This window comes from Triturus cristatus, chromosome 2_2, assembly GCF_964204655.1.
Source record: "Triturus cristatus chromosome 2_2, aTriCri1.1, whole genome shotgun sequence".
NCBI lineage: Eukaryota > Metazoa > Chordata > Amphibia > Caudata > Salamandridae > Triturus > Triturus cristatus.
This window is the reverse complement of record NC_140582.1, coordinates 1,067,087,176-1,067,231,354: the sequence shown is the minus strand read 5'-3', so window position 1 is coordinate 1,067,231,354 and position 144,179 is coordinate 1,067,087,176. Positions and strand designations below refer to the sequence as shown.

Sequence of the window (144,179 nt, the reverse complement as noted above, 5' to 3'; positions counted from 1 at the left end):
TAAAGGATTTACTAAATAACTATTACACACGGTAGGCGGGAGTGTTACTCCTAACAACCCTAAATCTAAAACCTTTTGTATCCATTCTGCAGTAGTAGGACGACCCATTATCTATATATGTGCCTCTCACCCTTAATGTTCTGTCTATCTGTAAGGATGTATAAAACATCTGCTAAGGAGTCAGATTTTGTGGCTTAACTAGAAACTATACTATCCTAACGTGTTGGCTGCATTCAGACCATACTCCTACACAGATAGAGATGTAGAAGACAGAGCTGTGCTTGGGGGTACTTCTTTAGATGAATGTAATCTATCTGGTCCTGTGGCATGAAGAATTAAAGATCAAATGAAACACGACTCATTAGTGCTCTCTGAACCTATATCGGAGATATGCTGGACATAGCTCGGACAGTTCTCTTCTTTGGAATGTGATGCAACTAGTAGGGCTAAAATACACATTCCTATAGGACAGCAATAGTAGAAATGATGGTATCAAGAGACAGAAAAGGAAAAAGAAAACAATACATTTTTTTGTTCGGTTGATGCAAAAAAAATTGTCCAAACGCAGAGTAGGAGGGGGATATTTTTACAATCGCAATCTTCTTCCACACTCTTGTTCCATTTAGATCGCAGGTGGTCTCTGACGCAAGTGTGGATTTATTCGGATATCAGATAAATGGATCCAAGGCTTCCTGTCATCTACCTTGAGGGCAGTGGGAGGTGGCCATCCTTACGGTGAAAGTTTTAAATATATCCCTCTCCATTTCCGAACAACATTTCTTACTCATCTACAATTGTACGGTCAACCTCAGTGGTGGTGCATGTCTTCTTCCCTTTGGTTACCAGTTTAGAAATGAACTTTGCAACTTTTGTTAATTCAGAGAGATAAACATGCATTTCATCATTAAAAATTTCAGCTGTACTCTCTCCCTGTACCTTACATCTGGTGGCAGGTATTTGCATATGTCACTATCTGATTGGGTGTCGGGTGATGATCAGAACTAGGTGCGTTCCTAAGGGTAAACAATACAACCACTTTTTATGCACCATGGAGCATAGCTTGCTCATCTTATTTTTCAGCAGGCCATTTAGGAGCTCAACGGTGCCATTACTCTGGGGGTGATAAACAGAAGAGAGTTGATTTTTTTTATCCCCAACATTGTCGTGAGATGTGTGAAAATTGCATTAACAAGTGTGCGCTGTTGACCGATCGTATCCCTTCTGGAATTCCCCAGCATGGAATCACCTCACGTATCAGAAAGATAGCAGCTCACTTAGCATCAAAATGGACCCACGGTACTTCTTCAATCCATTGAGAAAAAGGACAAACTACGAGATACCTATAGTTGCTGCACCAGTTTATTATGGGATTTGGAGAGAATTGATGACAAACAGTACAATTATGAAGGTACATGGTAAGAAGATCATGCAAATTGGGAACTAACCAATCTTGTATTTGCATTGACAAATTATCTGTCGAGATATGGACTGGTAAAAGCAGTTGATCAAGAGCTATCATAAGTAAAGCCTGAGGCATTACTGGTTTACTTGTAGTTATTTGCCTACAGAGGAGCTCATACTCTGACTGGGAGCACCCTCTTGTCTCCCTTAACTGTTTGTAATGCAGTGGAACAGCTTCCTGTAACCCTAGGAGATGTAAACGCAATGAGACGTAACATTATCACAATACTGTTAAGGCAAAAGAGAATACAAATACTGAGTCCTGCGATGAGAACAGTGTCAAATAACGACTGTCTGAATGGAGAGGGATGCTAAGAAAGGCATTCTTGAGATCTAGAACAGAGAAATATTTAGCATTCTGAGGAATGTTTGTCAAAATGAGAAGGATCAGGAAAAATTGGAAATTCTGTTACTACATCATTCAGGGGGCACGGGTTTTGAACCATACGCCAGCTTTAGATTTCTTAACCGAGTAAATAGGGGTATTATAAGGAGCTACTCCAGGGGAAATTACTTCTTGCTTCAGCATCACCTGTATAGTAAGGGTGATGCCTTCATCTGCTTTTTTAGAAAAAGGATACGGTTTCACCCTAGATAGAACAGCGCCTTCCTTCAGTGAAATTCTGAATGGAGAAGCAGTACGAATAAGGCCAACATCATGGGGACCCTTAGTCCATAAGGTGTCTGGTACTTGGGAAAGATCTGCATCCCTAACAGAACCAAAGGCTCTAACTGTTGTGGGCATACTTACTTCCAATTCTGTTCTGAGCGGTATGTCATCTTAAAAGACAATAACAGTTTTCTTGGAATCATAATCAAACAGTTGATCATTTATTATTTCCGTAACCATTTTACCTGGCTTAATTATTATAATGCATGCCCACAAGCTATCAGAGCGCCATAGGTTGGTGTCAACTCGAAGACCTCTATTACCAATATCAATTCATTGTCAGATATCCAAGAATCTTGCACTTGTCACCGGAAAAGGAAGTATTTGTGTAACTGGACATCTCCTCCCATTAACTCTGGTGCTTCGGCTATCATTATATACATTGCTGTAGTAAATGCTTCTTTATCAGTGGTTCAAGCTCTGAATTGATCTCCAGGGCCTTCTTCCATCGTAAGATCGCAGACATCCACGACAGCTTCAACACCACGACCGCCCCGGCATCCACTGAGACCCCCGCCCCCACGACCACCATCAGCACCAACCGCCTGCTCTGCTGGACCAACATCAACGACGACGACACCATCAAGATCCCCATCAGACCCCTGCCCACACCACATGTTCAACAAAGCCAGCACCACCATCGCACCCCATCTCCGGAAAGCCATCAACATCTCCTTCGAGACCGCGACCTTCCTGGAGAGCTGGAAACACGCAGAGATCAAAGACCTTACTCAAGAAACCCAAGGCGGACCCCAAGGACCTCAAGAACTTCCGACCCATCTCCCTGCTCCCGTTCCCGGTATAGGTCATCGAGAAGGCAGTCAACAAACAAATGACCAGCTTTCTTGAGGAGAACAGTATCCTAGACCCTTCAAAGTCCCAGTTCCGCAGCAACCACAGCACCGAAACTGCCCTCATCGCCGCCACCGATGACATCAGGACCCTGCTAGACAACGGAGAAACCACAGCCCTCATCCTCCTAGACCGGTCAGCCGCCTTCAACACAGTCTGCCACCGCACACTACGAACACGCCTCCACGACGCCGGAATCCAAAAGAAGGCCCTGAACTGGACCACCTCCTTCCTCTCCGGCAGAACACAGAGCGTCTGCCTCCCCCCCTTCCGCTCTGAAGCAACCGAGTTAATCTGCGCCAAACCCCAGGGCTCATCCCTCAGCCCGACGCTGTTCAACATCTACATGGCACCGCTCGCCCACATCGCCTGACTGCACGACCTCAACATCATCTCAGCTGATCCTCTCCCTCACCAAGGAACCCCACACCGCCAAAACCAACCTCCACGAAGGAATGAAGGCCGTCGCCGACTGGATGAGAAACAGCCGACTAAAGCTGAACTCTGACAAGACGGAGGTCCTCATCCACGGATCCACCCTCTTGGCCTGGGACGACTCCTGGTGGCCGACTGGACTAGGAACAGCCCCAACATGCACCGACCACGTACGCAACCTAGGGGTCATCCTCGACTCCACCCTCTCCATGACGAAGCAGGTCAACGCCATCTCTTCCTCCTGCTTCAACACCCTCCGAAACAAGAAAGACGGTCACCCAGGCCCTCGTCAGCAGCAGACTGGACTACGGAAACGCCCTCTACGCAGGAGCCTCAGCCAAACTCCTGAAACGGCTCCAACGCATCCAGAACGCCTCCGCACGCCTGATCCTCAACATCCCTCACCGCAGCCACATCATACCCCACCTGAGGGACCTGCACTGGCTCCCCGTCAACAAGAGAATAACCTTCAAACTCCTCTCCCACGCACACAAGGCACTCCACAACACCGGACCAGCGTAACTCAACAGCCGGCTCTGCTTCTACACCCCCACCCGCCAGCTCCGCTCCGCAGACCGCGCCCTCGCCTCTGTCCCCCGCATCCGAAGAGTGACCGCCGGCAGCAGATCATTCTCCCACCTCGCCGCCAAGACATGGAACACCCTCCCCAGCCACCTACGGCAGACCCAAGACCTACTGACCTTCTGAAGACTCCTCAAGACCTGGCTCTTCGAAAGGTAGCAGCCCCCCCCCCCCCCCATAGCGCCTCAAGACCCTCACAGGTAGGTAGCGCGCATTACAAATACTATGATTGATTGTGTCCTATACCCATTCCGCCTCCTGCATGGCACACTGCATCAATGGATTTCATTGTGGAAATGCCTACTAGCAATGGATACACAGTAATCCTGGTATTAGTGGATCATCTGACCAAAATGGGACACTTTGTTCCGTTGAAAGTACTGCCTACTTCCTCTACCTTAGCTGGAGTGTTCCTACAACATATAGTACTTGCTCATGGAATATCATCAGTTCTCATCACTGATAGGGGAACAAAGCTAACCTCACGATTCTGGCAGGAATTATGTAAGACAATGCACATCGATACCTGTTTATTGACCAGCTATCACCGTCAGACTGATGGAAAAACAGAACGCCTGAATCAAACAAGCAATTAGAACAATACCTCCGGTGTTTTTCAACAATGGGAAGCACACAACATTGGGATGTTCTCCTTTCTACTGTCAGTACGGATAGAATCCCAATATGCTTCCCTTTGAGTGGCCTGTATCAACAAGACATCCTTCCATTCAGGAACATCATGTGCATCTTCGTGCAGGACTCCTAGAAGCAAAGGGCAAGTTGAATAAGGCTCAGGAATATAATAAACACTATGCTGATAAGAAACGTTCCCAGCAACCTGCTTATCAGGTAGGTGGGTGATTTGGTGTGGTTGGCCACAAAGAATCTGTACTTGAAGGGTGCCAATAAGCTGAATCCCAAATACGTAGGGCCATATCCCATAGTACAAATCATCAATCCGGTAGTCATGAAATTAGCACTACCTGTATCATGGCATATTCACCCTGTGTTTCAGATCTTCCTTTTACGTCCCTGTCCCCCTCACACATCCTTGTCAGACACTCCTGCCCCTGTGGATGTGGATGGGGAATTGGAGTATGAGGAACAGAGCATTTTGGACTCTAAGAGACGGAGGGAGAGGGTGTACTATGTTGTTGATTGGAAGGGGTTTGGTTCCAAGTAACGGACATGGGAACCGGACCACCATCTTCACTGCGTTTTCATGCTCTTCACCGTTCAAAGCCTGGTGGTACGCCGGGACATCGGACCTTGCGGAGGGGTCATGTCATGATTCTCCGCAGACATTGACTAAAAAGGGGTCTGATGACTACAAGTCCCAACATGCCTCAGGACTCACCAGATTTTCAATGGGAATAGGCTGCTTTACAAGCCCTTCCCTCTGATCATACCGGTGCTTGTCAATCTTTTTAGTGTGCCCTTGGGTCCTGGCTCCATGCATCTTGTTTGAGTTTCCCAGACGCCGTACCGCGTTCCTAGGCCTCGGAGTAGAGGAAGGAGCCGCCCTTGCTGCCGACGGTACTCCGAGATCCGTCGCAACTAAACGTTCCTCGAGTAAGACGAGTCTAATAGTACGCTGTACTATTTCTTTTTACTCAACTCCACATTGTGATTTCTACGCACCTCACAGTAGTGCATTTGTGAGGAGCGGGCAGAGCAGCCCATTACTTTTGAGACATCGTTTTTAGCATGAGCATGATCACGACACCTCAGAATTACCTATTTTGTTTACCTTACTGTACTTACATTTATTATTGAGAATAAGAGACTCCGCACAGACTCATCATGTATTCTCTTTGGAGTCCTGATTTATTTTGAATGGTCTGTGCCTTGGACTCCTGTATGCATTCCTCATTTCCAGCCACCACACTACCCGAAGCTTTCCCTGAGGTAGAGAGAGTAAGTATGTCTGTGGGATAAGGTGTTTGAGACTAGGACATCTTTGTTAGTCTTATGGTAGTAATCTCTGTCATTTCTCCCTTATACAGAATATGTCCTTATCCTGAGGAATTCTTACATTGCAAGGAGTTGCTCCATTGTCGAGTGTTGAAAGAGTCCATTCAAGTAGCGGACCGCTACTTCATTTACTATTTTATCCACTTTACCTTTTCCCCTGCATGCTGCCTTCTCAGGGAAGAACCTTTGGCTCTCCAGAGAGGGTGGAATCGAGATCCATGCATCGCCCCTGCTGGATTTGTTCCTGAAGGTTAGTGGCTTTATGCTATTAACCTATCTGTGTTCCAACAGTTACACACTGATTGACAAGCCTGGATACGGTTTAGAGGCATCTGATCCCCTCCACCCCCACAACCAAATGCATTCGTATGTGCATGAAACCTACCCCAAGCTCAACAAAACTGGAGATTACACTAGCTCCTGCAAGTTTTTTTTCCCGGTTTTGCATAGTGGTAGCATTACCCAAAAGATCTGAACTAGAAACCAGGACAAACTTCCACGCCAAACTCACCCAACAGCTACACACTCACCACCCGAAACAGTTGCCTCCAAGGTGATCAGTTCCTTACCTCAATACCTCAACCCGCCCAATCCGAAGGACAAATCCTCTATCGGATAAAGACTTACTCTCCCTACTACGCTCCTATGATCTCCCACATCCCGTGCTCCCAGACAACTTGCACAAACATTCCCTAATCCAAACTATCCCTTCCAATACTCACAGATTTACAAAACATAATCCTAGAGGTATAGTTGAAAACAATCTTAGGTGAGTCCCCCTCACACAAGAACCCAACACAACCCGCATCAAGCCCCGTCTTAAATGCATACTCCTAAACTGTAGATCTGCATCAAGCCACGCAGCTGAACTAAGGGACCTCATACTTACGCATGAACCAGACCTACTAATTCTGACCGAAACCTGGTTAAATGAATCTTCTTCACCCACACTCGACATATCAGACTAGACAAAATTGACAAGCCAGGTGATGGTGGTATTGCCGCTCCCAATCTCCAGTATTCCCCTCTTGTGAATACCTATGCTTAGACATCACCAGTAATAACAAACCAGTTTGTTTTCTGCACACTCTCTACCATTCACCAGGTGATAACCGCACCTTCATCGAACATCTCATAGACATGGTTTCCACTAATGCCGGACAACAAAACACCCAAATATTTCTCAGAGACCTCAATCTCCACTGGAATGACCCTAATGACTCAGCGGTCAATAGCCTCAAAGCCTTCCTCTCGGACCTGGTCTTCACCCAAATCTGTAACAGCTCCACACATGATAAAGGCTCAATTGTTGACTTAGTGATCTCTAAGGCTGAATCCATTCAGCTCGATACGATCCTACCATGTGATTGGTCTGATCATCACCTTCATCAATGAAACAGTAAACCTCAACTCTGCTCAACTCATGAGAAATAAAATATGGGAGAGGGATCTGAAAAATATTGATGCGGACATAATCAAAACCTCCAGCTCCAATATCCTTCTCCCCCCAAAAGGACTATCTGATGTTCAAGATCTTACCAACTACTACTTCTCCTCAATGAACATGGTATTAGATAAGGTCGCCCCCTACAATTGAAGAGTCTCCATAAACGACTCAAAACCCTGGTACGATGGAAGACTCAATGAGGACAGATGATCCCTAAGACTAATTGAACGAAAATGGAGCTCTGCACCATCCCCCTACCACTTCAAGCTGCTAAGGACGAAGACCTATTGCAGAAAGATCAGATGATCTAAAGCAGACCAAGAATCGCCCCAAAAAAACTATTCAATCTACTCAAATCACAATCTAAGGATGCACCTCATCCCCCCTACCCCCAACAGTATTCTGCTGGCTTACATGGCGTAAAAAACAAGGTTATCATAGCCTCTTTCATGGTTAAGGGCAGTATACCTTCCTCACTAGCCACTTCGAACACTTTTTTCCAAATTGGGACTAAATGTGTTGCATAAGTTTTGTAGAACTCTACTGGAAGTCCATTCAAGCCAGGGGCTCATCCTGACTTAATTTGCATAGTGGCCGTAGATATTTAATCTATTTTAAGATCTGCAGCCAGGAACTCTCTCGCTGGGAGTCACCCAACCATCCGAGCGCAACACCTTGATACGGGGGATGGTCAATGGGTTGTTTTCTTTGTGAGATGTATAATGTGGAATAGTATGCCTTGAAAATGTTCAACAGGTCTGGGGAACTCCTGTGGAGCGCACCCTCCGTGTCAAAAATTTCAGTCACATAATTGGAGAACCTAGGTTGTCCGATATGGTCCGCTAAGGCTTTCCCAGGGCGTTACACTTCAATAAAGTTTCAGGCTTTATGGTAATTGCCTTTAAACTTGCATTCTCTCCCCACAGTGTCTTTGTATTCATCAATTTTATCCCTAAGGGCCACTTTTCCATCTCCTCCAGCAGTGGATGTGGTTATTTCCTGTTCAATAATTTTGATTTCAGCATCCAATTTTACTAGTTGGTTTCTTATGTCCGCATTATACCTCTCCCTTTGAGATGCAAATTCCTCTCATGGCAACCTTGAAGGCTTCCCATACTGTGGTAATTTTCGCTAGAGTCTATATTACATTCGAAAAAATCTTGGATTTCTTGTCCTATTTCAGCCTCTAGCAGAGCATTTGGATTTGGTCTCCATTTGCTATAGGGCATCCCAACTCCCAGGAGGGCTAAAACCATTGTTTGATCGGAGTATATCGTAGCTAGGTGTCAGAGTATGTCGTAGCTAGGTGTTCAACCTGTTCAACCCATTGCCCCATACCTCTAGAAATTATCCAATCTGGACCACGAGGAGTGTACTGCAGAGTAGTGCGTGCCTTCTTTAGTGGTGGAGTGTATGTGCCTCCACGTGTCCAGCAGGTAGTTGCCCGTTATGATGCCTACCATCTGCCCCTGCTCTGCAGTATAGTGTTGCAGCACCGGGTGAGATCTATCAAGTGTGGGTGCCAAGGTGATATTGAGTCCCCTCCCCATAGTATGTATGTCGACCTGATGGTACGTACTTTACCCCATAGTGTAGCAAAGAAATGTGGGTCATCTACATTAGGAGCATAGCAATTAACGATTGCAACAGTGTGGGGCCGTAGGCAGCCCCACATAATGCAGTATCGACCTTTTGAATCTTGTAGAACACCTAATACAAATGGCATATTTTCTTTTACGAGTATCTCTACCCCCTCTGGTGTATGTGGAATATGACGAGAAGCAACGCTGTGCTGCCCAGCGAGGGGCGGCTGAGGGGTCTAGATGTGGCTCTTGCAGTATTGCAATGTGTGTTTGGTGCCTGTCTAGGTATGCCAGAACAGGTCTTCGTTTGCAAGGGTTATTCCACCCTCAGACGTTCCAGGACAATGTTAATATTAGTTGATTGCTGCAACCCCGCTATCATCTAAAAATGAGATGGTGTTACACAACTACTGTCTGACATTTCTCTGATAAACTGCCAATAATTATCTTGATATTGTGAATGCTTCCACAGTCCTCTCGCTTCCCACACCGACTTCCCCAACTTGTCGAGTATGCATAGTCCACCCTTTGCTAACATTAAAAACAGAAATTCCCAACAGTACTGTTAGTCAGCAATACTAGCGAAAGACAAAGAAAAAAGATAGAGTGGGGTTCTCCCTTGGAGGTAAAGCTATGGGGCCCATGGAGTCCCTGCTCCCCATGTGACCCGATGACTAGAAATCTGTTAAGAGAAAGGGATATGGAGGTGCCTGGACTTGTGAATATGGATCAGTGCTGGGAGGTTTGTATAGCTTATAAACGAGAGGTCACCTTATCAGCTGCAGTACTTTCTTAATGGATTCCCCCGGGTTCTGACAAGCGGACTTCCCCTAATAGTGTTGTGGTCCTGCAGTGTTACCCATGATAGTTTTGTGAGGGAAGCAATGTCTTTAAGTTGCCAGACACTCTTCAGCCATGTTGAGCCGCATTAGTAACATCTTTTTGTCCTTAATCAAGTTTTCATAATGGCTAAGTCGATCGGGATCTGGACTGGTTGGAATTCGCTCGGGATGCCGCTCGATGGAGCAGTTTTAGAAAGTCTTCAACCTGTTGTGGATTGGTGAAGTGCGGTTTGTTTTCCTTGGTGTGTGACCCTAAGTCGGATACATCATTGCATAATTAACCTGTGCCTGTTGGAGCTTCCTCTTCACCTGTACAAACTTTTTCCTGGCCTCTTGTACCCTCATTGTAAAGTCCAGATAGAACGAGAGGGTGGTATTGTCATATTCAATTTTCCTTTTTTCACGCACTAGGCGTAGGACCGTGTCTCTGCCATGGTAATTGAGGAATCTGGCTATGATGGGCCGCTGCAACATTCCCGGGGGGTCCCGCCCCCAGTAATCTATGTGCCCGCTCAATTACGAATTGTGGTGAAAATGCCTCATCTCCGAATACCTCACGCAGCAACCGTTCAATGAAGTCATCTATGCGGCCTGTATTTGTACATTTGTCTATTTGTACTTCCGAGCAATCCTATAATGCGCACATTGTCCCGGCGCGAACGCGCTTCTAAATCTTTATTCTTTGTCGCAATCACCTTCAACAGGCAATCAATTTGGGAGATTTGTTCTTTGTTGCTAACTGCAGTGTCTTCCAATTCGGAAATCCTGTTTTCAGCCACTGAGATCCTGTGATCATGCTTTTCGATCTTATGTACAATGGAGTACAATCGAACCTACAGTGTCCATCTCAGACTCTATAGCTGTGAGGCTATTTTTCATGGTAAGGAGGAGGGCTTTCCAATCGTCTTCCTGGCTCTCCTGCGGAGCCTCAGCCCCGGTCTGCTCTTACGGCTTCATACGGGTGGTTTTCCGAGCTTCGTATGTTAATTTAGACTGTTTGCCCTAAGTTCTGCCCATTTTCTCCACTCCGCAGTCTGGTCTGATATCCGGTACCATTCTCTGCGTAGGCGTGCCTTTAAGAGGTGGAAAGGTGCTAGGTAGCCTATTTATACTGAATCTAGGGTTGAAGCGGGGGGTCTAGTAACTGGTGCTTAATACTTGGCTCCTAATTCCCAGAAAATGTGCGGATTATGTGAATTGTCAAGTGAGAGGGAGCAGGGCAGAAGGCCAGGAGCCGGGTACCTGCCTGGATACGAAGGAATTGCTCTCCTCAGGTCGTCCAGATGACTACTGACACTTGCAGCTCTCGAAAGCTGCTCGTGTAGGTCGACCAGTCGCCAAAGATATCACTATGCTAAATAGAAGTTTCGGCCTTACACCAATATGTTTCTTTGAGCCAGGGAGTCTGTGTGTTGTGCTTTATTTCCGCCACTGCGGGCTTATATTAGGATGTTGCGTTTTGGTAGGCCACAGGTCATTTCTTTCGGGCAGTAGTCCGCTCCTTCCAGTAGACACGTCTCCTCAGGCCTCCCAGCTGCACACTACTGTTCCCCAACTTTGTTTCTGCTATTTCAGGGGTCCAAGTAGCCCGATGCATGACAAAGGCACCCGGTGATCTGGCCAGGCCCCACACTGGGTGACCCACTCCACAGTGTTGGAGTCCAAATGAAGCACTCACCAGTGTGTGCTGTTGTGGTTCTTGATGGCGAGTAGATGGTGGTCAGGATATCCTATGGCACTTATTACGATTTATTCCTTACATGCTAGGGTTCCGGGGACTGGAGGGGAGATCTCATATACCAGCATCTCCTTGTCAGCTCGCCTCTGCCATAGTGAGCGCCCCGCACTCTGATAGCCTTACACTAGTTGCATTGGCTGGAATCGCCACCTCCTGTCAGTTCTCTGCTGGGCTCTCAGGATGCGGTGTCCTAGTTCTGTTTGTTGAGCCCCAGCATGTTCTGCCATATTGCTGCCTAAAGCAGTTTTCTCCTTTGCTCTGGCTTCAGTGGCGCGGAAGCGACCGCGGCCTAGGCCGCATGAGCAGCACCGGTCTCAGTTGCCAGGCCCAGGGCACCACCACCCATCGCGCGCCCTTCCCTCAGCCGTGGCTTACTTCTAGGTTTTTCAGCCACCACAGAAGTCCACTGAACCAGGCACAGTCACCCCTCAGTATCTCATGGGGTAGGTCATGAACTGGTTGCACTGTTCCTGGCAATTTTACAGGATTTTTGTCCGTATATGGGCCCAGGCTACGGGAGCATCACTTGCATGCAGCCATCTTCCTTGTGCACCCCTTAGCACCTCATCCTGAATAACATTAACACTGATTAAACAATTAGGACTTTTGTGCCGAGAATCCCATTGTGGCAGAGGATCGTATTGCACCAAAGGCTGGAAGAAGGTGGGGACTTTTAGGTCTCGCCTGAGCCAGCGCTTTAGCGCTGCTCTCGCGAGAGCTTTAGTAAACGGGGGGGATTTGGAAGTGCAAACTAGTGCTTTCAGGCCTCCAAATACAATGCATGTGCGCCGGGCCCGCGCACCATTTGGCAGCCTGCGTGATCATTTCGCGGCCGCTTTGATGTTCTCAGTGAGCCGCGCGGCCACTGAGAACATCAAAGCAGCCGCAAAAGTGCTCACCATTTGCCAGCCTGCGTGCCTCTCTCCCCTACCCCCTCCCTTATCCCACTTCCTTATAGCGCAATGAGCTGTCTATCCCTAGCGCGCGCTTCAATGTTCCTCCCCCACCACAGAGTGCGACTCGTGGCCACGCGTCTTCCACAACTCCCGTCTTCCACAACTCCCGGGCTTGTTCTAGTACCCGTGCATATTTTTCTCTGCTCTGTCCCTCTAAGTACCCCCAACTCATCCCTTCTGTGGCCACTGCTGCTGTGTGGAAGGGTATATATGTTTATAAACTGCTACTTTACCAATAATCTAGTCTTAGTAACAGTCGCAATAAACTAACCACCGAGACCTGTACTGAATATAAACTGAATACAACATATTGTCTGTGATCACTAACTGACACTCAGCAGCATCATCACAGGTACAGTGTATGGAACAGCAGCCCATGCTTTCTTCACACATACATGAGGCACACCACATGGAAGAGTTGAGCACGCTTTGTTTGGAGGCAGAACAGGTACAATACACCCAGCTGTGCCAAGAGTCAAACGGAACAGTTTCAGCCCAGCAGATGCAAAATCCTCTCCCAACTCAGAACAAACTTATAAAGGTTTACAGTCAAAGCTTCTCTTACATGAAAATATGCATGTCACTGTCACAGACATCTAGAGTAAAACTGTTAACGATGCAGAGACACGAATCCCATTCCCAACGTCCAAAGTCGGCAGCTCCGAAGGTTACTCCAGTCTCTCTCCTGCTAGACATCAGTGTGTTTGGCTGCAACTTTCATATTGTTTTCCGCCCTCGCTTAAAGCGAGCTGTCGATGGAAAAGCCTGCTTCCGGGGCTGGCCTTGATTATCCTTCCAGCGCCATGCAGCCAATCTATCTTTTTACCTCCACCCAGGCCTACTCCCCCCACCGATATCCTGCTGTCCATACTAGGCGCCTTCATAGCAACATAGCGGTAGCTTAAGTCGAGAGCTCCCGTAGGCGGGAGGGTTCGAGGCTCACCGCAATCCAGGGCAGCTCCCATGTGCGGGGGGCACCCCCGAGACCACAGAAGCTGCTCTCACCTCCAGGTTGTGCCGTCAGAGACCGCACAGATGGCTCTTGACTTTAAGAAAGCTCCATCGCTGTTAGGAGGCCCGCAAATTCACCCCACAAGCCTCTGGTGGTTCGGATGGTTTGTGAAGGCGCTGCGTTTACTCACAAGGTAATGACTTTCACTCGCACCGCCACTGCACATTTTTACAGTTTGCGATATCTTTTGTAGCACCAGTCACCTTAACTGGAGTTAATTTCAGCCACAGCTCCTGCCTCCTAGGGGCAGGGATATTTAATTCATTCAGGTACCGCCGCCAGCGGCGAGTTGTGTAATGTTGCAATCTTCGCGTTGCAGAGCAATAATTTTCTAGCAGTTTAACTCGCCATCTTTGTTTTATGCCACAGCTTCTCCCTTTATAAGGCACAGCTGTTTTGACCATTACAGTTGCAGTGGCTTATTTAAGCAGGACCCACGGAGCCTACTTATTGTGCACTAGTTTTCACCTTGTGCCCGTGTGAATGGCTGGTGCCGAGGCATTTTACTACTCCACTGCCTAGAGGTGATATGGAACTGATTTCTTCGCATGCAGTGATCATTAAAGAGGGGCATCAAATTATTTCCGTCAGGCTGCTGGAGCCACGGCAAAGCTGAGCCGAGCTGGTGTGCTGCAACGCGCACCGCCTCAGCTGGCTCAACCCTTGACACTAACCCTTTAACAAGCATTGGCATAGCCAATAGGTCTCGCCTTTGCGAACTTATAAGTGTTTAGCCACGCAACAGTTGCATAACTAAATACTTATACGGTCCCAAAAGCGAGACCTATTGGCTATGCCAATGCTTGTTCTTTTTTAGCAGTGAAGACTCATCACCACATAAATTCAGAGATAATCACGGAAATTGTATATTATTCTCTATTACACGCTTGCACATTTTCTAAAGAAATGATAAGACAAGCCAGAGATAATGTAGAATATTTATTTTAAATAAGATGTTATCAGGTCAATGCTTCACGCTTTAAAATTAGTATCATTCAAGCTCATTCCAGTCTCAGTAACATCCACAACAGTCCTTCAATCAAAACAGTTCTTTTCACTCCTTGTTCAGGGAGGTTTCTCATATTAATCTTAGTACTTGGGAGGTTAAGAGCAAAGTGTACCACCCGCCCTGTATGGCGGGGTAGAGAGAACAGAAGCAATAGGCTTCCTTCCAATCCTACAGCATCTCCTGCCTAGGAGAAAACTGCTTTTCGCTATAGTATCACCCATTGCACTTTCCTCGAGGATTTTCCTTGCCTGTATGGTAAAAGAGAAGAGTCCCTAAGCATTCTTCCAGTACTGCAACACCTAAAAACTGCATGGAAATACTGCTTATATGGTACTTTCCCACTTCTCTCCTATAATCTCTTTTGGATTCTCGTTTTGCAGTTGCCTACTTTATTTCTGTAGTTGTCTGTGATAGGTAAAAGGTGAGACTGTGACCCACTATCTTCGTCTTCCTTGCTGCAGTTTGGAGCAGAGTTGTCTGCCCAGGGAAGTTAGAGGAGTGAGACCAGAGTTCAGGAAAATGAATATGGGACAGTTATGTCCATGGGAACCAACTCCTTATCCAACCATTGTAAGCGGAGCACTGATTGTGCGCTCAACACAAGGGTTATGGCGATATTTTCAGTAGCGCTACAGCACAGAATACAGTGCAGACAAGATCACATCTTGCCTCTTACTCTCGGGTGGCCGCTTGTACATTGTTCCTGCTGTAGGTAAATCACAGACAAATACAAACCAAGCTTAGGCCAGGTTGCTTTCAGGCTCAGAGAGTATCCTGTGACATACTGTTTGCGCTTTCCTCTAGGTCCTAGTAAAGCCCTATCCCACTTCTCCTGCTTAAAGACATGAATGAATGCCTAAAGGTCCAGAAGGACATCAAGGTGCATAACTTTTATTTTTTTATTTTTTTTTAAACGCATATGACCACTGAAAGTTTTAACACTTTTACTGGTGGAATTTACATCCCAATCTCCATCTTTTTAATTGCATACCCATTATACTTATCACATATAGCAATCTGTCATATCATGCACAGCAATTCCCTCTTCTTCTGTTCGACAAGCATTGTCTGCTTTTTAATAATTTATCTTTTATCTGCTAATCACAAACCTGACAGCCAAAGTAAAAAAAATTGCATTGCAAGAAGAGGTGTTTTAAAAGTCTCGTAGGATATCGGTTGGCATAAGGTAAACGGCGTTTACTTAGCATGCGTTACTTCGCATGCCATTACTACGCGGACGTTAGTACGCACGCGTTGTTACTTAGAAAACCTTTACTACGCAAGTCGGAACAGCGACTTGCGTTGGGGGGGGGGGGAGGGGGGGGGGGAAGGTGTCCAATCCAACACCTTCCCTAGTGTCCGCATAGACTGGAGTTGGAATAGTAAATTATACTATTCCAACATCCAGCACCCCCTACTGCAATTCGTTGTTCCGACTTACGTAGGAAAGGAATGCGAACTAAAAACGCGGTCGTACTAACAACCGCGTAGTAATGGCATGCATACTAAACGCATGCGAAGTAACGTCGTATATTCTTGGCATAATCCTTTATAGGGTGCCCTGCCAATTTAAGCCTCAAAGCCATTCGGCTGTGACTAAAATGCACTAGTAGTCCAAAGCATCCAAGAATATAGCCCTGAAGGGAGAAGGGGCAAGGTGGGAAGGGGGCGAGACACAGCAAGTACTAGGTCCGCAGAGGGGTGTCGGTGAAGACTGGGAGGTCCAAAATATTATTTTCTCTTTTCTTGCTGAACAGGACCAGAGGGGGAGCCCATATAAATGGAAAAACCAACCAGAGGGACACCCACCCATAAGGCGAATGGGCCTACAGTGTTGGCAGCTGTTCCAGGCACTTTTACTTCTTGTGCTTCTCTGCAGCATGACTGGCTCTTCCACACAAACTTAACACAAACACAGAGTGTGGCAGCCTGAATTGGGTGCCCAGACTGTCTGAAGAAGTGCTTATAAGTCAAGGTAGGTTGCTCCACTCTGGACATATTCATTCAAAATGTGCAATAGAAGACATGCCACGCATACAAACCAACCAACCAACACTTGCAATTTTGAAAATTAAGTATTTCAAGAGTTAAAAACACAAAAAGGAAATTGAAATTTTTAGAAGCACTGACCGTTCCGTCAAATTTATTTTCAATACAAAAATGCACTCGTACAATGGATCACAACAGAAAAGGATTGGAGGGACATTTCTCAGTTTGAAGTAGGAATTAATAAAGGAATTTGCATACTAAGATCACACAGTTCAGTAGTGTGGGATTGTGGTGCATGTACATCTTTTGGGGTGGCTTTCATATCTCTGTGGCCAAATATACGAGTTCTAAAAGAAGTTTTTAAAAAGTAAGCCCAATGACTTCTTCCCAAAATCAATTAAATGAATCAATAAATTGCACTTATACCCTGAGAAATTTATAAAAAAAAAAAAAAAAAAAAAAAAAAACAAAAAAAAGGTACTTCTTTGCCCAGTGTACTGTATTCAGAATTTAAAATTGATCATGCGGTTAACCACACAGAGCAGACCAGTCACAATAAAACTTCACATGTTAACAGCCATTGAATGATTTTAATTGGAAAATAACTTCAGCAAATAGACATCGATTTAAACTATAAACTGGAATAAGGGAACAGAAGAATTCCTAAAGCTTATGAACACTTATTCCGTGGGATAAACTAAAAACAAAAGTCCAGCTACTGCCCACAAAGGGCTGGTAATCTCGGTAAACTGCTAAATTGTATACAAAATAACCAGATTGCATGGAATAAAACCATCTCTCCTTGGAGGAAGTACGGGAAAACACAACAGTTTTTAAAAAGGCAACAGAGGGACTGTGAAATACGCTGAAGTGAAGATGGCCGCCCGCAGGCAAGTAATTAAGTGAAAGGACGAAAAGTTGTATTAGCAGCTGCCAGTGATCCATGTGCTAGAACTGGCGCTGCCCAGCCATAAATATGCATAACAAAATCTGCCAGCAGCAATACAAATCTGCCACAGACCGTCTCTGAAAATGGGTGTGTGACAGAGGCATATTCAGCAAGGTATTGGAAAACTGAAAACAAACAGAAGAAAATCCTCACAGTGATGTGATCCACCCTAGTGATTAGCAGGGTCTGTGCTTCCCAAGGGTAAGACAAAGACGTCCCCAACAGAGGGCTGCATTTTCAGCACATCTAATCACATCACAAAGTAGCCTCCTTTTAGAGTGCAACTTTTCACCCAGTCTTCACCACTCAAGCTCTATCAGATATGTACACCACAGATACCGCAAGGAACATTCTTTAAGTAGAGATCTCATTGGGGTCAGATTTTCTAGTACGATAGGGCCAATCCCAACATTGTACAACTTAAAGATTGGGCAAAAAAAGGATGGTCTGAAAAATCAAGAGCTCAGCCTTTGGTCATTGAGGGTATGTGGGTGTTCTTCTTTTGAAGATCACTACGGGGCGGCATTCGCTAATTTTCGACACTGCCTGAGCAACATCTCTTCCTGGATGTCTTTGAATACTCTCAAGCTCAACTTGGACAAAACAGAGGTTCTCTTTTTTTAACCAAATTAGCCCCTCTTCCCAGTCGCTGTGGTGGCCATCAGTGCTCAATCCTCCTCCCATCCCTGTGGACTTGGCCAGGAACCTTGGGTTCAGTTTTGATAATGAGCTGTATTGTAAATCCCAAATCAGTCAGGTGTCCTCTTCCTGCTTTGGTAAACTTCATATGCTCCGTAAAATTCTCCATCTTCTCCCCATGGAGTTCCGCCGGACTGTATTCCATGCCTTGATTACCTCTCATCTTGACTACGCAAATAGTCTCTATCTCAGGGCACCAGCCTACTAGATCCAACACCTACAGATCATTCAGAACGTGGCAGCCAGACCGATATGTAAAATACCTTATCATTCGATCTCTCCCCACTTGAAGAAACTCCACTGGCTTCCCATGCTCAAACGTATTCGATTCAAGGCTCTAGTTCTGGCTTTTAGGACCTTCCAAGGACGTGGCCCTGCCTACCTTAGAGCTCGACTCAAGCACTCGCAACACAGTCGCACCCTTAGATCTAACTACCTTCGCCTCCTGACGACCCCCCTCTTTCGTCGTTCTAGAATGGGAGGCAGAGCCTTTGCAGTGATCACTACCAAACTTTGGAACAGCCTGCCTCTCTCCCTTCGCACTACTGAGTCAGAAACCATTTTGACATATCCTAAAGACCTGGTTGTAGTCCAGAACCTAGATCCCTCCTGGTTTCCACTTCTGCTGTCTGTCATAGCGCCGGGACACCCCCGTTGGGGGTAGCTGTACACTCTATAAACTTCCAAATAAATAAAATTGGTCCTCTGTTCACAGGATCAGGAACAAGAGAAGGAACAAACAGGCAGAAAGACTGCAGAACCCCATAGATGGTCACATTGCACCGACCGAGAAAGCATAGAACAAAGCCGTCTCCCCCCCGGAAATGAGTCCAATGTTCACTCACACTAGAGCACAAATTAATGCAGCTGTAGCGCAAATAAAACAACTGTAGAGCATTGGGGTTAGGGAGAAGGAACTCAGAAAATAGAACGGAAAGGATACTGCCGCACTCTTCTGAAACTGCACTTTACACCAAAGTGTATTTGTGATAAGAGGCATGCATGCAACCTCCGGCTGCACACATGGAAATCAGATCCCTTAACAGAGAAGAGTCCTACAGAAGTCAAAGAGGGCCCGAATCAGGTCAGGTTTTCAGGATATCCGCATATATAAGCCTGAGAATATGACATGGTTCCTGCACTTTCTGATCTATTTGTAACACCACACCTTCATGGTTGAACACGATTCCTCTTGGTGATACTTTATCAAGTTGGCTGTAATTTACAAGTGCAAACATCAAGCCTGAGTCAATGTGTGGTTTTAAATTGAAGATTATGAAACACATTCTTGGATGCAGCAAAAATATTTCCCAAAAAAATCAGGATACATTTTTAGGGTTTTGTTACCAGTTTCCTCAGAACGAACTATTAAAATGTTTGCGCACACAGCAGCTCCCTTACTTTGCTTTCCCAATCTGGTACAGAAAGAAGGAAATGTACTCGGTCATTTTCTGCCTAAAACTGGACTAAATGTACGCATTGTTGAATGAAATCCAAGAGTATTCGTAAGCAGGTGCAACAGCCAAAGTCTTCAAGCTGTATTTCCAAAATGTTTTTGTGGTAGACACATTTTAACACGTAAACAGTTTGTAAAAGTAAACTCGTATTCTAAAGCCTTTTTTCTGCACAGTTAAAATATTTTCCTGTGAAGATTCCCCTTTCCATTTACAACTTCCATTTTTTTTGGTAGTGGTGGTGGTGGGGGCCAACGTCTCAATTTCACATTCTCACTATGGACACAGATTTTCTCCTGCACTCGACAGGAGTAGTTCTGAACCATATCTAGAGTAAATGCATGCCTGCCACAGTCGTGATTACTCACAGGTTTGAGGGTTTCATCCATTTAGAAAGATATCTCTCTCAGCATTCCCCCTCTATTCTTCCCCCCCCCCCCCCGCCCCTCCCTGGAAAGCCCATGATACATCGCCTGGAGCAGATCTGCTCGGGGATATATTATCATGCTATGCTGATATAGTATTATGCATCAGCAAATCAATTCCAAGGGCAAATTCACATTTTGGGACAAAATGTGAGTTTCTACTTTTAAAGAAAAATATTTCTGCAGCAAAGCATGAGTTACGTACCAAATGTCTGAGAATCTGCCGCTAAATGCATAAATACTGCACGGAAACTTGCCCACTCATCAGAATCCGAGGCACACAATACGGTCAAGTCCTTCCACGTTCTAGACAGTCTGTGTTTCTGCAAATATTTTACCACCTTTAAATTGTGAACCATTTTCATAATTACACACATTGCGTTAAGAAATCTTGCATGCAGGTCAATCAGCCTCCCCAATAACTTGTTAGTTCACGATTTTTGAGTTCATGGATATCATTACAAGTGTTATTGGAAGGAACATATATAGTGCCAAATGATCAGGTGAATGAAGTAACTGGAAAATAAAAAATACGTCAAGAAATGACACCGGATCCAACACCAACTCAACATTAAAATTGGTAAACAGATGACTATCCTGCTTTCTTACCAATATAGGTTTCATTCACTTGTAAACTCGTAAACCATACTTTTCAACTGATAAAAACGTGCCTCTTTCCTCTCCATACACTACAATAAATCACAACATGGTAGGTGCGTAATACCATTAGCATTGTTCAACAGCAATGCTATTGTGTGACTTGAACACTTCCGAGAGCCAAAAATGGGGCATGCATCAACAATTTCAAGACCGCAGACTACCATTATGCATTTCTCTCTTAATGCCACTCCACGCAGCAATTAGATGTACACTACATCATAACACAAATACAAACTAGAATAGAACAAGGACAACATAAAAAGGTTGATGCATGGAATAATCCTCCTCTTAAATGCTGCTCGTCGCTCATATAAGTAGCACTTTACTCATCACATTTAACTTTAACTTTGCTTAAGCATTATATATAGCCGGTTTCATTACTTCAGACTGGTTTCCAATTAATGGAAACGTTCTCCCAATAGGTGATTTTTACCTTCATGTTCAGCAGTGCCCCTCCCTGTCCACCATCGAAACCAGTGGCTCCATTTTGGCCGCGGCCTCCTGACTCACCTTGGGACTTCCAGACGCATCCTTTCTCCTTGCCATGCCCCTCCTTTCTAGTTGGGCCGCAAGTCGAAGAGGCCGCAACTCTTAAAGCAGAGACCTCCTCCGACCACTTTGTGGCCGCAGGTTCCATCCTACCTGCGGTGTGGCCCCCGCTGTAGAAAGCACCCATCTCCACTCCAGAGGCCCTCCGCATGAGTCCCATAGGCCTGATCTGACGTGTGCGGCAGGGTTTAGCAGGCATTAAAAATTTGAGGAAAGGCTAAGACAACATTGCCTGTTCCAGCGGAAATTACAACCATTTTGCTTTGGACAGAAGCCCATTACATTACAACTTCACACTGCCACGCTCAAGGAGTACTGTAATGCGTCATAAATAACAGTTTACGTTTACACTATTTTCTAAATCAGCTTTTTGCCAGCATTTCATGAGCCTACTTTGTACGCGTTTGGCACTTTTGACGCCAGTTTCCCCGGTCTTCACCCATATCATAAATTGAGACCCCTCTTCTATCCTGGACTTAATTCTACCTAGTCTTTGGGAAATTTGTGAGTCTTGGTTATTAGCCCCCATTTAAATGCAATATAGTTGTGCACAATGTCTGATCAGGTAAGAGCTTTTATTAATGAAGAAATTATTAAGAGGATAATCCAACATGAGATGCGTAACCGCGTATGCAGGACATTTATCCAGGTAATGAGCGAGAAGAGGTGCCACAGGGGCTCAGGTTAAGAAACGTGGTCCATTTCGGAAGGTGACACAGATTCCAGTGATAAGGGAGGCAAAAAAAAAAAAGAGGAAGACCAAGCATCTTGACAAAGTTAATGGGAAGTCAATGATGATGGTAGGTTGAAGAACCTAAAAGGATGGGAGTAAAGCACCTCAAAAGGGTGTGGTGCCCTCTTCAGCATAAAAGATGTCCGGTGCGTCACAATGGATTTGGGTGACCCTATCAGAAAACAGGTATTGGATACTCAAGAGATTGAGTTTGGGGACCAAAATGAGGATGATCAAATGTATGTGGAGTATGTTAACCTAAACCAGGGAGCTATTGATGGAAATGATCTCTTCATTGAGGATTCAGTGCCCTGTTCCTCCAAAGACGAGACTAAAAACCCTCTAGCACATGAGCAGTTTTATTCAAAGGTGGATCAGAAATCAATTGGAAAATTATGTGCGCAATGTCCTCAAAGCAGAAGGCTCAAGGCCGGTTATTCACAACAAGGTGTGCCTTACTCCAAACCTGGTCCCCGAACTTATTACCTTCCTTTTTTAAATGGCCAGAGACCCCAGAAAAGGGCTCAAAGGATCCTTCTAACTATGTTAGGACCGCCTCCTAGATGTTGTCAGCCCTCTGGCCAGGAGAACTGACATGGCTAAAGATGCTTATATGAGGGGCTTCCCCTACACTTGGACTTACTGAGCGGCTGGAGCCAGCGTGCTATGGTTCTACTGGCAAATGCAAACGCTGGTCAGAATGCTGAAAGACGCAAAGCAGTCCTTATGAAGATTAGTCCTAAACTGGGAATTTGGCTGAGAAGGAGGCCTAAGAAAACCCTAAAGGGCTTCTCTTCGGTAAAAATATGGTCAAGACCCTGGGCAAATATGTCGCTACTTTCACCGCTCTTGATAAAGCTCAGAAACATGCACAGGGTTTGCCGCCCTGGTATTTTGGACCGGGCCGGCATAAGGGGACTTTTTGTCGGCTGAGCCTTCCAACGGGCCCAATTCATTAATTTTAGACAAAGAGGATGCTACGGTGGAGGGTACCAAGCCAGTCCAGCATTTACCTTCGACCCTCAGAGAGGCCATTATCAGAGAGGCCATTATCGGAGAGGGAGGGGATAAACACTGAGGCTAAGGTTCCTCAGTGAGTACTATCATCTTTCTTTCTTTCCAGGGGAGGGTGGGGAGGGGTCACCTCAAGCATTTTTTCGCATGTTTGGGAAATTATTTTTAAGGATCCTTGGGCGTTACAAACCATACAGAGTTTCACAATACATTTTCCGATAACTGCCTTTCACTCTACCATGCCAAAGGAGCTGATCTTGAAGGCAAATCAACAAAAGATAGTAGGTGAAGTGAGGTCTAGGTTGGTAAAAGGTGCCATTGTAGATGTGGAGTTAAAAAGCAGAGTCTTCTTGAGCACCCTTTTCCTGGTGAAGAAAAAATGACCAGGCTGTAGATGCGTTATAAACCTAACGGTATTGAACATGTTCTTGGTGTACAGACACTTTAAGATGGAGGGGATCCATCTGTTAAGAGATCTTTTGCTAAAAAACAAATGGTTGGTGAAGTTGATCTGAAGGACGCCTAAATTCACAATGCCCACGGCCAGGGACTGCCAACCTTACCTTCAGTTCACCTAGCGGGGTTGCCTTTACCAATTTTGTTCTGTCCCCTTATGCATTTCTTACAAATAACTGCTAAAGATCTCCTATATCTGCTTGTCACAGTATGATTAAAGGCAGAAGTGCAGGAGAGAATGTTTTGGTTTGTAGAGTCCTTAACAGCATATCTAGGCCTCCAGACCTAGATATCAAACTTTGTGGGATGTCAATTTGATTCTTTCCTTGCTCTCTTCTTGTCCAGATAACAGATTTTTGGAAAAAAAAAAGACTTACTGCATTTTTGGGGGACGCCTTTCTGCATTTTTGCTGTGACCTGGTTGGAGTTGGGAGCTTGGAGTTTGCCATCAGCCATCAACCCACTTCTTGCGGAACCCGCTCCGCGGGTCCCGCTGCGCTTGGAGTGCTGCCTGCCATTGTTTACAGGGGGATGCTGAGGGAAGGATATTGGTAGGGGCTGCGAGCGAGCGCGCGCGCTGCACTGGGACTACATATCCCAGGAGCGCCCGCCTGCCTGCCTGACTTGCTACACCTGGGCCGCTCTCCCCGACCCCTCCCCCCTCTCACCGAGCATTTATCAGCTGTTCTTTGGATCTGGCAAGTGGGACGCCTTTCTGCATTTTTGCTGTGACCTGGTTGGAGTTGGGAGCTTGGAGTTTGCCATCAGCCATCAACCCACTTCTTGCGGAACCCGCTCCGCGGGTCCCGCTGCGCTTGGAGTGCTGCCTGCCATTGTTTACAGGGGGATGCTGAGGGAAGGATATTGGTAGGGGCTGCGAGCGAGCGCGCGCGCTGCACTGGGACTACATATCCCAGGAGCGCCCGCCTGCCTGCCTGACTTGCTACACCTGGGCCGCTCTCCCCGACCCCTCCCCCCTCTCACCGAGCATTTATCAGCTGTTCTTTGGATCTGGCAAGTGGGACGCCTTTCTGCATTTTTGCTGTGACCTGGTTGGAGTTGGGAGCTTGGAGTTTGCCATCAGCCATCAACCCACTTCTTGCGGAACCCGCTCCGCGGGTCCCGCTGCGCTTGGAGTGCTGCCTGCCATTGTTTACAGGGGGATGCTGAGGGAAGGATATTGGTAGGGGCTGCGAGCGAGCGCGCGCGCTGCACTGGGACTACATATCCCAGGAGCGCCCGCCTGCCTGCCTGACTTGCTACACCTGGGCCGCTCTCCCCGACCCCTCCCCCCTCTCACCGAGCATTTATCAGCTGTTCTTTGGATCTGGCAAGTGGGACGCCTTTCTTGAGCGTAAGCACAAATCCCTGACCATCGCATGGACAGGGCATTCCCCCTTGATCCCCGTTGAGGGTACCTGCTGGCGTAATATCGGCATTTCTTGTGGTCTTTTGTTGTGAACAAATCCAGTGCCGGCTTGCCCCAATCTCTGAATACCCTGAGCACTTGAGCCTGCTCTAGCTCCCATTCGTGGCAGTCCGATTGGGACCTGCAGAGCATGTCCGCTAGGGTATTGTGGAGACCTCTGACATGTTCTGCTCTGAGGGTTATGTTGTGGAGTGTGACCCATTCCCACAACTCCTGCGCAGCTCTGGATAAAGTTGCTGATCTTGTCCCTCCTTGCTTGTTCACGTAAAACATGCTGGTGGTATTGTCGGTCCGAACCAGTACCGCTGAACCTGCAATCCTTGGAAGGAAAGCTTGCAGGGACAGGAAAATCGCTCGCAATTCCAGGCTCTTTATGTGTTGTTTCTTGTACTCTGGAGACCACTTTCCCTGTATCTGTAAATCTTGGAGATGACCTCCCCCATCCTTCCATAGAGGCATCCCTAGTGAGGACAACATCTGGAATATCCTGTATGAAAGTGAGTCCTTCTGCTAAGTTGGGCATCTGTGACCACCAACGCAGAGAGTCTTTCATGCGTGGGGTGACTGAGGAGGTCGTCGAAGGAACCCACGGCCTGCTGCCACTGAAAGTATAGCTCCTCTTATAGGGGTCTCATCCGAAGTCTTGCCAAAGGGACGAGGTTTATTGCGGAAGAGCACATCCCCAGGAGTGACACAAACACGCGACAGAAACTGACTTACTTCTGGAAATCAGGATTGCCAGCTTTTGAAGACGAACCTGCCGTTCGTGAGACAAGAATGCTCTGCACTGGACAGCATCCAGCAGAGCTCCTAGAAATGGAAGGACCTGCATCGGGCATAACTGAGATATGCTCCTGTTCACAGTCAGCCCCAGAGAGTTGAACAGATGAAGAGACGTTGTCACAGCCTTTCTGCATTTTTGGGGGACGCCTTTCTGCATTTTTGCTGTGACCTGGTTGGAGTTGGGAGCTTGGAGTTTGCCATCAGCCATCAACCCACTTCTTGCGGAACCCGCTCCGCGGGTCCCGCTGCGCTTGGAGTGCTGCCTGCCATTGTTTACAGGGGGATGCTGAGGGAAGGATATTGGTAGGGGCTGCGAGCGAGCGCGCGCGCTGCACTGGGACTACATATCCCAGGAGCGCCCGCCTGCCTGCCTGACTTGCTACACCTGGGCCGCTCTCCCCGACCCCTCCCCCCTTCTCACCTATTCGTGCATATATTACGGGCTCTGCTCTTCCGCTGCGCGGGAGCGCGCGGGAGGGCGCCGGGAGAAGCCCGGGACAAGGGCGGGACAAGGGCGGGACAAGGGCGGGACCGTCTGTGGCCGTCAGGGGCCAAAGGAGGCCGGGCTGGGCCACCCCACTGACGAGTAGGACTCGAGATCTGTTTCTTGTAATTCGTTGTTCTCGGGACTCCATTGATCCATTATATTGTGTGCCCCACTGTGTTTATGTACTCGTAAAACCTACCAATAATGTCTCACATGTTAAATACTACCAGCTTACCACCTCCCCATTCTGAGGGTGGTACGACCATTCTAGGCCCCTTGGACAAATTCTTTTCCAATCGTTCCAATCAAGATATAGACAAAGAGATCTCACTGGCGGAGAAACGTGCAGACCGTAGGCTGTCCATTGAGCTTCTTAAAAGCTCTATGGAAAAAAGGTTGCCGCAAGCCTATCCGGCATTGGTAACCCCTCTGTCCTCTATAACTTTGCCTGGGGTGATTGAAATACAAAACACTTCTCCCTCTACTTTGGAGATTGAGGACGGCCCACTACAAAGATTGGACAATGCCACTCTGTCCACTTCTTTACCTTTAGACCCCATTGTTAATTCATCTACAGTGAAAACCATAATTAAAACTAGTATGTCAGGCCTAAAACCATGTGTAAAAAGGAAAAGGATTACTGCCCCAAGGAAACTCCATCCTTCCAAACCCCCTAACAAGGTAAGAAAAGTGGTAAAAAACCCTTTATTTACACAAAAGGCACACAGTGGGGTAAGTGGAAGTGGCGACTTATTAAATGAGGGGGACAATGTAGTTATAGAGAGTTCTAATCCACTATTTAGTGATCCCCAGGGGAACGGGTTGGCTGCGAACATTCCTCCAATAGACTCATTGATACCTGAGCTGGAGAAATTACTAAGGTTGCTTTTGACACCCATTGAGGCCAAAGTAAATAAGCTAATGGATCGATTAGACCACTTTGAGCAGGCCACCTTGGATAATTTTTTCCATACTAAGTCACTAATTAAATTACAGCCCAAGATAACTGAGTCTAGTAGGGCTGAGGAAATTTCAGAAAAAGCACAAAATCTGCCTGTTGTTGTAACACTCCCCCAAGCAGGCTGCACTATAAGTAAGACCCAGGCAAAGGGACCAAGTCAACCGCTTATTTCACCAGAGCAGGTCTGTCCGAGCACTAGTGCAAGGGAAAAAGCATCTAAGGTCCAACACCCTATGGTAAAGGACAAGAATAAGACGGGCCTACAAAACAGCAACACTGTTGCAAGTAACCATCGGCGAATGCCAAGTATTTCCAATCCCGACATAAATATTGGAGCAGAGGGCCTTAATGGCCCCAGGACAACTAAAGCTTTATCCACAAACCCTCAGCAAAAATCAAATATCCCTAACCCTTGTCCTAGTGCCCCGGTTAATAGACCACCACCGACTTATTTGGAGAAACAACCCCGAAAGATTCCTCCTGTGAATCTTACCCCGGATTCCCACCCTTTCGTGGCGGTTCTCACTAATGTTCCACCTCTTTTAGTCGGTCAAGGAGAAAACTTCCAGATGCTCAAAAATAAAGTAATGCACTGGTTGAAGGAAAATAGACCACTCCCGGGGGGGCTGGACGGGTTGATAATAGGGGCAAGGAGGATCGACTGGATTGGGTACACCAGTAAAAACTTGGGGGGTGACTGTATTATCATCAATTTTCAAGACCCCAGGGTGGCTGGTTGGATTACAAGGCAGGGCTGGGGTATAAGTAGTGGTGGAATTGGTATCGTGGATCTTTCTTTTTTCTACCCAAGACAAACATGCTTATTAAAAGGTGGGCCCATGAATCTAAATAGTTCCACCAATCCTCCGTTGGTAATGATTGCACCCTCACCCTCTACCCTACTGCAATGGCAACCCCAAAATATTGGTTCAAATTATAATAATCTGGAAGGCACTGAATGTTTGAACTGGGGATATTGACCAAAGCTTAATATAAGGGGATGCCTTCCACACCAGAAGCCAATTTGGGTCCCCGAAACCCCGGAAATGACTACTGATGCTGTGTTGAAGGTAATAGAAGGCGATGAAAATGTTGCATCTGTAGAGGAAATTACCGGGGATTTAATGCAAAACATGAGTGGTGAGGTGTTAATGGAACAGAATACTGTGGACAATGCTCACAATTTGGGAGATGAGGATGATGGACAATTGAGTCCCATGGGATTGCCCATTTCTGATATAATGGGTAGTGATAGCCCTGCTATGGAAAGCTTTGTATCTTGGAACGTTGCAGGATTGGGGAGTAAGTTGATGTTACAATCGTGGGCCGACTTTATTAACGGGTTTGAACTGTGTTTCTTCCAGGAGACTTGGGCCTGTGATCCTATTTACCTCCAAGGCTATTTAAATTTTTCAATCCCGGCATGTCGAGGTCCTAGGGGTAGATCCAAAGGAGGCCTCACAGTTTGGATTAGACAGAGTTCCGGACTTACTGTGAAAATGTGGGACTTGGGCTGCAGAGATATTCAAATGCTACGAATTTCCTCAGTAGAGTGGGGTGTGATAGATTTATATAATGTCTATGCCAGAGGTTGTAATAAAGGGAGTTCCCCCACTTTAGAGGCTCTATTTAATTTTCTGCAATCAAAGTCCCTTGGAAACAGAATAGTAATAGCTGGGGATTTAAATAGGACTTTTGAGCCTCTGGATAGTACCGAAAACCCATTAGGACAGGAAGAGGACAATCTATGGGGTGTTCCATCCCTGAATCTTGCCCCTGTCAAACGTTGGTCAAAAGATATTCTTTCCTTAAATGCTATGTGTTTAGAATATGGGATGCGTGCCCTCAATGGTAGAACAAAGGGAGATAAGGAAGGTATGTGCACATATGATAATGGTCATAATAGAAGCAGGATAGACTACGTTATTTGTAGTCTTAATCTTTGGCAGGGGGTTTGTGACATGGAAGTTAAGGGCAGGATAGAAAGTGATCACAACCCCCTCTGTGTGACCCACACTTGGTGGAAGCACACTCAGCCTTATCTACATGCTAGTAATGGGTTGCTCCCAGACATGGCGAATAATATGCGTAGATTGAAATGGCCCTCGGTATTGGCGAATGCAGCCTCCATGGATTTTATTGGGTCTGAAGTGGACAAAGCAATTGTTTCCATGGAATTAGCTAGTGCAACACTGCCAGGATCTAGGGCGATCACTGAAATCCATAACAATCTTTTCGCCACCCTAAAACCATACTTTATGAGAACATGTAAGGGTAATCGCACAGCTTCCTCTAAACCAGCAGGGTGGTTTAACAAACAGTGCAGGGCAGCCAGATTAACACTGGGTAATGCTATTAGAAGCAGGGACAGTGTAGCAATCAAAACTGCCAGGAAGCAATACAATACTAGCATTTTCTTGGCCAAAAAAGACTGGGATGAGAAGCATTGGGAGGAACTGAAGGAGGCTTCTGGAGCAAAGGATTCCAGGCTTTTCTGGAAGATAGTAAAGTGGGGCAGAGGCGGTACCCCAAACAAACCGGATAATAATGTTGCTGAATCCGATTGGGTGAATTACTTTAGGCCCCAATATGCTGAAACAAAGGAGTGGGGTGGTGGGGATGTAATCTTGGCTGTATTTCCTAAGGATGATCTGTTTTCCTCCAAGGAAGTTGAATTTGTAATTAGCTCCGTTCAAGGGGGTAGGGCCCCGGGATTAGACGGGATACCCTCGGACGTTTTTAAAAATGATAAAGATAGGTGGGGCAGATATGTGCTCCTATTGGGGAACGCAATTGCAAAGGGTGCGCAAGTCCCGGAACAGTGGAGGGGAGCCATCATTATACCCGTCCACAAAAAAGGAGATCGATCCCTTCCAGCTAACTACAGGCCCATAAGTTTGATTGCCACCGTCCAAAAAGTAATTGGGAAGATGGTGGTAAACAAACTTATGGACTGGGTGGACGAAAATGATTCTCTTTCCCCTTTTCAGGCAGGCTTTCGAAGGGCTACCAGTACCATCGACCAGGTGTTTCGCTTCACTATGCTACGGTGGGGGGCGGTTCTTCTTGGTGGGGGCAGCCTGTATGTCGCTTTTGTCGACCTGCGGGCTGCCTTCGACCTAGTCCCAAGGGGTAAGCTCTGGGCAGTGTTAAGTAAGATAGGCATTCCCGCAGAATTGCTTACTTTGGTTATGAGGTTGCACGAATGCAATTTTGCCAAAGTACAGTGGGGGTCAAATGGCCAATCCTCTACTGACTTCCCTGTGGAGCGTGGGGTGCGCCAAGGTTGTGCAATGGCGCCCTTGCTCTTCACATTATATATCAATGGGATAGTCAGCAGGATGCAGGACGCTAGTGTGGATGCGCCTTCGTTGGCGGGCATCAGGGTTCCGATCCTGATGTTCGCTGACGACACTTTGATAATATCCAAAACCCCAGCTGGATTGCAACGGGCCCTGAATGTTTTTGATGACTTTTGCCAGGAGCATGGCCTGGAAGTAAACATAGGCAAGACCAAGCTGATGGCTTTCTCCCAAGGACAGAAGCCTCGCCCTAGGATACACTTGAATAATATCGGGCTTGAGGTCGTAAGGGAGTTCACCTACTTAGGGGTACAAATCGCAAGTAATTATGGTTGGTCCCACCACATAGAAAAGGCGGTCCTGAAACATCAGCAAATATCGGGGGCCTTACGGGTGGAGCACAATAGATCCAAAACAAAACCCATAAAACCTGTCCTCGCTGTATACGATGCTAAGGCAATAGGATCGGCCTTATATGGGGCGGAGCTGTTTGGCTTTGACAACTTAACCTCATTACAGATAGCTGAGAACTGGTTTCTTAGGGGCATTACGGGATTGCCCCAGAGTACACCATTAATCCCCCTTAGTCTTGACCTGGGAAGAAGATCGGTAACCGACCGAGCCAGACTGCGTCCCATCTTATACTGGAGGCGACTTTGGTCCACCCCTGAAATTAGGCATTATGGGGAAGGCTTCCTGGCAATAATCAAGAGTGATATATTCCATAAAATATCATGGCTAAAAAACCTAAGGGTATTGCTAGGTGAACTAGGTCTTTCCAACCTTTGGGACAATCCGTCGGGGGAAGTGTTCCCAAGCAAAAATATACTTAAAGCACTATATTGGGAATGGATAGATGAGAGGCTTTGGAGAAGGGTTAAATCTGACTCAATGGGAGGTCGCTTTTTGGAAAGTAAAATGTGTCCTGCTTTAGAAAATTACTGGGACAGTATAACTGTTCCTATGGACAGAAAGTTGTTTTTCCAATTAAGATCTGGTTCCCTCCCGTTGAGAGATCTAACAGGCAGGTGGAAGAGTTTGAACACCCAGTGCTGCCCAGCATGCGGCGCAACTAAGGAAAGTGTGGGACACTTCCTATTTGCTTGTAAGGCTTATGCCTCCCCAAGAAGGGTCTGGTTAACCCCTATCTGCAAGAACCTTGGGACATCCAGTGCGGTTGAGGCACAGAGAATTATTTGCACTACTTCTGAGGAGCCTATTGTTATGGGAATAGCAAAGTACCTGGGGTGGGCTTGGTCCATTAGACGGAGAGCCCTTTCTGTTTCTCCTAATGTTTCTTGATTATGTTTTATTTGTATAATGTTTTGTTTTACAATGATTAAGCTTGCGCAACTGTTTTAATGTATTGAATGAAATGCCCTGATTAAGTGTGATGTTTTTATAATATGCATGTTGTGCTTTTATGAGTTTATAACTCGAATAAAGCCTTCTACTACTACACAGCAATCTTTCCGAAGTAACTTTGATTAACTAATCGTCCAAATACGGGACTACTTGGATTCCCCAGGATCGTAACACTGCTGCCACAGGAGCTAGGCACTTTGTAAAGATCCTTGGAGGTGATTTTAGTCCAACTGGGAGCACTTTGAACTGATAATGGGCACCAGCCACAGTGAAGCGAAGATACTTGCGATGCTTCGGATGTATTGGGATGTCAAAGTGAGCGTCTTCCATATCCAGAGAAGCCCAAAAATCTCCCTCGTTGAGACAACCCTAGTGAGACCATGCAAAATCCTTGCTTTTTGAGGAATCTGTTCAGGTTGCGAAGGCTATTCCCCTGATTTCTTTTTGATGAGGGAAAAAAAAAAAATTAAAGAAATCGGGAATAGAAACCCGTCCCCTTCTGAAGTGATGGAACCTTCTCGATTGCATTCTTGAGGGGCATCGTTAAAGCTTCTTTGAATAATAAGTGAAGACGAGGGGAGGGGGTCCCTTGGGTGGAGTGGTGGGTGGCTTGGTGACAAATTCTAAGGTATGACCGTTGTTTATTAGGTCTAGAACCCATTGGTCCGATGTAATTTCTTGCCACTTGTCCACAAATGCTGAAATTTTCGCACACACAGGGAGGGGAATTGAAGTGGAAGGCGCCCTGCGGAGATCACTGCTTTCTATTGGTGTCCCATCCTTGATTTTGCGACCTTTTTCGTCCACCTTGACGAGAGAAACCAGACTTGTTAGATTGCCTGTACGATGATTGATGAGATTGTCTACATTGGGGCTGGTACGGTCTATTCTGCTGGGTTTGATACCCTCCTCTAGAGGAAAACCCACGCCCTCTTGCACCTCTGAAGGTTCAGCGTTTGTACTGCAATGAACCCAAGGATCTTGCGGTATCAGTATCAGTTTTTATTGCTTGGAGAGCTTCATCTATGTGTTTTCCAAACAACGATTTGCCATCATAGGCCATATCCAATATCTTTGTCTGGACTTCTGGTCTGAAAGTGGTGGCCTTAAGCCAACCCTGGCGTCTGAGTACTGCTGCACCAGCCAGTTGGCGAAAATTCGTATTCACAATGTCCAATGCACAGTCTATGGTCACGGACGCTGCGCGCTCTCCTTCTAATAGAAATTTTCGTGTGTCTTGTCTCCCGGAATGAGCTCAATAAGACCAGCCATCTCCGACCACATTTGGCAGTCATAACGACCTATTATTGCTAGGGAGTTAACTGCTCTGATGGAGGCAGCTGCCATTGTAGAAAATGTCTTGCCGATCAAATCCAGACGACGCCCCTCCTTGTCCGGCGGTGTAGTAGTGGGTGTTGCTGGGTTTTTAGATCTTTGTTGGGCAGCCTGGGAAATGACCGAATCTGGTCGAGGATGGCCAATGAGACAGGATGGACTATTGGCCGAAGCACGGTATTTGTCTATCCACGGAAGCACCGCTGGCACAGATGCAGGATTTTTCATGATCTTGACCACTTCTTTCCAGATGTAATCAATTATGGGGACAGCTCTTGTGATTCCCGATTGTTGATTCCTCCTTAAAATCATGGAGGAAGCATTCAGACTGCTCAATGGTAACCGGCAAGTGAAATCTAGCAGCAGCACGCTGCATGAGATTATGAAATCCCCCCTATATCCTCTGGGGGCGCATCAGATGGTAGAGGAGTCAGTGGCGGAGGCATAGGGATAATATGAGTCCCAAGGATCTGCCGGATCTGGAAGTTCACCCTCTTCAAATTCCTCTTCAGTGGTTGAGTCCTGACCGTGACGCGGGTCATGAGGAGGTTCTGGAACTTGAGGCGTTGGAACAGGAGCATCAGGTGAAGGCAAAGTATCCGGAACCGGCCCAGGTGGTGGAACCTGCGGAATGACTTGTGGGGGAAAACGCTGTCTGTAATCTGCGAGCATGGCTTGCAGGTCTTGTATCAGAGTTGGAGGCAGATGGGACATCTCGCTCTGAAGAGGTTGACTATGGTAAGTCTTATGATGCGGGACAACAATGTCCTCTTGATAATATTGTTCTTGATAATTTTCCTCCTCATCATTGTCATCCTGACATTTGATGTGTAACTCAGAAGGTGGCGTGCTATTCCAAAAGGGCCCTTCTTCCTCATCATCCTCATAGTCATCATCCTCATCCTGCACATATGTTTGCAGGAGATGTGAGGGAGTAAGCGGTGATATATCGCTATAGTCATGTCTTTGAAATGTTTTCAGCTGAAAACCCCTAGAGGAAACGGGAGTAGAATGAGTAGGCGCCATTGCAGGTGCCGCAGACGGAATAGGCAAAACTCCTGGCATCGTCGTCGACGGGCTCTCCGTTGATGGCTTAGACGTCGACGGGCTCTTCGTCGACAAGACCAACGTCGACGTGACGCTCTTAGACGGGGTAGTAATCAGCTGCATCTTGGTCAACACTTCTCTCGTCGACGATGGAGGAGTCGTCGATATGGATTTCGACGCTGACTTAGTCGACGAGGTCTTCGTCGACGATCCCTCGACGGGCTTCTTAGGCAGAATAGTAATCCTTGTCGACAGAATAGGAGAGGTGATGGACGTCGTCGAGATAGTCTCCGTCAACGAAGGAGCAGAAGAAGTGACAGAAATCTTCGACTATGGAGGGAAAGCCAGAGATTTTGAAAGGCTTTTACTCACCGTTTTTAAAGACTGCTTTTTAGAGTCCTTGAGAGCAGAATCCTGAGGAGAGTGTGCCGATTCAGAGAAAATGAGAGGAGTCCTCTGAGAAGAGCCAGAAGTAGAGTGGGAAGATTTATGGCGCTTTTTCCCCCTCACTTGAAGAGCTGTCATGAGACATAGTTCTCTTGCTAGAAGTTGAGGTTCTATCATCCTCTCAGCCGAAGAGGATTTAAGCCATAACAGAACTCTCGCTAAGAGTCTTAATAGGGAAGGTGCGGCAAATTTTGCAATCTATTGCCTCATGTTTAGGGTAGAGGCAGTAGATGCAGTCTATATGCTGCCCATCAACATGGACCCTCTTCTTGGCGCAGGTTCTGCAGGACTTGAACAAGGCTTTCTTGTCAGACATGATGAATAAAGTAGAATCTGAGTGGCACTCAGGGAAACTCCCTTCCACGACGTGCGGTGAAAATCTGAGGAGAACTGGCTCTGCTGAGAGGGTTCTAGAGGGTGCTGATGGCCAATTGGTACTAATTCTTTGGTTCTTTTTGCATAATGATGTAGATAGGCTGCTAAGATCAAGGCCTTCGGCCTTTTTCTTTGGGGCCTACTACTACTACTATTATTTTTGGCACTACTTTATTTACCGTGGGACTCCCACCTCGGCGACGGGGAATGATTCAGGCATGTGAATCTATGAAAGATACCCCAGTACTGGATAATAAAGACTGTCGGACACCATCTTTTATCCAAGATATGACTCCTGAAGAAAATTGTGCGGAGTTGATTGCATGAGAATAGTATTCACGTATGAATGAATTTCGACCCGATGGTGCTAAGGAATTGTTATTTAATTAGTTCAACCCTTTCAAGCGGACACCATAGCAATGATTGCAAGATAGGTGAAGTGTATTATGCAGCAAGCTGGCATGGACTCATAAATGTTGTGCACATTCATTGAGAGGTGCCATGACTATTAACGCCCTCCGGAAAAGTGGAAGATTGGAGGACATTAGGAAAGCAGCTGATTAGTCTAATACTGCCACATTTGCTAAAAATTATTGTAAGCCTATTAAACACATGTCTAATGTAGTTTTGGTGGGCTGCCAACATGCATAATCGTAGCCTTCGGTCTTGTAATGAACTAGCGATTCTCAAAATTAAATGGCAAGAGAATCTGAATTTCATTAAAGACATGGAGGCTAACATTATCTTCACCTCCCTTGTGTTGGGGTGGAGTTCTTGCAAAAAAATTAAATAAATAAAAAAGTTTGTTTAAACAAAATTATCTTAGATTTGTTTAAGGAATCTTATTGTAATGCAACGTGCGGCTTGCATTTTTCCCCTTGAACGCTTTCTCAACCAATTTCTCCCTTTTCAGATAATATGCAGCAATTCGTTCCTTCTAGCTGTTTTTTGAAATAGCGGTTTTCAACTTGTCGTTTACCCATGGGAAGGAGATCAACTTTTGTGTACAAGTCGCTCATGTGTTGCCATTGTTTTATTCTCTATTGTATTATGATGCAATGTACTTTTAAGTGCTGCATGGCAAGGCATTAAAAGATAAATGCATGTTAGCCTCCATGTCTATAATGAAATTCAGATTCTCTTGGCATTCAATTTTGAGAATCCCCATTTATAAAAATAAATACTACTTTTTTGGAAGAACAAACACAAAACTCATTACATCACTTAGGAAATAACCTGATGCACACATTCGAAGTAACCTTAAATGGTCCTGTCCAACTTACCTTACATCTTAATCTATCGGAGCCTGAGAAGGGGGACTTGCTACTGACTGCGACTAAGCTACAGAAATAACATCTCAAAAAGCAACTTAAAGAGGGTGGATTAGACCAGTAGCTTGAAGCAGAACAGTTCTGTGCACAGCCAACAGCCAAATCAACTTCTGCTCAGGACACAGGATGTGGAGAATGCTCAACCAAAAATCTGATATGATACTTGGTTGAGGACAGAAGTCTGTTACAACTCTCAAATACCCATCTCCTATGATATACCCTCAAATACCGTGCATTGCCCCAATGACAGAAATGTAGGTGCTAGGCAAGATCCTACATGATATTTTTGCCTGGAGCGAGGATGAAGTCCTGAATGTATCCATCAATCCTTTTACTCCTTCAGCCCTCCCCACCAGTTTACCATCTGCGATTTTGCTTTCAATTAACTTATACGTGCTTATTCCAGTGTGAACACCTCTCTACAACCCATCACACCAAACATGCCAAAGTACCCACCTGTAAATGGCAGCATGTTTTTCCTCTTCAAATGTTTAGAACAGTAAATTCAAATTTTACTAAGAGCCTAATATGCTTTAAACCGCCACAAAATTATGCAGCTAAAATTAAGGAAAATCAAACTTAGAAGTTTTATTGGCAAAAACATTTCCATTATGATCTCTCTCTGGTATGGGTGAAAAACTGATGAAGTATCATTAAACCAAATTTTGTCACACAAATGTGCTGGTATACTAATTATCAGGCATCCTGATCCCATTCTCAACTGTGTGTTGACAAACTGCCATAAAGCACACAGGTGAACTGTTATCTCTTCATGATAATTAACTGAGTAAATGCAGCAGAATTAAATCAAATCAATGTTTTGAAGCTTGTGGCGAGACACGCTCTAGACTGAGGGTCAAGAAAATACATTTTTAATTCTGCACTCCCCATAATACATTAAATATGAGAGACACTAAAGAGTTCAAAGTAAATTTGAAACAAATAAATAGCAGATCATATTGACAGAATGAAAGGTATTATGATCAAACACATTCACAGAAGTTAATTCGACTCCACTACCCAACCTGTGGAGAGGAATCTCTCGTATATTCTTCAGAAAAAAAATTAAGAAATCTGAAATCATAGATGAGTAACAGTGAATAAGGAATGCTTTGCATTGATAGGTTCTGAGGTACACTAAATAGACAACTAGAGAAAAGCTTGAGCTGGCTATGCCTTCCAGAACTCAAATGGGAAAATATCCCCATTATTCATTGTTAACCAACTATAATTGTATGTTATGTTTGCACAGCCCAAATCACCAGACCCAGTTTGACAGCTATGCAGGGGTTCAGGAGTCATAAGGGCGTCAAGCACACCATAGCTTAACTTGCCTGACCCCCCCAAGGCCTTTGTTATACCTGGTGCCCTGCCACTCACGCCTGACCACCTTCTGCCCATCACGTCCCTCCGTCAACCCCCATACCACACCACCCTCTGCATTAACCCAAACCCCAAAATATCAATAAAACGACGTCTCACCACCCACTGCATTTACCACCATCTTAGAACCTAAAATTGAAGAAAAAACACCGGATATCCTGCCACCCACTCACATAACATGATCCTCTCTTCTATCCACCCCGAGTATAAACAAATATTTGTTCTGTGTGGTTTGCTCTGGAATTCTTTTATGATGTTCCAGAAGTAAGAAACAACTTTCACTTCCAAAGGTTCCTCCAATATAGCAGTTCATAACCAGATTTAGAATCATGTATTCATGCTGGTTAGCCTCAGTGACAGTCCTACATTACTATGGTTTTAATGAGAACTAATACTCAATTGTGGTAACCAGACCAAATGTGATCAATACTGAAATTAGTCAGATACAAAACCATATTAACTAACTTATTAAATATATTTACAGAACGTAGGGTTATATGCTTTTTTTTATCAGAGTGTAACACTGCGATATACCTTCAAATTATGAACAGTAGATTCCTATACATTTCCTTAGAGAGTACATTGTCACAAAAAGAAATTAAGCAAACATCTCTACCACTGATTATGCAAATGGCTTACGTTCAATACAAGTAAAACCATTGCATTGAAAAACACTTCCTGCTAAGTTTGGGGGGAGGATGGAACCAAAAGTATAAACCTCTCTGACTACCAGAAATTGTAGTCCAAAGAAAATAAACATAATCCTCAATAAAAAGTAGTTCTTTGATGCCACCCTAAACTCGAGCAAGTCCTGGACGTCTCCTTGTCCTTTCTATATTTTTGTACTTAACAAATCATTAAGCAATAAACCTAATATTAACCAGCAGAAATCGGAGGGACTCTTCAAAGATCCAGTGTCCAGCCCCATATCAAGGCCGTCTCGTTGAAAAGCTAAACTTACTAACATGTGAATCTTTCTTAGAGCTGCCCTCCTCAAATATGTTTGAAAACTGCTTCAATCAGATAGACAACATACTTGAGTTGCACTCATTCAAGTAACACTTCATACTGCATTGACTGAATGAAACTTCCCATCTTTCAAAGAACAAGAGTATAGAAACATCCATCTTGAGTTCCTTAAATAAAATGCTCAAAATTAAATCTGAGCGGACAGAGTATGCATATTGGTAAGCATGCATGTAGGTCTGTATGTATGAGTGTTTTCATTTTGAATTTCAATATCATTAGTCAAAGCATCACACATTCTTCCAGCAGAACCACTGGTTGCAAGATCTACAGCAGGCCAAGACCATCTTTGCCTTAAGAGTGTAACTAAATCCAAGCCAACGACGCCATCGAGTGGCACTCCATATTGCAAACTTCAATAAATCTATTAAAAACAACCCTTTCAAATAGTCTAGTATTGATGTGGGAAAGAGTAATGATTTGCTCATGTTAAGCAGTAGCATCCAATGACCCTGTTCAGTTGCTTAGCCCAATACTGCTTTGGTTGGTCTGACAAAGCTCTTCTGGAAAGCAACAATGCACAAGAATTAGTTAACAGACTAATTCATGTGGTTGATGGCACCAATAAGTGATCACAGTAACTGAAATGTTACCAAGCTATATCTGATAGCCTAAAAGCATAAGTGATTGGTGGCACGCATAACAATATTTTAAAAATGTAGAACAAAAAACACTTTATCCCGCAAACAAGAAACTGTGGGAGAAAAGGACTAAAAGCTAATCAACCATATTATGTTTTTCAGCCTCTAACAAATGCTTTATCTACTTGACAAATGATTTTAGCCTCCCAATTTCGTCTACTAATTTCTAATCCAAGTACTGGAGAAAATCCATGTTCAATTTTAAACCACTTGTTAGTATTTGTGTACAGCTATGATCATGGAAAAAAAAAAAAAAAAGCCCTAGCTTGTTTCCAATTCTATATGTAAAATAATTAAAGGAAAATACATTTATATAAGTTCTTTAGTTTCACTCACCTGTCTTTGTGAAAGCTGTTGAAAGAAGCCAGGCAAACCATTAAACCAAACTTGAGCCGCTAAAGTGTTTACAGCTACTCTTCAGAAAAGAAAACAAGGAAAATACCTTAAAATGAATCAGAGGTATCCAACTCTTCTGCTTAAGAACCATATTCTTCATAATAACCGGACATGGTTATTAGCGGTCAAGTAGTCCCTCAGTCATTACCATTTAAGGCCAACTGTGCCTCTAAGTGTTGAAGCTATGAAAGTCTGAAGTGAGCCCATAGTGCCTCCTATGTGTCCACTGTCAGCTCTGTGGAATAAGGAAGAACATGGCTCTCTGAATAGCTGCTGCAATGCGGTCAACTGCAGAACTCCCCGCTTAGATGGAAAGCAACACTAAAAGCGTTATTAAAAGTAGCCACTCTCTCAAGTGAGTGCCCAAAACCCATTCCATTGGCACTCTTTTGGCAAGTATCATCATAAAACACAAGAATGAAAAGAAACGGAGAAGGCAAAGTTCAACAGGGAGAGAATATGTCAACCTAGCCCAGAATGGTCTCAGATATATATTTAACGCACAATACAAACATCTAAAATGCAGAAGCTGGCTCTGCACGTAGGACAGGGCACATGACTGGAGAGCCAGGTCTCGGGATGTTGCTGGTCCTGCCGGCTAGCAAACCACTTGCCCATGCAAGTGAGGCACCACATAGGACGGCAGTAGCATTGCTGACATTCTCCTTCATTCGGCTCCCTGCATAGCTTCACCAACTTGATATTGGCATTGATCTGCATGCAGCCAATGCATGGCTCCAGCTCCTTTAAACAGAAAAGAGACAGTTCATTATTTAGTTAGGCAATCATTCCTGCACTGTTTCACAAAATCCACAACTGCAATCAATCCACCTCCAAATGCAAAACTGTCACCTTGACCATATTAAGCACAGTTTACATGCAGGATCAAATACCCACTGCTACAACTCCAAGCTTCTTCCCATGCACACTATGTCTAACTGCAATCCTATAGAAACCCTACTCTAGTCACCTTTAACAAGAAGTACATTTCCAATCAGCCCACCCTCTCCATTTCTAATTAGACTGGTATCTTCATTTATCACTTTGATCAGTCTTTCAGGTGGATAGCATGTTTGAGGAGTTGACTATTATGAGTCACATTATTATAAAAATGATACTAAATTGTGTTATATAAAGTTTCCTACCACATGTCTGCAGATGTTATTACCCCATTTAATGATACCCAACTGGGTGGCTTCGGAAAGATGGAAGGATGAATCGGTCTTGCTGAGATTTGAACTTGTGTCCTGAAAATCACATCTCCGAGGCTAGCATGAGTCATCGTGCCAGCCTATTTCAACACTATACAATACAACCACAAGGTAAGCAAACCAGATACACCTGGAATGAGTTCAACAATGAACATGTGGCTTAGGAACTCCTACGATAGTGAAGGATACACTTCATATAGGAGGACATGGTGTTCAATGCCTGAAACTAGAATGAGTGCATAAAGGAGTATTCACAGATCATTCAGAATAATGTACCTCGAGGGTACAAGCAACAAGGATGGTCATATAATCTCCATACTCCGTTTCAATGGTGTACTGCATGTTCAGAGTTAAAATTTATACTGGAGGTTTTGATGCCCGATATAGTCAAAATAGAGGTAAAAGAGTCACGGGTAAGGAGTGTAAGGATAGACAATTGCTAGGCTTTAGGGTAAACAGTGCCATATAGCATTGATAGTCTAAATGTTAGGAATTTTACTTAATAACTGATCAGTTAGTTAGATTGTATTTAAAAATTACCATATTGCACTTTTAAACACTTAGGACATCTGGAGGCGCCATTTTGGTTAACGCTCCAGTTTCTCTGGGTCTCCTCTACTTAATGAGACCCGCTGTACGGACACGCAGCTGGTGCGCCATAGGCAAGCTAGTCTGCACCCGTCCACGTATGACCGGGGCCAGGGGACAGTAACCCTGGCTCTCTACAAGCAAGTACAATTGTGTATTTCTCTATCCAACTACGGGCGTGGCGCAGACCGTGTAATGAGATATGCTTACACTCCATTTGCCTAGACAAGGGTGAACTCTCTTATAATCACTGTTCCTTCAGCCCTCGCCCCATCCCAAGGACCCAACTTAAATCGGAGACCACTCACTCTTACAAAATGTTTTCAGTCAACTGTCGGTCGCTGGCAAAACATTGCTCTGAAACTTTTTTTTTTTTTAATAGAAGAGTAACAACCCAATGCCATGTTCCCAACATAAACCGGGCTAAACAAGGCCTCTGTTCCAGAGATTGTACAGACCCTTTCCCCTGGTTATTATATCCAGCGAAGAGATCATTGAATTAAGAGGGGTGGAGGTATAGCTATCATTGTTAATAACAACTTTAAATGTCTTATTAAACTTTAGACAGAAAGATGAGGCAATACAATTTATACGGTGATACTTAAATGTTCAATAACAGTTCCTTCACTAGTTTGTGTACGTCGAAATATTCTTTTATTTTTTAGATTCTTTTGACAAGTAGTTACAGCCAATGCGTTTCGCCCTAGAAAGGGTTTCTTCAGGGCAAAGTATTTTAGTGAGCACTGTCCAAGTATTCTTGGAGGGAAACGCCAGCATCAAACTGTGTTAGTACCATCCTTTGGTCACTCATAATTCTTCTAGTACATCAAGTGTTATACTATAGTACCCTTTAATCAAAGGGTTAAAATATGGTTCAGCGGTGTGTCGCTTAGCGTCTCAGGCAGTTCGGAGTCTGTGGGTTATTTAGATTAACAAGATGACTCTCCGGAAACGGGGTTATCACAGATACGGGACTATACTGTTACTTAATCGACACACCGCTGATCAATATTTTAACCCCTTTATTAAAAGGGTACTATTTTTTCTTACGACAATACATTTAGAGTTTTGGATCCTATTCCAGTGCCCTGGTATGACCATTACTTTATTGCAGCTACCTGAGATAAGGAGACTCAGTTTTACCATCCCAGTTCCACTAGTAGCTTACAACGTACTTAGTCTAAACTCCCACTTGAACAATGGATCCCTACTCTCAAAGACACTAAGCATACTCTAAATTCTGATCTCACTTTAGGTAATGACAAATTCAATCACTGGATTGGGCTTTCCCGGGAACATGTTATTCCTAACAAAATTGGCAATAAGAGAGTGAAAGGGAAAGCCACCCTTAGTACCCCCCTAAGTTTCAGAAGCTCAAACAAATCTGTAAAAACTGAAATGAAAAGGAGAGGCGATTATGATGAATCAAGCAAGCCGGAATATAGGGCCATCATAAAACTATCAGGCTGAAGTAAAAAAAGCACAAGCGCTCACTTCGAAGAAAACTTATCTGGCAGCTAATTCCCCTCGGGAAGTCTTTCGACCTACGAACAGTCTACTTGAGCCTCCAACTCCAGATACTTTTTCAGAGACCACAACAACATTATGTAATGAACTCCCAGGATTTTTCAATGAGAAAAAAACCCACAAGATATTGATGATACTTTTTCCTTATCTCATTCCCAGGCAGCCCTCTCAATGATAATCTTCCACCTTATGGTGAGCATTTGCTGGAGGAATTTCCTGTCCTAAACATGGAGAAGCTCTGAGAAATCCTTTCTCCAAGTAAAATCAGGCTCCCCCTCTGATACGGTACTGCTTCGTTTTTTTTTTTTGTTTGTTTAAATCAAGGCTGCGAAGTAGTGTTCCCAGTTCTACTCAAACTGATAAATCTTTGTATTTCCACAGGTCAAGTACCTTTACTTTGGAAATGTGCGATGGTAAAAGCTCTTTAAAAAAACAAAAAACACAATTCAGATCCAGGGATCTTGAGTAACTACCGTCTGATTTCCCATCTTCCTGGGATCAGTAACATTTTAGAAAAACATGTTAATTGGACCTCATCGGAGTTCATAGAATCCCACAATTTACTTCATGGTTCGGAAACCGCTTTGCTTACTGTGGTTGAGGAATCCAAGAGACTTCTTGATCAGAGAGGATCAGTAGCTATTCTTCTTGATCTAAGCTCCATAGACATTCTAATAAACAGACTAATGAATGTCGGAATTGCGGGAAGCGCTATCAGCTGGATCCAGTCCTTAGCTGATAGAATTTTCCAGGTTTTTGAAGGAGCCAATGTCTCCGATAGCATGCTGCTTTAATGCGAAGTACCACATGGTTCTTCACTGAGCCCTACTTTGTTTAATGTATAAATGAGGCCACTTGCGGATACCGTTATACCTTATGGGATCTACAGTCACCTATGCGAATGACACCCAACTGTCTCTCTTAGAATCATCCTCAGAACACCTTACCCTCCCTTGATGTATGCTTAAAATGGCAGAATGGATGGATTATTCCTGCCTTAAGCTCAATGGAGACAAAACTGAACTGATGTTTCTGGGCAATACACGTACTTCAGAGTTGGGACTGCTGTGGCCAATCATTCTTGGTTCTCCTCCAGCCCCTAAAACAATGAATAAAAGCCTTGGCATGTGGCCTTTCAAATCTTTTAAATGTGACCATCAAGCTGTGAAATTAGCTGCCACATTTTATGGCACGCTTGCAATGCTCTGTAAAATCCTACCTTTACTTCCTTTTACCGCTAGGAGACTGAAGTCCAGGCCTTGGTTATTTCCTGCCTGGACTACGGTAACTCTCTCCATCAAGGGGCCCCAAAGACAACTACAAGAAAGCTACAAATAACACAAAATTGTGCAGCCCGGAGGCTACTCAACATTCCCAGAATCCAATAAGCCAACCAAGCACTGAATACCATATACTGGCTGCCAATAACCGAAAGAAAAACGTTTAAATCCCTATGCATTGTTCTTAAGACACTCTGGGGTAAAGGCCCCCCATTCAACCACTTCCTTATTTCTATCACCCTAGAAAAAAGGCTACATTCAGCAAATTTATTTTTGACTGGAGTACCCCGAATAAAAATGGAAAGATATGGAGGCCGCTCCTTTTCATACAAGGTCGCTAAGCTTTGGAATGCCCTGCCCTCTCTCTCCATTTGCACTTGGTGATACAGCAACTTCCCTTTCAAAAGCTTCTTAAAACCTGGCTCTACCAGAATATTGTACCCTAACTATAAGCTATCCTTAACTGCTGTTCTTGTGCAACACTACTAGCGCTGGAATGCCTTCAGGTAGCCATGCGCTTTCAAAGTGTTTAATAATAATAATAATAATACTCTTTAACTAAGTCCACATACGCAACAGTATTCCTGTGCAAAACAGACAAAGCATTGAGAGACAAGACACAGATCACCAGCAAACATACCACTCAAAATTACTTCTCAAAATACAGAACTGAAAGACCCCCATCAGAACACTAGAGAGGCAGTACAGTAGAATTGATCAGGATCTTCTTTCACTGCTCAACCACATAATCCATCCCATTGGGATACCAATGTGGATGTTATGAAAGCGTAAAAGGAACAGAGGAAGAAACCCCATTGTCATCAAGCCGATTCTGCCTATCATATATAAAAGGTAGCCTCTCACTCAAAGACGGCTATCTTTGTCACAATGACCCAAGGTGGGGCACAGATATTAGCCTCAGACACTTCAACTCAGGTATCCCTCACAAGCATCACAAAATGCCAGAGACGCTGTTGAAGACAGAAGGCTAAATAGGTTAGAGTTAGTAAACACTGTGGGCAAAAGAGCAAATTTGGGTTTAGTACAGTTTATTTTCAAACAGAGGTATTCCATAACTGATCATCTGAAGAGAAACGGGGAAAGAAGCAAGCAGGTTAGTAAGACAGCAATAGTGCATCTGTACATAGGAAGGCACTATTTGATAGAGGCTATGAGAACGCCCAAGTGACCAAACGCAAGTGTAATGAAATAGGAGAGCAGTTCCGTCACTAGAGGAAAGACCTTTGGGGAAAGCGGCATCCAGGTTTTGAGACCTCTAGCAACAAGGAAAAGCCACACATTTCAGGGATTAGTGCGCACCATGGCAGCTACCCCACCACATAACAGGTGGGTAAGGGACATAAAAATGGCAAACCCAATGGATCCACAGGTGTGAAAAGAACTGCCAGAACACATGGTCATAAGAGTACTAAATTCTAGAGTGGAGAAATACCTGGGACTGATATTGTCACAGTTACCCTAGTAAACAATTTAGAGTGTGTAGGTGCAAGGCAATGGAGTCCTTGGGTCCAAATTCGGAATGGTCAGCAGGAATGTACCACATAACAGTGTGATGCAATCTTCTGATTGCAAGTGTAGCCAATAGCTTTACGTCAGCAAAACAATGAGTAAAACTTGTCTGTAAGTGAAGCACACAAGTGGCTCCTTATGGTTGAGATGAAGAAAATGGACCCCTAAAGTATGTTAGAGATCAATGCAACACGAGTATTTCTCAGCATAAAGTTCCAGTGAGCGTCACTTAGAAATAATGGACAAGCCTGGTAAAACTGTGCCAGTTCCATCAGGGCCTGGTGATCTGGCAGCATTAAGGTGGATAAAGGATGACTATTTAAAGGCATCAATCTTATTGTCGAGAGTAGAACATGGACTTGTGAAGTAAAGGCGAGATCCTCATCATGCTATAGCCCATGGATAGAAATTAAACTGTGTTCATTACTCAAGTCAGGCCAGCTGCATTAACAGAGCTATCTTCAGCAAATTGAACTCTTGTATTTGAAACATTTTTTCAGCATTTTTTCTTTTACTCCAAGAGCGGCAGTTTGCCTTACTTGGATATTGTACAAATGTACTGTACGGTTTATTTTGTCATTGGTCCCGTTTCAAGCTATTTACACTCAAGGCAGTACAATGGTAGGGGAACAAAACTGTATATTTTCTACACAACACTTTATATATGAGCAACGTTCTTCTGTTTTTCCACGAAAAACCTGAGATGCAAGCACCTAGAGGCAAATGATGGACTGTACAAAACAAAGGTTATGGGGAAGTGATCAACTATATGGCATAAACGGTAATCCACAAACTACACCCAGCTGAGGAGTGATTGAGGGCATACAAGAGCGGCTGCTGTGCATGGTCAAATATTCAACTAATTGACCAGTGTCCGGGTGAAATGCCGTCAGTTAATAATGAATGTGCAAGCCATTCACCATTCCCAGAGATTAATTAAATATTGGGAACAAGCGATTATGTGTGGTATTTAGGACACAAACAAAATTACACATACTAAACCCAATGATGGCCTACTAACAGGTTACAATTAGAAATACAGTGGTCTTTAAGATGGAAGGTGTCCTCTAGTTAATCCTAGTCACTGACAATCATTCAGACAGCATCCACGTCCAGCTTACTTACCAGGCCCCAAAAAAAAGGTTGAAATCAGTCTTGAGTTGCCTGTATTCACACCTGCATGTAACTGGACTTGAAAGTTTAGGCTGGACTGTTTCGTTTGGAGTAGGACTGAGTTGCATACGGCTGGTCTCGGTCTAGAGTGGTGTATTGAGCAAAGACTGGGATGCAGCACGAGTAATTACCAGTGGCTTAGGTTAATTTACCCATTCCTCACATCACTTGGCTTTCATATTTAGGAAACAAACAGTCATTGAACACAACTTGCCAGCAAGGAGATCTGGGTGAGTTAAATGAAGAGACATGGAATGAAAGATTGATCTGATGGGTCTACTGTAATAATATCACCCCGTCATTAATCAGAATTCAGAGGACTGCGCCTGTTGCTTGCTCATTGAGGTACCAATGCCCTGAATGTTCTTGGTAAAAAACGTATTTAAAAGCAGTCCGCTATAAGACCGAAGGATTCCAGACAAACAGCCAAGGTGGTACCACAGTTGTCAAAAGGGTCACTGTGGACCCAGCAGTTAAGCAATCTGCACTGAAAAAATGAAAAAACACATCCGTTAAGTAACTCGTGTGGTAACACAGAAAAAAACAATATAGCAATGAAGATGATCTATATTAAAAGAAAAAAAAAATAAAGATATGCGGTTCATGGGAGTGCAAAGTTATTACCCTGGTTAAAATGCTTGCCTAAATTATCACATAGTGGGGCCTTGAGCAACTCACTCATTGGCGTAAGTTTAGCAAGACGGTCACGAAGAACCGCGTTTGCTCCCTATGCTGATTAATGCTAAATCAGAGATTTTCAATATTATATTCAATGAGCTAGAGATGTCCTGGAGAAATGTGTGGAATAACTTGAGTCTTCTAGGTGGAGAGGGGAGGTTTACACCAGATGTCCGCTAGCTGCTTTTGCAACAGGGAGGCTGGTGAGCCCCACCCCTTTTTAGTTTCTTATACTAGCACACTATGGTGCTTTTAAGGCAGTGCCTGGCTGTTGGAGGGGGGGGGGGCATACAGTAACGGGCTTGTCCTGCTTTAATTCATTTTATGATTTACTTTACTCCCTATTTGTTGAAGTTGACTTTCCTTTACCAGTATCCCTTGGCTTGTGACTAAGGGAAGGGGTTGCTGGACCCCATTTGGATTTGGATTTTCATGCCTGTTCTTGATCGTGCTGCGATACATCGCAGCTGGACCACACCCCTGGATACGCCCATCTTCACAATAGGAAATAAACGGAAAAGCGCGTCTGCACAGTGGACGCGTCACTGGCAAGCTCACATGCGCCTGGGGCCCATCCCCCTGCTCATTATCCATCCCAGCGAATGCAACTGATAGTTTATACCGGAGACAAACTACATGCACTTCAAGTAGGTGAAGAAAATTGAACTGTGGCACATTTACCCAGGATTTAGAGTCAAATATAAATAACAGTATATGTGTACACTTTTACTTTACATGCTTAAACACCAAAACTTGTGATTCACCCAACCAACTTTTCCCTCATGGCTTAATAGAAGCCACACGTGTATGCCTTGATATACCGTGCATTTTAACCCCTTCGCTGCTAGGCCTCCCCCCCCCCCCCACCCCCCGTGCTAAGCCTTATTTTGGCTATTTGGGGTAGTTCGCACTTAGGCCCCTGTAACTTTTTGACCATGCAAGGTATCCACACCAAATTTGCGTCCTTTCCCCCCCCCCCCCCCCCCCCCAACATAATGGGGACTCTAAAGGTACCCAGGGTTTGTGGATTCCCCTGGAGGGGACCCAGAAATTAGCGAAAATACAGCTAAATTTTGTTTTTGGGGGGGGGGGGGGGGGGGGGGGGAGGGGAATGCGAAAAAAGGGCTAAAGATGAAAGCGTCTGTTTTTTAGGTCTCGCCTGACCCAGCGCATGCGCTGATCTGGCGAGACTTATTGAGAGGGCTCCAAAAAGTGCTACCAGGCCAGCCTAGAGCTACAGTGCATGTGCGCGGGCGCGCGCGCTGCGCTTCCCGCGATTACTTTTACTTTGATGTTTGATCGCGATCACTTTCTCGGCCGCTTGGCATAGCCAATAGGTCTCACTTTTGGGACCTTATAAGTATTTAGTTATGCAACTGTTGCATGGCTAAACACTTATAAGGTGCCAAAGGCGAGACCTATTGGCTATGCCAATGCTTGTTTTGCCTGCAAATGGTTTCAACAAAGGGGTTGTGGTGCTGAAATCACAATCTTCCCAGCTTTCAGGGACAAGCAGACTTTTGTCAGAAAACCAAAACATTTTACACAGTTTTGGCATTTTGCTGGTACATTGCCTATTTTTGCAAATTTTTGTGCTTTCAACCTCCTTCCAGTTAATGGTAGAAATGGGTATGAAAGCAATAATGGATCCAGGAAAGCTATACATTTTGGAAAATTAGACAAAATTCTGAATTCAGCAAGGGGCCATTTGTGTAGATCCTTCAAGGTTTCTTTATAGAAATTAACAGTTAAATATAGGAAAAATTGAAAATTAGTTGAAAAAAAAACAACAGCCTTTTGGGTCAACGTTTTCACATGTAATTTCTTCTAATTATGACAACTCTTTGAAAGCAATATACCGTTACATCCGCTGGACCTTCCTGGTTGTGGGGATATATAGGACTTGTAGGTTACCAAGAACCCGATGAACCCAGAGCCAAAAACTGAGCAGCAACTTGCAATGGTTTTTTATTATGTACCGGGTATATAGCAATTATTCTGGGAAAATGTATACATGGAAAAAATCGGTATGAAAGACACCTACGTATTTCTGAAATGGGAACAAAATATAGAGTTCAGAACCAGTAGATATTTGCACATTTCCGAAATTGGGAATACTCATACTAGCATAAGAATTATCGATCATTTTTCAAAGAATATTTTTTTTTTTTACACATGGTCTTTCATTTGGAAGGCAGAAATGCATCGAAAGTCAATAGGTAATAACAGTTGCTTTACAAACCTTTACTACCCTAAGTCTCCCGATAAAAATGGTACCTCACTTGTGTGGGTAGGCTTAGTGCCCACGACAGGAAACGGCTCACAACGCAACTTGAACACCACATTTTCACAATGAAAAATTACGCTTTTTTTGCAAAGTGCCTAGCTGTAGTTTTGAACACTAGCTCTGCCTGCACCTTGGGAAACCTACCAAACCTATACATTTTTGAAAACTAGACACCCAGGGGAACCCAGGATGGGGTGACTTGACTGACTCTCACCAGGTTCTGTTAACCAGGAACCCTTGCAAACCTAAAACATTGTAAAAAAAAAAAGAGAAAAAAAAAACACATTTTGATCACATTTCTGTGGTGAAAAGTTCTGGAATCTGCATGGATCCACAAATTTCCACTCACCCCTCCTTCCCCAAAGTCTTCCGAGAAAAATGGTACCTCACTTGCATGGGTGGGTCAAGGACCCGTGACAGGCAAGGGCCCAAAAACTATTGAGGAGACACCAAAATTACCTATCGCAAACCAACCTGGTTTTGCAAGGGGGGGGGGGGGGGGGGGGGGGGGTCCCACTGAGTTTTTGGCCCAGGGTTCAGCGACCATCTAGGGAAACCTACCAAACCCACACATTTCTGGAAACTAGACACCCCGGGGAGTCCAGCAAGGTATGGCTTCTGTGGGTCCCCTAACATTTTCCTACCCACAATCCCCTGCAAACCTCAAGTTTAGCTGGAAAAAAGAAAAAAAAAAAAACACTTTTCTCAAATGTCTGTGTGGGAAAGTTCTGGAATCTACATGGATCCACAAATTTCCTACCACTCAGTGTTTGCCCAGGTCTCCTGATAAAAATGGTACCTTACTCACGTGGGTGAGTCAACTACCCGTGACAGGCAAGGGCCCAAAACGCATTGAGGAGACATTAAAATTACCTATCACAAAACAACCTGGATTTGCAAGGGGGGGGGGGGGGGGGGGTCACCTGGGTTTTTGGCCCCCAGCTCAGCAGCCATCTTGGGTGACTTCCAAACCCACACATTTCTTAAAAGTAGACACCCGGGGGAGTCCAGTGAGGTATAGCTTGCATGGGTCCCCCAACATTTTCCTACCCAGAATCCCCTGCAAACCACAAATTTAGCTGAAAAAATCTTTTTTTCTCAAATATCTGTGTGTGAAAGTTCTGGAATCTCTATGGATCCACAACATTCCCTCCACCCAGCGCCCCCCCCCCGGTCTCCTGATAAAAATGGTACCTCACTTGTGTGGGTAGGCAAAGTGGCTTAAACAGGATATGGTCCAAATCGTAACTACCCGCGACAGTCAAGGGCCCAAAACGCATTGAGGAGACTTAAAAAATTACTATAACAAAACTACCTGGTTTGGGGGGAGTCAACTGGTTTTCTTGGCTCTGGGCTCACCGCCATTTAGGGAGTCCTACCAAAATCCACACATTTCTGAAAACACCTTGGGGAGCCCAATGAGGTATGGCTTGTGTGGATCCCCCAACGTTTCCCTACCCAGAATCCCCTGCAAACCTCAAATTTAGCTGAAAAAAAACATTTTCCACATATTTTTGCGTGGAATCACCGTGCTGGCAAAAATGTCCTACCACCCAGCGTTCCCCTTGTTCTCTGAGTAAAATGATACCTCACTTGTGTGGGTGTCCAAAGCCGAACTGGGTAAAAATGAATGTTAAAAAAAAAATGTAGCGCTTAGAATTCTCTGTGCTATACTCTACATCCCTATGTTTTGGGCTGTTCCTAGCCACAGGCCTTTCGCCCACCCACACAAATGAGCTGGGTGGTAGGACATTTGTGCCGGCACGGTGATCCCACGCAAAAATGTATGGAAAAAGTGATCTTTTCAGCTAAATTTGAGATTTGCAGGGGATTCTGGGTAGGAAAACGTTGGGGGACCCATGCAAGCCATACCTCGCTGGACTCCCCCGGGTGTCTAGTTTTCAGAAATGTTTGGGTTTGGTAGTTTTCCAAGATGGCCGCCGAGCCCGGGGACAAAAACCCAGGTGACACCCCCCCCTTGCAAAACCAGGTTGTTTTGTGATAGGTCATTTTGATGTCGCCTCAATAGGTTTTGGGCCCTTGCCTTTCGCAGGTACTTGACCCACCCACGCGAGTGAGGTATAATTTTTTATCGGGAGACCTGGGGAAACGCTGGGTGGGAGGAAATTTGTTGATCCATGTAGATGCCAGAACTTTCCCACACAGAAGTTTGAGATAAGATTTTTTTCAGCTACATTTGAGGTTTGCAGGGGATTCTCGGTAGGAAAATGTTAGTGAACCCACGCAAGCCATACCTCTCCGAACTCACCCGGGTGTCTACTTTTCAGAAATGTGTGGGTTTGGTATGTTTCCCTAGATGGCCGCCGAGCCCGGGGCCAAAAACTCATGGGACCCCCTTGCAAAACCAGGTTGGTTTGGGATAGGTAATTTTGATGTCGCCTCAATAGGTTTTGGGCCCTTGCCTGTCGTGGGCACTAGGCCTACCCACACAAGTGAGGTACCCTTTTTCTCGGAAGACTTTGGAGAATGCGGGTTGGGTGGAATTTTGTTGACCCACGCAGATTCCAGAACTTTTCACCACAGAAATGTGAGGAAATGTGTTTTATTGACACATTTTTAGGTTTGCAAGGGATTCTGGGTAACAGAACCTGGTGAGAGTCAGCCAAGTCACCCAATCCTGGATTCCCCTGGGTGTCTAGTTTTAAAAAATGTACAGGTTTTCTAGGTTTCCCTATGTGCCGGCTGCACTAGGGCCCAAAATCCACAGGTAGGCATATTGCTAAAAACGATTCCGTGCCTAGTCGGCTTTCTGCCGCCCTGGAGGGGATATCAGGCGTGGGAGTGAGGGGGTTTGCCCGGATATGCCCCCAATGGGGGCAGAAACACTGTGGCTATTTTTTTTTGGGGGGGGGCATTGGTATGCCCATTCTGGGCAGCCCTAACCCCCGCGCATAAAAAAAGCCAGCGTAATCGTTGGTAGCCACCATATTGATGTAGCTTTTGTCACCATAACCTGGCCAGTCTCTACATCTGGCCCGGATAGGATTACAGCTACTCCTCTGGACTATACGATTCATAGAGAGGAGTTGGCCTAACATCTAGGGCAGTCGACCTCGAATCTGGGAAACTGGGTTCGAGTCTCGGCAAGGACGCTGAACATCCTGTGATTCTGGGGAAATCACGTAATCTCCCCGTGCCTAAAAAAAGCAATGCAACTGGTGCTATGTAAAGCGCGCCGATACCTTCGGGTCAAGTTCGCGCTATTTAAAACTCTGAAGAAAAAAAAAAACACAAAAAAAAAAAACACTAGATCGATTGCGCAAGAGGAGAGGCGGATATGCTATAGTTCTGAAAAATAAATTCGCCACCTCATGCTCACCAGTAACATTCAAGAATATGAAGCATTTTTCAACAACAAGCTCACCCAAAATAAATAAATACATAACATACTTTAATGGGGGTCTGGTATCCCCCTCACCTGGAACTAGATCTACATTTTTCAAGATATTAGCTCTAAGTTAGAATCCTGTGCCCTTAAAAATAATTTCACTAATTTAGGTGATTTCAATTATCATCTAGATAATCGTACTGACAAGGATACTGAGGAATTATTTGATACCATGTCCTGTTTTGGTTTGCTGCAGATTGTGGGGGGGACCTACTCATTCAGCAGGTCATACACTTGATTGAGTCTTCATAAATAATCTGAACTCAGTGATGCTCTCACCCGGACCTGATCTGACCATAAAGGTAGAATTTTTGGAATCTCTTTTTTAAGAGCATCACTAACTGTGATTAATAACACAAAAACTACCCATCCATGGCATAAATTACAAAAATCAGACCCAAGGTATTTTATTAGAATAAGGCTGTAGATCCTGAGACTACATCAAAGGACTGAAAAATACCTGCAACCTGCAATTAATTCTCTACTGCCTATAAAGTCCACACTATCTAAAATATTAACACCTTCAGCCCCATGGTTTAATGAAAACCTCAGAGCCTGTAAACAACTTTGCCGAAGGCAAGAAAGGGTGTTGTAGAAAGAATACAGCTTAGCTGAAAAAGAAAAAATATAAACAATCTTTAGTAAAATACAAACTACTTATTGCGGAGGCTAAATAGAAATACTTCACACAAAAAGGAATATGCTACTTACCAGTATGCATCTGTTCTTGGCATGTAGAGCTGCAGATCTATACACTGTGCATAGATCGCCATCTGGTGTTGGGCCCGGATGTTTGCAGTTTGTTTTTCCTCTTGGAAAGTCTTTGGAAGTCACAAGGTCGGTGACTCCTCCTTTGGTTCGTATTACGCATTGGCTTCGGCTCCATCCTCAGATTGTTTTTCGCCAGCAGGGAAAGATGGAGCGTAGTAGTAACAGTAAAGAAACCCATGTGTGTTGTTTCTAAATAAGATAAACTGGAACGGATACAGGTAGCCGGGGAGGCGGGTGGGCGTGTATAGATCTGCAGCTCTACATGCCAAGAACAGATGCATACTGGTAAGTAGCATATTCCGTTCGAGGCATATGAGCTGCAGATTATACACTGTGCATAGATTACATAGTAGTACCCAACCCTAGCGGCGACCACCGGCATCCGTTGCAGTTGTTTGGAACAGTGTTTTTAGTACAGCCTGGCCCACACTAGCTTGTTGCTTGTTTTGCACATCTACACAGTAATGTTTTGTGAAAGTGTGCGGTGTTGACCAGGTCGCTGCTTTGCAGATGTCATCTAGTGGTAGGTTTCCTAGAAAAGCCATAGAAGCCCCTATCTTCCTTGTAGAGTGGGCTTTAGGGGGCACAGATAGCGTTAGTTTTGCTTTGTGGTAGCAAATCTGTATGCATTTTACAATCCACCTAGCTATCCCCGATTTAGAAATAGGGTTGCCTTTATGTGGTGGAGAGAAAGAGACAAATAGCAGTTTGGTTTTTCTGAAAGGTTGTGTTCTTTGGATGTAGTAAAGTAAAGCCCTTTTAACATCCAGTGTGTGTAAAGCCCTTTCCGCAACGGTTTGAGGTTGTGAGAAAAAGACTGGTAATTCTACCGACTGGTTTAGATGGAATGGAGAAATGACTTTGGGTAGAAATTTTGGGTTGGTGCGGAGTACAACCTTGTTCTGATGCATTTGGAGAAAAGGTTCCTGTATAGTGAGTGCTTGTATTTCACTAACCCTTCTGAGGGAAGTGATGGCCACTAGAAAAGCTGTTTTCCATGTGAGAAATTGCAGCTCACATTTATGTAATGGTTCGAAAGGGGGTCCCATTAACCTTGTGAGAACTATATTCAAGTTCCAGACAGGTGAGGGTGGTACTCTGGGTGGAATTACTCTTGAGGCCTTCCATAAAGGCCTTGATGGCAGGCACCTTGAAAAGTGATAGGTGCTGCCTGTTCTGTAAATAAGCAGCAACTGCTGCAAGGTGTAACCGCATGGAAGTATATGCTAGGTTACACCTTTGTAGATGGAGCAAGTAACATATGATGTGCTGTATGGACACATTTAAAGGATTGATTGTGTTGTGGCAGTAAACAACAAATCTTTTCCACTTTGCAGCATAGCATGCCCTATTAGTAGGGCGTCTAGCTTCCCTGATAATATTAATGCAATCAGGGGGAAGGTTAAGGTATCCGAATTCTAGGACCTCAGGAGCCAGATCGCAAGGTTGAGCCGAGCTGGGTCCGGGTGTCTGATCTCTCCATGGTTCTGGGTTAGGAGGCATGGTGAGAGGTGCAGCTTTTGGTGTGGTACTACCGAGAGTTCCAGCAGTGTTGTGTACCACGGTTGTCTGGCCCATGTTGGAGCTACTAGGATCAGTGTTAGGGAATGCTGTTGTAGCTTTCGCACCAGTAATGGAATTAGTGGGAGAGGTGGAAAAGCGTATGCAAATTTGTTTGACCAGTTCATCCATATCGCATTGCCTTTGGACAATGGGTGTGGGTATCTGGCGGCGAAGCTTGGGCATTTTTTGTTTTCGTGGGTGGCGAAGAGGTCTATCTGTGGGTGCCCCCACATCTGAAAGAACGGGTGAAGAACCTGAGGGTGAAGTCCCCACTCGTGGATCTGCTGCGTTTGTCTGCTGAGCAGATCTGCCAGTGTTTGACTCCTGGGACGTGTTGGGCCAGGAGAAAGATTTGTGGAATTGCCCATCTCCATATGCTCTGTGCTAATTGAGAGAGCTGTGGAGAGTGGCAGTCATGTTGTCTGTGCGAATGAGGACTGCCTTGCCTGAAATCTGCGTCTGGAAGGATTTTAGGGCGAGGAAGATTGCCAGTAACTCCAGATGGTTGATGTGGAGTAACTTCTGTTGTGGCGTCCATGTGCCCTGTAGTGTGAGATGTAACAGATGAGCTCCCCAGCCGGAGAGCGATGCGTCGGTTAGGATTGTTTGTGGAACCGGGTCCAGGAACGGTCGACCGTTGGAAAGGTTTGTGGTGTTCCACCACTGCAGAGAGCGATGGATGCGACAGTCTACCAACACCAGATCTGTCAGTTGCCCCTGGGCCTGGTTCCACTGGCGCACTTAACACTCTTGGAGTGGACGCATCTGGAGTCTTGCATGGGGCACTATGAAGATGCAAGAGGCCATCATCCCTATCAGCTGCATAAACACCCTTGCTGGGAGGGAGTGTTGACAAATGAATTTTTGACGCAGAGGCTGTATATTTGCAATCCTGGCCGGATTGGGATAGGCTATGGCTTTTGAGGTGTCTATGGTGGCACCGAGGTATTGTTTTGTGTGTGATGGTACCAGGTGGGATTTTTGGTGGTTCACCGTGAAACCTAGCTGGTGAAGTAGTTGGATTGTAGCGGCGGTGTGTTGCACACATTGTTCGTAGGACGTGGCTTTTATTAGCCAGTCGTCCAGATACGGGAAGACGTGAATGTACTGTCTTCTGAGGTGTGCAGCCACTACTGCTAGGCACTCAGTGAATACCCTTGGTGCTGTTACCCCGAACGGGAGCACCTTGAACTGGTAGTGTTGCCCGTCCACCACAAATCTGAGGTACTTTCTGTGAGACTGGTGTACTGGGATGTGAAAGTATGCGTCTTTCAAGTCCAGAGTGGTGAGAAAATCGTTCTGGGAGAGGAGTGGAAGAACTTGTTGAAGGGTTACCATGTGAAAATGGTCTGAATGTATGTAAGTATTTAGAGGTCTGAGATCTAGGATAGGTCGTAGAGTCTAGTCTCTCTTTGGAATCAGAAAGTACAGGGAGTAGACCCCTAAATTTTGTTGATTTATGGGGACCTGCTCTATGGCTTGTTTTTGCAGGAAGGAGATCACCTCCTGTTTTAGTAACGTAGCATGTTCTTGAGACATAGGGCGTTGCCTGGGTGGAATGTTTGGGGGGGGGGGGGTAGATGTTAATTCTAGGCAATACCCTGAATGAATAATTTGGGTCACCCATTTGTCTGAGGTGATGGTCTCCCAGACGTGAAGGAAATGTGGTATTCTGCCCCCGAGTGGAATGGTCTGGAGGGAGCGGGGGAAAGTCATTGGGTAGGAGGTGTGGCAGAGCGGGCGGTATTTGTCTTGCCTCTGCCCTTATTATTATTGCCTCTGTATCCGCCTCTTTGATAACCCTTTGTGAAGGTAGATTGAGGAGGGGATTTGTAGGACGTGGATGCACTATCCGAGGAGTAGCCTCTGCCCGTGCCCCGAAAGGAAGAGCGGCGAAAAGAGCGCCTAGGAGTGTGTGACTGTAGGGCTCCCATGGATTTCGCCGTGTCAGTATCTTTTTTCATCTTTGAGGGCTTCATCAACTTTGGGGCCAAATAGATGATCTTGGTCGAATGGGTGGTTTAATATAGAGGCTTGTACCTCAGGTTTAAAACCTGAAACTCTGAGCCAGGCATGGCGACGGAGAAGGACACTGGTGTTTATGGCCCTGGAGGCTGTATCTGCTGCATCTAGGGCACAGCGAATAGAGGTATTAGTTATTATTTTTCCCTCTTGGATCAATTCATTAGCCCTATTCTTGTATTTTTCAGGGAGATGGTGCATGATGGTCTCTAACTCATCATAATGCGCCCTGTCGTATCTGGCCAACAGCGCTTGCGTATTGGCGATACGCCATATATTGGCGGCTTGTGACGCAGTGCGCTTCCCTGACGCGTCTAGGAGCTTGGACTCTTTGTCAGGTGATGGTGCTTCGCCTGACACCTGAGAATTTGAGCGCTTCCTAGCTGTAGAAACCACTAGGGAATCCAATGGTGCAGGGCCTTTAATGTATGAAGGGTCTGTGGGGCCGGCTTTGTATTTTTTCTCTATACGGGGGTTTAGGACCCTGGCCCTGACTGGGTCTTTAAAAACCTCCGGTGCATGTTTAATTACTCCCTTTAACATAGGTAGAATGGCAGTAGACCTATGTGCATTGTCGAAGGTGTCTAGGAGAAAATCTTCCTCCACTGGGTCAGTATGTAACTCCACCCCGTGGTAGTGTGCCGCCCTTTGTAACAGGTGGTGAAAGCCGAAGGAATCTTCAGGTGGGGATGGCCTAGATGGGTAAAGGTCATCCTGTGGGACATCTGGGATGTCCGTATTGTTCTAGTCGTCCCATGGGTCTGGAGATCAAGTAGGGGTGGGGTCTTGTGGCACATCTGCTGGATCATAATAAGGGTCTCCTAAATCGTCTGGGACAGGAGACAAGGTTGGGAAACGATGAGGCAGGGGTGGAGAGGGTGGAGGTGGGGAGGGTGGAGGAGGTGGGGAAGGCACTCTGAAAGGGGCGGTAGCAGTGTCTTTCCTCTTTGGTGGTGGAGGTGGAGCTGGTTTGTCCAAGTGTCTCTTTTTTGAAGACAATGTTAAATGTCCAGTTTTTGGATCCTTGGTGAGTGTCTTTTGCAGAGGATCCGGTGTGAAAAGTTCCTGCGACACTGGTTGTTCGGTCGGCGCCGAAGTTTTCGGGGCAGACGGCTTTTTAGGCTTGTCTAAGCCGTGCTTCTTTGGGACCTCCGATTTTTTGGTCGTGCCGAAGAAGGCTTCGGCACGGGAGTGTCGGTGCCGAGGGCCCTGTGATGTTTGGTCGGCACCGGAAGGGCAGGCGACGGCTGTGGCGTATGAAAAGGACAGCGGTGGTAAAGACCTGAAGGTGAGCGGACAGCCAAGTGGAGGGAACTCATTACCCACAACCACTCACAGCCAATAGATGCCCTTGAGCCTAGAAAATAATACTGAGACTCACGCGCATCATACTGTGGGGTAATAGCCTGCACCATTTAAAAGCACGAGCCTCAAAATAAACGTAGCTCCCAGCGATATTAAAGGAGCATGTGCATACCCACAGTGGCCCAGGTGAGAGCACTTTGACGGCCGTTCATGGCTGCGCGGCAAACACCTACAGGAGGTATATAGACAACAGAGGCAAACATACACACGCTGGGACCAAGACCCCCCACAATCTGGGGTGCAACGGAACATATAGCCCCACCAAACTTCATTACTGCAACCATAGGCAAAGTGAAGGAGTACAGAGCTGATAGCACAAGACACCCAAACCCCAGCCAACACTGCATCAGCAACTAAAGACAGTTTTTCGCCCTTCTGTGGGTACTGCACGAGTACTGTAATTCTTCACAACGGCGGCGGTGGGAAAACCGAAAGGCCGTGCGCGGAAGTTGCTCACGCAGCCTGGCAGCGGCGATAACAGACTACCCTGCTGCATAGCTGTTGAACCTACCAGCCGGTTCTGCAACCATGGGAGGCAGAGGCCAACGTGCGACACAAGTGAATAAATTAGAAAAGTACGCCTACCGTGTAGACAAACCACAGACCCCGGAGACTCAAAAGGGAGGTGAGGACGGCGCTCAATCCAAAAAACCTAAAGAAATAACCTTACAGGACATAATGCACACACTCAACCAAATGCAAACGTCGATTGGCACGATTTCTACAGACATCACGCTGCTACGTGCGAACATTTCTAAAATCTGTAAGACTAAAAGAGAGGTGGAATCTATGATAGCAGCTCTCTCCACAGACACAGCGACATTACAAAGAAAAGTACGGACTCTGGAAAGAGCACACAAACAAATGGAGGCGAAACTTGATGACCAGGAAGGCCGCTCTTGGCGCAATAATATTCGCCTAGTGGGGGTGCTGGAAAGTGTGCACGGTCCGGCTCTAGACCGCTTTGTGGAAGAACTCGTTAAAACTAAACTGCAACCACGAAGATTGTCAAGTTTCTTCTCGATGGAACACGCCCATAGAGTACCGGGTGGGAGGCCCAAGCCAGGAGCCCCACCCAGGCCTATACTTGCCTGGATATTCAACATCCGTGACCGCGACACCATCCTGCAGGCAGCAAGTATAGCACCCCCAATAATAGTAGAAAACAGCAAGATAGCGATGTACCCGGACTATACTGCGCTAGTAACAAAGCAACGACGCAATTTCTTGGAGGTGAAGAAAGAGCTCCGGAATAGAGAACTAAAATATGCAATGCTCTTTCCTGCAAAACTGAGAGTAGAGGCAGGGGGAAAGACATGGTTCTTCACATCACCGCAGGAGGCTACCGACTGGTTAGAGGGATGGCGCAAGGCCCAGGGGCCCCGGAGATCAGAACGGAGACACAGACAATCAGATGAAAGGTCAGCAGAATCGGAATCAGACTAGGGAGTGACTGGTGGTGAAATGACAAAACGTACAGGGAGACTCGGATTAAGACTGGATCGATCAGGCACAGGTACTGGAACCAGGATCATTGCCCGCAGGAATGATTAAAAGTACAAGCCGTGGGCGCTGAATCCGATGAAGGACTGGGAAAAGACCTCACCTCATAAAATGGATGTGACGATAATGGAGATGCTGGTGGACTACGGCGACTGTTACTGAATGCTATATATACAGCCGTGAACATACCGCAGTACTAGGGGAGGGACCGGGGATGGTCACAAATGGCTCTCCCCCCTCCCCCCCCCCCCCCGCACGCAAGTACAAAGTTATGGGGAATAAGCACTCTGCTCAGTTGGGGTGGTGGGTAGTTTGGAATCAGCCAGGCAGGGAGGAGGGAGGGAGGGCGGTACGGATCAGTTAAAGGGGTGGTTGTTTAAATTGGTTCAACATCAACGCATACATGCTTCTAAACTAATACACGCTCCATAGCAAGGTAATCAGGAATAAGACTACAAATGACACCAACGATAGTTGACAACTCGCAAACCATAGACAATAGCGGGAGATCCGTACACCTCACGGTGAGGTCATGGAATGTGAATGGGTTGGGGGACAAGATAAAGAGAGGTCTGGTCCTTCAATATATCAAGAGGAGAGGGCCAGTGGTGGCATTTCTACAAGAATCACACTTGACAGGCTCCACTTGTAAGGCCCGGGACAGATGGGGTTACATGGTAGTGCATTCTGAATTTACTTCGGGTTCTAGGGGAGTAGGAGTCCTAATACAGAAACGATGCCCCTTAATAAAGAAGACCTGGACGGACAACCAGCGTAGGATTGTCGCAGTTGCTTGCCAATGGGAAGGGAAGCCATACAATTTAGTGTCAGTTTACGTCCCACCTGCTTTACACCGGTCCACCCTCCCAGACTTAGGCAAATTCTTGCTCTCGCAGGGAGAACTTATTATAGGGGGAGATTTCAACGCAATCATTGATGGGTCCATGGACAGACGACCCCCCAGAGATCCCAGCATCTCCAATCCCAAACTGAAAGTTATTGTTAATGCGATTGGATTAACAGATGTTTGAAGGGCCAGACACCTACACGAGAGCCAATATACTTTCCATTCAGGGGCACACAGCAGTTTGTCAAGAATAGACTATATATTTACGCTGGCAGCAGGGATGGAGAGGGTACTAGACATAGCACACCTGCCTAGGGCTATATCAGACCACTCACCAGTATTGATTACCTAGGCTTCCTTCATCCCGGGTAGACGCAGACTTTTTCCACTGTACCCACACTATTTAAAGATGAAAGACATTAAGAAAATACTAATTACGACCACAAAACCATATTTTGCAGAAAATGAACACTCGGTGACTGCGCCAACGACACTGTGGGAAGCATACAAAACGGTCCTGCGTGGCCAGGCTCTCTCATTGGTGACATCATAAATAACAGCACCAACAAATTCAAGCGCTAGAACAGTTAGAAAGGGCAGAAGCAGATCACGCCTCAGATATCAATGAGGATACAACTCATGGGCTTAAGCTAGCGCAACAAGAATATAAAACCTTTGTGTGGGAGGAAACAAATCTAGATTCACGGCCACACATCACACTATTTACGAGCAAGGTGATAAGGCAGGAAAACTCCTGGCTTGGTTAGACAAAAAGGAAAGAGCCAGTAGATGGATAGCGCAGATAGAAATACAACAAGGTGTCTCGACCTCAGACCCCCAGGACATAGTCAACAAATTGGCGACCCACTATGAGCACATATACGCCTACAGCCACCGCTACAGTGGAGGAAAACAGCTTTTCTAAAAAGATATCAAAATGCCAACGCTGGCCCAAGCAGCAACACAATCCTTGGGAGGCAGACCTCACACAAGATGAACTGACACGGGCAATACTAGCCTTCCATACTGGTAAAGCCCTGGGACCCAACGGAACTCCCGTTGAATTCTATAAACAGACGACTACTATTCTTGTGCCTCACCTACTTAACATGTACTCTGACAGCTTAGAGAAGGACGAACTTCCTAGAGATCAGCGCCTGGTAACGATAGTTGCAGTACACAAGCCGGGCAAACCACCACACAGCTGCATGTCGTACAGGCCGATCTCACTTATCAATGCAGAAGCAAAGATATTAGCGAAAGCGCTGGCAACACGATTGCACCCATATTTAGAAACGGTGATTCACCCGGATCAATCAGGATTTATGCCACATCGCAATACGGCATTGAAACTGCGAAGGATCTATATAGTGTTCTGGCACGCAGATCCACTATCTAAGAGGACGCAATCATTCTATCTCTAGATGCACGAATGGCATTCGACATGGTTGAATGGCCCTTTCTGTTCGCGGTTCTTATCAGTCTAGGCTTCGGACCCAAATTCATACGATGGGTGGAACTATTGTACACGAAACAAATGGCGCAGGTGGTAAATGGGCGCATCTCTACTACCTTGCCGTTGGGTAAAGGGACAAGGCAGGGTTGCCCATTATCGCCGTTTTTATTCGCAAATCGTACTGGAACCCCTAGCAGCATGGATACGGCAAGACCCAGTAATCCGTGGGCTCAAGTGGACAATGGGATGGGAGGATCGCATCTCGCTCTATGCTGATGATGTGCTGCTGTATTTGGCTTCGCCCTCACGTTCCATTAACAGCCTCCTAGATATTTGTGCGGCACATGGGCGAGCGTCAGTTTACACTATATATTGGACGAAATCACATTTTCATACTCTCGGGCAATCCCCCCACGACTCCCGCGCAATTGTGACCTACAAATAGCTCAAGAGGGTATAAATATCTGGGTATTTATATAACATATCGGGACACACTTTATTGAAGAAAATCTCATGAAACCCCTGGCGCGCTTTCGCAGAGATGTCCTCCACTGGTGGTCCCTACCACTCACATGGTTAGGCAGGGCAGCCCTCTTTAAAATGATAACGCTCCCCAGATTCCTATATATCCTACAAAATATGCCATTTCCGTCCCCCTCCCCCCCTCCCCCCCCCCGACATACTTCATAGCAATTAATAATGAAGTGAATAAGCTGTTACGGGGTGGTAAAGAAAACCGTATTGCTATGCATAAGCTGGTTGAAAGCTGGTACGATGAGGTATAGCACTCCCCCATATCAAAACATACTACTGGGCATCCCAACTGGCAGTAATAAATCAATGGCTTCATGCCGCACAGGAGTAACCAGCTTATCGCATGGACAGACATCTCTTAGGCGTGGACGGTATGATGGGGGGGAACTATATAATAAGAATAGAACGAAGACTAACAGGGCCGACAACGCACACAATCAAGATATGGCATGAGGCACAAAGAACTGGGATGAGAGGGAGTCGCGACGCAGGCTACGCCACTATGGGACACAAATAAATTAGGCAAGCTACGCAATACTAAAGGTTTTAGGCAATGGGACCTAATGGGCATCTCAAAGGTTGGGGACCTATGGCAGAAAGGTGAGATCTTCCCGTTTACACAGCTACAACAGACCTATGGCCTAGCAAACTTGGAGGCCTACAGATGCATCCAAATTACACATGCACTCGCGACACTGCTCCCACAAGGCACACAACTACCGGAGTCGTCACCCCTAGAGATAGACTACTCACTGATCATATGACGAAAAAAGCCATTTCACTAACTTATAAGAAAATAATAAACAGCCAACCGGACCCGACAACAATCCTAAAAACTAGATGGGAGACTGACTTGGGTGAACTAGACGAGGCAGACTGGCAGGAAGCAATGGCATCTCCCAAGGAGGTAAGGATCCCCTCCAGGTTCAAACTAATACAACTGAAGGTTCTACACCGCATTATACCAGAACACTGATGTATAAATTACATAAGACAGATACACCACTTTGCCTTGGGCAATGTGGAGCGTAAGGCACATTCTGGCAATGCATAGAAGGAATATGCTACTTACCAGTATGCATCTGTTCATGGTATGTAGAGCTGCAGATCTACACACTGTGCATAAATCGCCATCTGGTCTTGGGCCTGGATGTTTGCACTTGTTTTTGTCTTGGAAAGTCTTTGGAAGTCACGAGGCATGCGACTCTCCTCCTTTGGATCATAGTGCGCATGGGCATCGGCTCCATCCTCAGATTGTTTTTCGCCAGCAGGGAAATGATGGAGCTTAGTAAGAAACAGAAAAGATGCCCATGTGTGGTGTATCTAAGATAGATATTAATTGAACAGATAAAGGTAGCCGGGTGGGCGTGTGTAGATCTGCAGCTGTAAATGCCAAGAACAGATGCATACTGGTAAGTAGCATATGCCGTTCGAGGCATATGAGCTGCAGATTACACACTGTGCATAGATTGTAAAGCAGTATCCACTCCTGGCGGCGACCAACAGTGTCTGTTGCAGTAGTTTGAAATAGTGTTTCGAGTGCAGCCTGGCCCACACTAGCCTGTTTAGTTTGCACATCAACACAATAGTGTTTTGTGAATGTGTGCAGTGTAGACCATGTAGCTGCTCTGCAGATATCACCTAAAGGAATGTTTCCTAAAAATGCCATGGACGCCCCTATCTTTCGTGTAGAGTGGGCTTTAGGAGGAACAGATAATGTACGTTTTGTTTTATGGTAACAAATCTGTATGCATTCGACAATCCAACTAGCTATCCCAGATTTTGATATGGGGTTGCCTTTGTGTGGTGGTGAGAAAGACACGAATAGTTGTTTGGTCTTGCGAAAGGGTTGTGTTCTCTCTATGTAGTATAGTAGTGCTCTTTTGACATGAAGGTGTCAAGAGCTCTTTCTGCGACTGTTTGTGGCTGCGCGAAGAATACAGGCAGCTCTACAGATTGATTGAGGTGGAAGGGAGAAATTACTTTAGGGAGGAATTTAGGATTAGTTCTGAGAACAACTTTATTAAGATGCATCTAGAGAAAGGGTTCTTGAATGGTTAGTGCTTGTAGTTCACTAACTCTTCGTAGAGAAGGAATGGCTACGAGGAAAGCAGTTTTCCACGTAAAGAATTGTAGCTCACATTTATGTAGCGGTTCAAATGGAGGCCCCATTAGTCTTGTGAGAACAATGTTTAAATTCCACACAGGGGAAGGTGGTACCCTGGGGGGAATTATTCTCTTGAGTCCCTCCATAAAGGCCTTTATGGCAGGTACTCTGAAAAGTGAGAGATGCGGTCTATTTTGTAGATATGGCAGCAAAATGCAGTCTGATAGCGGTATAGGCTTGGTTGCATCTTTGGAGGTGTAGTAAGTAGCCTAGGATGTGTTGGATAGACACATCTAGGGGATTAGTGTCGTTGTTATGGCAGTATACTACGAATCTCTTCCACTTGGCTGCATAGCATGCTCTAGTAGTAGGCCGTCTAGCTTCTTTGATGACGTTCATACAGTAAGGAGGAAGGTTAAGGTAACCAAATTCTAGGATGTCAGGAGCCAGATCGCTAGGTTGAGCTGAGCTGGGTCTGGGTGTTGGATCTCTCCATGGTTCTGGGTTAAGAGGCATGGAGAGAGGAGTAGTTTTTGGTGCGGAACTACTGAGAGTTCCAGCACTGTGGTGTACCATGGCTGTCTGGCCCAAGTTATAGCAACTAGGATGAGTGTTAATGAGTGTTGCGCACCACTAGCAGAATGAGTGGGAGAGGCGGAAAAGTGTACCCAAATCTGCCTGACAAGTTCATCCATATCGCATTGCCTTTGGACAATAGGTGAGGATACCTGGCGGCGAAGTTTGGGCATTTGGCGTTTTCTTGGGTGGCGAAGAGGTCTATCTGTGGTTGCCCCCAAATCTGAAAAAACAGTTGAAGAACTTGTGGATGAAGTTCCCACTCGTGGATTTGTTCTGTTTGACGGCTCAAGAGATCGGCTATTGTGTTTTGGACTCCTGGGACATGTTGGGCTAGGAGAAAAATGTTCTGAGGTATAGCCCACCTCCATATGCTCGTTGCAAGCTGAGAGAGCTGCAGAGTGTGTCCCGCCTTGTTTTTGGATATAATACATGGCTGTCATGTTGTCGGTGAGGACTAAGACAGTCTTGCCTGATATTTGTTTTTGAAATGCTTTTAAGGCTAGGAATATGGCTAGTAACTACAAGTGGTTGATGTGGAATAACTTTTGTTGAGGTGTCCACCTGCCTTGTATGGTGTGATGTAGTAGGTGAGCTCCCCAGCCGGAGAGCGATGCGTCCGCTGTCATGACTATTTGAGGAACTGGCTAGAGGAACAGGCGTCCTTTGGAAAGGTTCTTGGTGTTCCACCACTGCAGAGAGCGATGGGTACGACCATCTACCAACACCAGATTTGTTAGCGGACCTTGAGCCTGGTTCCATTGGCGTGCTAAACACTTTTGGAGAGGACGCATCTGGAGTCTTGCATGAGGCACTATGAATATGCAAGAGGTCATCATCCCTATGAGTTGCATGAACACTCCAGCTGGAAGAGTGTTGCGGTTGGAATTTGGTGAGAAGAGCTTGGATGCTCCCTATCCTGGCTGGACTGGGATAGGCGAGTGCTCGAGGTGTCTATTGTGGCACCGAGGTATTGTTGCATGTGGGACGGTTGCAGCTAGGACTTGGCGTGATTTATTGTGAACCCCAGGTTGTGAATTTGTTGAATAGTGGCGTGAGTGTGTTGTACACACTGATTGTACGATTTGGCTTTTATAAGCCAGTCGACTAGATATGGGAAGACATGTATGTGTTGTCTTCTTAGATTTGCTGCCACTACTGCTAGGCACTTGGTAAACACTCTTGGTGCTGTGGTGACTCCAAATGGGAGTACTTTGAATTCATAGTGCTGACCGTCCACTACGAATCTGAGATATTTTCTGTGAGCGCTGTGAATGGAATGTGGAAATAGGCGTCCTTGAGGTCTAGAGTAGCAAGGAAGTCGCCCTGGGAAAGCAGAGGGAGGACCTGCTGAAGCGTGACCATGTGGAAGTGGTCTGTATAGGTTTTGGGGTCTGAGGTCTAAAATAGGCCTTAGAGATCCATCCATTTTTGGTATGAGAAAATAGAGGGTGTAGACTCCCTTGTTTTGTTGGTGCAGGGGAACTGGTTCTATTGCACTTTTTGCAAGAGGGAGATTACCTCCTGCTTTAACAGTAACAGATGTTCTTGTGACAGTGGACGGTGTTTGGGTGGTATGTTTGGGGGGGGGGGGTAGATGTTAGTTCGAGACGGTAGCCTGATTGAATGATTTCGTGGACCCACCTGTCTGAAGTGATGTTTATCCAGGCATCGAGAAACTGGTGGAGTCTTCCCCCGACTGGAGTGGAATAGTCGGGGGGAAGTGGAGCGAAGTCATGGGGTAGGTTTAGAGGCAGAGCGGGAGGAGTTTTTGCCTCTGCCATTATTCCCCCTGTAACCACCCCTTTGGTAACCTCTAGTAAAGGTGGATTGTGCGGGAGCTTTGTAAGAGGTGGAGGGGCTATCAGAGGAGTAGCCTTGATGGGTGCTTCTAAAGGATGAGCGACGAAAGGACAGTCTGGGAGCTTCCGATTGGAAGGCTCCCATAGATTTGGCGGGGTCTGTATCCTTCATTTTTTCGAGGGATACGTCGACATTGGGTCCAAATAGGTGTTGCTCATCAAAAGGCTGAGTATAGAACTCTGTACTTCAGGTTTAAAACCGGATATACGTAACTAGGCATGCCTGCACAAAAGGACACTGGTGTTGATTGCAATTGAGGCGGTATCTGCTGCATCTAGGGCACAGCGAATGGAGGCGTTAGTGATGGTTTTACCCTTTTGGATTAGTTCACTGGCCCCGTTTTTATATTTGTCAGGGAGGTGCTGCATTATGGACTCAAGTCCGTGATAATGTGCCCTGTCATACCTGGCTAGGAGCGCTTGGGTGTTGGCAATTCGCCAAATATTTGCTGCCTGTGACGCTGTGCGTTTGCCAGAGGCGTCTAGGAGTTTTGATTCCTTATCAGGTCGTGGTGCGTCACCTGCCGTTTGGGAATTTGCCCTCTTCCTGGCATTAGAGACTACTAGGGAGTCTAGTGGTGCGGGGCCCTTAATGTATACTGGGTCAGTAGGGGCAGCTTTATATTTCTTTTCTATTCTTGGGTTCATGACCCTAGCCCTGACGCAATCATCTGCTTCGGAGGCGCTGATGATGGCTTCCTCGACTCGACCCTGCTCAGGAACATCGACGCCCTCTTGAAAGATGTCGTCGGGGATCAAAGATGACGAGCTCGCCATTGTTCTTCGAGCTAGTCGGTCCCGGATGGTCTTTTTGGAGAGGAAAGAGGCACAAGCTGGACAGTCTTTGGCCTCATGCTCCGGTGAGAGGCAGAGGTGGCACACCTCATGTAAGTCGGTGTGGGGAAACTTCGACCCACATAGAGGACACTTTTTAAATGGCGTCCTTTCCATGAGCCGGAGATGAGGCCCGGGTAGGCCCGAAGGCCTTTGTCGACGACCGGAATCGAAGACTTCGAAGTTGAAGGGTCGCGTGTGGCTGGAAACGTGATCGAAAACAATACAGTCGAGATGGGAAGAATTGCGCGTCGAAAGATAAAACCGTTAACGGTTCCGAACTGAAACGCGAGAACGCATCAGAGCCCGATGGCGAAAAAAAACAATCGGAGGATGGAGCCGATGTCCATGCGCACTATGATCCAAAGGAAGAGTCACATGCCTCGTGACTTCCAAAGACTTTCCAAGACCAAAACAAGTGCAAACATCCGGGCCCAACACCAGATGGCGATCTATGCACAGTGTGTAATCTGCTGCTCATATGCCTCGAACATAACCATATACTGGAAAGCAATCATGCACACAATTTCGCAGGTCACAGGAATAACGGTGGAGCCAGAGCCGAAAAGGTGTTTACTCAACAACTGGGAACTAACGGACCTCAATCATGCGGCTCAAACTTGGGCAGCGCTAGGTATGGAATTAGCGAAAAGAAATATAGCACAATTATGGAAGGCCAGACAGACCCCGCGGTGGGTAGGTGGTGTTGAGATATGGACAAATTAATGATAACTGAAAAATCAGTATACATCCATAGGAAATGCCCTAAAAATTGACACGGGTGTGGGTAAAGTGGAATGAGTATCAAGGAAGAATCACTATCAGAAGATACAGACTAGCTGTTGTGTCAATCGAAGATGCTAATACACTGTATATAAATGTGGGCAAAGATGAGGGTGCAAAAGAAAACCCGAAATGTATGTTGACAAATTCCTGTGGTTCATGGTTCGGCTATTGTCCGTTAATATGATGTATGCAACAATGAATACGTATCGTATTGCAGCAATGGTTGCAATTGAAAATGTTAATAAAAATATTTAAAAAATAAATTTTAAAAAAAATATATACTTTCCATCGGCGTCTATTCAAGCTACTAAATATAGTTGCTATTGCATTGGTCCTTTCTCGTATCTACTATTGCAATGGACTGTACTTAAATTTACAAAAAAAGACTGCTAACTACTCTACAAACTCTGCAAAACTCAGCCTCTAAAATTCTGTTTAACCTCCTTAAACTGAATTCGGCAACTCAGGCACTTAATGTGCTACACTGGCTCCCTGTGAAAAAAGCGTACTATCTGTAAAGCATTAAATCTCTGAATTGTATAGGTTCAGACTACTTAAATTTAGGTGGTACATTCCAGGCAGAACTCTTCGTTTCAGTACCACCAGGCATATGGTGGGCCCCTCATTCGTTTGTTTCATGGAGAGGTGGTAGTTTCATCAGAGGCACTGCAACATAGTATACAATCTGTTTCAAACCTAAAGCTAGAAAATTGGGTAGTTGATATATAGACCAGACATTAATTTCGGGCTGTGGTTTTCTTCTTACAAGGCTCGTCCTCGAAACCGCCTTAGAGGATAGAGTAATGGAATTTCCAGCTTTAGAAATACTTCCTTTGCCTGATCCACAAACCAGCTGCCAACATCCCACTTGGATGTGTATAGCTCTCAACAATGTATGTTGAGAACTAGAAACATAAGATAATAGCCTGCTGCTAATTGGCATCTGCCTGATAATCTGATCAATACGGATTTCATACATCCTACAGCTAACTCATGCTGGCCAACAGGATAGACAAACACAAAAGCATGAGTCCACATGAAAGTGAACCGTCTTGCAAGCCAACAGTTAGAAACCAAAGACTCGCCAACCAAAATAATCATAAGGGATATTTCAGCCCTTCTATCGTTGAAGACAAGTGCAGGCAGCTCCAGCCTTCTTGTGGTGATTGATTACACCAACTAGCCGGAGGCCAAAATTGCACAGGCCATCCAAGTCGATTAAGATATCCCTAAGCTCCACAAAGTGATAGCTCCACTGACTTTTTTGTTTAAATGTATTTATAAAGTTCATGTATTTTAACAGGCTTCATCAGTAATCAAATGCATGCTTACATTTCCAGAATGAATCATAAATCAAACATTACCGTACAAACATTAGGATTTGAACAATTCGCTTACATAGATCATGTGACATGTCGGGTATAACAGGGTATTGGTATTGAGGAATATGGGGTCTGGCGTCATTGATACAATCTGATGGAGTAGCAACATTCGCCTACTTCAGTGTGCAGCCGCCATACTGCAACATGCTCTGCCCCTGCAGCAGTTTATTATTTGCATGCTAGGGTTGTGTATCGCCAGTCCTTGTTGTTTGAATGACCATCATGTGACTTGGATATGTACTTGAGGTGCACAGTCGATGGGGACTTTGCAGGATCTCTGGACTAAAAATCACACAAGGATGACAACTTTACTCTGTGCTATTTGAATGCTCTTGCACTTAGTTTGTCTCTTTGGGGACTCCCTCTATCTTCAGGTTCTCCTGCCAGGAGCTGCATAGATCCGATAGTATCGCATCTAGCTCCATTTACATGTTATGGAGGTCATAGCTGACAAAGTTCTACCATTCAAGGCCGAGAATGTCATCAATTACTTATTTGCTTCCCACTGCATCATCTCAGCTGATTTTCCTGCTCACCTTCAAGCTTAAAACGCCACCCCCGGAAGCCATAATTGATATAATAAATAGAAGCCCAGAAAACAGCTGTGAAGTGTCAGATACACATCCGTGAGTCTATTTTATTATGAGCACTGCCTTGGTCACAAACCATAGAACACATATATGGATTGTGGTCTTGGAGGTCTGCATCTGGCAAAAGACATTCACCTCACCCCCAAAAGAGATGATGGAAAAAGAGAATATTTGTTCAAAGGAGAGTATCAATAGTGGAGGTCACGTCTTTCATTCACCCACTCAGCACGAATTCTAACTCATTGTTTACAGAAAGGGCTTTGTTAGCCAATACCTGATTTGTAGGCAAGGGGTAGGGCTCATTTTCTTCCACAAGTGAACGAAATGTTTCTAAAAACATATCGCTAAGCGTTTGGTGAATCACGACATTGGCAGCATTGCGGATTGGAGCATGAAGTTTTTCCCTTAACTCGCCATATTCTGTAGAATTCAACCTGAGGAAAAAAAGAATTAAAACGAAATTAATGTGTGCAGTCTTAAAGTAATATTTCATTAATTTAAAATCACACACAGCGTGCTTCATTAAACGTCTCACTGAATCAAAAAGACATCCTTTCAGGAAATTTACCAGAGAAATGTTAAAGTAGCCTGCAATAACCGGGACTATATACAGGACAAGGACACACTATCTAGAACCAGCGTAATATAAATCTTGTGCGCATGGCAAAACGGACTATTAAACTGAATGCTACATGCACAGATACCACTCCAATTACATCACTTTTCTGCAAGACTTTATTTGCCCCTACTTGACTGTTTTGACTGACAAGCATACATTCATATTTACTGCAGGTGACTAAAAAACACCTCGCAATAAAAATTAAAGATGTACGGAGGTGGGCTTATAACTGCAGAAAATAAAATAATAAACACAGCAGGAGTAGGTCAAAAATATACAGCAAATTCTAATACTTCCCAATAGTAAAATAGGCATCATTTGCTGCACCGAAGTCACAAAAATTGTCAGTATCATGGGCAGTACCAATGTTATAAAACTTGAAGAATCTTTTATAGTATTGTACTTACAACCTTTCAAGAACCCTTGTAAATACCTACATAAATGCATTTATGCAAGTAGAGTATAAAGCCGGGTCTAATTTTCCATATAGTTCCCCAGGCCCATTCTGTCCACATCTGAAGCACGAGTGACTCATAAGTCCCTATCAGCCCATAGACAGGGTTGTGCTAAACTTTTGCACACTGCCTTGAGCGTCTACAGAGGCAGTAGGCCTCATGCCCTCCTGTAACCTCATATAGATCTATCCCATTGAAGGCCAATAACCTCAGGTCACTCACTGCCTTTCTGATAAACAAGTCCCGAGCCCCTGTCCTCTAAGTAAAATAGAAAAGTTCAGTGTGCAATACACAAAAACCTTTCTTGTAGTAGACTTTAATATTGCTCCATCTATACCAACAAATTAGGCAGCATATTAGGTCACTTATTAGGGTGTTCATGATGGCTGGCTCCCGGTTTACTAGGGGCATCCTCATCATGGCACTGGGGGAAAGGGACATTCATTTCTTGAACTTCAAAGAGGCATGGTGCCCGTGTATTTTGTGAGCAGCACTACCACAGAAATTTAACCATGTGGTGCGGCGCAGAGAATCATACCTGTGATCCGGGTTACAATTATAGGAGTTAGAGTTCCGTGGTGTAGCGTGTGTACTATGCCTATAATTAATTAAACAACTCTTAAACAAGATATAAAATCCAAGTGTAAAATAAACTGTTAAACGCTTCTTACCATATATACTAGTTTCCTGTGTAGAACTCATTGAATTAATTACGTACTGATAAGTTACAGAAATGTGTTTTAAGGATAAACCATTCAATATCAATATTCGTGAAGATAAACCTACATTACTCGGTAACGCGAATAGAACTATATCAAGTACTTTCGTCAGTGATTCAAAGAGCTCTATTAGACAGAGCATACTCTGTAAACTACAGTAAATTTCTTTAAAGGGGCCAATCTGTTTGTTGCATTAGACACGCTCAATAACTAATTCCCTTTGCAGCCGGTTCATTAACCCCTATTTCATATATTCCTCTCTACCATATTGCCTACTGGATAGCATCAAAAGGCTTCAGGAGGGAGGTGCATTCATTAGTTGACTAGGGTCCATATTCAAGTCTCCCATACATACAGGCCAACTCACTTGGCAACCTGGAACCAGGGTACATCGTTGTTTAAGACCCATGTGTGTGTTTTCAAATGATACACCCAGTGTTTCCACCCAAGAAGTCGGAGTAATGTTTCGGTTTAGCTAAGATCTAATGTTTCCAACACTTCCATTCCAAGTCCTTTTCTTAGAATTTTGGGTACAGATAGTGTGTAGTCATAAGTGTAGTGCTTGCTTTACCTACACCGGATATTACTACGGTGATCACCTATCCTGATGTGCATCTTGCATGTGGTCAGGCCTATATATCTTAGTGAACAAGGGCATGTTATATGGATAACATTTTCACTGTTGCAGTTTGTGTGGCGCTTCACCACCCATGGATGCTATGTTCCGAGGTCTACTTCCTTATATGACTTGGTAAATAGACAAAAAGAACATGGTCCATACGGGAAATGTCCCTTCACAGGGGGCGGGTCCCATAAGGTGTTTTGCCCTGGTGGACATGCGGTTCTTCTTTTGAAAGAGAAACGGAGGGCCTGGCCAAGTGTTTCCTGCTTTTTGTACAATATTCCTATTCTTTGTGACAATTTTCTTACCTAAATCAAAAATAGGAGTAAATGTACAACGCATGCAAGTCTATTCCTCCTTTAGGATACGTTTCTAGCAAAGATTTCCTATTGTTATTTCTGGCAAGTTTTTTTGCTTGTTTGATGCTGGACCTAATGTATTTGCGAACCAAAAGATTTTCACTGAGTCTAACAGCTTGTTCCTCAAATGTAGAAATATCTGAACAATTACGCCTAGTTCTAAGGTATTTTCCAAAAGGAAGATTCTCCCCAAGTGCTCAGGGATGGTGACTGTCAAGTCTGAGTCGCCCATTTTTGTCTGTTGGTTTCTCAAACACTTTGGTGGTCAACTTGTTGTCCTTGATCTGGATTTCTAAATCAGAAAACGTGATATTATTGGGTGTACATTTCAAAAACTGGTTTCTGGCTGACCCACGTCCACACTTCAAGGCAAATATAAAGAGCACAGATGAAGAGTCCCATGCAATGTTGTGGATAACACAGTGGAGCAGCTTTCTTGGTAGCTAGGGTCCCTGGTATTGCTCAATTTTATAGCCTTCAGCTGCTTCAACCCATTTACAGAGATTCATCCAGACTGCCAGCTTGTGTTTATAACTGCCCTGCACTGCCAATATGGAATGCCCTATACTGTGTATTCATGCTTTGTTTGAGGTTTTGTTTTAATATGCAAAACGAAATAAAAATATTCAAAAAATAATTTTATATCCTTTAAAAATAAAAACCAATACTAAATCAAAAACTGTCCGCCTGGGAGACCCATAGTATAGTCAGTCGAATCTATATTCAAACACTTGTTGCAATTCTCCGATTAGTTCTTTTAAAAAAAAACCCATCTTATCTTAATGATACCATGGATGTTCGACACCTAGTAACAGATCTTCAGATTTATCCAATCACTGACCGCCTTATTACTATGGATATCAAGGCATTGTACACCAGTATTCCTTAGGAGGAAACGCTACAGGGGATCGAAACCATCTTATGAGACATGGAGATACATTCCATCACTCTCATCCATTATGTCCTTGAATGTGTTAGGTTAGCCCTCGCAGAGAAATTCTTCGAATAAGGGGGGGACCTTATACCGCCAGTTGCAAGGTACTTCGATGGGCAGTACCTTTGCACTGATCCTGGCTTGCATCTACTTTCACCATTTTGAGTGAAAATATAAACACCCCAGACAATCCCTATTACATAAACCCGTTGATATTGCATAGACACATAGATGATGTTTTCATTGTCTGCCGTGAAAGAAAGAACACAGCAGTTAACTTTACCCAAACACATTTTTGAACAAACGAAATTAATAACATTCTCTAATCAGTTCCAAACAAAAAGAACAAAGTTGTTTCCTTAAAGAAGAGCAGTGGAAGAATACAAACCAGCCAGGTAAAAGAATGGGAACGAGGCTATGCTCCAGGAAGGGACAAACACAAAATAGACAAGGAAAGCCATCCAATAAGTAGGCAAATGAGCGACAAAGCCAACCAATAGTAAGCAATGGGTGGGCTAAGCTCACAAGAGGTCTCTTCCGGCCAAACAGCTTTAGTTATCTGATAGGCGAAATCTAAAAAGGTCATGGAAACAGAGCAGCATGGGAAAGTGAGAAAAGAACCAGAAACGTGCATGCCAACATGAAAGCAAAGGCAACTGCATAAGACTGCATGTAAAACGAGATACAACCCAGAAAATTGCTACTTGAAAACACGAACACAGGCAGTACCACAGATAATCAGACAAAGGAAACAGAACTGCAGGACACGAACCAAAGGAAACTAAGAGGAGAGTACAATCAGTGAGACAAGAAGATCACCATAGACCCCCCAACAAAGCATCCTGTGCAAATTCCACAATGAAATGCAGAATATTAAAAACTTTGATACAGGAATTGTATCCTCGAGTTCAAATGAAGCCCAATAGTCTGAGTTTTCACTCAGGATTTAGGACACCTGCATGAGATGCTGCGAGCAGTGGTCAGGTCAGGAGATGGACTCCTTTGCAGGGCAGTACTAGCCCCCTTTTACAGACTACATCATCTCTACCATTGTCGGAATCACACTTGAACACGGATTTCTGCAGGCGTTTCTCCCATTCCAGGCCCTTATCTCTGGAAAGATTGCTGCTAATTTTTCCTGAAAAAATCTACAGGGAGAAAAATCAGAAGGAACAGTTGTCCTGCATAACTTGTAATTCCAAGAAGAAGAGTACAAAACTCCTGTTTCCACCGAAATAGAAATTAGATGAGCACTCCTACCGAGAGCCTAAGTATGACAGTCACTTCCTATATTCTACTTGCAACACCTCACCACAAACCAATTCAGACTTCGGTCTATGATGGAAACCTTCAACACTTTGGCAAAGTCATGCCTACTCTACTAACGCGCTGCAACCACTTTCAATGGCCTATTGTACTTAGCAGATGGCATACACCAGCAACAACGGATGGTGGGGGGTAAGAGACAGCAGTCAAATAAGGTTCTGCATTCTGTTCTGTTAGTTGAACATGTTAAGCTCCTCGCATTTGGTTTGTGTTCAGATGGCATGCTGAGCCTCTGGATCTATTGCGGTCACTTGATTTAAGTGACTTCATGGTTACTTGGATGACGCTGATGTACATATACATTAAGATATTTGTAATCAGTCATTACAATTTTTAGGCCTAGTCTGCCAACAGCATATGCCCACACATTCCTTACCATTTGTTGGCGCCATTGCCACGCTTCTTTACTGCCTCCTAATTATTCAGGATTTTTCAGCTTCACTTACTCTACTTTTGGGTGGAGCATGGACAATGTACAGATTGCTTCATCTCGACTGTGGTCCTTCCACTACTCATGCTTGTTTAAGTACTACTTTCTTCTTCCCCTGTCGAGTTCATGGTGTTTCTCCTTCTCCTACCTCACCCATGTCCATGTGGCTTCCCCTCCCACCCCACTTCCACCATAATCCATGATGGTTCTTCTCCTCCTCCCACTGCCACCCTTGTCTGTGTTGCTTCTTCCACTACCTCCCCACAAACCCTATTGTCCTTGGTGCTTCTTTTATGCCAACCCCCTACCATCCCCCTGTCAGTGTTGCTTCTTCTCATCCACCCACACCCGCCGATTGTCAGTGTTTTTTTACAGTCCCATTGCCTTCCTTCCTGCCAGCTGTTGTCCGTTCTCTCCCACCATCCCTCCCATTGTCCGAATTGCGCACCGGACATAAGAAAATAAAATGCTATGATGCAGCTAGCGCTGGCCGAGTCAGTGCTCCCCCCCCCCTTTTAGTTCTAACTCCACTTTTTCTATATAAGACGAGTTTCGAACATACGCTGAATTGTCCTTGTTATTTGTGCTAGATACCCTCTGGAATAATGTAGCATTTCCTTTAATGTGTACCACTGAACCAGTAAGCATATTAATTAATCACTAGTTTGGTATATAATTCAAAAAATGTTATTAGCCTTATCGTAAAGCGAAAACCCTAAGCTCCTGGGCTGGGGTGAAGAAAGAAGTGCAGCTACATGCAACAGTGACAAAACAAATGTCTATTGACATAACATAGGACATTTCTTCTATACGAAAAACATCTACTACAAAAAGGAAGAAATCGAGAAGAAATCGAGACCAATTGTTACAGTACAAACACACATCTACAAAGTCCCTCAAACAATGGGAACCGTCTCTCCAATAACTTTTTTCACACATGCATATAGTTGCGAATTCTAAATATTGTACGCATTCCATATTAGGGGTAGTCCATTATGGAGACACCTATGAGGAACGCCCTCAAACGTTTGTGTCACACACAGTATGAAATAAGATTTAGATTTATATCGAACTCCTCCAATCAAAGGGGTTGACTCGTTTCGGCCTTCGTTGATGGTCCTCTTCAATGACATAGGAAGATAAGAAACCTGCAAAATAATGTATATACACATTTCTTATTGATACAATGCGGCTAAAGTCAGCATGGTGCATCTTATACTGAGCAAGTGTAGTGGACCCCGTTTGTACAAATCGCCTCCAGTTGTCAACACAATAACATAAGCATGAAGTAAGAGAAAGCGTTTCCACTTAAATAGAATTTAGTGACCTTTTCCACTGAATTTTTCCTGCTACGAGACAGTTCGACTTAAATGCAGATCTGCTCATTGTTCATTCTCCAGCTGAACTCTACCAATGATTGAAGGGGGTGCTGCAAAATCCCCCAAACGCTCCAACGCCCCTACTTCCAGCGTCACTGCCTTAAAGGAACAAAATAAAAGAATTAAGGAGAGGAGAGGCCACATAATGGCTGGCGTGGAGTAACTTTACTCTCCCAGCATTAAAGATGCAAGTGAAGGCGCAATGTCAGCGGGGACGATAACGGTAAAGCCCGCAGAGTAAAGAAGTAGTATTATCGGAGCATTAAGAAAGATTGCACATAAAAGCGTCCATGTATTCATGAGGGATGGAAATCACTCCAGTCCAGGAGAATGCACCTTTGGTAAATGTAGCTGCCACTGAACAGAAATCATTGGTTTTCAATGAACACGATGATGTAGTAGTGAGATGCCTGTATGGAACTGGCATTATCTTTTAACTTAATCCCGAATGATAGCTCATACATGAAATCTAGAAAAGTAAGATGAGCTGGGGGATGCGTTCCATACTGCATACCTCCTAAACACCTGATACATTACAGCCTGTGGTCTAGTTCAGACGCATAACAGCTGCAAAGGCGCATAGTTTGTTAGAGATGCTAGTCGTTAAGGGGGGCGTGAGCCCTTCTCAAGCAACAACCACAATCTTTCAGGGTGAAACGCAAGAAGTCACTAAATTAACCCTTGCTTAACCCTCTGTTAGCTTGGCACAAAGCAGTCCGGCTTAACTTGGCGGCAATGTGTAAGGTACTTATGCAAACCTTAAACAGTATTAGTGAAAACACTACCCAAATTTAGGAAGAGTAAAATGTAATAAATTGACATCAAAACAAAACTCCAATTAGTAAAACCTCAGATATGCTATTTCAAAGATCTAGGTAAAAATAGTGACTAGAAGCACAAAGTACCAACTGTGGTTATTGGTCCCATGGGATTGGGACAAAGTCGTAAGTCAGGCAGACCGCAATGGAGCGCTGGTCGGATACAGGGGCCATGTTCCCGCTGAGATTTGTACCTTTTGTCCTAGATGTGGTGTGTTACTCTGTGCAGCATCCGTTCAGTGGAGCAATACGAGGTTTGAGTAAAGTTGCTTCACACTGCAGTGGCTCCGATGAGGACCTGCTAAGACTGCATCAGGATGTGTTGCCCTTGGTCAGTTCTGATGGGGACCACAGCTGGGATGTTACAGCACCTTTGTCTCCACTTCCAAGGGTCCAGGACTAGTGAGACAGTACTTGGTTGGGAAGGAGGGGTGACGTGGTGGGAGGGAGAAGAGGGCTGGGACTCACAGTAGGCAGAGTCCAGGGCCAGAGTTCAAAGGTGTTGGAGTCCTTGGATTCACTCTGGTGGTCCTGGGTTCAAGGTGCAGGTTCAGTCCTTCTTCCTCAGGCAGTAGAGCAGTCCTTGCAGACAGGGCAGCAGAGCAGCTGTTCAGTCCTTTCAAAAGGGCAGCTGGACAGTCCTCCTTGCAGCAGAGAAGCAGGGCACCCGAGCAGTCCAGTCTTCCAAAGGTTCAGAAGTGATGCAAATCGCTGGGTCCGAGGGTCCCATTTTTTATACCCAGTGCCTCCTTTGAAGTAGGAGAAGCTTCTGGAGTTTCCACCTACAGAGGTATCTGAAAAGTCCTGCTTCCCTGGTCCAAGTCTGTTTGGGGGCACAATAGGCTAGTGTGAAGTCCTTTGTGAGTGTGCTGGGCCATTACCTTTGAAGTGCAAGTGTAGTAGGTGACCCCTCTGCCCCCTCAATAACACAGGATGGCACATCCTGTCAACACCCACACCCTCTATTGAGATACTGTCTGGGAGGAAAACACAAAGGTCAACTACCAACGAAGCCTGGTCAAGATGGCAGTTTAAAACTGCACACACAGGCTGCAATGGCAGGACTGAGGCATGTTTAAAAGGCTACTAAGTGAGTGGCACAATTAGTGCTATAGGCCCATTAGTAACATTTAATTTACAAGCCCTGGGTATATGCAGTACTATATACTAGAGAAGTACAAGTAAATTAAATGTGCCAATTCAATGCTAGCCAATTTTACCATGTTTAAAGGATAGAGTGCAAGCACTTTAGCACTGGTTAGCAATGGTAAAGTGCACCGGGTCCGAGAAGCCATCAGCATCCGAAAACATGAAAGTTAAAGGGAAAACGTTAGGGGGTAAATCTGCAGAAAGGTTCAGGTCCAACATTTCCCATCTGCTCATTCAAACCAAGCATTGGCAGAGCCAATAGGTATCTACTAGAAGACCTTTTAGCTTTGCCTGTTTTAAGCCATGTTGTACAGCATCGCACTTGCTGTAAAGCATAATAAAGAAGGAAAAAAACAAGATGCAGCAACTGCTGCCTCATTTTGTTTGGGGTGCATCCAACATGCATGCTCATAGCTACAAATTGACACCAGTGTTTTTGTGATTTACAGATTCAAGATGGGTCTGTAAACAAAAGAAAGTACCTCAAAACCATTTAATGTGAAACGGAGGAGCATAGAGTGATTAAGGCAGAGGGTGGTGTGAGAAGCAACATGGGGGCGGGGGAGTGTAGCAATAAGAGGGAGAGAACACAGGTGAAACAGCAACGTGGAGCGCGGTGGGAAGCACAAGTGCGAGAGAATGCGCAACAAGACTGAGTGGGGGTAGAGAAGAACATGGGCAAGAGAAACTAACATGGAGGGGGTGGGGGGGTGAAGAAAAGCACAGAAGTGAGGCAGCTGGAAAAAACAGGCACTCATGGAGTGATTAAAAAAAAAAAAAAATAGTTCCCTAAAAGCAAGCAGAGGAAGCTTAGAAGACCATCAAAGAGATGGTAAAGAGACTACACTCAATAGGAAGGGCAAACATAAGATGGACAGGCTGAAGCAAGGAAATCAATCCAATAGAAAGCAAGCAAATAAGAGCAGTAAAGCCAATCCAGTGATAAACCGTGAACGAGCTGCAAGCCCCTGTATGTTCTTGGTAAGCACACAATGTCTTTCGCAACCAGATGAGTCATGCGGTCTGGATGACTCAGCAAAAAAAAACAAAAAAAAAAAAACACAATTTAGCACTTCTGGCCAGCAATCCATAATTGTTGATATGAACCCTCATCTTTGAATCACAGCATAATACTTGGGCCTCCTAAATAAATATAAGGTAAAACTCGTTTGGTTTAACACTTTCCGAACATAATGAGTTTGGCAACTGGGAAAAATATATTTTCAGCATCCATTACAACTACCTCCTCATTGTATTTTAGTGCGGACATCCATGGACTACACCACAAGTAATTTTCTTCAACAAAGTAGATATTCCTTCATTTTCTTTTTATTCACTGCTAGCTGTAGTAATCAAAAGATTGAGTTTGACATTGAAATTAGGGACTGTAATCATAAAATAAAAGTCGATCTTTATGTAAAACCTACAGCTGGAAACACATTGTTACAATTTAACAATGATCATCAGAAAACTCAGAAGGAAAGTATCCAGTTAGGACAGTTTGTCTCCAGCAAAACAGCGCTAACTTGAAGGACTCCCCTACGATAAAGCAAGATGAAAGGTAAATTCATCTCCAGAGGCTACCCCGGAAGATTGGTACACGAGGCCTATAAACGTGCCAGTTTTTTTTGACAATCTTCTCCTTAACCAACAAACCAAACGGGAGCAAAAATTGGTATGTGTGACCAGACACTACACCCTCAATGAAAAAGTTTGCCAGGTTATATTTGACAATTGGTACATTTGGAATACAAACCGAACAGTGCGAAAACATACGCCGTCCTATGTTTGTCCAAAGGTGCAACAAAAACCTCAATGATCATGTAGTTCACTCTCGTACGAGTACCAATGTATCCCACATACAAACAATAGACTGACAAAAAGGAGTCGTAGGAAACTACAAATGTATCCAATGTGAGACATGTGATAATGCTATTGTCACAGCCACTTTTAAACATAATGCACATTATATACGTTTGAAGTCATTTAACAACTGAAAAACAAAGAAAGTTGTATATCCTATCTTATGCCCGTGTAAACTAAGGCATGTGGCTAAGGACAGATGTTTCCCCTACATGACTTAGTTTACACGGGCATAAGATAGGATATACAACTTTCTTTGTTTTTCAGTTTTTAAGTCATGTAGGGGAAACATCGGTCCTTAGCCACATGCCTTACTGAGCATCCACCAGCTATCCGTACCAAAAAGACTGCTTTGCCCCTTGTAGGGCATTTCCTTGAATTGGGACTTACACCTGAAGGTATTGACTGGCTTATCCTGGAGAAAATTAATCATAAACCTGGAAGTGATCCAGATGAAATGACAAAGCAGAGAAGTATACTGGATCTTTACATTAGTTGCATTCTCTCATGGCTTAAATCAAGAAATTCCATGGAACAAGCTATCCGGTATAATGCGGGGCAGATTGTTCCATTGTTTGATCATACTAGCATGTAGGATGTGTGATTCCACACATTGGTCTTATGGTATAGGGCTCTATACCATGCTGTCCTTATACGTTTAGGTCCTGGTACAGCTATGTTCTTTCCACCCAATCTATTAGGCATGCATCCTATTAACATTCAATTTTGTAAAGTTTCCTTTTCATCTGGCTCCCTTTAGGTCAGCTTATATATCTTTATACTTATCCATTCTTTTCAAAAAGATTTTATTTATTATTTTAGTCTTTCTCCCTTTGCTTCATTGATTCATTGCTGCTCTGTTTATCCAAGTCCTGTATTATCTTGGGTGTATTGGAATCCCTACATCATCATGGCCGCCGCATTTGTAGCATTCCACTTCAGGATACATTTGAACATGTGACACATCGCATGACCAGCATTGTTGTCCTTTTCCCCTTTTTATTGCTTCACTTTCCGCGCGGAGTTCTCGGCTCAGACGGCGTTTGGCTACAGATTCCCTCATGTCTGGTGTATAGAGTGGACATTTCTGAGTAAGTCATTAGAACCCAGGCTTCTTTACCCCGTTTTCCTCAGTTAGATATACTGGTACGGTTACAGTGTCTCCATATTAATCTTCCAGATCATTCCTCGTATACTTGACATAACCTGCATCCACTTTTCGTGCAAGTAGGTATTATCCAGTGAATGCACAGTTCAGGGTTTTTGTTCTATGAGCTAACATAGTATACATGCCACACCTTGAAGTTCCCTTTTTCTTTATCCAAGTCATTGTGTTTGTTTAGGTACTCCTGAAGATTTCGTTTCTCTGTACCGATGAATGGCACCAGTCTGCCTATGTAAACTCCAGGCAACTCATTTTCAACTATTACAGACGGTTTTTCAGGTAAACTCTCAGTAAATTTTCAGTATTCCATCCGATAGGATAGTAGATAGGCATTGAATCGTTTTTTTTATTTTTCCTAGATAATTTCTTCATTATTCAAATTGTGCTCCAAAGGAATTTTTTTCCATCATTTATATTTCACCCCAGAGACTCCCGCTTATTTGTGGATTTATTTTTAACTTACATTAACCCACCCTGGGAGTCTGCATATATTTTCTGCACCATGGAATTTCATCTCTAGTGTGTCTACATTGTCAGGATGTATAGCATGGATTTTTGCATGTACTTTAATGGGTGGAATCCCCGGCCTGATCGTCCCTCATCGGTCTGTGAGCGTTTTCATTTAATTTTAACTCAATCTTTAATCACCCTTTGAGAAGATCAAGTTCTTTATCTGATGTTTCTCAGTTTCCTTTCATTTTTCCATCACAATAGAATTGGCATTCTGAAGCAAAACAATGAGGTTTAGTGATTCACGGTCAGAAGGACTACATACATATTTTTTGTATTTACAGGTATCATGAAACTAATGTGTGGCTTTTCCTGACAAAGGGACTCTCCTGCCGAAACGCGCATAGATACGAATTGGTTCCCAGCCACTGATTGTTGCCAAAACCAATTTGTCTCTCAGCCACCGATTGTTGTTGTTAAGAACGATTATATCTAAAGTCATGTAGACAGATCAGATCTGTAGAACGAAATATGCATCATATATGAGAATACATAGGATTTTTCTGGTTGTCACATTATGTCCATGTTTTGTCTTCATTTTACAGAATGATGTCAACATTTACTCTTAACATGACTGCAGTACTCATGTGGATCTTTTTATCACTCATATTTATGGTATCATTGCAATAAAACTAACTTTTGTATTTGTTTATAATACAGTGTCCTTGCCCCTTCACACCTAGTCTTGTATTATTGTCATGTTTTGATTAAATTTGAGTTGCCTAGGTTTTTGCATTTGATCTTCCTTCAATAGCCATTGTAATGCTAAAGGCCTTAAGGAGTCTACGTAACTACTACATTACTGTAGCAACGTAACACTATGCAAGTCACCCGGATAGTAAAGAAACCAGAATCAGACACTGCTGTATTCATTAATTACAGACCAATCTTGCTCCTACCAGTAGCGGTTAACGTGTTGAAAGCCACGTCACCAGGCAGTTTTTTTGTTATGGTAGAATCACTACATCAGCTGAGGCTAATTTTCACCTAAATTACAGCACCAACTCGATGCATCTTGCAGCCCCTTCGAATTGATGCATATTCTGGCTATGTCGGTGCACTAATTTTATTAGATTGGTCAACTGCATTTGACACCTTGGATCACTATTCTGTTAGATAAAATTTTAGGAACTAGAGGAGGAGGTTGCTCTCATGGGTCAAGTCCTTCCTTTTTTCCCCAGAGTTCACAATCAGTTAAGCGTTCGCTTTTTTCATTTCAATACACGACGATAGTGGCATCTCTTGAGGTTCACTGTAACACCTCATCTTTTTAATATCCATGTTGGGCCTCTGACTGAGCTCAAATGCTCCTAGCATGTGGGTTTTGATATGTGTACATACGATTCCCAGCTGAAATGGAAGGGCAGTCACTGGCTCAAATTTAACCAGTGGTGGCTCCCCCATTTGGGCGTGGGGGCGTCGCCCCACTGCTTTCTCGCGGTGCGAGAAGGCAGAAACATTAACGGTAAAAACTACCATTTATGTTTCTGCCTTCTCGCATTGCGTGAAAGCAGAAGTGCCTCTGTGCCGGGTTGGGGCGGGCGGGTGGTCCTGCTCGAGGGCATGGGGGGGGGGGGGGGGGGAGGGGGGAGTGGCTTACCCACTGTTGTGGGTACTGATCGTTTGGCCGGCTCCAGGGCCGACCAAACGATAAGTACCCACAACAGTGGGTAAACCACTCCCCCCCTGCCCTCGAGCAGGACCGCCCACTCTCCCTTGTTCTCTAGCCAGAGAAAATGTCCCGGCTGGGGCGCTTTCCTGCAGCGCCTACAATAACGACGATTGGCTTGTGGTAGGGGAGGGAAGCTGGCTGCTTCCGGTTCCTGCAGACAGGAACACACGTCGCGGACCCAGCTAAGCTGCCGCTGCACCAGTACAGCATGACCGGCCAGCAGCGGAGGCGGTACCAGGCACTCGGGTAAGTTTTGCAATCTTTAATTATTTTATTTACCACCCGCGACCACCCCCCAGCATGCAGGTAACAAGGAAGACTGACGCCATTTAAAATCGGACCGCACAATGAGAGAGACCCAGCACTGGCGGGAAACACGCGGCGCACGAAAGCTTTTTCAAATGTAGTCTCTCCCGCCTTCCACACGCCCCGCCCCCATCAATATGGCTCCCCGGCTGCATAATGGGGGTGCCGTTCCTTCAGACGGAAAACAGACACAGAAAGACGGCTCGAAGGTCATAAGACTGAGGTGAAGTATTGGGGATTTAGGTAAAAACGGCTCTTCAGAAGGCCTCAACACCGAGCCCCGCCCTCAGGAGTCACGGGACGACCACTCTCACTGCATGTCCATCCAGATTCATTGGATGTCCATTTAGCATATGTAGATATAATGACACTTTATCATGGGTCCGGCCTTCCTGGGTCCACACAGGACACTCCTGGCATAACAAAGTGTACTTAATGCGAAGTGAACAACTTGCTGATTCCCCCGGGAGAGTTCAATGACAGCACAGACACATGAGAGACACATGCCAGTTCCACGCACCATCTGGACAACACCAGTGAGGAAAACAAAATGGCGAATTGTTCAAACCGAAAACAATCAGTAAGAAAACAATGTCCGGACTTCTGCTCTGCACTTGTGAATCACAACACTGAGTTACGGAGCATGATGCCAACCAGACACAATCCGAATTAAACCAATGCTAGTCCGTTTCCACGCATTGGCCATGAATGTAGTGAATGGGTCTGGAGTTCGACAAAAACCCTTTGATTTTATTAAAGTCATAGATATATGATCAACTTACTTAAAGGGGCTTTCAATCAGCTCCTTTCATCGAATAGTCTGTGGTTGTGTCAATCACCTTTGTCTTTCAACCAGTCATGCCGGCCGCGACTGCTAATGATGCCCGCATCTGGAGACTTTAATCTACTTTCTAGTATGGGAGCGAGTGATTCATTCAAAACACGAGCTAGAGTGACGCGATGATTTGCAGGCAGCCGGCATGAGGTGTCAGGTGTGTTTGTCACAGCGCAGCCAGAAACGTGCACACACTCATCTCTTCACAGAGAGCCCAGAGCAGCGCACCTTGCAGTTTGCTGTAATCCACATGTATAAAAGATGATAATATAAAAATATGTGACTACCGTTGTTACCGCGGTGTGCAGCTGTGTACACAAGTCGCTCCTGCTATTCCGCTCAAAGGCCCTCATTTAACTAACACATCAGTGATAAAAGTGTGCGTCATTGATGTCGAAACCCACCCCACGACCTGCAGGATGCGCACAATCTGCCTCTGCAGGTACCATAACCATCTAAGCTATGGGTGCATTTCCTGGTGCAGGTCCTGCAGCAGCACTTCCCCGCTGACACAGAAAAGGGTTCTGAGGGCAGCACAGGACATGAAGGGCACAAGCAAGTGTGCACGACGGACAGTGTACACGACACACAGTGTGGGGGATAACACCCACACCATAAAAATAAAGGTGAGGCCATTTCCTTTACTTTTCCGCCCTACCACTATCAAATTTCACCAGCCGCCACTGAATTTAACTTGGATGAAACCAAACTGATGCTTGGTATTAGGGTGACCTGTAGAGTGAAGCCTACTGGCCCGTGAGGTGGATTGTGATCCACTCCCAATCTACCCATAAATTTGGATTCAAAATTGAGGCCAAATTCTCCAATCATCCCAAATAGAAGTTCTTTGTTAAACTTGTTACCATCACAAGAAAGGTTCATAACTTACTTACGAAGGAAGGGCAATGTCTCGCAATATCTAGAATTATTGGATCACATTTAGGATACACCAATTCAATATATGTGTTTCGACCAAACTATCTTATTCAATACCTTCATGGCCTGGGTTTGGGAACCATTTGACTCAGTACTGTACATCTCTACAATACAATCTCTATTGGCTAAGAACAAAGGAGAGCATTACCTTCAAAATATTTCATATTTTTTGGACATGCACTCGCATTATCAGTATCTCCCAAAAAGCCAACTACGAGTCAATGGCCGTGTAATTTTCGTATTTTACGAAATCATGGTTTTGACCATGGCGCTTTTAAGGGCAATCGCCTAGCCTTTGGCATCAGTATTTGCCCCATTTTCGGACACAATCCTCCTTAAGTACCTTCAGGAAGGAAGGAAGAAAAAAAGAAAAAAAGAAAAAAAGAAAAAAAACGAAAACTTGGGCGTTTTCAATGTCCACGTGGAACATGTTTTCAGCATCTCAAGTTATCAGTAGTTATTTATCTGCCCTACAGCCAAGAGACCTACCTGGTCATCAAATATTTTACAAACAGTAATTAACAAACCAATAGTTTGGCAAGAATACAGTTATACTAGTAACAGTGTGCGGTTGTGAATTCAATAATACATGGAGATATGAGTGTTTATTTGCATTAATAGGCATTAAAGGCATGTAAGAAGGTATCTACCTGATATCGAAAGGCTTCACACTGGGATTAATGCTGGACACCCGGATGGTGAGGAGCTGCACTGGCGTGCCCGTTTCTGCTGAGATTTCATGGTGCCTGGAATTAGTCACTGTCAGATGTATATCCTGCTGTTGCGCAATGTAGACATGGTATGTGGTCACTTTCATCACCCAGTTATCAGTGACAATAATCCTTGAGGTGGGAGAACCAGTTGCAAACTTGTCTATTCTACGGAATTCCGTATTAACTGAGGAGGCCACTGCCCTCCACTCTGAATGGGCAAGAGCATGATGGGCAAGTGTTCGGGCAAGAGGGTGGTTACCCCAATGGTTTCGTGACCAATATAGTGCAAACATACTGGTGATTGCTGGTAACAGCACAGCAAGCAGAATAAAGAGTTTCCATCCTTCAGAAGCAATGCAAACATTATACAATTGTTTTTCAGGGGCTGCAAAGCACATTCCGATGAAATATCCTAGAAGAAAAGAAATTAGGTTCAGTAAGAGTAAGATTCGTACCATCATACGTAACTATTAAACCCATATTTTTGCCAATTACATTTCGGCTTTGATTTCATTAGAGCAAACAATTTACAGCGAACATGACCACTTAGTTAACTTACAAGCAGTCTCAGAATTCACACTTATTTTACAGAATATTCAACGTCAATTACCATACGTATCTGGAAAAAAAGGGTTCCTTTTGAGTAGCTGTCTTGAGTAGTCTGGGTTTACTTAAAGAGCAAATAAAAAAGCAATAACGTTTTACAATAGAGAGCTGTAGCTAAAAAAAAAACACTTGCTGTATATAGAAAATTCTATATTTAATACAAATCAAATTATATATCTCATACAAAAGTCATACGTTTATTAAAAACATATCCCATTTTCCATGTTAATCATATCTTATTGTATCCTAAGATTCACACAACTTTTCTTTTAATGAATAAAATTTAAAAACCAGATACCCATACAACTAAAAACCATACATAAGAATAAATTTAGAAAATGTTTGATTGCCCCCCCCCCCAAAAAAAAATAATAATAATAATACTGTTGACGCAGTGCTCCTGTGGTACCTAGGATGGTTCTCCCCACCTTCAGGACATAATCTATTACGCATAATTTCTAAAAGAAAAAAGAAAAAAATCCTGTTCTCCATTTCATTACCAAACAATCAACATGTTAAATCGCTATGGCTCAATTGTGTATTAGTACAAATCATTACTCTTAAGCAAATACCCACGTAATACTTATATTTGCATCCAAGTATACGTCCTGGGTGCCTCCCATTTGCTTGCCATGCCTTAGATCCAGCAAAAACGGAGTAAAAATCGCTCCAAATTAATCCCACCATTAATTATGAGATTCATAAACTTTATTTCAACATTATACACAGAGAAAATCTTGTCAAACTAATAGAGCCATATGGTCATATAATTACCTCATCCAACCTTAAAGCACTAGGACTACGTGCCATAATGGCTGAATCAATTTCGGTGTTCAAAATTGTAGGCAAAGGGGATTCTTCCTAGAACAATAAAAAGTGAGCCCACAAACTCAATCATTTTTTAAATTATTTTTTTTATTCTTTATTATATTCTTGAAAAACAAGGCACAGATCATTTAGACAACGTACATATATGTTACCTTGCAGCATTAAACATTCCGGCAACATTGGTTCATCGTCAAACACTCCGTAATAGTTACTAACAGCGACCCGTAGTTGAGTCCCCAACCCCAGCCACATTTTAATCATCAGTACCCTCGCCCTCCTGTATTTCTGGCGGTGTACATATGTATCCCCGGAATTTATTCCAATTTCCCCAAACCTTGTTGCATCTGCGCTCAATCATTTTTAATGGAGCTTGAGATGGATATACATTTTTCAAGAATGTCAGTTACTACAAGAACCGCCTCAACTTCCAGGTACCAATTCAATAACCAAGATAAAGACATGATTTATTAATTAATCCAGTCCCAAATTCTAATACAGACTGCATGCTAATATTAAGAAAGGAACTTATTGCAGCACTGCAGAGATGTGATAGTACATACATTCCGCTACCTTGTCAAATGACATTTCTGCATATAAAAGTAAGTGCACTTAACATGGCGCCCTATAGCCTGCAGTGGTTGTAACCAATACTACTCACAAGAACTTATCTTCTGAATAGAATTTTGATCACGCTCTGTAATGCCTTGACCTTTCTACACTTTAGGTCCTGCACCATCGGGGTAAATCCAGTGCTCTCAGCATGCACAATCGAATTTCAATCAAGCTTAAGCGACAAGCAGCCTATAGTGTCATTCACAAAGCGAACTGGAATGAATGGAAGATGGTCCCGGTAGAAATATACTAAACATAATGTGGGCAAGGCAGTGGAAAGCAGGTCCAGCCAGCGACTAACTAAACAGAATATGAGCAAGGAAGTAAGAAGCTTCAAACAGGGAGTGTATGTAGAGGACATTGTACAACAATTGACCCTGTGTAGCACAGAGTCCTTGATATTCCAGCTAACCCTTTTTTGTATATTTGTCTTTAGTTTAATTGAACTCCGAATAATTTGATTGTATTAAATACATCTAGATATCTTTCTATATACAGCAAGAGATCGTAAATGGCTTTTTTACAATACAACTCTACTGTAAGCCATTAGTGCATTTTATTTGCTCTTGATCAGTAAACCCATAGTCTACTTAAGACAGTAGCACAAAAGGGAACCACTTTATTCAGATACATCTCTACCCTGTCACTTTTGCCGGTTTAGTGTGTCTCACCCCGTTTTGTGGAATTGCCATATTTATACACATTACCAATAATATTGCCCCTTCTCATCATAAGCTCCCCTATAGATTTGTCAATTTCCAAAGATGTGTGTATACACAATATATAGTTTTAAATGGATAGCATGTTCTACCCTTCCCAACAAAAAGAACGTGCCTCTCACCTTTTTACTGATAACTCCATAGTGTTATAGAGAGGTCTCAGGGTCAACTGTACCTAATAAACTGAGTGACACATTGAGGAAATTAAGTTTCAAACAACTTCAATAAGGAAATCATCCACTCTACAGTAAACCACCAAAAGGGCTGTGAAAAACTACTCACCTTGAACGTACTTCACATTTCCATAAACCAGAATATTCCTTACAATGTCCAGTGTCACTAGTTTAAACAAGCATTTTCAATGCAATAGGTCTTGCAATTGTGATATGCGAGACCACTTCAATGGAGGCCGCACAACTTTTAGATGCTGCTCGCCGTATTCCGGTTGCAGTGAGCAGCATCTAAAGAAAGTGGCGCTGCCACCATTAGAGCGAAAGCGCATATGGGGCGCTTTTATACAAAGTGTAACAAATATCAAAAGCTTTTGTAGCGACATATCAAAGGCACCAGCTTACACACCGGTTTTAAATACTGGCGAGGCGGAGCCCCTGGCCACGGAACCGCAGTGTGTACCATCTGGGGTGGCTACCAGGTAGGGGGTCCGTCGAGGCCAGTGCTGTTACGGGGCCCACTTGGCTGACCCCTCCTGGCAGCAGAAGCGGCCAGGCAAGGCCTGGTGCGGTTTGCGGTCAGGGAGGCCAGAATCCTTGAGGCCTGGCCTGGGACCCCACCCCGGCAAAGATCGTGACGACCGTCGTAACACTCTAGGCTCCAGTTCACAGGATCCCCACTCTGGGATTCTGAGTCGGCAACACCATGGAAGAGGGTACGTGATCACATTCCACCTGCGCATTATCTTCCGCCCTGTATACACCACCACCTCATAATTGGCAAGTACAAGTCCAGAACGGCCACCTCTAAGCAGAGTACTTTCGACCAAGACACTACTACCGGCCCAGGAGGAGAGGGAGCCGGGTGTCCATCCCCAGACAATGCCACCTTGTTGACAGCCATTACTCAGACAAGGGCGCAGATAGGCGCCGTTGGATCCAAAGTCTCCTTTCTGCGTCAGGACCTCCGCAAGGCGGTGTACAATGACGAAGGCCGAAACCCGGGTCTCCACAGTGAAAGACACAGTGAGGTCCCTCCAGAAGAAAGTGAACAAACTCAGTCGTGACTCAAGAATTGGCTTCGCAGACAGTCCTAAGCGGCCCAAAAAAGGTATCTCGGAACACTGCTTTTAAGCTCGTACAATTTAACATTCTCCACAGAACCTATCTTACTCCACAAAGGTTAAATGTAATCTATGGGAGGGAGGATCAGGCCTGTTCCAGGTGTTCACACTTGGATGCAGATTTTGATCATATGATATGGTCTTGTGACAGACTAGTGGATTTCTGGAGCAAGATTGTGGATATTATTAATAAGGTCTTGGCCAGAACCCTAGCGTGTTCTCCAGAGCTATGCCTGCTGGGATGGTTTCCGAGACCCAAACCACACAAAATAGGTTCATTGAACTGGCTCTTATCCTGGCCAAGAGAAGGATAGCAATGGGTTGGAAAATAAAGGTACGCCCCGCTGGTGGTGGCCTGGGAAGAGGACGTTACACGCTGGGTTAGGGCTGATGAACAAGCTCTACTCCGAGAGGATAGGATTACTAAATGGCGTAAACGGTTGGCTGAACCCTGGGCTGATGCAGTGAAGATATGGGAGGCACAACACAGCGAATCGGACCCAGATTTCAACCGCGACCAACTCAGAGGGATAGTGATAAGAGACCAGCCCAGACACCGTGGTTCCTCTTCTTGCACCCATCCATTTTGGGGCCTTCTCTCCCCCTCACCTTCTCCCCTGTCACACACTTTCGGTAATCTTTCAAACACAGTTTCTCGTAAACGGCGCAGACCTCTGGTGGCATTTCCTTTATCAGCTTAGCACTAGCTGAGAATATAAGCCAGAAGAAGTGTTGCAGATCACAAAGACATGTAGACGTTCAAATAGCCACAGGAGAAGATGTTCAACCACTCCCCACTGAACTGGAATTATTAACAATAATTTACTATAAAGAGGACCTGTATCCACTGGAATTGTTTTGCGTGCAATTGAACGTATATGTGATACTGTGGCTCAGTCTAATCTTTTTTGCTTTGCAGTAACTCACTTGTGCTATTATGTCAGATGTAACCGATAACCACTGCAATACGTATGATCCTGTTTTATCTCAATGATTATGATGAGTCAAGTATATATACATACCAATAAAAATATATATTTTTAAAAAACCGGTTGAAGACGCAGAAGTTAGGGCCAGGCGCAACATACGCCTGGTTGGCTTTCCAGAGGGATGCAAGGGCACATCAATGGATGATTTTCTTACAGGAGGGCTCAAATCCATTGCTGGCCGGAGCTATCTCCATATGATTCGTGGTTGAAAGAGCTCACCGGGCCCGGACTCAGAAGCACCCGCCGGGAGAACGATCGCAACCTGTGATTGCCAAACTCTTTAACTATGCTGAGCGTGACGCCATACTACGGTTCGCCAGGACCCACAAGGACCAAATTCTTTTTAATTCTTATCAGATTAAGGTGTTCTCTGACACCAGACTGGTGCAGCAGCACCACCAATCCTTTGTTGCTGCAAAGCACAGGCTTTGGGAGCTGACCGTGTCCTATATGCTGCTGTACCCTGCCAGAATGAAGGTAATCTTCAATTCCAAATCATTATTTTTTTATTCTTCCAAGGCTCTCCTGAGCTGATAAAAGGCCGCATCTCAAACCATACTCACCGCCACCACTGGATTCGGACTCTTCTCAGGGATCACACAAAAGTAGACAGAACTGAGGTACTTCGAGGCAGCGACACAGATTTCACTCAAACTGGAGGGCCCACACTCAAGATGAGGCCGCCGAGTGATCCTGGCCATAGAGGACTCGGAGATACGCAGCTCGGCCAGATGCACTTCTATGTAGGTTTGCAATGCAATAACTGGGGTCACTCACACTGGCTCAAGGTTATGAACAGACAGGACAGTCCATACCCCTGGACATTTGGTGTTCTGTTTCATAATGTTGGGATGGGTGGGCTCTTTTGGTGGAGAGCTCCTTGGGTCTTCACGTTTGGGGCCCTGGTAAAAGTTTCCCACTGCAACAGGTACTCCTTGTTCTTGGAAGTATTGGGGAGGGGGTGGAGGGTAGGGGTTTGCTGGTTTTATCCTGGTAGCAATGTTCTAGACACCGAACACACAGATACGTTCCACGCAGACACTATAGTAATTGCGGAGTTCGACTATGGACCAATTAGATGTCACAGATAACACAATTCTCCGCTGAGAGAACTGAACATCATATCTTGGAATGTCCAGGGCCTCAAACAAAATCAAGCGGGCTGCGGTACGCCGCTTTGCGAAACGATACGACAGATATACTTCTGCTACAAGAGACTCTCCTTCTAGGCAATAAAACTCCATGCCTTAGTACGTTTGGATTTGCCACTGTACACCACGGAGGGTTCACACGCGGCGCTCGGCAGTCCTGATACAGCGCCGCGTGCCATACCTCATTACCAAACACAGGACAGATCCTGGTAGAAGGTATACAGTGGTCTCCGCACAGTCGAGGGGGAACAGATAACCATTGGGAGCACATATGCCCCCCTCCCTGGGACAAACGTTCGTAGAAAAAAGTATACAGCTTTGTCACGATCTCCCTGATGGTTTGCCAATCCTGGGTGGTGACTGGAACGACGTTCTGACACCTCAAGATAGGTGGCGTGTGGTGCGGTCTGACACCCCCCCCCCCCCGTCCAAATTGAACATTCTAGCTCATAAATTGGGGTCGTCGGACACCTGGTGGGTCTTTCACCCTTCGACCCATGGGTTTTCGTATGCCTCTGCCATGCACAACACGCTCTCGGAGCTGGATTACATATTTCTCCCCCACAGTTTCATACACAGTGTCACATACGTCCATCTTATCCCGGGGTCATTCTGATCACTCACCCGTCCAGACTAAGCTACGTCCTCCTGGCTTCTTCAGGACTTTCAATATCAGGAGACTTTGAAGCATGCCATCGCTGACCATCTTCGGTTCAACCTAGACTCATCCCCATCGCGTATAATTCTGTGGGAGGCTCTCAAGCCGTCGATCAGGGGAGTGGATATAAGTTTCTGTACTGGTGAGAAACGCAAGCGCTTGACCCAGATACTAGAACTAGAAGATCGTCAACGCCAGTTAGAGGCGCAAGTATTAGAAGAGTCAGACCCAAGTTTTTGGTGTAATCTCCTATTTACCAAGCAGCAAATCCATCAACTCCTTACAGACGAGGCCAAAGAAGCGCGATAGGCAACACAGCACAGGATTTACCAATGGGGCGATAAGTCCAGCAAAATGCTTCATCGGCTATACCAGGCCAAGACAGCCTCTGTTCAGGTACCCCTTCTACGGGGCGCAGATGGTACGCTTTGTACCTCCCGGAGACGGTAGTCCAGGCATTTGCATCTTTTTACACCACACGATCAACAGCAGGAGCTCATATCGGGAACCCTTATAGATGAGTTTCTGTCAGATATTCTCCTCTGTAAGCTCTACGATCAAGTTAGACACACAATGGATGGCCCCATAACTGTAGACGAATTAAGGGCAGCGGTGACTAGCATTCACCTTGGCAAAGCGCCAGAACCGAGTGTGTTTCCCAGCGATTTTTTATGCGACCACACATGACGACATTGGACCCACACTTGCTTGAGGCACTACATGAAGCCCTTGAGCAGTGTATCTTGCCCACAGACTGGCATCATGCCGAAGTTGTGGTGTTTCTCAAGCCTGGCCAAACTCCAGAGGACCCGGGTTCGTACCGACCTATCTCACTGCTTAATTTTGAGCCTAAGCTTCTGGAGAAGTTCCTAGAAGACCACCTTCGATCGTGCATCCAAGATCTCATTCACCTCGATCAGTCTGGCTTCATGCCACAATGCTCCACCCGACATCATATTAGCCGAGTCCATAACACAATTGCAGGAGCCAACAGACTCGGTTGCCCAGCAGCGATTCTGCTGGCCAACATAGATAAGGCGTTTGACTCCTTGACTTGGACACACCCCTTCAAACTCCTTCGCTCCATAAATCTTGGTCCACGGTTCATAGCGTATACCCAGCTGTTATATACTGATATCTCAGCATCTGTCCGAGTTGCAGGATATCAGTCAGCCCCCTATCCTATTTGTCAAGGCACGAGACAAGGCTGCCCCCTGTCTCCACTGCTGTTTGCCCTAGCCATAGAACCTCTGGCGGTTTGGGTGCGCCAGCACCTGCTGATCCGGGGGTTTGAGTGGATGCAGGAATAGTCCGACAGAATCGCGCTTAACGCCGATGATGTTCACTTCTTTATGACAGACCCTTGGTTCTCAGGACCCCGTGTACTTCAGATCTTTGGAGAAACCACTGGGTTGAGTACTAACCCATCCAAATCCACACTCTTTCCCATATGCGGGGATCAGAGACGCCAGGTCTGGGCATCACAATTATCTATCGCCACAGAGGGCTTTAAATATCTAGGGGTCTTCATATCGCCATGCCCTACGATTTGACGGGCACAAAACATCACCCCGCTACTACCCGCAGTCCGCATGGTCCCAGCTGCCCCTCTTGTTATATGGATGTTCCGCTATCTTTAAGATGGTATCCTTACCACGTCTGCTATACCGGCTACAGAATTTCCCATATAATATTCCTCCTTCTAGTTTGACACAACTTAACGCGATTCTGAATAGGTTCCTATGGCATGGAGGGGCGATCCAGGTTGCACTCCATACGTGCAGGCAAACTACATACTGCGGCGGTATTGCAGCAGCAGACATCTACGCATATTATTCTGGCTCTTACCTTCTGGTAATTAATGAATGGTGGTACGGGTCTCAGTCAGATCCAGCATACGCAGTGGAACAGATAGCAATGGCTTGTACCCTCTTACTACATCTCCTGTACAGCCGTGCGTCCCTTGAAACCTTACCGCCAGCTTGCAAGACAGTTACACAAACCTGGAGACGCACAGTTAAATCCATGGGTTGGTGGGGAAGATTGACACGCCCCACTCCCCTCTGGCAGGGCACATACCTACGGTCCGCTCTGGTCGGATTTCGTATGTGAGACCTCATTGACATCTCCACACTTGGAGACATTATGCAAGGCACAACACTTCAGTCCTTTCAACGGTTGCAAACAGACTATAACCTTCATAAATCTCAGTTCCATCGCTACTTGTAACTACGGCATTTTTAAGACCCCCCAGATTCGTCATTTGGAGGCTTTGCCTGAATTCCACCCACTGGAGCGCCGCTTGCTGATGGGGTACATTGGGGCTCACAAAATTAAACAAATCTATCAGATGTTTAATACTCACACTCAGACACCCTCCATAAAACCAGAGCGGCATGGGAGGCTGATATGCTGGCTTTGACAGATGACTGGACAGAGGCCCTGGCTAGTCCACGCTATCGTCTCATTCAGTTCCAGTACCTCCACCGGGTATATTACAGAGATTCATCCATTCTGGTGATGTCTTGCCTAGGCCAGGTTCTGGCCTGGACAATTTCGCCTGACCCCAGATTGCTGCTCCTCCATAGCACTGATGAGATTAAGGGGAGGGGGGGAATCGCTACAAGTAGCGCCCCCTGTTCTTTCGGCCTCACCCACGCCAAGAGAGATATTGCACAGAATTGGAAAGCTACATCCCCACCCAGTATTGCGGGGTGGAAGGCGGCAATGGACAGGTGTATGGCGGCAGAAATCGTGTTTCAGGTGAGGGTATGCCCACAAAAGCATAGGAAGATTTGGGCCCAATGGGCAACATAGAGGGGCATTGACCTACCCGCATTACCACATCCAGACTCTCACAATCCTATTGAACAATTGGTGGTTAGAAATCCACTTGTATAGTCTGACATGGACTCTTTACAGACAGGTTTTTGTTAACTGATACGCAATTACGATTCCTTGAGTGCGCTCGGTGTAGTTTGATATATTTTTGGCCTGATGTTCCACAGGCCATGTGGTTTTTGCATATTACAACTAGGTACTTTATGTCGTATACCATATATGTAATTTCTCTGCAGGGCTCAGCCCACTCTGTACCTTTCAAAATGGATAAAATGTATTGTAAAAAAAATAATAAAAGCTTTTGTAGCATGCCCGCTGAAGTGCAAGCGGCCGCGCTGTAAATTAAATAGGCCCAGCCGCTATAGTGAAAGCGGACCATGACAAATTAAATAAGTGCGGACGCTATAGTTTAATAGAGGAATGTGCTTGAAGTTTAAAAATACATGACTAATATAAAAGGTGGCGGTGTGCTGCAACGTCATGGGTGGAATAGGGGAGATCATTAAAGAAAATAGTGCTCACCCACTAGAGAAAGCAGACCATGTAACAATACAAGTAAAAAGTCCAGTCGTTATGGATGGGTACAAATGCAGACAAGGCGGTACCAATGAGGGAATACTAAGCCTATTCAAGAATGAAAATCAAACGATTTTTAAAGGACAGTAACAGGAGCCAATTGAAAAGATGGGTGGGGAAATGGGCGGGGCCTTTGTCATACCTCAAAACAGCATGCCTCACAGAGCAGAGCATGCGCTTCACAGGCTCGACCTAAAAAGGACTAGTGCGTGGGTAAAGGGAGGAGAGTATCTTTCTGCCGAGCACCAACATAGCTCCTACCTTATAGCGACATGAATGAAGCATACAAACACCGCTATGAACTGGGAAGCAATGGCATGCCCATGTCTCAGAATAAGATTGACTTGAAGAGGTACGTCTGTCACAGTGCATTTCAAGAAGCACACACTTGATCTTCAGGAGGCACCAATGAGCAGTGTGAGGGTAGTGGAACTTCCCATTGGCAGGTATGAAAGTGAGCAGGTTATATGGACAGTATGAGACTATTCCAGCCTCTGAGGAATGGTAGTGTGAGAAAGGGACTGTGAACATTGATAATGAGGGATTTACATGCTCTGGTAATAAAGACAGCTGAGAGATCCCTTACGGATTTTTATTTTCTGTTATCATTGACCTGAAAACCACAAAACCTCGTAAGGATGTAGAGAAAAGCTTCCAAAAACCATGCTTTTCTGCTAACCAAATGCTAACATTAACTGCTATAGTGTACAATGTGTAAAATCAAATTTGATTGTGAGCCGTAGAAATACATTTTAATAAATGAATAGCATGCAATGCATTTAAATTAAGAATTTGACATGTCACCCGCTTGGACAGATATCAGCACTATTTATTTTCTTCTGAACTCAAGCACAGAGAGTGCCCTGCTTTTAGCCTTCATTTGCCTACAGCACTTTACCAGAATAGATTTTTATATTAACATATTTACTCTACAGCAAACAAGTGATGTCCTGGAATTCCTTATGAAACTTGCATGAAAGGGGCAGCGGCGCTCACCTGTTATGTATGGTATTCATTATCCACATGGAGATACTCTTGACCAGGGATATTGAAGGAATAGGCAAAATCAGGGGACATTCGATCACCATTACTGGGTGAAGTGCCTGATCAGAAGTATGGGGACAGTTCATGGTTAGTATTAGTGAGAGGCAACTCCTGGATCTCTGCTTCAGCTAACAGCTTAAATTTCACCTCTCAACTATTGACTATATTGAGGTCAAGTTCATGCCCTGATATTGATAATATAACCGCTGGACTGGAAGAACCAAGTTTTGTATGCACCAGAAGACAAACCTCCACATGTTTCATTATAATTAAAACAGCGCACAAAGAATGATTCTGTGTTCCACACAAACACGGTTTGTTAATGGTCTTCTAGGTCTTAGTTTCTTCAAGGCAGAATTTCTGAAGAGATCCAAATGTTTTACATCTATTTTTGAGGTTTGATGCCCTGAAATGTAAAGTGCTACTTACTGAGTAGAGCCCAATGAAATGTTTATGGGTTAGCTCTTGTTGAAAAAAGTAAGCTGCAGGAATGTCATTAACATGCCCACAAAGTAGACACAAAAAATAAGTTTAAAACAAAAAAGTAAGATATATACGTTTTCCTTGTACGAAGTGATTGGAGGTAGACTTGCTTTGTGCGTCCTGCAATGCAGTTTATGTTTTACACAATCTTTTACTGTGGAAGGTAAGTAGAGCAGTTCTTAAAATGCTCGTCTAGTGTTCCAATGAAAGACAAAATCAGTAATTGCTGGTGAACAACATTCTAAAAAGGATTTATGGAATGTGTGTAGTTTTCTTCCGTATAAAACTATGCATTTCATACAGCATCCGTTAAGCATCCAATTCACTTTATCCCACGGAAAACGTAACCAAGAAAATCAAAACTGCTTGGTCCCAGCTTCCCCTAGTTAAAACAAGCATTTGCAATGCAATAGGTCTCGCATTTACGCAAGTTGAAGCTATTGGCATTGTAAATGAAAATTCCTTTTTTTTTTTTTTTTTTTTAAACATAAATAAAAGGCATTGTCATTTACAATGCCAATAGCTTAAACTCGCGTAAATGCGAGACCTATTGCATTGCAAATGCTGGTTTTAAAAGGCCGCAATATTTGAAAATTACATCCTACCACTTGCAAACAGGAACTTAGTTTCCATATATTTAGCCCCCCCCATTCAAAGAACTTGTTTGCTCGCACAAGGTAAAATGCCAAATCGGTGGTGGAATTTAACAAACACGTAAAACATATGTAACATACATACATCTTCTGTTCATGTGAGTTAGGGCCTACATCATCTTCATTGGCTTTTGATTAGATGTGCGCTATAGAAATACTACATACAAACATTTATTTGAGTTTTATATAGCACTGACTAGACCCAGTGGTATCAGAGCGCTTTACATAAGGTTCCACAAAGTAAAGAAAATTACATAAGTTACATCAGTTACTAGAAAAACATTTCACGAACGTAGACGAGACAAGTGGAGCTTAGTAGGGAAAGGGTGTGGGGTAAAGGGGTAGGAGGGAAATAGGATGGAGAGACTAAGGAGAGTCTGCCCAGGGTAGGTGATGGCCGAGGGGAAGTCCACAGCCCATCTCCTCTATAGCTATCAGGTAGCTCCACCGGTCATCGGTCAAATAGCTAGGTCTCAACAGGAAAACATTAAGAGGGCATAGGGGAAGAGATAAATGGAGCATAGGGCGGCAAAGGGGGTAGGCGGGAGAACGCGATGGAGAGACGAAGTAAAGTCTGCCCAAAGTCCGGCTGGGTAGGTGACGGCTGAGGGGGAAGTCCACAGCCCATCTCCTCTTTTAGCTATCAGGTAGCTCCATCGGGCATCAGTCAAAAAGCTAGGTCTCCACGGTCATGGTCCATGCAAATTCGGGGAGATGCACGGCGGGCCTCCAGGTCCAGGCTGCTGCGTGCGCCATCTTGTGGGGCAAGATCAGGGGGGTCACCACCAGGTTATGGAAAAGAGGCAGGACGGTTTCAGTAATAATGAACCACAGGGAAACCGGGCTTCATACTAGGGAGTTGAATCCCGGTGCCTGAGGTAAGAAAATGGAGAAGTAAAGAATAGACCAGCCGTCCCGTCAGCCCACTATCCAGGGACTACTTCCATGATGGCAGTATCGGCAGATGAGCGTCTATAGGAGCGCAGGCCCTCCAAGGAGAGAAATCTCAGGGAAAAAGCAGAATGAGCACAAAGGACGCCGATCGCAGCAGAGTCTGTGCGTCAGGAGAGGGTGAAAGTGACGTAGCAATGATTTCTGGACAGAAGGCCTGGGCGGGTGGGGGCCGAGCAGCAGTTGGTGGAGGAACGTTGGAAAAAAGGCTCTGAACAGGCTCAACAGGTCAGCTCTGTGTTGTCAGATGTCGGCCATTTTACCTGCATAATTGGCGACTTGGTGAACAGTGGATGGTTGTGCAGCTTATCACCCTCCCCAGCCTCATTACCACACCGGACATTGACTATTCCGTGTTCAGTCTTTTTAAAACGGTGATTTGGGGGGGGTGGGGGGGGGGATCAACTTATCACTTTAACTTTCCCCTGCTTCATTACCTCACCGGGCATTGAATTATTTTGAGTTCATATTCGCCATCTTAAGGTCAGGCAGCACAGTCAAGCAGCAGATGGAGACTGTTAAATAACTTGTGAGGAGATCAAACAAACGTGACCCAACTGGATTAGTCTGCCTAAACTAAGAACTGGGGTTAAAAGACCTGCGTGATGATAAAGGTGGACGCAGGATATGCTTGCTTTAATGTGCACGGTAAACGTTGGGCGGCTGCCATGTTGAGGATAGGCATAGAGGTCAGGTCAGCCGGTGCAATCTAGAAGCGTGATGTTGGTTGCTAGTGCACATATGGGAATTTTAGTCTTACTTGATTTTACTTGTTCTTGACGAGGGGAGCAGATTGCGTCTTTGTGCTGGTTGCCGCATAGAGGAGACTTCAGTGTTCAGCTACGGATCGGCTTGTTCGCCGGTGTTCTCCCTCCCCCCCCTACCCCCCCTCGTATTACGGTAGGCTGATGTTGCTTGCTGCTCCCGGCAGTGGGATTGCAAGGGTGAGAGAAACTATCTGATGTATTGGATGAAGTTGGTAGCAGGAAGGGTCATACAGTCTTTTATCAGCTCCTCTCACGTGGGTCACTTTCTTAACTGCTCCACTTCTCTCGCATTCTGCCATCAGATTTAGGTGTTGGAGAGATTTTTTGGCACATTATTTACCTTGCACGCTGTCTTTGGCACTTGCGGAGGTATTGATGCCTGTATTTGTCCCAGCGGACGCCATTTTGAAGTCGGACAGGCTGCTTGGGGGCTTTCTAACTCGTTCAGGTGCCGCTGGGGAGCCCCAGTCCTGTTGTCCTCTAAGCCCCCGGTGCCGAAGCTCGCTGCCGCGTCTCTGCTCACGGGTTGGCTCTGGCGGCCCGAGGCTCAACTCCGTCATTGCGCTCCACTCCACGAGGCTCCACCCGCATGGAACTCCGGTCAAGCTCTCTGTCACGGTCTCGTCTCAGTCGCGGCTCAGGGTGCTTTCTCCAATTGGGCCAGGACTTCACCAAGGATCCTTACTCTCCGCTTCGCCTCTTCAGGTGCGCCGCATGTCTGAAACCGGAGCTGCAGCCGGAAGAGACTCCAACAAGGGTCCAGAGCTCACTCGACTGGAGGGGACAGTTGTTGCTTCAGGGAGCAATGGACGGGACCAAAGAGGTGAGCAGGGACTCAGGATTCAGTCCGGTGTCGTTGGTATCGGTGAGGTCGAGCCAGGACGGGATATTCAACAGAGTTGATCCGGAGGCCTGGGAGCTCCCGTTAAGGGCTCCGTCCCGGCGGTCATCTTGTTGTTGTTACCTACAGACAGACATACAGACATACCCACAGACATACCCACAGACAGACATAGCTACAGACAGACATAGCTACACACAGACAGACATAGCTACACACAGACATACACGCATACATAGCTACAGAAAGACATAGCTACACACAGACAGACATATGTGCATACACACGCAAATAAAACAGTAGATAGGGTTGTCCAGTAGAGGGAGAGCTGGTTTTGGTAGCTGGGTGGTCAGGGTTCCTATCGTAAACAGGGGCCTGAAGATTGAAGGCTTGAATTTTGTTACTCAGTCAGCCTTTCATGCTTTTAGGGCATCAAAATGAGCACCGCTGAGGGCTGCGAGTGGCGCAGTAATCCCGATGTTACTGTTCATGAGATAAACAGTCTGCATTGAGATTGCCACTCAGGGGAGATATCACGACTTGAAGTTGAGAGGTTTATCTGCGCAAAGAATCGAAAACGTCCGTGTGATAAAACAGCTGAGAAACATACGGGAATCAGGCGGTCTAGTTTCGTAATATTCTGAATTCCCACAACAAAGTAATAATTATACCGAAGGTTTTGGTCCTTCTAGGCGCTAAAATGTACACTAAACTCTTGTATCACCAGTAAGCCGTCACGAGTTGGAAAACAACTTTTTACACTGCTATTAAACTGCAAGAGTCTGCTAACAAGAGGTAGTAATGACTAGTAAAGCAAAGCCAGCACGATACGGACATCCGCGCCTTACTGCCCAGCGAAGACACGGACAATTTCCTCTTCTTTTCTGTGCTGGCCGCTGCCCCCCCACCCTCTTTCTATTATTCCCTCTCTTTCAGCCTTCCTCGTCACTTACTGAAAACCGTGACTTGAAGAAACTGTTCACAACCTCTTCCCTTCTTTCATTTAGTTGCTTCCCTGTGAAATGGATCCAAAAAAGAACAAGCTGTCTCCGTGGAGCCGACGGGGGACAGAAAAAGATAGGATGCGATGCGCTTGTGAGCGCGCAGTGAGAGCCAGGGACGAGACGTCATGCAGGTACACCAGTGGGAGCGTGTGAAGCAGAGGAGACATCATGCGTGTGCACATCGGATGTCCGTGCGCACACATGGTTTGTCTCCCTACGCTAGGAAAAGCCACAACAATAGAGTCTCGCCAAGCGAAGCAGCTGCACTGCATTTGCTAGGCGAGACCTAAAAAGGGGAAATTATTTCTCCCAGTATGCGACTTCGGACCTACTTACTAGTCACACGTTTGTACTCTGGTTGGTCCGACGCTGCACACTAATTCCCTTAAGATCTCTGTACATGCCACAGCATACCTTGGGTGGCTCTAGAAATATGGCCACATCAGCTCTAGTCTGTTGGATTGTACCATGTTTAATTATGATTGCACATCTACCAAGTCTTAAAGGGAGACACCACTACTTATCTGGCTGATATGCTCAGCATACCCTGTAGCTCTTAGCACAGGTGCACCATGGCACTATCAGACCAGAAGGAAAATGTAAGAAAGAAAAGATATATATTGTCAATAAGCCTCCTAGAACGACATCTTTATATCCATATCAGCTGCCCCTACCCTTCATCAGTTTAGAAAACAGCAAACATATGCCTCATTAAATAACACTACTTCACAACACTAAACAGTCTATCTTCCCTTTCTGAAACCAGAACCACCCTGCCTACATTTGCTCTCCAGTTGCATCGCTGCCTTTTACTGAATACATCTGCCTTTCAGCCACGTTCAGCGTTACAACAAACAAATAATGGACGGAATGCTGACAATGCAGACATTCTCCCCCAGTCAAGAGATCTGGGTTAAATGCATCGATCTTTTGCCCACTACGCCACCCCAGTTCAGACATGGCCATATGCAAATCAGTCTTGACCCTGTGCCTCATGGGAACAGTCCAGCCCGAACTGCCAAGCCATGTCTTCCCTGGACCGGAATCAAGCATACTAGGACCGGTTTCTGGCTATCAGCCGTCATCAGCCAGGATAGCTTGACTCCAGTGGCGTAGTGAGCACAGGACCCACGTCTGGGCATACCCATCCCACTTAGGGCGAAAAGCGTTACAACAAACAAATGATGAACGGAATGCCGACAATGCAGACATTCTCCCCTAGTCAAGAGATCTGGGTTAAATCCATCGATCTTTTGCCCACTACGCCACCCCAGTTCAGAAATGGCCATATGCAAATCAGTCTTGACCCTGTGTCACGTTAACTATAGACAAATACAACATAAATACACCATACAACTTTAGAAGGTGTTGAGTCACCTATCCGGATCACTAATTTCACTCACTCCTTAACTCACATGTTGAGGCACTGCCACAATGTTAGTCTTCCACCACCAGGGCTTCTCAACCGGAAGGAGTTTGGATATAATTTTGTTTATAGCTAGCAAGTGCCGATCTTGGATGATGGGGAGGGTACATTGCAAGAACATATAAAAGAAGCACAAGCTCTCATCCAAAGATATGTATTACTGTCTATTATTGGTCATGTCAGAAGGAGTTTCTTCCAAGTCATTGGGTATGTTTGATAAACACTAATGATAGGTGACACACTATTGGCTTTATGGGATGGGCATTCGATCAGTAGTATGGGTTCGTGAGGTCAGCAGTATAGGATATGGATACAGCTCTGGCTCAGTAGTATCATGGAGAATCCCAGTCAACATTATCGGAAGAGCTCTCAAGGAACAGGATTTGAAAAGGTACCTGATCAATGGTATTAAGTGAGTTCAATCAGCTGTACTTGAACACTCCTGATAAACGGAATTGGCAGGAGGTCAGTCCATTGCACTGGATGTAGGCCGCCTGCTATCTGTATTGAAAGACTTTAGATGGAGGGTATTGAGCTAGGATCGATCTGTGGTGCACAAGTCGTCTTCGGTCAGCTGTATGGTGGAGGATCATGAACGTCATCAGGGAATCGCAGTCAACAGAAATGAGGTACAACTGCTTATAACTGCTGGATGAACTACCTCTTGAGGGCTAGTATTTTCGGAGCCTCTTGACCAGCAGCATGGCGTACGCCGCACAATCAGTAGTACTGGGCAGGGAGGAGGCACTTGATCTTATGTTGGGAAATCAGCAGTATTTGAACAGGCAATCCTTCACCATTATGAGTAAGCACTTTTGATCAATAGTGTTGCAATACTATTTCAGAAGTACTGGAGTGACAAACACCGGTGTAGTGCAAGGCTTTTGATCAGTAGTATTCCAATCAGCTAATTAAGAGGCGGAGCTAAATCAAGTGCTTTAAATGGGCCGGGTCCTGGCACTTCCAAATTGCTCCACCTTGAGTACTGGAACTTCTCCTTGGCCAAGGAGAGTACTGATACTCTGGCACAGTAGCTAGGCTTATATTACGAACATGTAGCAACGTTGCTTGGAAAGACGTTGCTGATGAGACGGCTACCAAAGGAGCTGTGAATGTGTGCATTGACAGACGATCCTAGATGGCGGCCAGTACTGAGAAGGCCCCAATTGAAACAAAACCTGCTGAGATTTTCTATTTACATAGCTTCTCTTACTCTTCTGCTTCGACACCTAGACATCCGGGTGATTACAGCACAGAATCTCGAGGTGAAACGGCTGTCTTCTAGTAATTTTGCATCATGGGAAAAACAGTTTCAGAACATTTGCTAGTGAAACAAAATATCTCAAGGAACTTTCTGGTCAGGACTCATTATACTTTTGGGCGGTCAGCAAGTAGCGCTACCCACAAAATCCCAATGTAGCGCTACGCACTAAATCCCAAATTGGTATGAATTTGAAAAAAGTTTGTGTGCCTTTCTCTCGCAGTCATAATGAGGCTGTGTGAAACATGGGAAATGATTACATTGGCGTGCTGAGCCCCTGTAGTCAGGCCGAGAGTGGAGGGGGGATGCCACTAATTATAAGGGTAAACACATGCATTTAAAGTACTGCTTGGATACTGCATTTGTAAAAATCAGTTTTAGCGAATGATGTGCATGTGTAAGTAAGTGTCTGTGTGAGTACCTGCGTGTATGTGTCACAGATGTGCACTATGAGCGAATATGGAAAAAAAAAAATCTATTTCAGCAGATTATGCTGATAACTTTTAAGTGCAATAGAGTTCTTTGCTGCATAGGCTGCTTATCAACACATAATGATTAGGGCATTCCCAATGGAAATGTGAATACTTCATATATTGGCACGGTGAAGTAAATAAATCAATATTTATCGTGAAAATGAAACCTTATTTCTTATATCAACTATGCAGTTTGTATAATTTGTATTTCACTGCCGGTAAAGTAATATACACACAAATGACAATATCTATTTCTCCATCAACATTCCCAGATGGCACCTTGCCCCGCCTGCTAACCTCACCCAAAGTCCCACCCATGGCCACTGCTCAATTTGATGAGTACCTGCACTTATTGTTTCCCATTTGAAGCACTGGCTAAAACGATAGTATTACACGGAGTTACTGGCTAAAACGATAGTATTACACGGAGTTTCTCCATCAGCAGTATTGAGGAAAGGTTCCAGATTAGCAGTACTGGAGGGTACTGAATCAGCGGCACTAAGGATATTTTCAGCGAGGTTTGTTGGGAAGCACAGGTTCAGCAGAAGTGGCAAAAGCTTTGGATCAGTGGCATTGCTCTTGTTCAGTGGTACTGGAGGCACTCAAATCAGCAACACTGTTGGTTTCACTAAATTCAATGGGATTGAAAATATCCACAGTCAGACATGTTTGGGTGGCTAAATAAGGGGCGCTGGGTAGGAGGTTCTCCAACAGCCCTACTGACAGGGAACCTTGATCACATGTACTGGGTGGCAACTTACGATGTTCGGTATGGAGAGTCTCTCCACCGACCATATTGGATAATGCTCTTCAACATCCATACTAATAAGATCTCTCTAAAAGCTGTATTGAGAAGAAGCTACCCATCAGATGCACTGGAGAGACTTCTGATCAGTGGTATTAGGCAGCCCTTGCTCAACAGCAGGGCACAAAAGGCTTTAAACCAGTGCTATTGGGGTGAGGTGTTTAATCAGTGGTACAGGAAGAATGCTCTCCATCAGTGATACTGCAGTGAGGTTCTCGGCAAGTGGCAATTGGAAAGAGGTTCAAAAACCACAATAGTGGTATTGGTGCAGGTGCGCAATCTACTGTGGGGAGGTTTACTTTCAGGGTATTGGGGCACAGCTTTCGATCAGCACTAGGGGGGCTTCTGAACACTGTTAGAGTGGGCTGGATTTCTTGATTAAGTGCATTTGGGGAAGCCCTCAGTCAGCACAATTGGGTGTCTCGAAATCAACAGTACTGAGATAAAAAGAAAACTTGTAAAAGCACGTGGAGAGTCTCCATCAGTTATAAGCAGATTCTCTCGTACATTTGTATTCACTGGAGAAACTTGTGGTTTAATGTAGAGGGGGCGCTCTGGCAGCATATTAGAACAGGCCAACGGACAAACATTAAAGAAGGCCAATGATCTTAGGCATAGGAAAAGGCCGCTATCGATCAGCACTATGAGGCTCTCCATCAGGAGTACGGAGAGAGGTTCTATCAATAATGTGGCTTTTATCAACTATATTGGGGAAGTCTCTCGATCAAGAGTTATTAGGGAAACATTTCCAGTGGGTGAGGCTATCCCACAACTATAGGTAAGAGGACCTCTTTATCATCAATATGGGGAAGAGGATCAATGATAAGTAATAGTTGGCTGCTGTTGGTTGACAGACTGCCTTTTTTTAAAAAAAAACTATTTTTGATTTTTCATAGCACCATGCAACGCAATTCACGTTCCCGCCGCATGTGGATTGATAAAGTAAATGAATAACGAAGCATACAAGAGAGTAGCTGATGTTACATAGCACTGACATTCAATAGAAGATAAGGATAGTAACAGAAAATATTTGAAAGCAGATTCCTTTTGAGGAGAGTCTCTTAATTAATGGAACTGGGGAAGGAACCTCTCGTTCACCAGTTTGCAAAGGAGACAGTAAGCAGTACTGGATGCTATAAGAAATAGTGGAGGTTCTCAATCAGCTTTACAAGGGGTCACCGGTAAAGTATGGCAATTAATGGTATGGGACGCCCTTGATCGTATCGTGATAGGCTTTTGATCAGATGCTTGGAGAAATTTTCGATCACTAGAGATAGCCCTCGAACCAAGTACAAGTGGTCACTGTGAATCACGGGTACAGAGTTGACTTAGAGGATTAGGATACAGCTTCTAATTAGCATTTTCTATCACAAACTGCCAAGTTTCCCGTGTCCATGGGCGACCACCTACTGCAGTCCCAAGTTTTCTGGCGTTGTGGGTCTTGTAGTCATAGTTGTGTAGTGGGATTAAATATGACTACACGTCCCAGAATGCAAAGAAAAAAAGCACTGGAGCGGCTAATCAGACGAAAGCGTGTGAAACTTGGTAGGACTGGCTAGAATAGTTACAAGTAATCTTAAGGGCCCTCGAAAAGCACTAGGAGTGGCCAAACACAATTTACCTACCAAACCATCAACTTCCTTACTTTTCCTTTCGAAATATAAATTTAGCATAGGTTCAGATAGAAGCGCAATGCCAGAGTCTCGACCCTCTGTAATAGAGGCGATGGCTAATAAGGGTGCTCACCCAGCGGTATGAATGAGTGCAGTAGACGGACAGCTGCCGTGCGCCGAATGTGATACAGCACAAAACACAGGTCCTCAGAGCCTAACCAGGCTGACAGCAAGCTCTGAGCGCTAATCCCCGCCGTGTGAAACTCGTTGGGTGTGAAGACGAAGCACACGCTGAAAACCACGTAGGCTAAAGTGAAGGTAACTTCAGGGCTCTCCATCTCTACGGTCCCACAACCAGCCAACAAACTTCCGGCCAGCAGGGCCGACCAACCGCCCTCAGCTCTTCGGGATTTGTAGTCTGCACTGTGGCACTAAAGCACAGACCAGGCGCAGGAGCATATGCCTAACATCGTAAACGCGGCCGCCATCTTCCAAATGGTTTAAAAACAACAGAGTGTCCATGGATTCAAACATAAAGTATTTTACGATCAGTAAATTGGGATTGGTGTTTGGTTGTGGTTTTCGCTAGTTTTTATATGAACGAATTCTTTACTGTTCATCGTACGAAAATATTTTCAGTTTCTCTTTTGTAAAAAAACTACATTGTGTAATATGCTGACAAGTTATGTTTGGTTCACGTGTGGGAAAACCAAAACTGTAGTGCTTCGTGCATCATTTGAAGCTAAGTGGCTCTCTTTGTTATCGTCGCCACCCCTTCCTGTGCCAAATTCTGGACAGTAACTGAAGAAGCATTGGCAATACGGGCCAGCTCGAGGTACAATCGTGTTAACATCTTGGCTCAAAAATGCGAATGAAGCATATATGCCTGGAAGATTAAAAAAATAAAAATCAGTAAAATGCATTTCTCCTATTGACTAATATTGATACAGGTAATTTTAGACGGGAGATAGCCAAAATAAAAGCAATTTTTCCGGCTAGGGAGTCTGTCTCCTGCCTCAATTGGGTCTATTGGCATGCTGTAGACTAGAGTCAGGCGTTTAAGTGTGTGATCTCATTAAGGTGAATGGGGAATGAATAGTTCCTCAGCAGTGTCTCAAAGCATACGTGCCAACTTTTTAGAAGCGAAATGTGGGAGATTTAAAAAAAATATTTGAAAGAATGTATTTCTCCCATTGACTTCTACTGAGGCCTGAATCTGGTCTATTGTCATTATTGGGACTTGCAAGTGTGTTGTTGCAGGATCAGATGTCAAAAATGCATTGATACTTTTTTAGGTCTCGTCTGGCGTTAGCAGTGCCCATGCACTGCTCTCGCCATGACAAGGGCCTTTTGGAATCGATACGATTCCAAAGCGTGCACGCGGGGAGACAAAAGCGACAGAAGATGTGCACGCGGGGATTGGATGCTTTACTGGCGGCGTGATACACTGGGGACTTTTTTTTCCGCCACCAGTAAAGGCAGTCCCCGCGTGCACATCTTCTGTCCGTCTCATGACAGGCCGCGCTTGTGTTAAAGTAGTTGTCAGACTGCGACTGTGGTCTGATACCTAATTTATACCGCGGATTGAAGCACTAAAGTTACTTTTAACGCAAAATATCACGTTTTTCCTGTATCTTTTAAAATTTTAGCTACTGTCTACCAAATCACGAGTAGTCACTTAGAATCACATGTGAAATGGAGCATTTTTTCATGGGTTTTGACACATGGAAAAGTCTCAAATGGAAATAAATCGTCTGCAACAAATGTGATGCACATATATTTGACGTGCTCTAAAAATCTATGCATATTTTTACATATTTATCTTAAATTGCTTTCAGAAGTTGCACCTGCACTCACCTTAGGGGTCAGTAATGATGGCCACCTTGTTACCGCAGAAAAGAGTGTGCCGTCATGCAGAAGGCGGGCCTATTCCCCAATTCCGAGCAGCGCAATGCGTGAGGATAGACACCGTAATCAAATGACATAGCACATTTAGATGGCAGCCCCCCTCCCTGCAGCAGCAAGGTGGGTAAGAACGCTTGAAGGCGCCCGCCCTCTCACTTATTTGACGACTGCAGGCTGAAGAGTTTTTGACAGAGCTTTGCCATACTGGAATCATTTCAGACGCAACTCACCTGGTGAGCGCATGCTAACATGACCTCTGACAAAACATCTGCGTAGCACAGCAATATTTGCATTGGGCAGAATGTAAGGAGAGATGGCCCGATAGTTCTGGTTTGAAATCTGGAGATATAAGAGATTAAGGTGTTGAATAAAGTGTGCCTTTTAAAACTGTGTGCATGCTCCCACTTTGTATTTATTTGAGAAGTTTTATTCGACGTGAATAGGTAATTCTAAGTCTGCCTACATACAGGGGCACCGTAAGGGCAATGAAAATAATATAAAAAGCCTCTGTGTAAGTGGGTTCGCATACTTGCATTGGAAGGTTTACACATCATTATGCATTCGGTCCGCCATGCACTCATGCATCCATTCATCCACCCATTAAACCATTCCTGCTCTCACCAACTTGCACATGCTCAATATCAGGCAGACTAACTCACCATTCAATAAAGAGACCCTTTGACCTATTGGCGCCGCCAGTGCTTGTCTGTCTCTATGAGGATCTTTGTTGGCTGCCCGTTTCTCCCGTACTCTGCCGTTTTCATGTCTGTTTTCTCCTAAAGATGTGTCTCATGGTTGTGTTCTCTTCACCTGTATGCCCTTCCCTCACACTCTGCAGAACACCTCTAGCATTACACCTCATATGCCTGTTTCTTATCCTGATTGCTTTTGCCGGCCTCACTAATTGCCTGTCACTTCCGCTCATGTCTGACTCGCCACTCATTGGAATCAGTGACGCATTATCTGATGACTACACCTTAGCTGTGGCTTAAAGTTACAGCAGCATGTAACACTGTGTCAGGGTTCCTGCAATTTCTTCACAATATATTCCCACAATTGAGACTGGTAGTAAAACGTTTTAAAACTGAGAATGGAAAAATAATTGCATCACATTGCAATATCCATATCATTTTTTTTTAGTTTTATATAGTGCGAACTCGATTTGAAGGTATCAAAGCGCTTTACATGAACACCAGTTGAATTACAGACAGACACATTCATTTTTGTCAGGCACCGGGAGATTAAGTGATTTGCCCAGGATCACAGGATGTTGAGCGTCCCTGCCGAGACTTCAACTTCAGCTTCGAGGTCAGCCATTAGGCCACATCCTCTGGGAATGATACCATGAGGTGCTGTATTTCCTGGGTGTTGGTGCTCAAATTACCAGGTGTGGTAAAAACATACTATGGCAAGAATTAGTCTGGGAAAGTTGGAATAACGTACAGAAAGAAGGCTTTCACAAGTTAACGTACATTGGTAACCCTAGGAAATTTTGTGAGGTTTGATCTGCCAATTTTACTAGCAGGAAATTGCAAGTGATGCAATGTTTATACCAGTACTCATCGTTGCAATTAATATGTGCAAACACAAGTTTGTGCATGAATCAGAATTTACCGCCTCACTTGTACCTGGTACCTTAGTGCGTACAAATTGGGATATACTACAGACTTGTATGCAGATTCCATAAGTGAAGTCTGAAAGCAGTGTAGTATATGAGAGAAATTTCGGATGTCATTTTCCAGTGCAGTTTATTACTGCATTATCACAATTTCATTTGATATTATACTATAAATTATTGCATTTTCCCTCTGTGTAACAGTTTCAGGAAGCAGAGCCACACATGGATCAGTAGAAGAGGTGAAACTAAGACATGCCCATAGGAACAAGCATTGGCATAGCCAATAGGTCTCGCTTTTGGGACCTTATAAGTATTAAGTTATGCAGCACAATATCCTTGGTGCACCAACATTACTGTTGCATGGCTAAACACTTATAAGGTCCCAAAGGCGAGACCTTAAGGCCTTCCATAAAAGCTTAAATTACAGGATTTTAAAAAGAGAAGAGTGTTCCCTGTTTTGCATTTATGCAGCAAAGGCGGCTAAATGTAGCCTAATTTACTCAACTTAATGTAGGGGTAGTAAATAATGTCTTGTACCTTAGGCCTAAGAGAGTTTATGTGGTGTGGAGCACAGTAGTGAACAAAACACTTCCATTAGCAGCATAGCAGGTGTGTGCAGTGGGCATACCGCCTTCCTTGAGTATGTCCATGCACTCTTACGGTTGATTATGGTAACCAAACTCTAAGGCCTCAGGAGCCAAATCACTAGGTTGTGCTGTCTGAGGTCCATGTATCTGACTTTGTATGGCTTTGTGTGAGACGGTCCGGCCTGTTGGGGAGATTCTCGTGGGGTGTGATTAAAATTTCTAGAAGAGCAGAGAACCATGGTTATCTGGCTTATGTTGGAACCACCAGCCTAAGAGTGAGGAATGTTTGTTTGAGCTTCCTGACCACATAAGGAATCAGTGGGAGAGCAGGAAATGCGCATGCAAAGATCTCTGTCCAATTCATTCACAGAGCATTTGTTTGTCAGGCGGATAAAAAAGAGGATGACTTCAGCCAAATGCAGGTGAGTTGACAGGTATACTGGTGGCTAACCTAGTGGGCACTCAGTAAGGCGTCTTATATGCACTGTCACTCCACTGTTATGTGGGGAGATTACATCTGTGTGCAACATCATAGGCCTGAGAGCCACCACACACTAAATAGGCAGACAGAGAAGTGTTCAGTTGAGATCCATTGCACCAAGTTCTTGGCAGTGCGGCTAGGGTAACCACCTTTCTTAGAAAAAAATAGAGGCTATTAGTTTACAAAAATCCAAGAGTTGTTACTTGAAAAATAATCCCATGCATGCTTATAGACCCGATTCAGGTGAGATACCCACGTTTTTTTTAAACCAAAAAAGAGCTTGAATTTAAGTGTCTTCTGGCTGAAATTGCATTTACTTCAATATACGTCAATGGGGAAAATACATTCCCCGATTCTTTTCTCAAAATCTCCCATTTTCCTGTTCTAAAATGTTGGCATGTATGGAATTCTTATAAAATTGTCAGAATGATTTATTTTGTAAGGTGCATATTATCCTTCGTTATGTGCTAATATTCATTCTGAAAAAAATTACACAGCTCTCAAATACTTTGTAACCGATTTTGTTATGGATTTCCCCTTTTAGGTGTATGTTTCAGAACGGAGAAAATGGGTTTCGCTGCTTTTGTCAATATTTTTCGACCCTGGACTTAAAAATACAGTCCTTGGCTGGTGGCAACCCTAGGTTCTGTTCACTTTTATATTTATTATCTTGTCGTTACGTCATCTCGACCAAAACAACATAGTAACTTCAACAGACAGGCAATGTCATACCAACTACTCTTGAGATCTCTGTCAACATAATATACCTCTCAAAATACTGTGGGAAAGATACATAAACTGGTTCTGGTAAAATACATTCAACCAGGATGCCAAAATGTGAGGATGGTGACCAGAAGAGCAGGCACAGGTCTAAATGATATAGTACTGGTACCTTTGGGAAGATGATGGCTCAGGTCTTAGATCAGACCTGTAGGAAGGTGGATATCTGACTATGGTTACCCCCAACTTTTTGCCTAGTGTCTAGCTGGTTTTTCGACTTAGTTGGCCTGAGATCCTGCCATTCAGGGTCTCAGGCTGTCTGCTCTCTCTGTAAAATGGACTCCATGTACCCTAGGTACATAACCAATTGGTAAGGATCACCTTATTGGACCCTGTACAGTGTACCCTAGGTACCCAGGGCATAGGTGTACCCTAGGCCTCCCAGGGGCTGCAGCATGTATTATGCCACCCCTGGTCTGGCCTTCCAATCAGACACAACTGGCTGATCACTCAGCTGGGGCAAGGTCGTGTAATCACCCCTTGCTTAGATATAGTATGCCTATATCTACCCCTATATATAGACACATGTGTACCTATCAGTCACTCCTATGGCAGGCCTTAACAATCCTGGAGGCAGAGTGCTTGGTAACATGTGAGATGGTGCTCTAGCATGAGCTGAGCCTGTCTGCAGCTTTCGGAACCATGTCCTTATAGCTGTTCTATGATATAGCCTACCATATACTCTTAAAGTGCCTTATAATCTTAAACGGTTATGGTAACTATGGTTTGGCTTTATCAAAACATGTCGTGTAAGGTGTCTAACACTTTGGAATAATACCCCCATACCATTTCTGGTGATGAGGATATTATTCCTCCCTTCTAGAGGGAGAGACATGTTAAAATCCTACTTTGCTGTTTATCTCTAACCAAAGCCTCAGCATCACAAAATGGATGCTGCTGCCACAGACACAAGTCTGACCTCCTGCTGCTGGGAGTGATCCCAGCCAGGGAGGCCTGGACAATAGGTTTCCTGCTTGGGGAGGTGCTAGCACCTCCCCAGACAGCCTTTAGTGTATTGGGGTAGGGTGGGCTGAAAGGAATGAGACATGCCTGGGGCACACAAGGTGTTCCTTGCATAGTCCAGTTCAAACCGGCGCTGGGGCACTCCAGCCCCAGCTCTGGCGCGAAACTGGACAAAGGGAAGTGGGTGTAACCACCCCCTCCCAGGTCCCACCCATAAGGCGTGACCTAGCAGGTATCCCAGCCCCCCAGATTAGTATAAGAGTGGGAGTTGGGCCTCAAGACTTTAGATTATCCTGAACCTGCAAAACTGAACAAAAACTCTGGACCTTCGACATTCGACGAAAGAAGAAGACTGAAGAATCTCCCTTGTAGCCAAGGAGTGGCTACCCTGTGCAAACAGGCACCATCAAGAGACTACCCTTTGCTTTGCGACCGTTCTACGAGGAACCGACTGCAGAGCCCGACCAGAGCCTTGACTTCCAGACTTCTCCGACCCTCATCCACATCTGCAGCAGAGCTGAGATCCGTGGAGGTAACGAGCGACGTGGGACCGGCTACCTGGGAAAAGTGGCTAGTAACTTACAGCGCAGCTTCTGAGGTACCCTCGAAGTTGTGCACCGGGGATTGAGAAGCCCCAACCCCAAGCACCATCTGCACCGAAGATCAGCCCCCCACACTCCACGAGTCCTGCGTGGGGCCCTTCAGCATTTTCCTGCTTGCCGCGTCTGTCCGGTTGCTTGCCCGCTGGCTAGTGGCCTCTGTGACGACGCACCCTGAAATCTTCTGCGCTGGTTTGGCTCCTCCAGACTGGCTCCCGCTTCTCTGCAAAGAAGAAGCACCCCAGACCTTCCTGGTCTGCACCAGAAGCAAGTCCTTTGTTCTTCGTGGGTTCCGCTTGCCAAGGCTTGGTGAGTCCTAGTCCAACTTCGACGCCGCCGACAGCAAGAGCCTTCGTGGGACAGCTCGCCTCCTGGTCCTGGTCGTCCTCGACGCTTCCTGGTCCTCCTGGCTGCAGCGACAAGCTTCACCTTCACCTGCAACTCTTCACGACATCGCCTGGTTCCTTCCTGGTTCCACGTGGTCACTGGCTAGTGACCTTGACTCTGTCCCTTCTGCTTGCAGGTTTCTTCTCTTCTTGATCCCAGCCTTGGGATCCACCAGACACTCTCCCCTGACTGCCTGTCAGCATCTTTCTTCAGGCATCCATAGGAGTCGACGACGAAAACGACGCATCTTCACCCCTATGCACCCGCAGCCTGTGGGCTAGGTAACTTGGGTACTCCGGTGCTCATCAGGATAGTGACTATCCTAGTGTCTAGTTTTCAAGTCTCAACTTCCTAGCTACTCCGGAAGTGTCCTAAATCTACCGTTTTCTAAACTGTACTATTGCTATTGACTTTTACGCATTACGCGTGAGTGTTTCCACTCTGCACACGAATCCCGTGGGCCTCCCACTTCCTAACTAACGCTAGTGTAGTGTAGCCCCAGCGATTCCCTAGGCCTAGGCCTATTCTATTTCCGTGACAGTGGTTCTTATACCACTTACTTAGTATATGGTTTGCGTGGCCCCTAGGGCCTAACTGTATTACTTACCTGTGTGACTTAATGTATGCATAAATAAGACTGTGTTGTACTTACCTCTAATCTCATAAAGAGTGCTGAGGGTTTGTGGTGTCCTTTCATTTGGTATTCAAGGGATTATATATGGTATCACAGCTGGCTTCACATGCCATTCAGAGTTTAGCCTAAGACTGCTCTTGTCCATGCTACCACTAGGATAGCTGGTCTATAAGGTTGACTTTACAACCAATCACCATAAGGGTATTTGGACTGATATAAGGTGTACACTAGAACTAGTGACATCATACATCAGGCCAACTTCTCACAAGACCAATTCCCCTATTGCCATCAGTGGCCGAACTAGATACTGGTTGACAATAGCTCCCTCTCTTGCCCTGAAGAAGGGAGAAAAGAGTCCCAGTCAAGGCTACTTCTGAGTCCCGTACACCTTCACCTGACATCAGCAGTCTTATTCATTTGGATAGCCTTCTCTATGTAGTATCAAACCTTTCAATTTCAATAATTAAAGGCTTAATATTGACTGACCCTATAGTTGCTGACCAACCAGGAGAGATGTACAATACTACACCACCTTTACCCAACTTCAGTCTTCAGCATTAACGACTATACATGAGCTCTTAAATGATGCACAAGGGGAAAGGGTGCTAGGATTAGAGAAATAATAGTGAGAGATATCCGACACGTATGTGATCATATCTGTCAAATTCCTCCACCTCATTTGTAGAACATTTGCAACCTGACTAAGCTTGAGTGAAGTCTTAATCTTTTAATGGCAGAAAAGGATAACATACTTAAAACCTCGCTCATTGACTCAATATTAAATTATTTTCTCTAGTTTGCTCTTAAATACTTCTCTCTATTATCTTATAAGCATATTGTCCTTGTTTGCGACTCTTAAGTAACCAAAGTCGTTAGGTGCCTTATTTGAGATGCTTGTTTGCACTCTTGCGGTTCATCAAATGTGTTCTGAAACATGACTTCTTTAACTAGTTAGTCTCTTCAAAACACTCTATTGGAGATTCACAGAGTCTCGCCCAGTTGTTGTTTCAGTAATTATCTTTTTTTTTTTTTTCAAGAGTTTTATTACTTGTTAACTTGGTTACCTTTTCCAAATAAATATCACAAGAAATTCTATCTTTACTCTGCACAGTACTTCTATTCAGATTAATGATTATAGTTCCTGCTTTTAAATCTACTTGAGATTAGTGAAGTTAATTAGCACACGTTTGTTATTTTTATCAAGCGCCACTTAGTCTTTTGTCTCTGCACATAACAACTGAAGGGCACCTATCTTGTTTCTTGGTTTTTTCCACAGGTCTTGGGAGGTGATCGCTCAACTGGAGTTGCCGAATGTGATTCAGAGAAGTGAAGCTCTTGGATACTCTGGAAGCTTTAGTCTCCACTGCAGTTGCCTAGCAAAGAGCGCAGTGCTGCTGGGCGTGGTATTTATGGGATTGCTTTTGAAAATGGCTGCAGAGATTTTGGAAATCTTGGGTGCCTCGCTCAGAATATTCCAGCATGGGATTCAATTATAGGCTTGTTGGCAATGGCCTCTTTGGATTTCCTCCTACAAAATTACAAGTACTCACATGAAATCATAGTTTATAATCGGTCACATAATACATTGCTCTAATGTAAGTTTCTCAGTTTACTTTGGAACAAGTTACCAGTAACCCATAACCCAAGAATGCATTATCTCCCCTCCATGCCCACAATGTCTCCTTCCAACTTATGTGGGTACTGTCTTGCTGCTGTTTTCACATGTAGGGAGGGTTTATGTTTGGGGGATGCATTAAGTTGTCTCTCTTGTGTGGCTTCATGAGACTCAATGTGTTGAATAGTGTTGACTGGGTGATACCCTAACAGCATGGCGGCATGTGTGCTTTGAGTTGCTGTGGAGTATTCCTGTTATCTCAAAAGAATCTGTAGAAAGCCCACTCTTCATTGTTCTTCTCCATCTCTGCGTTTTGTATAAATTTGTTGAGTGTTCACCTAAAGCTCTTGGCTTCGCCGTTGGCTTCCATCCGTCTTGACCGTATCTTTTGATGACTGATGTTCATGGACTTGAGGCACGCTTCAAGCTCTTGGCCTTTGAAAGAAGGGCCATTGGCTTTCCTGATTTTCCTTTGGACTATCATTTTTTTCCACTTTAGGAATTACTTCCTCAGATGAATTTGATCTAAAAACTTACATTTCGGTATATTTGCTGTAATCGCCCAACACCACTACTAAATGGTCATTAGGCCATCAGACAGACTCTCAAAATCAGACCTAAGGTCCACCACAGCACCTCATCTGACTGAATGGGTGTAGAATGGTTAGGGCGGCACCCCACACACCACGAGGTGTCCTGGCATGCTAGACTTTAGGACACCATATGTTCTGCTTGTTTGTCAAACTCTGGGAACCAGAACTTATGCCTGATTTGCATTTTTGTTTTAATCACACCTTGGTCTACTTAGTGTGCTAATTAGAGTATCTGTGATGTCAATGCTGTCAGGGTCATTATTCGGCTTCCTCTCAGTAGGATCCCTCTTCTGTCACTGACAGTTCTTCTAGAAAGTTGAACAACACCTGAAGTTTTAATTTTGACATCATCCGTCCTATACGATAGGGTGCTCCCCATAGCCTTCCATCTCCCAATTACTTCCGCTTGGTTGGCTAACTCTGGGGACTCATCTGTCTAGGTAGCCTCTGGTATTTCTTGAAGCATCAGTGGCTTAGGCAGGGACTGAGTCTGTACATAAAGGGGCATACATTTGAAAATTCAGTATAATAAAACAATATTCAGTAACATAAAAAGTATAGTCAAAAATCAAAATATTAGTCAAAATCAACAACAGTGCACAGTCCTAAATAACAATAAAGTAATTTCCCCCAAGCAAGAGAGGGGTGCCAGAATCAAGTTTCTGGTTTGGAGGCAGACATTCCTGGACATCTACCGGTTCACTTTTGACCCCAGCAGTGTTTATATCATTCTCTGACTCTGCCTGTTGTAAAACCAGACACCCCATGGAAAATTCAGTGCATTGGATTTTGGGTAAAACAAGTAAGGCACACAAACTGGGAGATGGTACAACAGTTAATGGAGTGGGTTGGGGAGAAAGACGAGACTATATTGCTACTATCAAGGAGATAGTGAGGGTACATAAAGTTTAAAGCTGCTCAGTTACCCACTCTCAGAGTATCTAAACCTCCCCTACTGAGTCCCAGATATCCAGAGAATTTGATTCATGAACCTCTCTGATTGGCCTCAAGACCATCTTGAGAGCAGCCAATGAGAAATAATCTGGGGGCAGTGAGTGGCCAACACGTAAGGGCTTGGGGTGTCAGGGGCAAAAGTGCCCTAAAGCCACTTGTCTTGTTCTGAGTAGACATTTGGAAGAGGAAAAGAAGGAGGAGCAGGGGTGTACCTGGAAGCCCCAATGATATGGGGGCCTTCGAAGTTAATGAGGGGTTGGGTGCAGGCCCAGTTGGTGGTTAAGTCTGCTCTTCGTACACCACTGGTTGGTCTTCCTCCAGGCCATGAGGTACTCCAATGTCTGCCTCACAAATGATAACAACATATTAGTAAATGAAACCAATCACACCATTTATACATATAGATGACAGAGTTTAGAGGCATCATGGATTGTTAAAAAAACTACAAACGGCACAGATATACCTTTCACAACTTATTTGCTCTTATTAAAAATAAAAACGAATACACTTCCCGTTTTACCTCCTCAAACTGTTCGAGCGGAGCATAAAGGGTCAGCAAGGCTGCTCTCAGAACCCTCCTGTATGTACAGTAGTGCCATCTGGGGGTGACGGAAATGAGGTTCGGAGGACACACTAAAAATTGAATGGGCATAATCCTGTCCCAGAGACGAAGTTCCTCCCAGTGCTTGTGGCGCTCCTTCTCATAATGGGTGTGGACACCCACTGCCGATGCCTCTCCAAATTTGGGCCTGCAGCTGGCTATTTGAACCCCCATAAAGCTGAGGGTAACTTTGCAGGACCCCGCTGCAAATCACCTGAAGCTGTTGATCGGTGATGCTGAGGGCAAAGCAAGACAAAGAAGGATATTGTTGTAGTGAAAGGATGCCACCAGAGGTTATGGTATTTGAAGAAGCAGTCACGAAAGAAGTAGAATTACTACAACCTATGAGAAATGTGTTTAACAACTTGAGCAAGAAAGAATGAGAAGCACTGAAATCCTTGAGCACAAGAACCAACATTATAATCAAGGCTGCTGATAAGGGAGGGGCAATTGTGATACAAGATGTGGAGACCTACAGAGGGGCCTGTCTAACTCTCCTCTCGGATGAGAGACACTACAGGAAGATACAGAGGGACCCAACTGCACGCCTTTAGAAGACCATCTTGACATTGACTATGAAGGCTTTGGAAAAAAACTGGATCACCAAGAATGAGAGAGACTTCCTTATCACAGAGAAACCAAGGATCCCCTTGTTTTACATAATACCCAAGATCCACAAGGGCAAGACGCCATCCCCAGGCAGACCCATTGTGTCTGCCATTGGGTCGGTTCTGGAACCTATGTCTAAATACACAGATTGGTTCCAGAGACCCTTGGTCACCAAGATAAAGACGTATGTCAGGGATACCAAACACCTGCTGAATCTCCTGGCAGAACTGGAGTACGATCCAGCAGAGAACACCATGATATGCCTTGATGTGGAGGTGCTATATACCAGCATCCTACAAGAGGAAATCCTCCGCGTGAATAAGAACATACTACGGATTCAAGACTGGCCATGGGAACCCCAATCAGATGGATCATGACTCTGATGCATTTGGCCCTCACTGAAAACGTTTTCAATTTGAAGGTCTTGCGGAGGATGAGGAGTGTTAGACCCGGCCCTCGTAACATAGCCATACCTGACCCCCGCGCCTCATACAGCCCCCGAGCCCACGGCCTAGCCGATCCTTCCCACCAGAACACACACACCCGACTCGGACTTCCCCGTCCGTGGCCTTCCTCCCTTTCGGCCACACCGGGCCCGCGTGCCCACTTCATGCACCAAGATGGCCGCCCGTCCCCAGCGCGACCCTGGCCTAGAGGCGCCACTCTGGCTGGAGGACATCGCGCTCCCCTTGGGATGAGAGAGGGAGGAGCAGTTTCTATCACACCTCTGAGCTTCCCTGGGAAGGTGGGTTTCGATCGGCCCGCCGGCCTCCCCGAGGGCTGGCTCCACGCCTGCTGGGTGTCTGGGACTCCTCCCAACCCGGCCCTGAAAGGATCAAAAGACAATGGCAGGAAACCCCGACAAGCGACCCCCCAGGTGACAAGACCCCTGCCTGCACAGACTCCGGACATCAAAGAGGAGTCGCCCTATAACAAGGGGTGCTCTGGGACTGTCCGGCAGATTCGCCTTTGGAAACACCTGAGCCCTGCTGAGTGACTCGCGGCTCCCTGAAGATCGTAAGACCTCCGAACTTGTGCTTGAGCCCTGCTGAGTGACTCGCGGCTCCCTGAAGATCGTAAGACCTCCGAACTCGTGCTTGAGCCTTGCTGAGTGACTCGCAGCTCCCTGAAGATCGTAAGACCTCCGAACTTGTACCTGAGCCCTGCTGAGTGACTCGCGGCTCCCACAGACTCTCTTGGTCCCGCCGGACCCCACGACGACAAGCGTATCCCCCAGCTCGAGGATTGTGAGCTGTGCGCCGGGTACGCTCCTGCATTTGATCCATATCCCCAAAGACTGTCCCGCTACCTCCTACCCCCCTCCAAGACTCTGTGAGCCCGCGCTCCCCTTGTATATATTTGCCTTGCTGATCATAAAGATCCTACAACTCCGATCTGATAAAGATTTATTCTTAAGAACTCACGGTGTGGTGTCTCTTTGTCGTGTGGCGCCGAGTGTACGATCCTAGATTCGAGATTCCTCCCCTGAGGAGTCTCTCGCCAGTGCCCGGCTACGATACCTCGAGGGTTGGTCTCAGGACAGTCAGGGCCCCCTCCGGGCTCCTCGGAGGTCGCCTTCTAACATTGGTGGCAGCGGTGGGATTCGGGCTCATAATCTAGAGATCGTACCGTGAACGGCTGACGCACTACCGACAAAGATGGCAGAAGGAAACGCCGTGGTTCTCACAGAAAACGACACCAGTACCGTGTTCCAGGCGGAACAACTGGAAGAGTACACACACAGAGAATTGAAGCAATTCTGCAAGGAACTCAAAATCGCTACCACTGGTCTCAACACCAAAGAAGATATGCAAAAGGCACTGAAAGCTTGGGTGGATTCTGGAGCCCCCCGCCCAGAAGGAGCGGTGGAGCCCCACGACGAAGCTGGACCCTCCCAAGGAGAACGCAGCAGCAACCAGGTGCGAAGCTTCGTACCAGACGGGGGCCTAACCCCGGAGGAACTCGCAGACAGAGAAAGAAGTCGCCATCACGAACTCGAATTAGCCTAACTCAAAATTGAGGGCGAGTTGAAATTAGCCGAGAAAAAGCTAGCAGTGGAACAGATACGGGTGCAAGGAGAACTAGAAGAGAAGAAACTCCAACGGGAACACGAAGGAAGGAGACTTCAACTGGAACATGAACGCAGCTTGAAGGAAATGGCGCTAAAAGCAAAAAGCGAAGAAGCGCGGCCCCCGGGGAACCGAGAGGCAGCCTCCCCGGCGGAGCAGAAGGTCCACATCCCCAAGGATGTGGTCAAAGAATATTACAAAAACGATGACATTCAACAGTGGTTCCGGGCCTACGAGGTCGCCATGACCTCCCATCGGGTCCCGCAGAAGGATTGGGGGGCCGGGTTGTGGGGACGATTCCTGAGCGAAGGGAGAGACACCCTGCTCGACCTACCAACCTCCATGCAGACCTCCTATGACCACATGAAAGGGGCCCTCCTCGCAAGGTACCGCCTCACCCCGGAGATGTACCGCCAGCGGTTCCGGGACTGTAGGAAGATCCCGGGTACCACCTGGGTGGAGTATGTGAACTTCTTCAGCCGCGCATTCGATGGGTGGATCAAGGGCAGCAAGGTAACCACCCTGGAAGAACTAACAGACCTTATGTTGTGGGAACACCTGGCTGCGAACTGCTTTGTGGAACTGCGCCAGCATCTGCTCGACAGCAAGCTCACGGATCCAAGAAAGCTGGCTGTCGAGGAGGATCGCTGGACCAACACCCGGGTCTCCCGGGGCCCTGTAGGAGAGTACCCCCGAGCCAGTCAGGGACCACCCCGCCAGAGAGGGGGGGGAAACCAGGGAGGGCAGAGAGAGTCCCAGTCTAGTCCCCCGAAGACCCAACCTCCGCCTTTCCCGGCACCCCCACCAGCTGTATCCGGCCCCCCCCTGAGACGGGGGCACCGGGTGACCATCACTTGTTTCCGTTGTCAGAAGCCCGGGCATTACGCCAACGACCCTGAATGCCCCATGGCCCCACACACCACCCAGGCAGCACCCCCCGCTAGACAGATAGCCAATGTAGCACTGGGGGAGGAGGTTGAGGAGACCGTAGAGTGGGAACCCGCAGCCATGGCCCTAGTATCCTTAGGAGATAGAGAAATGGTCCCTGGAAGCCTCCTGCCCTCCAACAAGAAGAAATATGGGCAGCTCGTAACGATCAATGGCCACCAAGTAGAAGCCCTCCGTGACACCGGGGCCAGCATCACCGGTGTCCTCAGTCATTTAGTCAACGAAGACCAGGTCCTCCCCAACGTCTTTTGCCCGGTCATTTCCGCTGACAACACGGAAAGTCTGTGTAAAGTAGCCCTGGTGCCTTTTGAGTGGGGAGGGGTGGTCGGTAAACTGAAAGTCGCAGTGAGAACATCCCAGCCAGTCGACTTTCTCCTGGGGAACGACCTGGAAAGTTCCCCCTGGAAACAAGTCAAGCGCAAGACCCACCTAGGGATGATGGGCCTCCCTGAGTGGGTGTGCGCCACCACCCGATCCATGGCGGCCCGACAGACCCCCCTGGGGGAAGTCGACGACGCCCCGACCACTGAAGATAGGATGGTCCCCGCCGAGGGTCCCCACATCCCCCCACAAGAAGGGTCGGTCGCCAGTGACGAACCCCCACCTTCCGACTCCGCCCAGGTCACCGAGTTAGGCGATCTGCCCGAATTGGCCCAGTGGCGCCACGAGGGGGGCCCCTCCCGAGACGAGTTCTTCCGAGAGCAGGCTACCTGTCCTTCCCTGGTCGGGCCCCGGCAACAGGCAGAGGCCCAGGCCGCGGGCGACCAGACTGGGACGCACCCGGTGTATTGGGAGAATGACCTTTTGTACAGCGAGCAGAAGTCGGTGGAGCTAGGATCCGGCCGGGTGCTGGTGGTACCCCTACGCTTCCGAAACCTCCTCCTGGGCTTGGCCCACGACGTTCCCCTCGCAGGCCACTTGGGCCAGGACAAAACCTACAGTCGCCTCGTGACTCACTTCTACTGGCCCAGAATGAAAGCAGATGTAGAAGCCCACTGCAAGTCCTGTCCCACGTGCCAGGCCAGTGGGAAGAGCGGAGGAAAGCGCAAGGCTCCCCTCCAACCCTTCCCTGTCGTCAGTACCCCTTTTGAGCGGGTCGGGATCGACATCGTGGGGCCTCTGGACCCCCCAACCTCCCAAGGGCACCGCTTTATCCTCGTCCTGGTGGATCATGCCACCCGATACCCCGAAGCCATCCCCCTGCGCACCGTCACAGCCCCCGTGGTGGGCCGGGCGTTGATGGGAATCTTCTCCCGCATGGGTTTTCCCCGCGAGGTCGTGAGCGATCGCGGTACCAACTTCATCTCCAGATACATGACGTCCTTATGGCAACAATGCGGGGTGTCCTATAAATTCACCACCCCGTACCACCCCCAAGGAAACGGCCTGGTAGAGCGGTTTAACCGGACTCTGAAGGGGATGATCGCGCGCTTGGAAGAGCCCCTCCGGCGTAAGTGGGACGTCCTGCTCCCCTGCCTCCTATTCGCCTACTGAGAAGTTCCCCAGAAATCCTTGGGGTTCAGCCCCTTTGAGTTACTCTACGGGCACCCCGTCAGGGGGCCCCTCAGCCTGGTCAAGGAAGGCTGGGAGGCGGCGCCCCGAGGCCCCCCCCGAGATGTGTTCCGATACGTCCTGACCCTCCGAAACCAGACTAGGAAGTTCCGAGAGATGGCCGAGGCCAACCTGGAGGCGAGCCAGGAGGAGATGAAGCGCTGGTACGACCAGAATGCCACTCTGGTCGAGTTTCAGCCGGGCCAGCAGGTATGGGTCATGGCCCCCGTGAAACCCTGCGCCCTCCAGGATAAATGGACCGGGCCCTTCAAAGTGGTTGAGCGGAAGAGCCAGGTCACGTACTTGGTGGACGTCCAGTCACCACGGGACCCCCTCCGGGTCCTCCACGTGAACCGCCTCAAGCCCCACTTTGTGCGGACGGAGCTGAGCCTCCTACTGGCCACTGATGATGGGTCCGAGGAGGAGTCGGATCCTCTCCCTGATCTCCTGTGCACCAAAGAGAATGACGGCTCCGTAGAGGGAGTGCACCTCTCCCCATCCCTCACTTCCCAGCAACGTGAGGATTGCCGCCAGCTCCTAGGGCAGTTTTCTGACCTCTTCTCCCTGGTCCCCAAAGTCACCGACTGGTGTGTCCATGACGTGGATACCGGAGACAGCCCGCCGGTGAGACACCGAGCCTACCGAGTCCCTGATCGGGTCCGGTCCTGTATTCCAGCCGAGGTCTCGAAGATGTTGACCCTAGGAGTGATCGAACCCTCAGACAGCCCCTGGGCCAGCCCCGTGGTCCTGGTCCCAAAAGCAGCTGCCCCCGGTGTCGCCCCAGAACTCCGCTTCTGCGTGGACTACCGGGGACTCAATGAAGTCACCCGAGCCGATGCCCACCCCATTCCCCGAGCCGACGAGCTCATTGACCGACTCGGGGCTGCTCGGTTCCTCAGCACCTTCGATCTCACCTGCGGCTACTGGCAAATTGCGCTCACAGAAGGAGCCAAGGAACGGTCCGCCTTCTCCACCCCGGATGGGCACTATCACTTTCGCGTGATGCCCTTCGGGATGAAAAATGCCCCGGCCACCTTCCAGCGACTGGTAAATAGAGTCCTGGCCGGGCTGGAAAAATTCAGTGCTGCATATCTCGACGATATCGCAGTTTTTAGTTCGGAATGGAGTGAGCACCTCCAGCACCTCCGGAGGGTGCTAACCGCCTTGCGCCAGGCAGGCCTCACCGTGAAAGCCAGCAAGTGCCAGATTGGGCAAGGTTCGGTAACCTACCTGGGGCACCAGGTCGGAAGCGGTCAGGTCGCCCCTCTACAGCCCAAAATCGACGCCATCCTAGCCTGGGAACCCCCCACTACCCAAACGGAGGTCCGAGCCTTTCTGGGCCTCACGGGCTACTACCGGAGATTCATCCGGAATTACGGCAGCCTGGTAGGTCCCCTCACGGGACTCACGTCCAAGAACCAGCCCAAGAAACTGCAGTGGACCCCTGCCTGCCAAGAGGCGTTCGATGCCCTGAAAGCGGCCATGTGCACTGCCCCCGTCCTCCAGGCCCCCGACTACTCCAAGGAATTTGTGGTCCAAACGGACGCCTCCGAGCATGGAATTGGGGCCGTCCTGTCCCAGGTGAATGACCAAGGCCTAGACCAGCCCGTAGCCTTCCTCAGCCGAAGGCTGTTGCCCAGAGAACAGAGATGGAGCACCATCGAGCGCGAGGCGTTCGCCGTAGTCTGGGCCCTCAAGAAGTTACGCCCTTACCTGTTCGGCACCCATTTCAAGGTCCAAACCGACCATCGCCCCTTGCGATGGCTCATGCAGATGCGAGGAGAAAACCCCAAGCTACTGCGGTGGTCAATCTCCCTCCAGGGGATGGATTTCACCGTGGAACATCGCCCTGGTACTGACCACGCCAACGCCGATGGCCTCTCCCGGTTCTTCCGCCTCAGCGAAGAGAACCCCCAAGGGGATGGGTAGTTCTCTCCGGCTTTCAGCTGGGGGGGACGCGTGTTAGACCCGGCCCTCGTAACATAGCCATACCTGACCCCCGCGCCTCACACAGCCCCCGAGCCCACGGCCTAGCCGATCCTTCACACCAGAACACACACACCCGACCCGGACTTCCCCGTCCGTGGCCTTCCTCCTTTCGGCCACACCGGGCCCGCGTGCCCACTTCATGCACCAAGATGGCCGCCCGGCCCCAGCGCGACCCTGGCCTAGAGGCGCCACTCCGGCTGGAGGACATCGCGCTCCCCTTGGGATGAGAGAGGGAGGAGCAGTTTCTATCACACCTCTGAGCTTCACTGGGAAGGTGGGTTTCGATCTGCCCGCCGGCCTCCCCGAGGGCTGGCTCCACGCCTGCTGGGTGTCTGGGACTCCTCCCAACCCGGCCCTGAAAGGATCAAAAGACAATGGCAGGAAACCCCGACAAGCGACCCCCCAGGTGACAAGACCCCTGCCTGCACAGACTCCGGACATCAAAGAGGAGTCGCCCTATAACAAGGGGTGCTCTGGGACTGTCCGGCAGATTCGCCTTTGGAAACACCTGAGCCCTGCTGAGTGACTCGCGGCTCCCTGAAGATCGTAAGACCTCCGAACTTGTGCTTGAGCCCTGCTGAGTGACTCGCGGCTCCCTGAAGATCGTAAGACCTCCGAACTCGTGCTTGAGCCTTGCTGAGTGACTCGCGGCTCCCTGAAGATCGTAAGACCTCCGAACTTGTACCTGAGCCCTGCTGAGTGACTCGCGGCTCCCACAGACTCTCTTGGTCCCGCCGGACCCCACGACGACAAGCGTATCCCCCAGCTCGAGGATTGTGAGCTGTGCGCCGGGTACGCTCCTGCATTTGATCCATATCCCCAAAGACTGTCCCGCTACCTCCTACCCCCCCTCCAAGACTCTGTGAGCCCGCGCTCCCCTTGTATATATTTGCCTTGCTGATCATAAAGATCCTACAACTCCGATCTGATAAAGATTTATTCTTAAGAACTCACGGTGTGGTGTCTCTTTGTCGTGTGGCGCCGAGTGTACGATCCTAGATACGAGATTCCTCCCCTGAGGAGTCTCCCGCCAGTGCCCGGCTACGATACCTCGAGGGTTGGTCTCAGGACAGTCAGGGCCCCCTCCGGGCTCCTCTGAGGTCGCCTTCTAACAAGGAGGGTGTTGAAGCAGCTGGAGGTGACCGCGTTGACCTGTCAATTCATGGTGAGTGATAAGTCGAGCACGATGACAAGGTTTTTGGCGTGGTCTGAGGGGGTAGGAGGACTCCCGAGGGCGGTCGGCCCCCAGGTGTTGTCCCATGCTGCAGGGGTGGTTCCAAGGATGAGGACTTCTGTCTTCTCTGCGTTGAGCTTCAGGCAGCTGTTGGTCATCCAAACTGCGACATCTTGCATTCCTTTCTGTAAGTTGAGTTTAGCGGTGGTGGGGTCTTTGGTGAGGGAGAGATGGGTGTCATCTGCGTAGGATACGATGTTGAGGCCGTGTTGTTGGAAGATGGCTGCAAGGGGGGCCATGTAGATGTTGAAGAGGGTTGGGCTCAGTGATGACCCCTGTTAGACTCCGCAGGAGAATTTCGTGGGATCGGAGTGGTAGGGTGGCAGTCTGATCCTTTGGCTTCTCCCGATGAGGACTGATCAGATCCAGTTCAGGGCTGTTCCTTGTATGCCGGCGTTGTGTAGTCTGGCGAGTAGTGTGCGGTGGGAGACGGTGTCGAAGGCCACACATTACTCGCCACACTAATCTGTACCCTTTCCTATGATTCACAATGACAACACACAATAAAGTGATATCGTTCCTTGATGTCAACATCGTAGCAAGGGACGGCAGATTGGAAAGTACCCTATACACCAAACCTACCGACCGTAACAGCCTTTTACCCTTTAAGAGTGCACACCCATGGTCAATAACGGAGAATCTTCCGGTCGGCTAATATCTTAGGATCCGTATGAACTGCTCTGACCTTGATAGTTACAACAAAGAGGCAGACAGATTAACAAAGATGTTACTAGAGAAGGCATACCCAAAGATGTGATAGACCAAGCTCGCAAGAGATCCCGGAACACACCGCAGTCCGTGAAAACTAACACAAAAATAGAAACGAAGGCACTCATATGTGTCACTACATATAACTCCTCTTCCAATGCCATCAAGAAGATTATCAAAAATAAATGGCAAATTTTGACCTCGAACTGACTTACATTTGAAAAACCTATGTTCTCCTTTAGGCGCAACAAGAGCCTTAGGGACACTTTGGTCCACACGGATTCCTACAAACCTAAACAAAATAAACAGGTGACCCTTTGGAACCAACCCTAGGTTAAGGGTCATTACCTGTGTGGCTCATGGGTGGTGTATCAGTTCACCACTCACACCGAACATGGAGATCTAGGTCTTACATACCCCTGGGAACAACAAGATCATACAAACTGCAACACAGACAACATAGTGTACATGATCACATACCCGTGTAAACTTAAATAGATAGGCATGACCACCAGGAAGGCCAAAGTGCGGATTAGCGAGCACAGGAGTACAATTATACGAGCTATTTCAGCCACTAAACTGACAGCCCACTACCTTGAGAAAGGACATACAGATTAAGACCTTGAATGGACCATTATTGAAAGGGTAAAAGACAGCATGAATGTCGCAAAGAAATTACTAGAAAGGGAACCGCGCTCGGTCTATAGGTTGCAGACCCATTTGACAGAACTAAACAATTCCATTCCATGGAATTAACTGAACCAAAGATGAATATGTATCACACCATCTGGGTACATGTATCTATGTACAATGCATGTATACAAATGAGCGGCATGTAGATATTAAGTGGGATACCAATAGACAATCAATGGTACTACAACAAATCCACAGTGGCTAGCCCACCCTAGAGAACACTACTTTGAAATATTAATTTGAGATAGATGACCAGACCAATTCAATCATTCTATCTCCATATGAGACACTAATATCATGATTAAACTAAGAAACCAACAGGCATGGTTCCCCCGTTTTAAGAAAATGACAGGCTCTGGGGGCAGCCAGTGAGACAGGGATTTATTCAAAATTAAGGCTTCGATAATCTGAACATACGACAATCAAAAACATTAAGGGGCGTGCTTCCGGCGTGAGTTAGTGACCACGGACATACGCTATTACGGGAGGGGCTGAAACCACAGATCCCATGTGACAGACCGGTCTGTGTAGTCCGACTCACTCGGATGACATCGGAGCGCAGGGAGCAGAGTCACGTCCGACGGCCACCCGGATATGCTCTCCAAATGGTTGGTAAAAGCCGGTCTTGGGCACTTAACATTGCAAATGCCGGGAGACGCGGACCCACTTAACATTGCAAATGCCGGGAGACGCGGACCAAATAGGTGAGGCAGCGGGGCAGGACCTTTGAGGAAGTGAGTACAAGACAGAAATACGCTTACATTACTGACAAGGTGTGTACACAACAAAAAACGATAAAGTGGCGATCGTTAATGCTGTGAGTGTTTGTTGTCAATTTTGTCTCCCCTTTATTCAGGACTCGATTTTTAGAGTCTGACTTCAAGGCTACCCCACACTGTGCTGCTATCTCTTGAGACAAGTTATACCTCCATAATGGGGTATGGATAAGCGTGTGGCAGAGAGGAATTTTGGGCACTAAGAAAGTAGCGATATGACATGGATGGCAGGATGCGTGGTGGAAGTGACACATATACGTATAATTACACTTTTAATTTGGGTTGAGTGGCAAAATACGATAGACATCGCCACTACACATGGATAAATGCTTCAACTGAATGTTCACTGTGAAGCATGACTATGATTTTAATTGACATGTTTTTATTAGGGTTTTTCATGTAATGCATTACAAGTAACAATCATCAGTATAAGCGTAAGTTATTGTACCATTGCACATCATAACATCATGGACCTTTAAGGAAGTTAGCGTGTGCGTGTGCTGTAGTCCGTCAGTGGCTAAGATCTCCTGTGGTGTCTTGAGAGACTCGTCTTCCCAGTGGTCGGCTCTATCTGGCCCCCATGTATATCGTCCTGGTCGTGCCTACATTTTCCGTCTCGGTCGGGGGTCAGCTGCACCTCCCCACCGTGGTCCGAGCTGCGGTCCCTTCCTTCCCGGATTCCCCGTCATGTCATGTAACTACACACAACGGTGTGTAAACCGCTAACTGGGGCTCTTGCTGCCTACGGGGCGGCTTGAGAAGGGCCCTTGAGTAGGGGAGGGGCCTCAGAACTGGGTAGAGTAGGGGAGGGAAGGAGGTAGTGTGGGAAGTATGGGGGGAGGAGAGAGTGCGGGGTCGGCAGACGAGAGAATCTCGTGGTAGATTATGTATGGACTGGTGGTAGGTGTGTGTGGTGTGCTCCGGGGATCCCTGGGGGGGGGGGACGGCGGACCCGCTACTTGGCATGAGGCGGGGGGATCGGGTTCATACTTGCCCTCGTGCCTAGGCATGTTACCTGCCTTATGGGTCGCCTGTATCCCCTGTCGCTTCGGGGCAGTCGGGGGGGGCCGCCGGGGCGTGGGGGGCGGATTGTGTCAGGTCTGGGGTTTCCCCCGTCGCTCCTGTTTGCTTAAAAAGGATGAGGAGCTGAGCCCACTCCATAGATATCGGGTGTTTGCGGGCGCCTTTTGCCTCCTCCTCTCGCAGCAGCTCCTCCTCTGCTGCACCCCACTTGAGCACCGCGCCCACCCATGCCGGACTGGATGGCCCCTCCGGGGCCCTCCAATGCATCGCGATGTTCCTCTTCGCGAGGAGAAGGGCCAAGGAAATGAACTTCCCGGGTACCTTTGCGGATTTTCTCCTCGGGGTCATCCCCAACGAGCATTCCTCCCAGGTGGTGGCGGACGGGAGTTCGGTTGTTGCTTGAATGGCTTGGTGTACTCCCCCCCAGAAACATTGTATGGACGGGCAGGCCCAGAACATATGTTTGAAATCGGCGTCTACCTGGTGGCAGCGGGGACATTCAAATCGTGTATCGGGGTAAAACCGGTGGATCTTGTCCGGGGTGAGGTATGCCCGGTGTAGGATATTAAATTGGATATTTTTAAAACGCGCGTTCCTGGACACCTTTTTAGGAGACTCCAGGGCTTTACGCCACTCCGCGTCGTTGAATACTCTGCCGGCGTCATTTTCCCATGTTTCTCGGAGTTTGTCTAGGGAGACGTCTGTGAGCTCCCGGATCGCTTTATACAGCCAGGTGATGAGGTGGCTGCCCGCCCCCATCCGCAGCACTGTGTGCAGCACCGGATGCGTCGGGGGTTCCCCATCGCGTGTGTGCCAGAATTGGCCACCACTCTCCAGCAGCTGTCTGTGTTTCAAAAACTGCCCTTGGGGGAGGTCATGCCACTCCACTAGCTGTGCGTACGTCCTCAGCTGTCCCTCTTGGAACAACGCCTCCATCTCTGTGACCCCGTGATCTGTCCACACCCGGAGGGCCTCGGCGGTGTAGTATCCGCTCCGTCGGGGGAAGCCCACAAGGGGGAGCAGAGGGGAATATATTGGCCGGTCTTTCGACATGCGGTGGATCCTCATCATGCATCTGCGGGCTATAGCAACCTGGAGCGGGTGTGTACGTGCCGGTTTGGAGCCCGGCATGAGTAGTCGGCGGATCACCGGCAGAGGAAGTTTGCCGTCCTCCGTGATCGTCTCCCCTACATGTTGTTCCGCCGTCCAGTGGGACAGCCACTGGAGCTGTGCCGCGAGAAAATACGATTCAAAGGATGGTGCTCCCAGGCCGCCAGCGGTCGTGGGGAGGTACAGTGTGCGCAGCGCTACTCGGTGTCGGCCGCCCCCCCATATCAGGGCTGTCAGCAACGCGTCTAGTTCCCGGAAGAAGGAACGCGGCGGTATGATGGGGAGGTTCGCGAAGTAGTAGAGCATCCTTGGGACCATGATCATTTTTGCCAGAGCAACGCGCCCTATGGGGGCTAGCGGCAATGTCTTGTCTCAAAACCCTACTGCCGAACGCAGGCCTGTCAGTGCCCTTTGGTGGTTCCCCTCAAGGAGGTCTCTGGGGGAGTGATATAGGCGCACCCCCAAGTATCTGGGGGCCGTCCCGTCCCATCGCAGCGCCTGATCGCCCAACGTGATCTCTAGGGGTTCCGTGTGGGTGCCCAGAGGGAAAATGGACGATTTCTCCCAGTTGACCCGGAGTCCCGAGAGTTCCTCGTATTCTCGCAACGTTGCCCAGATGGGCGTGAGGTCGGCCGAGATATCACGGACATATATCAGGAGGTCGTCCGCATATAACGACACACAGTGGGTGACGTCCGCTATGGGTATCCCCCATGCGCCCTCCTCCCGTCGTAGTCTTATGGCCAGAGGTTCCATTGCTAGGGCGAAAAGGAGAGGAGAGAGGGGGCATCCCTGCCTGGTCCCGCGGGTCACTGGAAACGGCGCCGATATAAGTTTGCCGTGTCTCACTCTGGAGGTGAGGCCTCTGTACAGCAGCCGGGTATAGGCCAGCAGCGTGGGCCCCACACCCACGAGCCGCAGAACCTCGAAGAGGTACGGCCACAGCAGGGTATCGAACGCCTTCTCCAGGTCAAGGACCAGACACGCCGCCCGGGGATATCGTTCTTTCGTCTGATCCTGAATGTGGAAGAGGCGACGCAAATTATGTGAGGTGTTACGCCGGGGAACGAATCCACACTGGTCCGCGTGCACCAGTGCGGGAAGGATTTGGCTGTAACGATCCGCTAAGATTTTCCCCGAGGATCTTGCAGTCCGTGTTCAAAAGCGTTATCGGCCGGTAGGACACCGGGAGCTCGGGGTCTCTGTATGGCTTCAAGAAGGTCACTAATATCGACGTCCGCATCGAGTCCGGGAGCATTTGGCGGGCCACCGACTCTTCGTATATGGAGACCAGCCGCGGTGCCAATAGCATCGCGAACGTGTGGTAGTACTCGACCGGGAATCCGTCCGCGCCCGGTGCTTTCCCGCGCGCTAGGGCTTTAATTGCTTGCTTTACATCGACCGGTTTGAGTTTCTTGTCTAGGTCTTTCCCGATTGCGGGGGGGATCTGAGGTAGGGTCAAGCCATCTAGGAATCCGGCAAGGTCTCCCGAGGGTCCGACCCGTGGGGATCGGTACAGGGTCGCGTAGTACGTGCGGAAGACGTGCAGGATATCCGTCTGTGTACCTTTGAGTTGCCCGTCCGGGGTCCGGAGTTCAGTGATTGGGCGCGGCACTATGTCTTGCTTAGCTAGCCAAGCCAGTAGGGATCCCGCCCTATTCCCCTCTTTGTGTGTCCGAGCCGCATATGCTCGAAAGTTATATTTGCGCAGATCTCGCATCGCCGTGGCATGGGAGGATTTGGCCGCTGATAGTTGCGCCTCGGTGGCGGCTCCTTGGTCTACTCTCCTCGAGAGTTCCGCGAGCTGGGTCTCCGCCCCTTGCAATGCCCTGTCTAGCATTCTTCTGACCCCCACTACTTGTTGAATGCAGTGGCCTCTGGCGCTTACTTTGAATGCATCCCATTCAAATGATCGTGCGGATGCCGTGTTATCGTTTTGTCTAAAGTGGCCCTGCATAAATTCCTCAAGGTTTTGGCGGAATACCGGGTCTGTCAGGCATTCTCGGGGCATCCTCCATGTTGGGATTGGGGGGTGAGGGGGTTTCCATCGGAGGACCGCCGTGTGTGCATCGTGATCCGACACTACTCTGCCTAGTTAGTCCGACTCCTGTACTGAGGATAAGAGCGACACGGAACATAGGAATCTGTCTAACCGGACCCTCAGATCGTGTGGGATCGAGTGAAAGGAGTACAGCTTCGTGGTGGGATGGCGTGTTCTCCAAATGTCTGTTAGTCCCCATCTGTCTGCCCAGTTGCGAAGGTCTGTGGCTTGTTTGTATGCTGGCGAGTGGGCTTGTGGCGGGTGCGAGCGGTCGAGGTGTGGATCCAGGGTGCAATTGTAATCCCCTCCCAAGAGCCATGGTACCGATGTGTGGGGGGCCAATGTGTGGGTGAGTTTGCCCCAGAAACCCTCCTGCTCTGTGTTAGGGGCGTATATACTCCCTATCAGTAGTTGTTGGCCCTCTAGCAGTCCCGTCAATAGTGCATAGCGGCCCTCTTTATCCACAAGTCTGTTTTGCTCCCTAAAGGGCACCCCCGGTCTGATCCAAACGAGCGCACCCCTAGCGAACGCGGAGTAGGTCGTGGCACAGATGATGCCTCGCCATTTTCTCTGTAGTCGGTCCGCCTCCCCTGCCGTCAGATGCGTTTCTTGTAAGAGGTGAAGCATGACTATGATTACGATAACTTCGGAATACATTCACAATTTCACACCCATCCTGAATGGCAAGTATGGGTAATGAAAGTGATGGAGGAGGTAAAGCAAAATTTTGTATACCTCCTCTATTCTGCATGAAATGTAATTTCGTAATCATTCTAAATATTAACTTGTACTAATTTGTGTAAAGTGGCATGACTAATCAACATTTGCACCTTAATAAACACGAGATACACGTGGGACTAAAATGCTAATTGCATGGTAAATAATTAAATGATTAACTGTGGTACGCAAATTAACTTTAGAATGTGGTGAAATAGAGAACTGCATGATTCATGTTGCTTTTATGATGGTTTGTGCTTCCAGTGCTGCAGAATGGTGAGTATTATTGCTTTAAATGTTGCTACAAGCTAGGAAAATACTAATATATATTGGGATTAGTGTGGGTTTAGACATTAGAATCTTCATTTCTATATATTAATTACTGTTATGTTTGTTTTTGCTTAAGTTGGCATTCGGGCCTACTAGGCCGCAGTACTTAAGATGGTGTTCTGAAGTTGCCACCGTAATGTGAGCGCGATGTCTACTGCGCAGACTCGGATGGCTCTGGAGATCTTCAAGTGACCTCCGACGAGAACCGAAGTATTCCTTGTCAAGGATAGGAACATGGAGGACTGCCAAGATGAAGACTGGCGTGAATGACCGAGGGGACAATGAAGGACCTGTACAAGAAGGCTTGCATGTTGTTACTTCGGAACTTTTGCCTGTGAAATTACCAAAAAGAATACAATTGAGAAATGTCATGCCCAGTCTCTCATGGGAAACAAGCAAACCTGGGAACATTCAGGAGACTTACAAACTGCAGAGAGTTTAGCCAATCAGAACACTTTCTACCCCTAAAATTGTTGCATATTGACCTAAAAGTAAGGAGAAAAGGGGTATAAAAGTCGGGGATTTGGAAGAGGGGGTTAAGGATTGATTTGCTGGGTTGTTGGTGGGTTGGTTCGATCGTCCGGCCATTTGGCTGATTCGTGGGGACTGCGTCGAGCTGAAGGAAATTTCCTGGTTTACCTGGGTTTTCTTTGATTACAAGAGGACGATTCCATCTGAAGGGTTTTGATTATTGCTGTGGGTTGACGGGTTCTTCTGGAGGTGGTCGCAGAGACTGGAAAAATATTCGGGGTGGTCGGAAGGTCGCTAATCTTCAAAATGTAGGTAAATATAAACGTTATGTCAATTTATGTTAAAGATCAAAGATTGGAAGTCGCTCAATAGAGAATTTATTTGAACTGTAATCCTGAATATGCCAAAACAGAGTGAACTATATTAGATAAACTAAAATTGATTACTAAGAAATGAGTTTGTGATTCTTTAATAAGGTATTGAAAGTTCACCGAATGGTTCCGAAGCTTTAAATGTGTTTTAGCTGGTTCTAAATCACCATCAACCAGTCCAACTAATTGGTCCATCGACCAAGTGGTGGAGTGCCTTGATGTTAAAGTTAGGATTCTACAGGTACAGATGTATATAATGTATGTAATGGAAAGGAATTACTCCCGATAGGTAACAAGGTCCCCCACATGTCCAGCGCTTCTTTTCCTACTGTGCGCAGACTAGACTGAGACTTATGAATGTTGGTGTTATGGGCCCCACCAATGAATGTATGTATGAATGAGCTAGTGTGGTGTCGAGTCTGTGACATAGGGAGGATATGTAAATTTGCCCTTTTTCCGCTGGATCAAAAGCTCAACATACATGGGGAAATGAAGCACAAAAACCAATTCCCTGATATGTTTCTCATACAGATGGAGTGAAAAAATTACAAAACAGGAGGAAAGATAAGTGATAGGTTTCCTTTTTCGTATAGGTGCAGCTTTCTGCCCTCTACAACCTAAAAAAACATAAGACATTCCTGCACCAACGAACCAGGGATGGTACATATTTTTGCCCTGAAGAAAGTCCCGGACCCGAATGGGCCTTTTTTTGGAGGACTGAAACATGTTGGCACTAGGGTCATAGGACCATTATTTCCTGGCGACCCTGTTGTATATATGTGCTTACTTCATTATGGCTACTTGGGGTCTGTAGTCCCTTCTTTGTGTTTATATCTTCTCAACCTCCCTTATTATCTATGAGTGTTCTATTTGGTTTGTGAATGTTCCAGTCTTGGCAGTTGATGGTCTGGTCAGCTAGCGAAGTGTTTTATCTCTGCTGTGCTATCTTAATAAATCTATCCTGTAACCTGAAGACGTGTCCTGCTGCCTACCTAAACAACTTACAACATTTTGGTGACATTTTGGCTGACCAGACCAAGGAAGAAGCACAGCGCAGCACGAGAAACACTTTGCATCAAGAACCCAAGACACCTTGTCATCCAACTTGGGCTGAATGTAACTGGAAAAAGAAACTGGACACCTCTGTCATGCTAGATAACTTAAAGAAACCTGCTGCGTGAGAGAAGCGAAGGAATTGGAAACCTGTGAGACTCGGGAAAAAAAAAAAGGAAAAGAAACCAGTTTGAAGTGCTTGATCTGAGGATTGGGTGAGATTAAGTGAAGTACTTTTACAGTTGCTCGCCTCAGTTACTCCAAAAGGAACAGAATTATAGGTAAAAAGCGGTGAAAAGAAAAGAAGAAACCTGTTTCAAGTTCTTCTACTGTCTGTCAGTTGTCGAGAGAAATTCCCGTTTTGCCTGTGACTACTGATCTTTTAATTTCTCCCTCCACGTTTGACTGCCTGTTACTGCGAGGGACTTACCAGGGTTTCTTTTCCGAGCCTCTCTTATCTCCTCAAAAGAATGTTTACAATATGTGACATGTCAGCAAAAGCGGTTGGAAGCGTCGAAAACATATGTATGATTGAGATGGACACAATGTAATAGCTGATTGCACCAATCAATATGCGCAGACTAGGCAAGCTGTGAGATCCATCTTAAGAGACATCTTGTGACAGGTGTGGACAATGTTGTGAAAAAGTTACCGATGGAGGGAAAAGTATGGCGTGTCCAAGTCTCTGTCTTATCATCGTTGTTCCGAGAGATCCTTCTCATATTGCTGACATCCTCTGACTGATGACGTCGCAGAACTTCCTAGGGTACTGGCGGAGAGGCTGCCTCTTCGTCACACTTTTAGAACGCCCAGCGTTTTGCGCGTTGTCCTGACCACCACCCCAGGGTCAGAGACGTGCTTTCAGCGTGACATTTGTGCAACGCCGTTTAACGTGGTACGTCACGACGCAACGTCAAGCAGCCATTTTGTGGTTGTGTTTCCATGGTTACGGGAACACCGATCACAATTTTTGTGAAGATATCTGTCCCGTGTTGAGAGAAACAGTGGCGTAATTGAAGCGGCGGATAGAATGGTGCAAATACACTTAGTGTCATCTCTGGGAAAGAAACGGTCACACCTACGCTGATATGAGGTGAGAGTGGTATTTCTACATTGATTGCTCACAAGCTGTAGGTGTTGTCCCCGATCTCGTTACGGTCAAGCAGGCACCAATCTGACATTTAAGTTTTCTATGCTCATCGCATCTCCAATGTTATTTAACATCTTTGGTGGGAGTTATTAGTTAAAGGAACACTCAATTTACCTCGCACCGGATGCGTGTCACATTTTTTTTTTTTTTTTTTTTTGGAACCGTTGTTTACAAGACTCAAAAATATACAAGTATGGGCCTACAACCTTCCGGCCGGCCGCTAGCAATGGAAGGAGCATACGATATACATTTATAAAACACGTGGTGCTGCGGAGGAGCATGCACAGGAGGTAACAACGTTGAGGGCCACATCACCCAGACCCCACTATACGGTTTCATTTTAAATTGAAAGAACGACAAGAAAAAACACACCCACAAGGCAACCCACAATCGGAAATAGCAGCACGTGCTCCCCTAGAGGGGGGATCCCAACTATCCACAGGAGTCTAAAGAGGGGGAAGAGATCAGGTCTAGGGCTGGGGAAACCCAATGCCCGGTACCGGGGGAATGAGTCCGCTAAGGGGACGGGGCCGGCGACGGATCGGGCAATAACGGCGGAGCACAGATGCCCCCGCGGTAGGCGTTCCAGGGGCCCCATACTTTCACCCATGTCCCAGGCTTACCTCTCGCCACATACACCACCTTTTCCCGAAACATGCACCAGTCCATGTGTTCCTTCCAGGCCGAGACAGTCGGGGGCCTCTGGGATCCCCACAGTTGAGCAATATCACGCTTGGCAACCATATATCCCAGAGTCACCCACCACGTCTGCGGCGCCGAGTAATCAGTAGGTTCCCACACATTCAACAGGCATCTCCTCGCTTCGGGCAACAGCGCCACATGCGTAACCAGTCGCAGCACCTTATGCACACCACGCCAGAACCCCTCCACCTCCGGGCACTCCCACAAGATATGCAGAAAGGTCCCCAAAGCACCACACCCACGCTTACACAACCCGTCCTCAGCATAGCCCATACGCAGGAGCTTTGGCCCCGTCATGTAGACCCGGTGGAGTATCTTGAGCTGGACGAAGCGCAGGCGAGCCGGTATGGCCACCTCTTTCGGGGAGGCCACCGCGGAGGTCCAGTCCTCGTCGTCCAGCTCCAGCCCATCGGCAACCCAAGCCTCACGAAGGGCAGTCAACAAGCCCGAGCGGTCGTTGATCAGTTTTTTGTAGATCAGTGAGATCGTGCTGTCCGGGACGTGTCCATCCAGCACTCTATCCTCCAGGGGGGAATACTCCGGGATGGAGGCAACGTCCGAAAAAACGGAGCCCAGTGCATGACGGACCTGCAAATACCGAAAGTACTCACTGCCCTGCAACTGAAATTCCGTCTGCAACATCTCGAACGTTTTAAATCCTCCCCTCGTCCAGAGATCCCCCACTTTGCTAATGCCTATTATGTCCCACTTCTCAAAGCCCTTCGAGGTCCACAGGGAGCCCAACCGCTCAGACGCGTATAGTGGTGACGCCCGGGTCAAATGGTCCTTCCACCCCATAGCTGCATTGGCCGCGTGCCACACTCGCACCATGACACGTGTGGGGCCCGTCAGACGAGCGTCGGGCGTGCTAGAGTAGAGCGCTCGATTATAGTCACCACCTGGCAGTAGCATCTTATCCATTTCGAATGCCGGGTTTAAGGCGGGCCCGTATAGGCCATGATTAATTGCAGCTAGCTGGGTGGCCCAATAGTACCGTTTAATATCCGGGAGGGCAATCCCCCCGTCATACCATGGGAGCGTCAACTTCGCCAGGGCAATACGCGGCCTCCCGTCCCAGAACAGGCGGCGTTGCAAACTCTCCACCTCACGGAAGTAGCGCGCCGGGACTAGGTCCATAGTGTTCTGCAAAGCGTACAGGAAGCGCGGCAACAACATCATCTTGAACAATGCCGCCCGGCCGAGCGGCGAAAGCGGCAGGCGCCGCCAGCGCGCGACGTCCTCCTTCAGGCGCTGGAGGGGGGGAAGCAAGTTCCGATCGTAACGGGCCTCCGGGTCCAGAGTAATGAAGATACCCAGGTACCTGAACCCCCACGGGGCGATCTGGATCGGACAGCCCCGCGGGAGGATGGGAGCTCCCCCAGAGAGCACATACACACACGATTTAGCCCAGTTGATGACCAGGCCGGAGTTGCGACCAAATGAATGTAAAACATCAACCAGAACTATCAACGATTTACGTGGGGAGGCTAGGTACAAGAGGATGTCATCAGCGTATAGGGATACGCGGTCCTCATACTCGGGGGTCCAGCGGAGACCACGGATAGAAGGATGCCACCGCAGCCACTCCGCCAGGGGCTCCAAGGCGAGCGCAAACAGGAGCGGCGACAAGGGGCAGTCTTGCCGCGTGCCCCGGCCCAGCTCGAACGGAGCCGATACTCTTCCGTTCACCACTACCTGCGCCAATGGGCCCGAATACAACAATTTGACCCAACTGATGAACCCTGGGCCAAATCCAAACTTCGCAAGCATCGCCCAGATGTATGGCCATTCAAGCGTGTCAAACGCCATGGTGGCGTCTAAGGACGCCAAAATGGCCGGCTCCCGTATGAATGGGACACGTGCGAGCACCCCATGCAAACGCCGCAAGTTAAGGGCTGTGTTGCGATGGGGAATAAAGCCGGACTGGTCCTGATGAACCAAATCGCCCACCACGCCGACCAGCCGATTGGCCAGTACCTTGGCGAGAATTTTGGGCTCCGCATTCAGTAGCGAGATGGGCCGATAGGATGTAACCCGGTCCCGAGGTCTCCCCTCCTTGTGGATCACCACGATTGTCGCCAGACGCTGGTCCAGCGGGAGGGAGCCCACCGAGTGGGCCGCCAGGAACATAGCACGGAGGTGGGGTGCCAGTGTATCCGGTCGCAACTTGTACAACTCGATAGGGAGACCATTCGGGCCCATGGCCTTGCCAGAAGCGACCGAGCGTATGGCGAGGGCGATTTCGTCGGAGGTGGGAGCGGCGTACAGCGACACCCTGTCCTCCCCGGAAAGGGACGGCAGCGCAATATCCCTGATCAGGGCACGGGAATCCTCTTCAGAGCAGGAAGAGACCGGGGAATACACCTCACGGAAATAATCCGCGAAACAGGAGACAATTTCTTCTGGCTCAGTTACACACACACCATCCGTTTTCTCAATCAGCGGGACAACACGATTCGCTCTCTCTTTTTTGTCCAACCACGCTATCAGTTTACCAGCCTTATCACCCACGTCATACAGTCGCCCCTGTTGCTCTCTACTGAGGCCCCTGGCTGCCTCCGTGACGAGGGCCCTATAGGCCGCTTGCTTGAGTTGGAGGACATGTAAAGCGGCATCCGCCACCCCACCTTCTAGATTACCCTCCAACTCGGCTATTTCAGCCTCCACCCGGGTCACCTCCTCCCGCTCGCGCCTCCGGGCGTGGAAAATAAGGGATAGGGCCTCCCCTCGGAGTACTGTCTTGAAGGCCTCCCACAGGGAGACAGCCGAAGGCACGGACCCCACATTCTCATCAAAATATCGCTGCAGGGATTTAATCAAGTCAGCGCGAATGG

General features: G+C 46.3%; 1 protein-coding gene across 1 annotated transcript; it reads right to left on the bottom strand.

Annotated features, from left to right (window-relative positions):
- Positions 1-36,914: 36,914 nt before the first annotated feature.
- TMEM129 (transmembrane protein 129, E3 ubiquitin ligase) lies at positions 36,915-110,476 on the bottom strand. Its single transcript, XM_085642582.1, has 4 exons — positions 110,217-110,476; positions 88,426-88,900; positions 71,953-72,112; positions 36,915-40,541 (listed from the first exon to the last, which is right to left on the bottom strand). The coding sequence occupies exons 1-4, from the start codon at positions 110,419-110,421 to the stop codon at positions 40,293-40,295; spliced, it is 1,089 nt and encodes a 362-aa protein (XP_085498708.1). The 5' UTR covers positions 110,422-110,476; the 3' UTR covers positions 36,915-40,292.
- Positions 110,477-144,179: the final 33,703 nt, after the last annotated feature.

Excerpts from the sequence above, each read along its gene's own strand:
- TMEM129 (XM_085642582.1), bottom strand. The coding sequence starts at position 110,421 with ATGGAGAGCCCTGAAGTTACCTTCACTTTAGCCTACGTGGTTTTCAGC. Across the intron at positions 72,113-88,425 it reads GTGAAGCCTTTCGATATCAG|GTTGAATTCTACAGAATATG; the intron begins GTAGATACCTTC and ends TTTTTTCCTCAG. Across the intron at positions 40,542-71,952 it reads ACCCCTTGCCTACAAATCAG|GAGCTGGAGCCATGCATTGG; the intron begins GTATTGGCTAAC and ends TTCTGTTTAAAG.